This window comes from Lissotriton helveticus, chromosome 8, assembly GCF_964261635.1.
Source record: "Lissotriton helveticus chromosome 8, aLisHel1.1, whole genome shotgun sequence".
Classification (NCBI taxonomy): domain Eukaryota; kingdom Metazoa; phylum Chordata; class Amphibia; order Caudata; family Salamandridae; genus Lissotriton; species Lissotriton helveticus.
In genome coordinates this window covers 196,951,710-197,095,888 of record NC_136069.1, presented here as the reverse complement: position 1 = coordinate 197,095,888, position 144,179 = coordinate 196,951,710, and positions in this window count along the sequence as shown.

The window sequence follows — 144,179 nt, the reverse complement described above, 5'->3', positions numbered from 1 at the left end:
CCAGTACAGAGGTCCTATCAAAGAGGCTCATCACATTCGAAACGCCTACGGAAGAACAACAAGGACTATGCAACAATGCAATAGAACTTAGACCTCTGAAAACCCAAATAAAGACATTTAGCAGAGACACACCAATCTATACAGAAGTACCAAGTGAAAATGCGAGAAACAAAAATCCTGAACCAATTGGAACAATTGACAGAACTGCATCCGGTTACTTCATCAACTTCGATGATTCCTCTGACGGCTTCAGCGAACAAAAGACACAGCCATCATCAAAATCCTTTAAAGACAAAGCTGAGGAACTTTTGAAACAACTGAAAGAAACATATCTAGTTTCTCCATGGATTGAATTTTGGGTGGGTTTTGGTGCATTTATCCTCATACTTTGGCTCATCATGGTATTTACCTTGGGACGCTTCATTGAGGGAAAATATGCTAAAATGGACACAGCAAGTCAGAACATCAACTTGGTCCTCAAACCACACACATCTTCACACGTCGAGAAAAGAGAACTTTCTTCAGAACTTTCTTCAGCCAACTTCACAGCAATTCCAATATCTGGTGGGGTAGCCTGGGACAACACTGACTATGAAATTTATGGTCCGGTCGAGATCCTGAAATATCCACACCAAATCAAGATCTCCTTGAGTGACTTTGCAAAACCAAACTCATTTGCTGATGATTGGGACTTTGAAAGTATAAACAATATGATGTCTGACTTAGTAATGTCTGCTAAATTTACAAAACATGATTATTTGCAGGGTTCTACAAATTATGACAGCATGTACTGCTATAACCATTATGGTAACCATTTCTTGCATAAATCTGCACAACCTAGAAATGTTTTAAATTATAATCAATGGGAACATTGTGCTACACCTCCAAAAGGGAGCTCTAGAACCGTTTATGACAAATATTCATATTTTTCAGGTTTTAACATAACTAATGCTGAAACATTTTATTACAAATTGTCAAACAAGACAGGGATGAAAACCATGATAACCAACACAAAATTGATATATTCAGATTCTTTCTTTGAAAAAATGAATACTTTTGGATTTGATTATTGGGACAAACATGTTGATTTGAAAAGTGTTTGGGGTACAAAAGAATGGCAAGTACAGGGTTTAGAAGCTTTGTTTAGAGCCTGCATGATCCCAGAACAAATGATATTTTTAAATGACACTGTTCAACAAACCACCTGTCTTGGCTTAGCAAAAATCAAAGATTTAAATAACCTGTCTATTCCAAAGCCAACAATGTTTAGCAATAACTCTGATATAGACATAAACCATATACTTAACCAAAACAGAACACATCCTGATTGGAAACAATGGTTGATCTGGCCCACAGATACAAATAACTGTCAAGATAGATTCCTGAATAAAACACAGGGTTTCAAAATGACCAGGCCAGACCCTAGATATCCCCAAAGACATCACCCAGGGATAATAACAACCTACAGTGTGGGCAAATTATGCCTTCAATGGCTACAAACTTCCACACTGCCTGAAATTAAGCAACACCTAACTTTATTTACTGATGGTGCTGACTTGCGTGATTTCATACTGGGACCACGCAAACAGCGTCAAAAGCGTTTCATAGCAGCCTCTGTATATGCAGCATACAATGAGGCCTGGAAGGTTACTCAAATTGAAACAGCAGAAAGAATACGGGAAATTGACCGTATTAATTTGGAAAAATCACTTTCTGTAGTGGACAATGGGTTAATGACTCTGTCCTCCAGAATTTTTTCATTGGACAGCATTGTGTCTTCAGCAATCGATATATTATCGCAAGACTTACTGTTATTACAACATGGTCAGTCACAATTGCGTTCCATTGTACAGCTTGGCTGGACGTTACAAAATCTGCGTTCAGGCTATGTGCCTTGGCGTTTAATCAACACAACGTCACTATTTCAAATCTTTAACCTTACTGATAGACAGATCGGTATGGTGCAGAAGGGTGCTGATTATACAATCTTGAGCATTGAAAAACTAGAAAGATTACCGTTGACAATGTCAGAACGACCTGTCAGTGAATGGATAATCCACGGAATCATAAATATTCCAATCTCAACCTTCAGGTTTCAATACTGCCAAAAATATATACAGGCTGGCATGTACGAGAAATTGGGAAAGGGGTACCTTAAAACAACATGGAACCTGCCCTATTCACATGCATGTGTCAGTAACAAAGGACAGAAAGTGTTTCTTAGTGGCAACAATTGTGCTATGTCACTAAGCGGGACGCTTCTGTGTAACGGTATTAGTTTGCACGGAGCCTGTGAAGGGAATTCATACAACCTTTCATGTCACCAGCAAGGCGCACCTGCAACTGAAATAGAACCATTCTTTCAAAGACTCTATAATGGGAGTTACATTCTTATTGTAGACCGCAGATGCTGTAGTCTTATGCCCGGGACTCCTTATCTCGTCACTACGACGGCGAAGGTCAAGTGCTGTGGACGTTCTTTGTTTCCCAGCTCCTTTCCAGACAGGGAGGCAAGGGCATGGCCCAGTTTGAAAATTACTTCTATTCGAATAGACACTTTAAGCAGAATGAAAACAGTGCTTCTTCAGACGCCTACAAGGCTCACGTCATCTAAAGAAACGTATGATCTACAAGTCGCAAGGACGACTGCAGAGATACATACATTATTATCAACTAATTCCCCCGTACATTTCGCGGAAATCCTGAGCGAAATCTTAAATATTTCTGATACCACTGGGGTCTCAAAGGTATTTAAGACAGTATTTTCGATGGCATTAACACCATTCAAAGCCATACTGGGTATTTTTCCAGACTTCGTCCATTCGATTTTTGGCGGACTTCCCCTGATCCTAGGACTAATTGCAGGAATCCTATTCCTAGTCCTTATTTTTCGTTATGGCAACCCATGTCACAGATCAAACTCTCGCGACAATGGAAGATACGATCCTAGCCATTGGATACCGGGACCGGATATCAAAAATCCTGGGACTATCCCGGCTTAGAGACCTAAACATGACTTGGTTTCTATCATTTCGACCAATGTGGCAAAGGTGTGTTTTACCTGTACTAAGGTGTCTGCTATGCGGAGAAGAATGCGTGTTAGACACCTGTCTGACGCTACAATCGGATGCGCCGGTGGATGCAGATACACTGTTGGTTCCTACCAAGGTTCACGCACTGTGCTGCCCTCAAAGGCTGCCAATTCTGATGACGGCATTCCTGGAATCTTCACCACTGCGATTGAAGAGTAGTGAAGTTCAAGATGAAAGCAGCATCGAACAGGTACGACCTTCTGTCAGCAATGCAAATCAGAATGTCAATGGAGACAATCATGCGCATGAATGCATGGTTACCCCTATTTCCGACTTAGAGGAACTTTCCCATGAAGCTGTTGACAGTTTTTTCGAAAGCCTGAATGATATGATGTTCTCTCCGGAACAGAAATAGAGACTTTTGAGTAAACTCGCACACGGCGTTCCCTGAATTCGGCCTTCAACTTAAAATAAAGTCACATGAACAATTACAATCCAGTTCACGGACAGCAACTTTTTTCAGCAAGCCCCTAAAATATTTTTCTATATATTTTTTCCCGGGACACTGATTTTCTGCTTAAAGTAAGAGACTATTCCTAGAGAACTAAGATTTCTATTTTAGATACTTTATAGACTTTATAGACTTTAGCTGCCCGCTGGTATGTTCGCAATAGATTTTATGTGATGAAATGGTTTCGACTTCTTTTCTGTATAGCCATATTAAGAGCCATTTCATGTGTATTTCTCATATACCAACAATCAATAATGCATAACAATGCGTGTTCACTTTTGCATCTAATTCATAGCTTAAGTGCATACAATATATATGACTGCAATTTTTCAGTATATTTGAAAATTTCGAAATGCATTTATGTATTTTGGGGTGGTAAGGTATACACTATACTCTATAGTATGTTGTACTATGTTATACTATGCATAGATTAGTAGATATGACCATAGTTAGCGTGGAGTGGGTGTCGTGTATTTCTATAGGTTCTGATTCGATCCCCCTATTCCTGACCCTATTCTGGTTAAACTTACTAGCTAGTTAACTAACAGTCAGCCCATGAGGCAAGAAATCCCCCATGATGCAGATACCGTTATCTGACGCAGTCACACTACGGCACAGGAACGTGTTATCTGATTAGGTCATAACGCTTGAGATCTAATTAGACAAGCGACATTCCTCCAGCCCCTGATAAGGCATACGACGTTCTCATAACAAATCAAACCTATGACAACCTGGATAATCCGTGCGGCCATTGTTTTGATTTCACAGAGAACTTTAGTAAAGAATGTGCTAACGAGCAAGTCGTATGACATCTTTATTGACGTACCTATGTCCATCCTTACGTCAATCTCGGCACCTTTAAGGTATAAATATTGCCGACCTTGCCCTATGCAAACACACGCGTGGTGACAAGACGGAGCAGCCATACTTGCCGAAGCCGAGAGCAGAAGCAGACCCCGCAGGCAGCAGCCCCGCCTTCCTGACGCGCTGAGAGACGCGCTGCTATCTCAAGCCGAGAGACCCAGCACCGGCGCTTCTGGGCAGCCCTCGCAGGCAGCCTGGAATATCGAGAGCAGAGAAAGAGATACCATTCCTCATTCATCCTAAATTCCAGGTACAGAACTGAATAACCCCTCCTAGAGAATTCTTTAGTTATTCACTTGGCAAAAACAAACTTAAACTAAACTGTAACTTTCTATTCCCGCCCACGCATTAGACTTAGGTCAGGTACACGGGGTAGGCGTATTTAGAAACACCAGTTGAGTACGTTTAGTCAAATGTATATGTGTATGTAAATATATTTTAATCATTTTAAACATCATATGGCTCAGAAACCATATCAATGTTTTTACAGTATTATTTTATACTATTGCTTCTAATGTATGCACTTTACTTAACTATAAGTATTGCAATAATATCGATCCATTTCTCTTGTACGAGAAAAGAGACTGATCAATAAATAACATCTTTTATTGAACACGCCCGTCTCTTCCTTTTCTCTACATTCTGATGAGACTAAGAATGCACGTACTGACTGAGTAAAATAATTGCCTTGTGCTCACACGACTCTCGAGATTGACTCTTGATTAGGGGAGAGCAAAGTTGTCATGTTCTATGGTTGTCAGAAACTAAATCCCTTCTTGTCTAATCAGGGGAGTTAATCCTTCCTTGAACATTCGAGAAAGTTTCTAGCGAACTCTGAGCTTAGCTGGCAAACCCAAAAATTAAGTCTAGTATCGACAGTAGTAGACCTAGTTAACGTCTGGCCTAGGCCTTTACTGCTGTAGGCACTATTCCAATGCGCAGAGCCTATTGGGAAAATAGGAGCTACACTACAGTTATTGAAATGTCATTCATAATTACACTGAAATAACTGGAATTATGAAAATGGCACTCATAGAAATTTGAAACCTTTGCAACTATGCGGTAGGTGTCAGTGTTACTGGGCAAAGGGTGCACTGCAAGGAGAGCAGAAGGACATCACTACCTGGCAAATGAAACTCTCCACTGTGAACCCTGCTGCCAAGAGAAGAGCACTTCCATCCAGGCCTGGCTGTTCCATAAGAAAACACATTAGGAGAGGGACTTCTGTATTCGGAACGCACAAATATCAATGTTGAAAAAAAAAATGGGGCACTGTGGGGTTTTGGCACGAACTGCCAATGGAAGGGGGCACAGTGAAGGGAATGCTGAGGGCTGCCAATGAAAAATAGGGAAGTCTGTGGCTTTCATACAGACTGCCATGGAAGGGGGCACAGTGAAGGGATTGCAATGGGCTGCCAAAGAAAAATAGGGAAGTCTGTGGCTTTCATACAGACTGCCATGGAAGGGGGCACAGTGAAGGGATTGCAATGGGCTGCCAATGAAAAAGAGGGCAGTCTATGGCTTTCATACAGACTGCCATGGAAGGGGGCACAGTGAAGGGATTGCAATGGGCTGCCAATGAAAAAGAGGGCAGTCTGTGGCTTTCATACAGACTGCCATGGAAGGGGGCACAGTGAAGGGATTGCAATGGGCTGCCAATGAAAAAGAGGGCAGTCTGTGGCTTTCATACAGACTGTCATGGAAGGGGGCACAGTGAAGGGATTGCAATGGGCTGCAAATGATAAAGAGGGCAGTCTGTGGCTTTCATACAGACTGCCATGGAAGGGGGCACAGTGAAGGGATTGCAATGGGCTGCAAATGATAGAGGGCAGTCTGTGTTTTTCATACAGACTGCCATGGAAGGGGGCACAGTGAAGGGATTGCAATGGGCTGCCAATGAAAAAGAGGGCAGTCTGTGGCTTTCATACAGACTGCCATGGAAGGGGGCACAGTGAAGGGATTGCAATGGGCTGCAAATGATAAAGAGGGCAGTCTGTGTTTTTCATACAGACTGCCATGGAAGGGGGCACATTGAAGGGATTGCAATGGGCTGCCAATGAAAAAGAGGGCAGTCTGTGGCTTTCATACAGACTGCCATGGAAGGGGGCACAGTGAAGGGATTGCAATGGGCTGCAAATGATAAAGAGGGCAGTCTGTGTTTTTCATACAGACTGCCATGGAAGGGGGCACAGTGAAGGGAGTGTCATGGGCTGCCAATGAAAAAGAGGGCAGTCTGTGGCTTTCATACAGACTGCCATGGAAGGGGGCAAAGTGAAGGGATTGCAATAGGCTGCAAATGATAAAGAGGGCAGTCTGTGTTTTTCATACAGACTGCCATGGAAGGGGGCACAGTGAAGGGAGTGTCATGGGCTGCCAATGAAAAAAAGGGCAGTCTGTGGCCTTCATACAGACTGCCATGGAAGGGGGCACAGTGAAGGGATTGCCATGGGCTGCCAATGAAAAAGAGGGCAGTCTGTGTTTTTCATACAGACTGCCATGGAAGAGGGTACATTGAAGGGAGTGTCATGGGATGCCAATGAAAAAGAGGGCAGTCTGTGGCTGTCATACAGACTGCCAATTGAATGGAGGCACCTGATGTTAAATAGTCTGAGAATGAGATACGGCACAGAGGGTGGGCAGAAAGTGGTTAATCAGACCAGAAGGTGTTCTCTGCAACCATCAGGCCCTCGCTGTCCACAGAGAAGGCATCGCCCCCAGAAACCCCCGCATTTCACATACACTGACCAGCGTGCCTTCATCTGTCCACTTTATATCCACCTGGGGGCACAAAATGCTCGCTCCTCCCTCGCCTTGCCACCCCTTCGATCTGCCACCAGTATTTTAAACTACCCTTCTGCCCTCGCCACTCACTGGCTGGCAGGCCGTCCTCGTGTCTACATTTATTCCCCACTACACCCAAGCCCCTGTAATCTAGCGCCAGTACCAGCCAGTGCATTGCAGCCCTTACTCCCGGAAGTGCCCACGTTTGTTTCCCTTTCTCTTTACCAGTACTGCCCACTGCCCTTCAGCCCTCTACTACAAGTGCAGTGCCAGACATTCATTTCCGCCTGCATTCCCGATTACTAGGGCCCCTTCTTACCTGTTAGCATTTCCAAATATCAACCATTGACTTCCCGGGCTTTACCTTGGAACTGCCCACACCCCTGTTTCCTGTTCTCTTAACCAGTCCCTCCCCCCCCCACCATTTCCTCGAGCCCCCTTCTTTCCGCATGGGGCCCCCTTTGTCACGCAGCCTGAGCCTGACTTCAGGGCTCCTCGCTGCAGGGCAGCCCCTGCTCCCTCTGAGTATTGCCCACTGGCCTGCTAGCGTTCTCTCCCTGCCAGCGCCCCTGCTTGCCACTCTGTTCTCCCCACTCCTTCCGATGTCATGCCATGCTCACTGACAGGGGTTAAAATAAATTAAGCAAAAGCAGGGCAAGGCTATGACCTTCCAGCAACCTCGGTGCCCCAGCAATCAGGATTGTTCAGCAGCAGTTCGTCATCTGCATTGGAATTTGCAAACAAGCCCCGAGTATGATCGGCCCAGTGCACGGTGGTTGCACTTTTCCTAGCATGTGACATATAGTGTACCTCAACCATTAAAGTACCAGACAGTAGCACATGTTACGAAACAAACATAAAATAGTTATTAATTACTTACTGCCTTTTATTTTTTTCAGTTATAGGCCTGGTTCTGCGTGTCACGCTGCTAGTTTCCTTGTTGAATGACTGCAGCTGCGCAGTATGGTGGGGCGGGCGAAAAGTCGGGACCTTAATCTGCATTGGTCAGTCCGACTCAGGGGGAAACACTTCCAATTCAAAGTCAAGGAGGGAGGACGAGTTCCGGGCTAACAAATCATCATAAAGCCGGAATGCAGCATTCATTGGTAGCGGCCGTAGCGCACTCGCGCTACCATGATTTACTTATGCTGAACTGAGGCAAAGATGTCACGTCATCTCACCAGCTGTTTCTGGTGCTCCATGTGCGGGTAGAAGATCGTTATCTCGCACTACTAATCATATGATGTTGTCGCATGCACTGTAATAGGTAGACCCGGCCCTAAGAAATAAGTGCCGGTGCTAAGCACCGGAAAGCTCCGGCACAAATTAAGCACTGGCCTTTAGGCTGGAGTCGTTTAAGGATAAGGTCCTCCACATATAAGTCAGGGGCGGGACCTTCTGATTTCTCCGGTACACCCAGAATTCGGACGTTGTTTCGCCGGGCCCTGCTTTCATAGTCATCCAGCTTGCGTTCCGCCAGCTCCTGCGAGGCCTTGAGCACGCGTACATCTTGCTGAAGCTGAGTCACGTCATCCACCAGGCTGGATGTCTTGATGTCTAGCGACTTGACCTTCTCGTTTACTTTGGTAAGGTCCGCTCGTATGAGGTTTACTTCACTGGACACCGTATCCAATTTGGTATCCAGAGTCACCATTTGTTGCCCCAGTGAGGTTTTAACACCATCTATAGCCCCCATGACATCATGCAGCGCAATGTCCCTCCCCGATCCGGAAGTGCACCAGAGCCCACAGCAGGAGATCCCGCTCCACCCGGCGAACCTTTAGGCAGGGTATAGCGGTCCAGCTTGTTGGTCTGTACTGGCTTCAGGGCCCTCTGCCCCCTAGAGGACTGCAGCTCACTGTACGGTTTGGACGCCATCCCGAGTGATACGTGGATCTCAAAGTCGTTTCTCTTGTAGACATGCCACAATCAATATTACTGCCCCCAGAGTTTAGGCTCGGTAGTCGTCACGTGCGGTCTCAGAGCCAATACCCCATACGAAGGGATAAGGGAGGGTCTGCCACACCAGTTCCCACGTCGCCTGGCCTATCACTGCCTGTCTCCCACTTCCCGTTCTTCCAGCGTCACCATATGAGTCCAGCCAGCAGGGGAGATAAGGAGTATGCACTGCGCCAATAATCCTAGTGAACCATCCAGTCTCCCAAGTGGCCGGTGTTCAAAGTCTCCGCCTCCGGGCCAGAGGGCCTCCTTATCAGTAATGTCAGGGCCAGCCCTGCATTCCCGCCGATCCCCAGAGCCAGTGACCCCTACCCCACTGTAAGGACTCGAGAAAAGAGGGGAGGGGGGGCCCCGGCAACGAAGCCCCCGCCTACACCCACCTCCGATCTTGTTTTAGGCTGCAATCCGGCCGCTCCGCCAATGCGAGGCGACCCGCGGGACAAAGCGCCCTCCAGCAGCTCGGCGCACCAGCAGGTCGAGGATGATGCAGCGGAGGGGGTCAAGGTGCCTCCGCGGTAATGCCGCCTTTTCACTCCGCCACCGCTCCAGAAAGTCTGCGCCCTCGGCGGATCCAACCGACAACTTCCGGCTTGGGCCGTCGTTGTTGATCGACTGGGGCACAGGAGACATGGGCACTTGAGTCCCCGGTTCTGCCGTTTTGTAGGCCCGAATCCGAGACGGGCACAGCTGCGGTCCCAGACGGCCCTCGGAGTTTGCCGTACGTGCACCGCTTGACCTCTGGTACAAGTTGCCGGGCTCGGGGGTCAGGATAGTAGCCAGGATAGTCGGGCCGGTGGACGGACTCTGCGGAGCCGAGAGTCTACGCGGCCATCTTAGGTCGCTGCGTAGTTCCTCCCCGCAAGCAAACATTCTTATTGGTCACAGGCGCAAGGGCCTATTGGTGATATTGATTGGAACCTTTGTGATGGCAAGACTAGACATCTGGCTCATTGAATACACTAGACTAGACTAAGGCTAAGGTACTACAGTAATGTTTTAAAACACTTATGTCCCGCCCTTTCTAAAGGATGTAACAGAGACTCCTGGCCATGCCCAGAGGGTCCATTTTCTTGTATAAATTGTCAGTTTCAGGCATCCCATATTGTCCCAACTGATAGGGTTAAGCCATTAAAACCTCTGCTAGAATGTGGCTTGAAGAGTTTTTTATTGAATGTGCGTTCGTTGCCCAAGCATCATTTGGAATTGTGGGATCTTGTATTCTCCTTACAGCCTGATATATGCTTCCTAACTGAGTCCTGGATGAAACCCCATACTGTTCCCGCAATAACATTGGGTGTTCCTTCATGCTATAAATTTTTACATTTTGACCGGCCAAATAAAATCGGGGGTGGATTAGCCATCCTACATAAGGAAGAGTTGAAGGTTGTCATACTGGAGCAATTCCTTTGTGTATCTATGGAAATCATGATTTTTAAAATTAGCTCTGACGCTAAAACCTCCTGGAAAGGAGCCCTAGTGTACCGCCCTCCTGGACACATATCGGGCTTCACCCTATCCCTGGTGGAAGCACTAGCACCCCATTTTAAAGCAAAAGAAAATGTTATTCTCTTGGGTGATTTTAATGTTCATGCTGATATCCTGCCCCACCCAGAAAGTTCAATATTCTAAGCGGATCTTTCTACTTTAGGCCTTGAAATGTATAATAAGGGCCCTACACATAAAGGAGGTCACACTCTGGACATACTCTTCTCCAACTGCCCCGATATACGATGCTATCCTGCCACCCAAATAAGCTGGTCTGACCACTATTTAGTGGAATTTTCCTTATTGGCTATCTCCAAACCTTCCCATAAGCCACCGCTCCCACCCATCTCGAGACGACAATGGCATAAACTAACAGTAGAAGAGTTGGAGAGGGTATGGAAGAAACCAATCCTCACTGAGATAGCTAACGTGGATTTTGCTCTCTCTAAACGTATTGACTCCCTTACAATGGCAGTAGACACTTTAGCACCACTAAAACTGCATAAACAGCATCCCTCCTCTAAGCAAGAAATATGGTACACCGAAGCACTTAGAGTAGAGAAGCAGGGTTGCAGAAAGATAGAGAAGAAGTGGAGAAAAACCTAAACAGAGGAGAATAAAAGAGCACATCAAGAGGCTCAATCAAATTATTATAAAAATATAAGGCTGGCTAGGAAATACAGTCTTATTCAGCAACTTGATGAAGCAGGCAACTCCCCTAAAGAGCTTTACAAGATATTACAGACCTTTGTAAAGCCAATGGCCTGTGAAAGTTCGGATGATTTTTCACAGCCCCTCTGTGACGACATCTCCCTGTTCTTTGAGAACAAAATAAATACGATCTATGATAAAATCCTGATAGCCTCCAATAACATGAATAGCTCTCCTAGTCCACCTAAATCACCCATTCATGGGGACCACTCATTTACCACCTTTCCATCTATTAACGATACTGATTTTTTCAACCTTATCAGTCACATAAAATCTGGGTCCCCGGATGATTTTTTGCCTGCCAAAATGATCGCCCCCTTGAGTACTCTGATTGGACCTGAGGTCACATTTGTATTAAATCTTTCACTCAAGGAAGGTCAGGTACCTATGGAATGGAAGAGAGCGGTGGTGAACCCTATTCGTAAGAACACGGCATACCCATGGACGGATCTTTCCAACCTCCGACCCATCTCCCTCTTGCCATACTTTAGCAAGATGGCTGAGAAGCATGTGAACACCTGTCTGTCAAAATACATCGAGACAGCGGGAGGTCTGGACCCCTCGCAATCGAGGTTCAGACCCAATCACAGCACCGAATCTGCCCTCCTCTCAGTCAGTGACCGATACGATCAGGATGGCACTAGATGGAGGGGGCTCAATGATTCTGGTGCTGTTAGATCTGTCCGCTGCCTTCGACACGGTGTCACATGAGATTCTTCTTGGCCGCCTGCGGGAGGTGGGCATAGGGGGTGTGGCGCTGTCCTGGGTGGAGAGTTTTCTCACAGGCCGCTCACAAAATGTCAGATTGGGCTCCCTTCAATCCATCTCTAGGGAGCTCACCAAGGGAGTGCCACAAGGCTCATGCCTAAGCCCTACACTATTTAATGTGTATGTGGCACCCTTGGCTGGCATTGTGAGAGAATATGGGTTCACCCCGGTATCCTACGCTGATGACACCCAGCTCCTGTTCCCTTTCCAGTCCCTTACTCCAGCAATAAGGAAATCCTTTGCGGATGGTCTGAGGGCGGTTTCTAACTGGATGGCTGTAAATTGCCTTCAGTGTAATGTAGGCAAAACAGAGGTGATGTTATTTGGAGAGGCCCCGCTTCTGTGGTCCCCCGAATGGTGGCCTCTAGATCTCGGGCCAGTGCCAAGTCCAAAACAGACCGTTAAAAACCTCGGAGTACGCATGGATCAGGCATTGGTGCTTAAAGAACATGCCAATCAAGTTTCTGGTCTATGCTTCCATACCATCGGACTTCTGCGACGTGTTTTTCCACTCTTGCCTGACTATCACCGCAAGACACTGGTCCAGACGTTGGTGATCAGTAGACTGGACTACTGCAATGGCCTGTTCATCTCGGCCAATGAGGAACAACTAAATCGTTTGCAAGTAGTCCAGAACACCGCAGCAAGACTCGTACTCAATGCCTTGCCTAGAACCCCCTCCCGGACGCTTTTGGACAGCCTTCATTGGCTGCCTGTTCGGCAGTGGGTTAAATATAAAATCTGCTGTACCATACACAAATGTCTCTTTGGCACAGGCCCTAAATACCTATTAGATAAGTTCATTCCTTACAATCCTGGACGTTCCCTGCGTTCAAGTAACCAGCAACTGCTTCAGGTCCCCAGGATTAAAAGGATAAGACAGGGAGGGCGTGCCCTCTCCTACAAAGGTCCCCTTCTTTGGAACTCACTTCCACTTGCCCTAAAGACTAACTTAAATTTTCAATCCTTTAGGAAGGTCCTTAAAACTCATCTATATTCGACATCGTAGTTCGCTGGTAGTTTTACTATTCAGTTATCAGTCTGGCATCTGCACCTATGCGCAAGCGCGGAGATACCGCTATGGGGGTCGATTCCTTCGCTATATAAGAAAATAAATAAATAAATAAATAAACTCCCACAATCCCTCATTCAAATCCTGCAAAGGCTCCACAATCAGGTTGTGAGACTCTGCCTGAATACGAAGAGGGGTGAGCACACAAAGTCAGTCTTGAAAACTCTACAATGGCTGCAGTAGAAGTCAGGATCAAGTTGAAATCATTCCGCACTGTAGGTAAATTGCAGACAGAACTCAACAGAGGGTGGCTTTGCTTCAGTGGAGACAGTGGGATGGTACCATGGTTCTGCATCAGCAGACTGGAAAACTGAGCACTTGGCTGGTAGGAAGCATTCCTCATCTGTTTCTCCTACGACAGAGAGGCGTCGATGATGGCGTGCTTGGCACCGCAGTAGTTCCGATTATTTTCTGCCAGTGGCAGGCTGCTCTCTGCATGGTCCAGAATGCCAATCTGAGACTATTGAGGAAGAATTACATTGGTAAAAATGCCAAGTATTCAGTCTCTTTCTTCTTGCAGCTTCCATAAAGGACCAATATTTTTCTTTGGTGGTGGGTGTGGTTAGAGTTATAAATATTCCTAACCAAGATGGTCGTCTTCCCAGTTTGTGCTGCGAGAGCTCCTCTGTCACGAGGGTGTTTGACTATTTTACTATGAAGACATTTTCTTTCCTACTCATAAATAAAAGAGTTTAAAGCTGAGAAGACGTTTGTTTTCCCTACTTTGCTGTTGCTTTCTTCACCCACTCTAATCCCTAGTTTTCATTCTTTTTTTCTGCATCAGTTTTCCCTGAACGATTATGTTGGACACTTTCTCTGCTATTTAGATATTTTGTTTCCCAGCATCTTCAATTAAGAACTATCAAGATTGAATAGGAAATGTGTTTCTGCCCTTTCGGCATTTTCCTCCTAACAGGGTCGTTTCTGAGGAGACACATATCACTATTCACATGTATGTTAAGACGAGGGTGGCACCCTGGCTACTAGAAGGAGTCGCCCTTTCTTCAGGCAATTGCAAAGTAAACAAGAGGGGGCTTGCCTGCATCCGGTCCGCCCCAATTCCTCACTAGATATCTAACAGGAGCCTGCATTCTATATCTGCACATCCAACAGCTCAATGAGCATTGAACTGGATCAAAGATTGAGGCAGTGCCCTCGAACGTCAGCACCCCAACACATAGAAAGCATAGCACTCAAATTTGTCAGAAAAGTCTAGTTATATTTGTTTCAGAAAAAGTATGAAAATGGAGAAATTACTGCTTTTTTCATCTGAATTGCCCGTACCTGGGAATGGAAATGCCATACTGAGGGGCATATTTACAACAAAGTGACGGAGTGTGGCGTTACCCTTCCTGGCTTAATGCCACACTCCACCTCTTCAAAAAGTTAGGGCTGCACCATATTTACAACAATATGGGGCAGCCCTGCGTTTCCCCCTGCTCTGGCGCTGAACTTAGCAGCCTAGCGCCAATGCAGGCACCCATGCATCATAGTGCAAGGGTGTCTGCTTTGAGGAGAAGATTGTTTATGTGTTGGAAGGTCTCCCTTCCTGCACATAAACAATCTTTAAATTACGTTTTGTAACTTTTATGTGTGTCCTGCTTAATGCATTGTTTGTTGTTTTTTTTGATTGTTTATATGCAGGAAGGGTTACCTTCCTGCACATAAACAATCAATGTCACAATGCAGCACACCTGGAAACAGCAAAAACGGACAGAAATAAAGCATCTCTCCTCGTTTCGCCTGTTTTAGACCAGGTTTTCCCTGGTCTTAATTTTGATGCTGCCTCTTATTTACGCCAACCTTGTAAATAGGGGTCAGCGTCAAAATCAATGGGTGTTGAGGTGGAACGCCCACCGCAACACCCATTGCCCTCCCCTTTCATGCTAATTACAGCATGAAAGGGTGCCCTATTTACTTACACATTAAGTCGCTTAACGTTGCCTTGTAAATAAGGCGAAGCCCCTATCGCCACCACAACGTCACTTTCAGTAATGTTGTGGTGGTGATAGGGACTTGTAAATGTGACCCTGAGACTTCCATTGTTGATTGGATGTTAGCTTGCACCCACTTTTCTAACCTAAACAATTAGTTATATCTAATTGAGTACTAAGGTAATGAATAGGGGGCAAGTAGAGCGCTAGGAAACTCCCCAACTGTTAATTAAAAAAAAATATATATATATATGTGTTTAAGCCTATTCAAAAGACTGGCATGGATGTATCCTGAAACACGTACTTTTCAACAGGAGGGTTCAGATGAAATCTCTGCGCTAGTTCTAAAGTATTTCCGGCCCCAAGTAAAAGATTGTGCGTGCTGTGATAGACCATGAGAAGGGAGCAAGTGTAGAGTACATGTATGTTTGAGCAAAAAACTTTCCTAAGTTTGGGGACCAAAGACATTTTGCAATGTGAAATACTTCCCACAAAAACACACTTACTTAAACTACACTCCGCTCTGTGGCCTGGCTTTTTCAACACTCCAGACTTGAAAAGATTTTTGGAAATATTTGAATATGATAATATATACAATAAACTAAAAATGTATTTTCCAGTATACAAAAAAATACAAGAAACTCCAGCTTTGCCTTCAAAAAGAACAGAGGAATTCTACAGGTCTCTGACATCTCAGCAGGATACCATCCTCTCTTTCCTTGAAGTCGGCTGCTCTCTTTGACTGAAAAGATTTATACAACTATTTGCACTCAAAAGGGGGCGTATTGACCCTCACAACCGTTTGTTTCTGATACTTTGCTCTGCCAATAGATTTCATGTCAAGACTGGGGGCTGGCATTATGCATAAATATTTTATTGCCAGGTTCTTGCAGCACTTTAAAGAAAACATCACCAACAACAGAAAAATTCCAGAGCTAGAATGTTCATAAGCCTTCATTAATCCATGCACAGCAGCCATCTTCCTCTTTTATCTGCAGCTCCTTGACAGATAAGTATTGTATGAATGACAATTTTGTGTGTTTTTAAAGGTTTGTTTTAAGATGTATTCATGTTTGTTGCTTAAATGATTAGCCATTTACCATTGATAACTTTATTTCGGTCAGAGGACCATAAAAGTACAAGTAAAATTAATAGAAAAGCACAGATCATTAAAACCATAAATAATGGACAAGTCAGTATTAGACATAAAAATTGATTAAACTCATAGTTATCAAGAAGTGGGAAATATAAAATTCAGAATTAATCACAGGTATTATACAAAGTTTTTCCTTCTGTGCCACATGCCAAATAAAAAGCGAGATACGGCGAAAACAATAGGGGGATGAGTATCATACATTAAAACCCTGCAGGCCTGAGTGCAGTGTCTAAACCCGAGGTTCCTGCATAATGGGATCAGCCAACAATTCCTTATAGTTTCATAAGCTGGGCAAAAAAGCATAACATGCAAAACATCTTCTCGTTTGTAGTTACATGCCGGGCAGGCTACAGTTTCCGATTTTGCCCATTTACAAGTAAATGCCTTGAGTGGTAGACTGCCATGCCTTAGCTGGATGTAAAGCTTCCTCGCGAGAGGTGGTTGAATGATTAGATCTATAGCATAGATGATGGGTTTATTTATTAAGCTTGTGGTTGACTTTGTATGTTAAGTCTTTTTGGTGATTATTTATTATCCTTCACATCGATGGCATCAGCCTTGGGTATAAAAATGCAAGACCTCCATTCAATGATCACAGTGACTGAAATAAACAAAGTAGGCTAATCCCTAAACAAATGCCCTCTCATAATGAGTTAGCCTGGAACTACAAAGATGTGGGATGTTACTTCACTAAACCTCTGCTGTGATTATTTTTGTTACAGACATAATGGGCAGCAGAGCAGGCATGCTTGGGAAGGATTGGCAACAACGACCTTAGCTGATAATTATTTAGTCAACACTGCTTTTTTTTAATTATCAAGAAATTCAATTAACTTGACCTTATTGTTTATTGATAAACTAAACTTTTGATTCATTAAAATTCATTTTACATTTTCACAATTCATATTCATTTGACAGCATAATCCAAAACGTTGTGTAGACTTGTTAAGCCTTATACATACATAAACATTGTTTCATTAACAAAACACATACAGTGTACCAATCAGAAGTTTCCAGGCGCAGGATTTTGCTATTATATTTCATTTGTCGAAACTCCAAAACTATTAGCTTAAAAAAGGGGTTGCGCTTAGGCACCCAATGTTCCTATCAGGGTTGCCTGAACTAAGTTGCAAAACCAACCAACTCCCTAATGAATACAGGTCGACACCAAGCATTTTGGGTTCTCCTCAGGACCAAGACTGAGTACAACTACAAAAAATACAAAAAGAACCCTTAAATACTTTGGGCAAATTATTATATGCCTCTCATTGTTTTTTTCACAAAATGTACCTCTCTTCTGGTTTTTGTTCCAACAGGTTTCAGTGAAGTTGAGAAAAAACATTGTAAATATTGATTGAAAAAAACAGACAGAAACTCACGGTTAAAATCAGTCCATTGGACTGCATGTTTTTGTAAGACGAGTAATGTTGTTAGTCTTGTGTCTTACAGATTTTTGTATACAACAGTTTCGACTCAGAGTCCGGCGCTGATGCACAGGTAAGAATTGTGGGGTGAGAGGGAGTCTACAGATAACAGGATAGGTAATATTAAATTTAAATAAAATAAAAACACTTACCTTGTGCTCGCCACATTGCAGAGTAAGCAATGCGGTGAGCGCAAGGTAAGCCTTTTAATATTATTTTTATTTAATTCTACATATCCCGTCATCTGTCGACTTCCCCCACCCCACCTGTACCACCGCACCACTCTTACCTGTGCCGGCCGCGCCTGTTCAGAGCATTGTATTTGCAGAAACGTGTGACATCACCGAACTCAGAAGATGTAGATCTTCAGAATTGCTCTAGCTGGTAAAAAAGTGTTGTCCAATGAATATGAGTTGTGAAAATGTAAAATTAATTTGAATGAATCAAAAGTTTAGTTAATCAAGAAACAAGTTCAAGTTAATCAAATTTCTTCATTATTTTTCAAAAAAGCAGTTTCAACTAAATAATTATCACCTAAGATAGGTTGTTGTTGTTATATATTGAAGGTGGTCTAAAATTGCTGATTGAAAATGCCTAACCCCTATGTTTAGAAGGGAAAGGATTGGCCGCAGTTCCATCACATGAGGTAGCTGCAATGTGAAAATGGGGCAGACTACATATCTGCATGCCCTCACCTAACAGTTTTGGCCTGCTTATTGACCAATAAATTATTCCATAAACGACCATTCTTACTTGATTATAACTAAGGGTAAGGGGGACACACTCTTTATATAACCCCTGCTCACCCCCTTTGTAGCTTAGCATGAGCAAACAGGCTTATCAAAGGCAATGTGTAAAGTATTTGTACCAACACTCATAGTAACACAGTGAAAACACCACAAATGGGCTCCACACCAGTTTAGAAAAATAAAGTTACACAAGCTACACAAGACCAAAACGACAAAAATGCAACATACATTCAAGAATATGATTTTAAAAGAGTTCTAGGGTTTGCGTTAAAATAAGCCACAGTTGCGTGACGTTTGGCCCAAAGTACCTGTTTATGCGACAAAAGTTCCAAATGGAAGCTGCAGCGTTGAAAAACAAGCGATGCGTCACTCCTGAGACCCTGGGGAGGTGATGTGACAGCCCCGCTGGACGCAGCGGGCGTGTTGAGATGAATCCGGTCTGTATGGGGAGGGATGCGATACCTTGTATGTATTCCGGTGCGCAGGTTCGGTAGGAAGTGTCTCGCACAGGCACAATGCGACAATCTTCGGGACGGCGACGATCTCAGGTGCGGCGGCGATGCACAGTGCAGCGTCGATCTTCTCCTCTCGTGGCCCCTCGATTTTTTTTTTTTAGACCAACGTTCCCAGATTTTATTTAATTTCACAAATCAAAACGTAAAACAAGCCAGTAGATCTTACAATGTCATATAAACGACAATCATTACCCAGTCGGTAACATTTTCGACATTTCGGTCGCATATAGGTGAAAATAAACAGTAGCCAGGGAAGATGCTTTAATCCGCAATTCTCAGTCTCAGGAGAAATCTTAGGTTGCAGTGCCTGCAGCGTATGTCACTGCAGAAGGGCCAAAGTGTTCATGATAGTCAACAACAGTTGTTCCAGGCTGTGTTCCCTGGGTGGCACGGACGATGTCAGAGACAGGAATCACATCCCACATTACCATATGGGATACAGGGGTATAGACGCATGATCATGGCAATATTGAATAAACATTGAAGAAAAGTGAAATGGAACGGGAAAAATCAACATCATCATGAGCGCAGAAGAAACAATGCCAACTGCCAATCAAGAAAATAAAGGAGAAAAATAAATAAATAAATAAATAAGAGGAAAATAACGAAAGTAGGAGGGGAAACACATCAACAACAATCGGACTAGTGGTTGCGTGTACAGCAGTGTATCGGTGACACTAATGTTTTATGTAACGCTGTATGTGGACAGTGTGGGGACGGGAATGGTCGTGGAGTGAGGATCGCTGCGGCCATGTGGCGGTAGGGGGGAATAATAGCAAACAGACTTTGTCGGGCGTCGCCCCAGCGGCCGGGGGGGGAAGGGGGGAGAGGCACTTCGGGGTGGGGGGGAGGGGGGGAAACAACAGGGGGAGGAGGGGTCTGACTCCGGAAATGTAAGGGTGACGGGTCTATCCCCGCTCCACAACTAAGCGTTCATGTGATACCAGCCTGGATACAAGCCTGATGGTATGTAGTCAGAGTAGTGTCCCACCCCTGGGCAATTGGGTACATTCGAAGTCCCGCCATCTCCTCTCTGTGTAATGTCACGCTCTCTGCGCTAGCCCAGTTGGCGAATGAGCGACGCCAGTCCACCGGTCGCGGGGGGTATTATTCTTCCAGCGTTTCGCGATGAGCCGCTTGGCTGTTATGAGCCCCAGGTCCCAGAAGCGTGCCTGCAGTTTGGTCTGCTTGGTCCTCTTGTAGAGCCCCAGTAGGCATGCCTCCCACGTCTTAGGAAGAGTGTCGCCCGTGGCTGCCGCTAAGGTGTCAGTGACCGCCGACCAGTACATGGTAAGGTGAGGGCAACTCCAGAGTGCGTGTAGCAGATCCGAGTTCAGGAGTCCGCACCTGGGGCACGCTGAAGAGGCAAGGCCGAAGTAGCGATTTAGTTTGTCCGGGGACAAGTACGCGCGGTGTATTATGTAACATTGGATGATCTTAAATCTCGCATTACGAGGAATGTTCCTTGCGCCAGCCAGCATTGCGGCCCATTGTTTGTCAGACCATTCACTACCCCAGTCGGACGTCCACTTCTCTCGCAGTCGGTGGGAGGAGAACTGGGTATGATGGTGCAGCGCCTGCGCCAGCCAGTGCACTAGATGGGAACCATCGCCCATCACGTGCAGGTACTGTATTAACAGATGTGTGGTCGGTTCCTGAGTCAGATCTCCCCACGTCCCTGTCAGTACTCGGAGAAGCTTAGCGTGTGCCAGGAACTGTCCCGCCGGTAGACCTGTGTCGGCGGTCAAAGTCTCGAAGGACAGTAGCTCCCCATCACTATATAGGTCACCTAGACTGTCCAAGTCCGCCACAGTCCAACTGCGTAGCACGGATGAGGACATCACGCCACTCCCCCAGGGGGTCCCCAGCAGCGGCAGGTTCGGGGCATATGGCACCGTGCCTTTAGTAAGTCTGAGGCTTCGCACAAAGCACTGTCTTGCGACAGCTAAGTAGAGCTGGTCGGGAGGCCGGCCCCGCGTCAGGGGGTGGAAGAGCGTTAGCACCTGAGTCAGGGTCAGGGTAGTGTCGTCCGTGGCCGTGTCCATCAGGTTCCTGCCACTAAGCCAATAGGCAACCCACTGCAGTTGAGCCGCTAGGTAATATAGTTCCTGATTGGGAACCGCCAGGCCTCCAGATTCCTAGCCGCGTAGAGGGTCCTCAATGCCACCCGGGGGCGCCCTTTATTCCAAATCAGGCGCCTGGTGAGGGCTTCCAGTCCCTTGAATATACGCGTCAGCACATACACCGGAAGGTTAGCATAAAAGTAGAGGAGCCTGGGGAGCATTATCATCTTTGTCAACGCTACTCGAGCCGGCACATTCAGTGGGAGGGAGTTCCAGAACGTGACCTGGGCCGACAACGAGGAGATGGCTCTCACGAGGTTGCCCTCTAGGAGATCAACGGGGTCCCAATATACGATTATCCCTAAGTACCGGAAGACCGTTGGGTGCCACCGAAGCTCCTCGCCCATCATTCGCACTGCACATTGCGGCATAGTTTCACTGAACGCATAGACCCCTGATTTTGACCAGTTGACACGGAGCCCCGACATTTCCCCGAACACCCGAAAGATGTCTGTGAGTGCCGCAGGTATGCAGGTGAGGTCCCTGACATATAACAGCAAGTCATCGGCATATAGAGACACCGAGTGTGTCCCATCCGCCAGTGGGATGCCCCAGGCGGCTCCGGAGGTCCGGAGCAGCGCTGCCAACGGCTCCATCACGAGCGCGAATATCAGGGGAGAGCGGGGACATCCCTGTCTGGTGCCTCTCCCAATCCTTATTCTGTCGGAAAATAGCCTCCCGGTCCGGACTCGCACCTCGGGCGCTTGGTACAGGAGCCCCACCATCTGGATATAGGCGTCGCCCAGCTCATACTTTTCGAGCACCCGGAGCAGAAAGGGCCACTCCACCAAATCAAACGCCTTTTCCAGATCGAGTATTATACACCCTGAGCATGGCCAGTTGGAGATCGCATAGCATTGGACTCTAAAGAAGCGACGTATGTTGTAAGACGTGCTGCGGGTGGGCACAAAGCCGTTCTGGTCAGAGTGCACCAGTGTGGGAACTAGGGGCGCAAGCCTCCGAGCCAATGTCGCTGCCAAGATCTTATAGTCTGTATTAAGGAGCGCTAACGGTCTGTACGATCCCAGTCTGTATTAAGGAGCGCTAACGGTCTGTACGATCCCAGTTCGTGGCCCCTCGATACGATGGCTCTGCGACGATGTTTGCAGCAACGTGATGCGGTCCGCAAGCAAGCAGTGCGACGATCTCACCCAGCGAGGACAGGCTCAGCGACGATACTCGCTAAAACAGTAATCTTCCCGTACCGGAGCGATGTGTTCCGCAAGTGAACGAATCGTCGGTTCTTGCAGTGGCACACCAGAGCAGCTTCATGCACATTTTACTGTCCCCTGGGATGGGCGTGGTGCAGCAAAACACCACCAGGTGGCGTTGTGGTTGCTCAACGAGCCCTCTGCAGTCTTCCCTCACGTCGTCGGTCCCGTGAGAGCTGGAGATGCAGGTGCAGCTGTGGGAGGCAAAGTAGGCCTTGCTGGGGCTGGAGTTGCAGATGGGGGCTCACAGATGAGGTGAAAGGTCTTCTATCAGCTTCGGGTAGGGCACGATGTTTCACTCCTGGCAGCCGGTCTGCTACACTGTTCCATTGCTAGACGCTTCCGTCACCATTCCACTCGAGACGCAGCAGCTTTCATGAGCCTGCGGGCCCTTTTGTCTCATGCGGGCACTGTGGGCATTCATCTTGACATTCAGGCAGGTACTGGCTCAGGCTTACGGTTAGTGGAGTGCCAACTAGTTACAGAAGCTTGACTGTAATGTGCAAGGCTTGACATGTTCCTTTCTGCGGTTGATTGCAGCGGGCCGCTTTAATTACAGTTACTTGTCTGGCCACAGTGTGGTGCAATAAGCGACCGCCCTGTGGTACCACGGATGCCTCTCTTGGGAGGCCTCGGCAGTCTCTCCAGTGCTGCAGGCCATACCTTATCAAGCGGGCACTGTCCTCGTCGCTGTAGGGGAAGTGATACTCACACGGGACGGGACACAGCCGCAGGCCGGTCCACACTTCCCTCGCCTGCGGAAAACCAATGGGTAGCGATCTCTGCTCCTCTCTCCTGTGGGCACTTGGGCTGCCAGAGGGTAAGCACTGTATTCTCACCTCTCGTGGTAATTGCAAGAGCAAGAGGGAAGATCCACTTCTTGTTTATATAGCACGGACTTTACCCGAAGGTGTCAGAGCGCTTCACAATAGGAACAGTAGTGATACATGAGGAGAACATTAGATAGATAGTAAGATAGAACATTGCTTTCAATATTTTTTAATACATTCCCTGTGATCTGATTTGAAAATTTTGGCTTGCGTGCTATGTCTTATCCTGCCCACATTAAGTGTGTTAAATTAAAACGTAGTATTTTAGAGTATGTGCCCAGCAACCTACCTTCCACCTCCGGTGATGCCCCCCACCTCCCTCCCACCTCCAGCGATGCCAGCAGTGCCCTCCCACCTCCAGTGATGCCCGCCATGCCTCCCACCTCCAGTGATGCCCTCCCACCTCTAGCGATGCCCGCAGTGCCCCCCACCTCCCGACCACCTCCAGCGATGCCCTCCCACCTCTAGAAATGCCCACAGTGCCCTCCACCTCTAGAGATGCCCTCCCACCTCAAGCGATGCCCGCAGTGCCCCCCACCTCCCTCCCACCTCCAGCGATGACCTCCCACCCCAAGCGATGCCCACAGTGCCCCCCACGTCCCTCCCACCTCCAGTGAAGCCGGCAGTGCCCCCCCACCTCCCTCACACCTCCAGCGATGCCCTCCCACCTCCAGCGATGCCCGCAGTGGCCCCTCACCTCCCTCCCACCTCCAGCGATGCCCTCCCACCTCTAGCGATGCCCGCAGTACCACCCCACCTCCAGCCATGCCCTCCCACCTCTAGCGATGCCCGCAGTGCCCTCCCACCTCACTCACTCACGGGCCCTTTGGCACTCCTAAGACCCACTCACTCACCAAGTGCTCTTTCAGAAAATTTGCAGAGGGCAGTGTCGTGTGCTCTAGTGACACAGGAATGAAAAGTCACATGAGTGCTCAAAAGCGCACAACTACAACGAAAGTTCTATATATAAAAAACAATAGTGCGTTTGAAAGTAGTTTGCTTAGTGGCTTCAACACTCGTTGCTGACATCTGGTGTGGACGTAATTAGCTTCGGCTCCAGGAACACGGACACAAAGCTACGGGCCTACTTTGAAGGTATTTTTTTTTTGGGTACATATAAAGTACACGACTTCAAGAACACCTGTGAAGCCCGCGTTTCCCAGAGAGCAGAACCGGTTCCTCAGTTGCATTGCCGAGTTCTAAATCACATTTATACTAAATGCTAAGGGAGTAAGCGGAAGTCATACCAGGGTTCATCAATAACAAAAATACACCTAAATATGTTATGCCCATATCCATTAAAATCAGTAATACTAAAAAAAAAATGAAATTCACCATGCATACCAAAACAAATATGTTTTTCACTCTATCTATCTATCTATCTATCTATCTATCTATCTATCTATCTATCTATCTATCTATCTATCTATCTATCTATCTATCTATCTATCTATCTATCACCCTCACTCTATCTATCTATCTATCTATCTATCTATCTATCTATCTATCTATCTATCTATCACCCTCACTATATCTATCTATCTATCTATCTATCTATCTATCTATCTATCTATCTATCTATCTATCTATCTATCTATCTATCTATCTATCACCCTCACTCTATCTATCTATCTATCTATCTATCTATCTATCTATCTATCTATCTATCTATCTATCTATCTATCTATCTATCTATCTATCTATCTGTCTATCTATCTCCCTCACTCTATCTATCTATCTATCTATCTATCTATCTATCTATCTATCTAGCTAGCTATCTATCTATCTATCGCCCTCACTCTATCTATCTATCTATCGCCCTCACTCTATCTATCTATCACCCTCACTCTATCTATCTGTCTAACTATCTATCTCCCTCACTCTATCTATCTATCACACTCACTGTATCTATCGCCATCACTCCAATCTATCTATTTATCTATCTATCTATCTATCTATCTATCTATCTTTCTATCTATCTATCTATCGATCGATCGCCCTAACTCTATCTATCTGCCTATCTATCGCGCTCACTCTATCTATCTATCTATCTATCTATCTATCTATCTATCTATCTATCTATCTATCTATCTATCTATCTATCTATCTATCTATCTATCTATCTATCTATCTATCTATCTATTTATTTATCTACCTATCCATCACCCTCAGTCTATCTATCTATCTATCGCCCTCACTCTATCTATCTATCGCCCTCCCTCTATCTATCTATTGCCCTCCCTCTATCTATCTATTGCCCTCACTCTATCTATCTATCACATCACCACAGCATCACTCAGCACCACCACATCATCACTCAGGGACACCACAACATCACTATGCGCTACCACAGCATCAATCTGTGCAACCATTCAACAACAACTGGTTCAAATATGTTCTCTCAATGTTTCAAGCTTTATTACAAATGTCACAAAAAGATGCTAATATTTCACTTCTGTTCTGGGATTTCCGTCACAATAAAATACACTGAACATAATCTTCATAAAAGTTATTCACAAAAGTTTAAGCTATTGCCATTATAAATAACAATAACTTTTATTTAAATATTAATTATTAAAAAAATTAAAAGCCATTGTTATTTGTAATATCAATACAACTAAGTCACGTAAATACAACACATATTGCATTACAAATGCGATAGGTGTCACATTTGCGAAAGTTAAAACTACTGGCATTGTAAATGACAAAGCTAATAATTTCGCTATTTTCAAAACCAACACATAAATAAAGAAATTGTCATTTACAATACCAATAGGTCAAACTTTCCTAATGCTAGACCTATTGCATTGCAAATGCTTGTTATACCAGTCTTTTCTTTGTTCTCTAGAGGCAGAGAGGCCTTGGCATGGTCAGAACCAGTTCAGGTCAGTTCCTGAGCACTTTGTTTTTCTGTCTTCTCCTCTCCTTTCAGAGAGAGGGGCAGGGTCGTCAGCCACCCAGCAGGAGGTGAAGCCAGCATTGTGGAAGGCAGGCACAGCCCTATTCAGGCCCAGGTGCTATCCCCTCCCACCACTCAAGATGCAGATGCAGTCATTCAGCCTAGGGCTGATTCATCCAGCCTCCCGGGGGCTCCCCAGCTCCTGTCACTCACAAACCAGACAGTCAATTCACAAACACGCCAAGGCACACAGAAAGGTCAGAAAAGAGAACAGCCACTTTCTAAAAGTGCTGTCCTCAAACACAGGATTTAAAAACCATCTTTCCTAAAAGATGTGTTATTAAATTCTGAGTTCAGGGATACCAGACTTTAATTTTCTATCTTGCTCCTATGGGAAGATATGCAGGTAAACATTATAAACAGCATTCTCCATTATAGCCTATAGGCAAGATAGCCCTCTCAGTAGTGATAAACGAAAATGGTTGTAATTCACTACCAGAGCATGTCACACACACAAGTACATGCTCTTCCTTTCACATGCACTGCACCCTGCCCAGGGGGGTACCTAGGGCCTTCTATAGGGGTGTCTCATGTGTACAGAAAGGGAAGGGTTAGACCTGGCCAGTGTGGACCCTGGTCAGGGCAGCATGGCAGTTAGCAACTGCACCCAGGCACTGCGGTGGCAGGCCTGAGACACTATTTTAGGGCTACTCATGTGGGTGGCACAATCAGTGCTGCAGGCCCACTAGTAGCATTTGAATCACCTGCCCTGGAACACTCAGTGCACTTAACTAAGGACTTCCTGGTAATACAAATATGCCAATCATGGATAACCAATCACAATTACAATTTACCTTGGGAGCACTTGCACGAGCACTTGCACTTTGACACTGATCAGCAGTGGCAAAGTGCCCAAAGCATCTAAACTAGCAAAAACGAAATCCAGCACAGCGTCAAAAATACAGGAGATAGAGGTAAAAAGACAGGGGAAACCACGCCAAAGATGCCAGGTCTAACACTAACCATAAGTATAACCATGGTGCAAGGGTGCCTGCGTTGTGCGGCAGATTTATTTTGTGCACTAAGCGACACCTTCCTGGAAAAAAAATCAATCAATTCAGGCAATTTCGTTTTTCTATCTGTGCTGCAGAATGCAGAGCATATAGAAAAAGGAAAGCACGAGGAGAAATTAAAGCATTTCTCCTCGTTGCACCTCCCTAATGCCCGCACAGGGGTGGCGTTAGGTTCTGATGCATTCCCAGATTTACGATTTTCGTAAATCTGGGAATGTATCAGGTTCCATGGGTGTTGTGTGGGAACACCCACTGCAACGCCCATGGAAAGCCGCTTTCACACAGTTTTCTGCAGCAAAGGGGCACCCCATTGATAAAGCCATGAAAATCTACGTAAAGTGGCTTTACGTGGCCTTATAAATATGTCGTAGCACATTGCACCATCAGAACGTAAAAAAAGTGGCGCTCTGGTGGCACAAAAGTGCCGGTAGGGCCTCATAAAAGAGGCCCCGAATGTGTAGCAATGGAGGCAGAATCTTATGGATGCCCCAGGCCTGGGGCAACCTACACCATGGGGATGAAGTGGGTATCCTTATGGTTGTGGTCATCATGCCCAGGTTACCCAGGTTGCCGATCAGGTCATAAGCATGGTGGTATGTCTTCAACAATGCAAAATCATGTCACTGCTGTGCCACAGCTATACCCCCTAAATGGGTGGATTGGTCCCCGAAACCCATGGAGGAAAGGGGGGGGTGTAAGGGTGTCAGTATGTGTGGAGTTGTACCACCCTTTATATTTAAATAGGGTCTTATGCGTCCAATGTGAAGTGTGGACCTTTTGCTACTGTGATGCAGGAGCCTGACTTAGTGCAAAAGAAGGGAACCTTTTCAATCTGTCCAAGTCGCATCATGTTACTCCATTGCTCAAAGAGCTGCATTGGATGCCCATTCAGGAATGTGCCCTGTTCAAAATGGGTTGTATTACTTTTCGGGCTAAGTCTGGAACAGCCCCCGGCTTCATTTCTTCCGAGGTCAAGGTTTATCGTCCTAGTAGAGATCTGCGATCTTCTTCGCAATCCCTACTGGTCGTCCCTCGATTTAGGAAGAAGTCAGGTGGCGTGAAATTTTCTACACTAGCGCCCGCCTTCTGGAATACCCTCCCTATTCTTCTAAGATCTTCCCCTCACTATCTTGAGTTCCGCAAAGCGTTGAAAACATTTCTTTTCGCCCGAGCCTTTCCACACTAGCAGTCCGTTCCTCCCACTGTCCTATGGTTGCATCCCCAGCGCCAAGAAACCGCGTGGTAGTAGTGCGCTTTATAAATATTTTAATTTCAATTTCAACCTTTTAGGATGATGATGTCACCTTGGCCCTGGCTTCATCTTTAGAGTTTAATTCTATATGATGATGTTGATGACATCCTGGCCATGGCTCCCTCCTGCGAGTTTAATTCTAAAATGAACACTGCAAAATGTACAGCATGGTGCAGAGGGCAGATGGGGTTCCCCAGGCCACTGGCACCCCCAGGGCAGCACAGTGTCCATGGGCACCTGCCACCAAGTGTTGAAAGGAGGCCATTCAAGACAACATGGCCGAACAAGACATCAGCCTGGCAATAACTCTGCTGTAAAGCCACAACCCGCCGCCTGCCATCCATTAAATGTGAAGAGTTGAAAGGTGGAAAAGTCATCTCTTTACTGACACTGAATGTGCATTAGTTAATCCACTCTTTTTTTCATTCAAACTCGCTGGTTAGGTTTATCTCTTTGAAATTCTCGCCTAAATATCATGCCAACACACTGGGGATAGAAATGTGTGATATGATGGAAGACGGTCTTGCTGGAAAGAGTATTAACACACAGGAGACTACACCTTGGACAGGCCCTGCTATTGGAAACCGTTACCAAAAGCAATTACATGATCAATGCTTGTTTAACCAGCGTTAGGCTTGCTTGTCTGGCCCGTCAGACTGTCGCTGTGTTGTCCCCCTGTGTTTGGCAGCATTCCCTGCCTTCCATTATTGAACACTATATTGTTGCTGGATGGGGGTTGGAGATAGAACATGCACTATTCTTCTAATTACATGGCTACGTGGAATATTAATAAACATGACAATAACTCGCATCCAATGGATGCACAAGAGGCACAAACAGATAAAAACCTCCAGCTCTTCTGCAGCCGCGGCCCACCCCTTCACTTCCACTCCCTTACTAAAAGTTTCGTAAAACAATGTTTGGGTTTTCTGCAAACGTGCATAATGGGCAGACAAATGCCATTAAAAAGACAATCGTTTTTACTGATTAAAAATAATCCGCAGCAGGACAAAAATGTCCTGAGCGACTTGCTCCGTTCTCATTTATCATAGTTTTGCCACGAGAAGGCCCCATAATTTCATTTTTTCCTGACTTCTATTAAAGAGATCGATACTGGCGATTCCAAGGAGTCTGGGCCTATGGGAAGATGGAGCGGGTCTGTAATCACAGCTGAGCGGATTGGCTGTCATTAGCAGAAAGATTGATCCGAGAAGACAGTCGAGCACGCAGGGAAAGTGCTTACATATTTTTCCTTGGGACCGTGGCTGAATTGCACTGCCCAGTGACCTTTCACCTTATAGATAATTAGATATGGATAATAGATTCCCATATTAGAAAAAAAGATGGGGTTGACGTTATTCAATACACGCTGCTTTACAAAAACAGCACCAGGGTTCTGAGTAATGATTTTTGTTTGGTGCGGGAAACGTAATGAGTTTTGACGGGACGCAGTCATTTTCCAGCATGCATCTTAATCAAAATTGTTAAATGAGATATATCTGCGCAACCACCTAGGGCCTGAGAAAGCACAAACGTTGGACTTTTGCCACAATTCGGGATGGCCTCAAGATGAAACGCGGCTGCTCTTTAAATTTGTGGCTGGGAAGTTACCCACAGCGGAGGATGCGTGCAAGCTTCACAGTCCTTTGAACGGCGTGTGCAATCTCCCATTGGCTGCGAAGACAAAACTACAACATGGGTTCTCCCAATTATTTCTGTCTTCCAGCCCATCGGTCTTCCTTCCTTTCTTTCTCCTTTGCTAGCTTCCTACCTTCTCTCTTTTCTTGCCTTCTTTCTTTCAGTTTCTAACTAGATATCTTTCTAGCTACATTTGATTCCCTCTTCTCTCTCTCTCTCTCTCTTTATTTTTTCTCGTTGTTTTTGGGTTGTTTCTTTCTTTATTTTTGCCCATTCTTTCTTTTGTCCTTTCTTTCGTTCGTTCTTTCTTTCTTTCCTTCTCTTTTTCTCTATGCTTTGTTTTACCCATCCTCCTTGTTTTACTCATCCTCCTTGTTTGCCTGGAAAGCTACCTCAAGGATTCCAAGACCCGATATTGGTCCTCTTCCTAAAACTTGACCACTTCAAGACTGAATACATTCTGTTTGTCCTCTGCTTCACTGCCCGAGTTCAATCAATCAATCAATCACAAGAAATTGTATAGCGCGCTACTCACCCGTAAGGGTCTCAAGGCGCTGGGGGGGAGGGGGGAGTCGCTATTGCTCGAACAGCCAGGTCTTGAGTTGTTTCCTGAAGGAGAGGTGATCCAGGGTCAGCCGTAGGTGAGTGGGGAGGGAGTTCCAAGTCTTGGCTGCCAGGTAGGAGAAGGATCTTCCTCCGACGGTGGATTTCCGAATTCGTGGGACGGAGGCGAGGGCGAGGCTGGCGGATCGGAGCTGGCGGGTGGGTGTGTAGAATGTGAGGCGTCTGTTGAGGTACTTCGGGCCTGTGTCGTGGAGAGTCTTGTGTGCGTGGGTGAGGAGTCTGAACGTGATCCTTATTTTGACGGGGAGCCAGTGCAGGTCTTTCAGGTGGGCAGAGATGTGGCTGCGGCGAGGGATGTCCAGGATGAGTCGTGCTGAGGCGTTCTGAATGCGCTGGAGTCTTTTCTGGAGTTTGGCTGTGGTTCCAGCGTAGAGGGTGTTTCCGTAGTCCAGACGGCTGGTGACGAGGGCCTGGGTGACCGTCTTCCTGGTTTCTGTGGGGATCCATCGGAAGATCTTTCGGAGCATGCGCAGAGTGTTGAAGCAGGATGATGAGACTGCGTTCACTTGCTTGGTCATCGTGAGGGAGGAGTCCAGGATGAAGCCCAGGTTGCGTGCGTGGTCCGTTGGTTTGGGTGCGCTGCCCAGGGCAGGGGGCCACCAGGAGTCATCCCACGCAGAGGGAGATGGTCCGAGGATGAGGACTTGTGTCTTGTCTGAGTTCAGTTTCAGACGGCTGATCTTCATCCATTCTGGGACGTCTCTCATTCCTTCCTGGAGGTTGGCTTTGGCGGTGTTGGGGTCATTGGTTAGGGAGAGGATCAGCTGGGTGTCGTTGGCGTAGGAGATGATGTTGAGGTAGTGTCGGCGGGCGATGGCTGCGAGAGGGCTCATGTAGACGTTGAAGAGGGTTGAGCTGAGTGAGGATCCTTGCGGGACGCCGCAGATGACTTCGGTGGCCGCGGATCGGAACGGGGGGAGGCAGACTCTCTGGGTTCTTCCTGCGAGGAATGAGATGATCCACTGCAGGGCCGCTCCTTGGATTCCGGTGTTGCTGCGGCGCTGTATCGGGGTGCGGTGGCAGACCGTGTCGAAGGCTGCTGAGACGTCCAGGAGGATGAGGGCAGCCATTTCCCCGTTGTTGAGCAGGGACCTGATGTCGTCGGTGGCTGTGATGAGGGCGTTCTCGGTGCTGTGGTTTGCTCGGAAGCCGGACTGTGAGGGGTCGAGGGATCCGTTGGTCTCGAGGAAGGCGGAGAGTTGTCTGTTTGTTGACGGTCTTCTCGATGACTTTGGCTGGAAAGGGAAGGAGCGAGATAGGGCGGAAGTTCTTCAGGTCCGTGGGGTCCGCTGTGGGTTTCTTGAGGAGGGCGCTCAGCTCGGCGTGTTTCCAGCTCTCCGGGAAGGTGGCGGCTGCGAAGGAGCTGTTGATGATGTTCCGGAGTTGGGGTGCGATGATGGAGTCGGCTTTGTTGAAGATGTTGTGTGGGCATGGGTCAGTAGGGGAGCCAGAGTGGATAGTGTTCATCGTGCGGGTGGTGTCTTCGGTGCTGACCGGGGTCCAGTTGCAGAGGGTGGTGGTTGGGCGCGCTGGTTCGGTGGTTGGGTGCGTGGTTTGTGCGCCGAAGCTGTTGTGAATGTCGGCGATCTTGAGGTGGAAGAACGAGGCGAGGGAGTCGCAGAGTTCTTGCGAGGGAGTGATGTTGGTGTTGCAGGCGCTGGGGTTTGAGAGCTCTTTGACGATGCTGAAGAGCTCCTTGCTGTTGTGGGTTTTGTTGTCCAGTTTGTCATTGAATGCTGTCTTCTTGGTGGTGCAGATCAGCTGGCGGTGCTTGCGGGTGGCGTTCTTGAGGGCGGTCATGTGTACTGCTGTCTGGTCGTGGTGCCAGGCTTTCTCGAGGGTGCGGCAGGTTTTCTTGGAGTTTTTGAGGTTGGTGGTAAACCATGAGGCTTTCCTGCTGCTGGGTCTGCTGGAGGGTTCTTCAGTGGTGCGAGTTCGTCGGGGCATTCGGTGAGCCACAGTGTGAGGTTGCGGGCTGCTTCGTTGGGGTTCGTTGTGTTGGTAGGAGGGTTCTGGCTGAGGGAGGTGGTGAGCTGGTCGGCGGTGATCTTGCTCCAGCTTCTGCGGGGAACCTGTTGCGGGTGGTGGTGGGTCGTGGTTCTCTGAAGTTGAAGTGGACGCAGCTGTGGTCTGTCCAGTGTAGTCCGGTGGAGTGGCTGAAGGAGATGTGCTTGCTGGAGGAGAAGAAAGGGTCAAGCGTGTGGCCAGCGTAGTGGGTGGGGGTGTTCACCAGTTTCTTGAGTCCTAGGTTGGCGAGGTTGTCCAGCAGGGCGGCGGTGTTGCAGTCCTTGTAGTTCTCCAGGTGGAAGTTGAGGTCCCCTAGGAGGATGTAGTCTCAGGAGGTGAGGGCGTGCGGGCTGATGAAGTCTGCGATGGCTTCGCTGAATTGGGTGCGTGGTCCCGGGGGTCTGTAGATGAGAGTGCCTCTGAGGGTGGTCTTGGGGTCGGTGTGGATCTGGAAGTGAAGGTGTTCGGCGGCGTTGAGGGTGTCGTCGGAGTTGGTCGTGATGCGGATGGTGTTTCTGTGGACGATGGCGATGCCTCCTCCGGTTTGGTTGACGCGGTCCATCCGGGTGATCTTGTAGCCGTCCGGGATGGCTATGGCGATGTCGGGGGCTGAGGAGGCGTTCAACCAGGTTTCCGTGAGGAAGGCGACATCTGGTGAGGTTGTGTCGAGGAGGTTCCAGAGTTCCACGGCGTGCCTGTGGACGGAGCGGGTGTTGAGCAGGATGCACTTGAGGTGGTTATTCCTGGTGCTCGGCTTGGCGGGTGCAGTGCAGGGAACGAGCAGCAGCGAGGGGCGCCGAGGTCAGGAGCGAACCTGTGGCGCCGGGGCAGAGACGCGCATCAGCTGGCGAGCCGAGCGGCGTGGGGGGTGTCCTGGGGTCAGGTCACACTCACCTGCGCCGCGTGGGCTCCATATGAGGCCAAGTGGGAGGGAGGAGCAGCTGGGAGGCGGGAGTGGGGTGGCCAATGGGGTTAACAGAAAAGAAAAGGGGCGGGCCGCGAGGGAGCAGTGGCGGGAAGCGGGGGGGGCACACCAGGGGCAAAATCAATTGGACAGAAATGAAGAGAAAATTAATTACAAGCACAGAATGAGGGCAACACTACAAAACTAGCGAGGCACAGAACAGTTAACAGCAAATACAAAATAAGTACAATTACGAAATAAGGGCAACAGCAGGGAGAGAGGGAACGAGCAGCAGCGAGGGGCGCCGAGGTCAGGAGCGAGCCTGTGGCGCCGGGGCAGAGACGCGTATCAGCTGGCGAACCGAGCGGCGTGGGGGTGTCCTGGGGTCAGTTGGCTTCCTATTCTTTCATATAGTAACACTGTATTTCACTTAACATTACTATTACTCCTGAAGGTCTCCACCTCCTCTCCTCCCCCAACCCCGGCAGGCACATCAGTAAAATTTACAGACCCTATGATTCTCGACTGTTCCTAAGATAGAACCTTTCACACCCTCCTGTCTACCCTCAACCACAGAACTAGCAAACCTTACTTTCTAATTGGTTTACAGCAACTGTTTAATATCTGCCCTCACTGAGAATTCTCTGTCAATTCACAAGTCTTTCCTTCACCTCACAAACCCTCAGACTGTTATCCATAGGGATATTCAACGACATCTCCCAAATGCTAATTCATGTGCACTGGCTTTCTTTCAAAGCAAGCATTACCACCAAAATCACCTGCATCGCCTTCAGCATAAAATACCTAAGCTTCCAACCTCTCCAACTCTGGTTGCCTACTCCAAACCTGCAGACAAATTAAGCTGATATTTATGACCCTTAACTAAAAGAACTATATTCACATATATATATATATATATTCACTGAAAAAACCATAGGTTATACACCATATATAGTTAGGAATTAGCATTTTTAAAACCTTATTTTACTCACACAAAACCATTGAAATTCCATATATAGTTAGTTGCACTAACTATATATCGCGCACCCGCAATCCACTGCTGATGATGTCACATATTACATCATTCATGACATGGTCAGTGACATCACTGATGACATCACTGATGACATCTCAAATGACATCACTGATGACATCACTGATGACATCTCATTTGACATCAATGACCACATCACTGATGATATCATTCATGTGACAATACAATGCATCTCCTCACATTTTAATATAACCTCTGTTTCACCCAGTGTTAAATACAGAGTATAATTTTTGAAACCATTGACACACCAATACTAGTTACTACATATGTACTCACTGATTCCTACGTCTACACACACATTCACTCATTCACCCATACAATCATTCATACATACAATCACTCATCTTTACAACACTATCATATGCACTCATACACCTATACAGACACTCACACTCTGCCACTCATCCATGGAGTTACTCACACACCTAGTCAGTCCTGTAAAGAATCAATCACACTTCCATTTTCTTGTCTATACAGTTAAACATAGAGCACCTTACATTTTCAAACATATACTAACACATACTTACCTTGTTATACAATCATTGATATAAGTACACATTGATCTGCACAGAGTCACACACCTCCCAGCCAGCCACACACACACTCAGTCTCCCATACAAATACTTGGACAATCAATCAATAACCCATATAGTTACTCATATAGCTACTGATCAACACATGCAGCAGTTTACAGAACAACAGACATAATGATGCACAAATTAAGACAGTTTAGTCACTAACCCATGCACTCAGTGAGATACATTTAATCACTCACTCATACAGTCAGTCATGCACCTACTAAATCCTTCGTCCAGACACTTATACATCCACTCATTCTTCAATATGTAAGACATATTTAAACTTTACAGAAACATAAAATCACTGGATGTTGTTATCAGTGATGTCATCAGTGATGTCATTTGAGATGTCATCAGTGTTGTCATCAGTGATGTCACTGACCATGTCATGAATGATGTAATATGTGACATCATCAGCAGTGGATTGCGGGTGCGCGATATATAGTTAGTGCAACTAACTATATATGGAATTTCAATGGTTTTGTGTGAGTAAAATAAGGTTTTAAAAATGCTAATTCCTAACTATATATGGTGTATAACCTATGGTTTTTTCAGTGAATTTTCAAGGTTTTGTAAATGCTAATTCCTAACTATATATGGTTTATAACCTATGGTTTTTTCAGTGAATTTCAATGGTTTTTTAATAGCAAATATCTATAGCTGTAAAATGTATTCTTATTTAAATCCAAAAATATATTTTATATGTTTATTAATAATTTTTTTTAAATATTTTTTTTGTTTCGCTCCCGGTCCGCGGACCGGGAAGCTTCCCGTTAGCTCAATTTGATGCCGCGACCCGGTCCGCGAACCGGTAAAAAATCAACATAGTGACGGTATCGCGTTGCCGCGTAATGCGTCTTATGACGTACTGCGTTAGCGCACCCGGAAGTGCCCCGGGGCGCGGACCGAGGCGCGAAACGCAGCTCCCCGGAAGCGATCCGCGGCACGAAAACGCGACGTATCGCGTTGCCGCGTAATGCGTCTTGTGACGTACCGCGTTAGCGCACCCGGAAGTGTCCCGGGGCGCGGACCGGGGCGCGAAGCTTAGCGACCCGGAAGCTAACCGGGGCGCGTTCCGCAGCGCGTAACATGAGCGTGAGAGGTCATGTGACTTGTTAATAAAACTTTTCATTGGTTCATTTCACTTTTGGTTTCATAATGATGTAAGGCTAGGTCAGGTGACCTAAAAATAACACTTTTCATTGGTTGAGAAGTATTGTTTTTCCCAAATGATGAAAACCCCTCCTTCTTTCCTCACTCTGACTTTCATCATTGTGAGAGGAAGACCTATTTTGCTTGTTGGAAAATGGCTTCATTGGTAGCTTCAGCTGGTGGACCCCCACCACCACCTCCACCTCCTCATGGGAAGAGAGGACCACCTCCCCAGGTCATTACCAACACTGAGGAGGAAGATGAAGAAATGGATGAGGAGGGAGAAGAACCACAGTTCTTAGAAGAGGTGCCCCGGGTTTCCAGAAAGAAAGCCAGTTTCATCTGGCAGTTTTATTCGATCCCTCGTGGCCAAAAAAAAGTCAATGCGAGGTATGTCACCTGCCGCATATGCAAAGAACAATTATCAAGAGGGACGAACAAGAAATATAGCTACGGAAATCACACAATGCACAGGCACATGACAAGGAAGCATCCACTAAATTACAGCCGGGCGGAAATAAGGGATATGCAGGACAATCCAAGACCAACTCCTGTGGCCAGACCAACATTACCAATTGCATTAACACCAGAAGAGGCACGGGAAACTGTGCCAAATATTCAAGAACATTTTGGGCACATGATTCACTCTTGTATGCACTGTCGTGCATTGTTAGCTTGTGGCAACATGAGCATAAATGCTATAAACCTAGCATATGAACACCATGATTGCCCTAACCGCCCCCAGTAATTTTTTTTTTGCTCCTGTTGAGCCCTTTTCAACGCCTGTTTTTTGTTGTTTCCCTCCCCCAAAAAAAACCCCCAAAAAATATAAAATTGTTCAAAAAATACAAAAAAAACAAAAAATGTTCAAAAAATAAAAAAAAATATAAAACAACAAAAATATTAAAAAAAAAGTTCTTTTCAGAACTACCTTCCCTTTCAAAAAAAATTGCTAGAATGTTTAGCACTCTGGCAAGCTCTATTTCTTTTGGTTCGCTCCCGGGTTAGCTTCCCGGTACGCGGACCGGGAGCTAACCCAAAAAATTTAAAAAAAAAATAAAGAGTAAGTATAAGGAAAGTAAACAGAGAGTGATGTTAAAAGAAAGACAGCTATAGGGAGTAAAGAAGAGATACTGTTTAATAGATCTATTTACCGAAGAAAAGACGGAAGAGGGTATAATTGTGAAAAACAAAATATATAACGAAGTGAAAGAAAAAAAAAGAGAGTATAACATTAACAAAGAAGAGTTTCTTGGAGAATGTGAGAACCTTCTCTCACCATGTTTTCTGTCTGGATTGTTGGACATAGTTATATTCACTGGGCTCAAAGGTACACTGAAAACAGGAATTTACCTAACCTCAATTTACAAGATGTGGAAATTAAGTGGTTTGGCCACAGAGGATTAAAATGTCACCAATTGATACCATTGGTGAAAACCTTTATGCATTTGCCCAAACCTGACCTGTTAATTGTACACTGTGGAGGTAATGACTTGGGCACTTTGACTGGTGTAGGTCTGGAAATGCTTTTAAAGGACACCTTTGAGCAATTAATGGCACTTTTTCCTCAGACTGCCTTGGTATATTCAAATATATGCCAAAGACAGAAATGGAGGTGGTCAAACCAATTTTGTCCACAAATTGAGAAGTCGAGGAAGCATGTAAACAAATCTGTTTCAGCTTACATGAGAGACCATGGAATGGGCTCCCTATACAACAATAACTTGCGTTACTACATGCAAGATATCTACAGAGGAGATGGAGTTCACTTCTCAGATGAGGGCAACAGAATTTTCACTCTGAATTTAAGAATGTGCATTGGTACCTACTTATAAGTACCTAAATGTACCATAAACCCAAAAGCTCTTCTCAGAGCTACCCTACATCTGATCACTCACAATTATTATTTTACTCTAACATTTTTCACTAATTTTCAACAAAGTACGCTCCCTGGGACGCTACCCGGTACGCGAACCGGGAGCTAACCTCGCAAAATTTTTAAAAAAAATGTTTTTTTTTCGCACATATGGGCCTCCTCAGCCACCCTCACAAAACCTAGGGGGTCAAGATAAGTCTACCGTGCCCCCTTCTACCCATTCTGAACATTATTTGCCCTCCATCTTGTATCTTAATTCGACCGAAACACAAAATGGTGGACTCCCGTTACGCTTAAGGTTCGCGAACCGGGGCGCTCAACGGTTCGCGTACCGGGTCGCTCCCTGGGAAGCGCACCATCAAAAAAGGTGGGAAAGTAGTTCACAGAAAAGCCACTGGAGACAATTTCACCAAATATAGACTAGCTCATACTACATACCAATCCCTACCATTTTCACAAATTTGATTGGAATTCCATTTAGCCATTTAGCCTGTAGACCTCTCTAAATACCGTGAGGTAAATTACTTCACAAAACACATCTGAAGTGTTGGAATTGACAACCAATTAAAATGTTACTTTAATTTTCTACTTTTTTTACCTGACATTTGATTGGTTATATACCTGAATATATATAAAGGAAGAGAAGAAAACACAGCCATTTTGACTACTACTTCTTGGTGTACATTTCAATAGGATTTTCACTAATTCCTTCAACTTCTATCTAAAGGTAAGTTTTTATTTTTAAAACTGAAGTATATTGTGCACTATAAGTTAATATGGTAAACTTTTTCTGATAGTTATATACTATCCCTCTGTAGTAGTTATAGATTTAGATAGACTTCTCTGTTATAGTTATGGATGGAGTTAGGCTTCTCTTGTATAATTATGAATTTACTTACGTTAAATCACATACACTTTTTTATATTCCTACTTCCACTCTGATACTATACACTGCCCAAAATTAATCCCAACAGTGCCCTATCTCTACTAATATATATTTTTTTAATCTAAATTTCAGGCAAAATGGAAGGCGAACAGAAAGTTGAATTTCAAATTGTCCTGCAAGAGAGCAGCCAAGAAATCAATGATGAAAATGATATTGAATTTTTCGATGAAACTTTAGACAAAGAACTACTGCAATGTGTACAAGCAGTAGATAACCTCCTTGAAAATGAGGACATTTTACACCCTCAGAGACTACAATGTATATTCAATGATAATTATGAAATTTCTGACGATGAAATGTTAGAAAGTTTAATAAATTATGAAACACAATCACAATTAAAAAAAATGCTTAAAAAATAAAGAAAATAAAAAATAATCAACAAAAACAACAATCAATTAACATACAGCATTTGAAAAGTCTATCATTCATTTTTCATTGCAGTACGCTGCCCAGAACGCTTCCCGGTTCGCGGACCGGGCGCTCCCCACGCAAAAAAAAACAAAAAAAATGTTTTGTTTTTTTTGCCCCGCGAGGCCCTTTTAAAACCTCCACATTAAACCTAGGGGGTCAGGGAGGATCTAGTATGCCCCCTTATGGTCATTTTCGCCTTTGTTTTGGCCTCCTCTTGTCTCTCAATCCTACCGAGAGACAAGATGGCGGCCGCTCCGGACTGTTTAGAATGTTGACAGACACCGGAGGGCCAATCAGCTTAGCTACGCGAAGTTCCGGTACGCTTAAGGTCCGCGGACCGGAGCGCTGCCCAGAGCGCGCTTACAGATATATATCTTTTTTTAAACGTTAATTTCTCAAAATCCACTGGAGCACATATATTGAGACCTAGAAAAGGCACATCGGGCTACCAGTCCCTACAATTTTGCCAAGTTTCATGCAAATCCATTCAGCCGTTCGGGCTAAAAGTGAGGCCAACCGCCCTATGGAAAACTCAATGTTAAAAACACGTTTTGGGACCCCCCTTTTTTCTCGGCCCCCCCTTGACGAAACCCCCCCAAATTTCCAAGGGCTGCTCAGAAACAAAATGTTCCATTTTCCAGAAAATTTCAGCCAATTCCGTCCACAAACGCCAAAGTTATTAGACATAGAATTTTCAAAAATCCCATAGGGAAAAAATCCTAACTATATATACCTACTGGCGACCGCCAGTAGGTAATATATATATATATATATACACAAAACCAGAGGGGTACCCCTGTGAGGACGTCACACCCGGAGGGGTCAGCGCACAGCTGTAGGTAGCAACAGTCACAGCTTCTCTCCTTACTGTCACCAATAGCCAGACGTGTTTCAAGCAGTTGTCGCTCTTCTTCAGTGGCTAAATGAACATGGACGCAGCTAAAGGGGATGCGGATGGTAAAAATGGAGAGAAAAAAAGAAAGAAACAAAAGAAAAAACGCGGTCTCACCCGTTCTTTTAAATGAGGCCCCTGGTGGGTAATGTTCCGTGGTCAATCCAATTATTATACTGCGGGGTCTCTGTAGAACTGGGAATCTTAATGTCACATGTAAATTAGGCGCGGAAGGGCAAAGAGACATATTGCAGCCTAGGTGAACCCCACCTTCCCGGGTATCATTTACTAATTGTTGGGGGGGTTCGAGGCCAACTGAAGTACGGGGATTGCCACACTCCGGGGCTTTATTTAAATATGCATGGTGGGCCTCGGCAGTCCCTGAAGCCTCAGTGGTCCTAGGTAGTGCCGTATTTGTTCGATAATCACACAGGCAGTACTTATGGTGTTATAAAGTGATACACTCATAGAACTCTTGCAGTTTTACAATTACCCAGGCTTCATTTGTCTAATAGTCGGTTAGATTATGTTTGGCAGGTGCACTCTAATATTAGATAAGTTTGTCCTTAAAATCTCCTATAAACAGAAGGACGATAGTGAGAATGGAAGGGAGGGGGAATGGGTGGAAGTGAGAAGGGGAGGGAGAGTCAAAAGAAGAGAGGGAGGAGGAGACAGGGCGTCGGCCTACTGCACCCAGCCCTTAGTGTTTACCCTCCCGTCACCCATTTGTCTAGGACGCTGGGGTCCATGAGAAAGAGTGTGGTTTAGCAAGTCCTTAAAATGAAACACATGAGGCCAGAGATTATGGGCCATATTATCAAGGAATGGAGATAAGGGGTTGATAATATGCCCTTGTGAAATCCCATAGAAACCCAGGTTCTTCGACGGGAATTCACAAGGGCATATTATCAAGCCCATTATAGCCGCTTTAGCTGCAGTTTCCTGCCACTAAAGTGGTGATAATGTTATCACCGTTCTTTGATAATATAGTCCTACATTATTAGCTACGGGAAAATCGCTTGCATGCACCTGTGCACCCAGGGTGCTACACCCCAGCCCCTTCCCCCGCACTGTGCTCAATTGTAGGTCTTGCACACCGAGTCTTCACTGCTCACCTGCCACCACCGGTGTGTCCCACGACATGTCGGTGCAAGCTCCGAGTCCGGGGGTACATTTCGTTTGTACGGTAGACCAGATCTCCGGTCTGGGACGGTATCTTGATACCACGATGGAAGGTGTCAGATTGCCCAGGGCATCATTGCGGGGTCAGCTCCCACTCCGCCCTTCTTGAGGCAATCATTGGAATTTCTGAAAGGGGGAAATAATTTAATGATGGAAACGTCTGGAGGTAAATGAAGGTTTATTTCAAGCTTGATAGAAAATATGAGTTGAGGGCATCCTTCGTTTTTGAAATACGATCTACCAACTGTTAGTGGTAATCGTGGTTCAAAGAGGAGATGGAGTGCTTGAGAATTCACAAGGTTAAATAATTATATGTTATACAAAGGTTTATTTAGAAAGGAACAGAGCACATGCTAGAAGCATATTGTGCGCGTGTAATGCAGTGGCGGAAGCCTATGTGCATGTACACTTAGTAGCGAGCGCACTACAGTGTCCTAAAACCCAGCGCCATGTGTCTGTAGGGAGGCGCTGCCTGCTGGCTCAGGCCTAAAGTACCGTCCAGCAGGTCCTTAAAATGAGACAGATGTGACTGAATGAGGTCAGAGATCACATCATTACACACGGCAACATTGCTTTTTTGCACGTGCGCACTCTGGCTGATGCACCACACCCCTCCTGCAGCACCGCGCTCAAGAGGTGTCTGTAGGGCAGCGCTACCCACTGGCTCAGGCCTACAGTATGGTACAGCAGGTCTTTAAAATGAGACAGAGATGTGACTGAATGAGGTCAGAGATCACATCATTACACACGGCAACATTGCTTTTTTGCACGTGCGCACTCTGGCTGATGCACCACACCCCTCCTGCAGCACCGTGCTCAAGAGGTGTCTGTAGGGCAGCGCTGCCCACTGGCTCAGGCCTACAGTACAGTCCAGCAGGTGTTTAAAATGAGACAAAGATGAGACTGAATGAGGTCAGCACAGCAACATCATTTGTTCGCACCTGCGCAGCCAGAGTGATGCACCACACCCGTCCCGTCGCACCAGGCTCAATTGGAGGCCCTGTGCACCCAGGCCACTCTGCTTACCTGCTGTCATTGTTGTGTGAGCAAACACTACGGGCAGCAGTGTTCACAATTCAGATGGAGTGCTGATTGCAGGATAGTTTACACCTCATGGACCCCTTTCGTAGAAGATGGGCAGTAGGGCTCACAATTTAGAGCCCGTGTTGATTGCCAGGATGGTGTACACCTCATGGATCCATTTTTTTTGTTGTGCATTGTGATATGCAAGGTGGATGCGGCGATGTCACCTGAGACAGTGTGGAAGAACTAGGACTTGTGTCGTCGTCGTTATCCTATTTATATGTTCGCAAAGTGGGCTGGTCTTGCGTACGCCAGGCCAGCTTAGGGGTGTGAATAATTATTCCAGGGACCTGGGCGTTGTGCAGTTCCTGTCTGGCCAGGAAGTGTACTTATGTGTGTTTCTTTTGTAGTTTTGACCTCACAGAGTGTGCAATTTAGATTAGTGTAGCATGTGTCGGGAGGGCGGAAACTATTGTTAATGAGATGGTATTTGAAAAGATTGAATGGTGAACATTACATGTCGGTGTCAAGGTTGTGGATATGCGCAGATATGCGCAGACACGCATGTCAATGGTGTGCGGTGTTATTGAAAGTGTTGCTATCGCGAAGCGTACACATGTGAATGTGCTCGGATGGAGGGAGAATCAGAAGTGAGGCTACGTCATACACAGTGATAACACTCATTACAGTCAAGCAATGCATGTCAAATGTGAATCTGAAAGTCTCACATATAACACACTACTATATTGGTAAAGCCTGACAACAGAGCATACAGCAAAAGAAAGCACATTGCTGTTTACTGTTTGTCACATGTGATCTTGGATGTGCACTCTGCCCGTGGCTCCTGATACTTCTTAGAGCCACGAACACCGAGGCCGAAAGGGAGCACAATAATGTGCACACACAAACACTAGGGGCATCGTGTAACACATATTTGTTATTTGATGGAATGTTTGAGATGCATGGAAATCACATGTGGAAATCACACCTAGCCAGTAATGCAAAGAATCAATCATATACCCATTTAATCATGTATACAGTTATACACACCAACTCCGTTATTTATAGACATACCACATCACTTATTTATACAGATACTAACACATATTTACTGTCTTATACAATCACTGATAGAAGCAGACACTTATTTATACACCCATTCTTTAAATAACTTAGTCTCACATATACTCATTTATGTACTCCAACACTCACATTTAGTGGCTTAAAACATATGTAGTTAGTCATAGATATACCACTGAGACATTTATTCACTCACCAACACACCCATAGACACACTAACTTACCCATACAGCCCTTCCTGGATTCACTTTTTAATCCATACAACCACTGAATCACCCAGTCAGGCATCTATGCACAGAATCATACATCTACCCACCCACACAGACACTCAGGGACCCATACAGATACTCAGACAAGAAATCAATAACCTATATAGACACTCATGTAGATATTCAGCAACCCATGCAGGTATTAAACACCAATGGAGAGACTAATACAGACTTTCACACAGTTTAGTCACTAACCCCTGCATTCAGTAAGACATGTTCAATGACTCACTTATACAGTCAGTCACACACCTACGACATAATTCCTTTAGGCACTTGTAAATGTATTCATTCTTCAATAAACCTTGGCATATATATATAAAACATATTTGAGTGATGTAATATGTGACATCATCAGCAGTGCATTGCGGGCTGGCAAGTTATAGTTAGCTCAACTAACTATAACAGGCGAATTTCTCTGGTTTTATATGAGTCAAATGTTCAACTAACTATAAATTCCCTGAAACCTATGTTTTTTTTGGTGAATTTCTAAGGTTTGTTAAATGCTAATTCCTAACACTTTTCTGTTTTAGGATTGTAGACCTTTAGCTTCCTCCTTGTTAACTTGTTCACTGCAAAATTCACCAACATCCCCTCTTGGTTGTGTTATATAAAAACCTGCATGTAAAACAAATAAATAAACAATAACCTGTTTGGTTGGATCTGCAGATGGGACCAAAGGATCAGAATCTGGAAGATGTGTACTGAAGATTGGGAGTGTATAGATGGAGTTCAGATTGGAGCAAATGTCTGGTTGCAAGTGTAAAGAGAGATGCAATATGCCAGGTTGGAGAGCATTCTGTGGACTGATTTAAAGAAATGAGAGCATTTTTTAAAGGGTTAGACATCAAACCGGCATCATGTCTGAAGAAAAATGAGGGTGGTGGATCGAGGATCTTTTCTCAAGATGGTGGCATGAGTTGGCAGCCGATGTACTAAGGGAAATAACCATAAACATGCGACCTGTGAAGTAGAATTAACATGGCAGAGCATGAGGGAAGGATGGCACTGAGGAAAATAAGATGGGCCCAAGAAAGGAGAGAATACCGTGGATGAGATAAAGATTATGCTTTTCGTCTTCTCCGTACTTTGCTTAAAACTAGGCTTGGGCAAAGCACGACGCAACGTAGTTTGCGAAGTTTGCGCAACTTCGTACTACGCAAACTGCACGTAGCACAGCGCGAACACGCGTAGCGTAGTACAGCGGTCATTTTTTGCTTGCTCGCGGTCCTCGACGTCAAGTTGGCGACCGCGAGCAAGCAAAATGACATCATGGCGAGACTTTTTCCTCGTTCGCGATCAGCAACATCAAGTTGCCGATCGCGAGCGTGGAAAATAAACCTCCCTGCGAGATTCTCAACGCGGGGAGGTCTGGTTTCTCATTGCGAGTGGTCCCGTATGCTCGTGACTGCTCACGAAAACTACAGCTCGCACTGTGCAAGATGCCGTTTTCACAGTGCCGGATGCTTGTCCGCACTGTGCAATCATTGAAAACGGCATCCTGCACAGTGCGAACATGCTACTACGCAGTTCGCGTAGTGCTACGCGTAGCTCGAGCAGTGCAAAGTGCACTTTGTGTAGCTTTGTGAAGCGCTACTTCGCAAACTATGCCCAGCCCTACTTAAAACTGCCCAGTGTTAGTGATGTAGGATGACAGAAATGCAGTAGGGAATATGCTACTGAACAAAATGACTTAAAGTGCACGAGGACCAAAATGATTGTCATTGTTGAAATGTTACTGACAGGAAAGGAAGGGATGTGGCCATGAGGAGTGGTATGGAGTGAGAAGAGGATGGAGTCGTGGATGATGCCCAATAGTACTGAGGTCGCATGGTGTGCAAAATAATGATGGACTGGGATGTAGCCTGAGAATTTACCAGTGGTTGATATTAATTCATGTATTCCTTCTGTCACTTGTTTGTATACTTCAGTGTGATGCCCTAAGTGGGACGGGTATACCTAGACATGCTAAGTGTGCCACTGAAACAAAACTATACCCGGTAGACGAGCCCTAATAAGGGTGAAACCGTCCTGGGTTGCTTGTGTTCTATTTCAAGGAGGACCAGGCCTGACAGTTTGGCTGGGCTGTTCAAATTGGAGCAGGGTCAAGACTGATTTGTATGTGGCTGAGTCCGCACTGAGGTGGAGTGGTGTGCAAAATAACGATGGACCCGTATGCAGCTCCTAGTATTAGCCAAGAGCTGAGATTAATTCAAGCAGTCCATCCATTACTTTTTCATATAGTTAAGCTTTATTTTGGGTAGGAAAAGGTACAAGTAGGACCAACTTGATTATATTGTCTGCTACTTGTGTATCTAAGGTGGATAGAACTGGATGATTGGTTCCAGTCTCAACAAGACTCTAAAAGACATGATTGTAGACCTGCCTGAGCCACCATGAGGTGGAAGTGCCTGCATTTTGCCTACAGGGATGTGCCACAGAAGGAAGTGGGATTTAACCCATTTGAATGTTGGTATGGTCACCCTGTCAGAGATCTCTCAATCTGGCAAAGGAGGGGTGAGAGCAAGCTCTTAAAAAGCCCCCCCCCCCAAAAAAAAGTAGTTAGTTACATGCTATCTCTCGGGAACCAGATGGCCAAGTGCTTGAAGAAAGCTTCTGAGAACTTGGAGAGCACCCAGAAAGCCATGAAACAGTGATATGACCAGGCAACCTTCCTGGTAGAGTTTCAGCCTGGCCAGAAAGTGTAGGTGATGGAGCCGTTGGACCGGACCTTATGAGGTGATTGAGAGAAAGGGGGGGACTACTTACCTGGTGAACCGTGAGAACCTCAGAACCCCACAGCAATAACCACAAACCTCACTATGAGAGGTCTCAGGACACCATGCTATTGGTGATTGATGATGAGAAGGGAGAGGAGGGTGAACATCTCCCTGATCTCCTGTCAGCCAAAGAAAAAGATGGGTCAGTGGAGGGTGTCAACCTCTCCCTTACCCTGACCCCAGATTAGCAGAGGGACTGTCATCAGTTGCTGGGACAGTTTGCCTCACTGTTTTCCCTCACTCCTTGGCTTTCACATTTGTGTACCCACAACATCGATACTTGGGGACAGCCTTCATGTTAAATACAAAATTGACAGGCTGTCTGACAAAGTAAGAACCAGCATCAAAGTGGAGGTCTCCAAGAATCTGAAACTGGGAATGGTTGAGCACTACAGTAGCCCCTAATCCAGACCAATGGTGCTGATTCCCAAGGCTACCCCACCTGGTGCCGCCCCAGAACTCAAGTTTTGGGAATATTACATGAGACTTAACTCAGTCACCAGGCTCACCTCATCCCCAGAGCTGATGAGCTCATAGATCAGTTAGAACCTGCCAGGTTTCTGAGTACCTTTGACTTAACTTCTGGGTAACAGCAGATTACATTAATTGAGGGTCTAAAGAGAGGTCAGCATTCTCAACCCCAGAGAGCCATTTTCAATTCAAAGGGATTCCCTTTGTATTGAAGATTGCCCTGCCACCTACCAGAGATTGGTGAAACAGGTCTTAGCTGGGATGGAGGTCTTCAGCGCTGCTAACCTAAATGACATAGCTGTCTACAGTAGCAGCTGGGAGGACAACCTGTTTTACCTGCATTAGGTGCTTCAAGCCGTGCAACAGGCAGACCTGACTGTCAAGGCCAGTAAAGTACCAGATAGGGTAGGGATCAGTGGTATATTTGGAACACCTTGTGCATGGGGTGTGGTGCAGCCTATCCAGGCCAAAATAGAGATTATCAAGGCCTGGGAGCCCCCAAAACCTAGATAGAAGTAAGGGGCCTTCCTGGGCCTCAGTGGTTACTACAGGAGGTTTGTCATGGTATATGGCACCATTGTTGCCCCCTTGACTGACCTGACTTCCAAGAAGCAGCCCAAGAAGTTGGTCTGGACAGAAGCCAGTTAGAAAGCCTTTGACAGTCTCAAACAAGCCATGTGCACAGCCCCTATGCTCAATGCCCCTGACTTTTCCCTGACTTCTACAAACAGATGCCTCAGAGTATTTTATAGGAGTAGTCTTTTCACAGCAGAATGAAGAGGGCTGAGACCAACCTGTAGCTTTCATCTCTCTGTGGTTGCTTCCCAGGAACCAGAGGTGTAGTACTTTTGAAAGGGAAGCTTTTGCTGTGGACTGGGCATTGAAGAAGCAGAAACCATACCTGTTTGGTACTCACATCAGGGTTTACACAGACCACAGGCCCCTCAAATTGCTCATACAGAATAAGGGTGAGAATCCAAAACTATTTAGGTGGTCCACTCCCTATAGGGAATGGACTTCACAGTGCAACATCCTTCTGGGTCAGACCACTCCAACGCTGATGGGCTGTCCAGGGTTTCTTTCCGCTTTAGTGATGAGAACTCCGAGGAGGTTGAGTAGTTCTCCCGACTTTCTGCTGTTTCGGGGAGGGGGGACATGTTAGAACTGTCAGCCTTACGGTGGTCTTCCACCAAACATTTTGCCTTTGCCCTCCACACTTTGCTGAAATTCATTTTTGTTGGCTTTAGGACTCTGTGCTCTTAACCACTGCTAACAGTAACAGAGCGGTATTGTACATGTATTTAAGACCGTATTTTCTGGACTGTTAGCACCTTTTGAAGCGGTCCTAGGAATATTTCCAAACTTTGTGCACTCTGTGTTTGGTGGACTGCTCCTCCTTTTGGGACTCGTTGCAGGGATACTATTTTTGCTCCTACTGCAGGCCAATTCACCAGCGACACCCAGTTCTCCATGGAGACAACTCTACTGGCGATGAAGTGCTGTGAGCGCATCGTCCACATTTTGGGACTGCCTCGTCTACGAGAATTAAATACCACATGGTTTCTATCATTCAGACCAATTTGGCAAGATTGCATGTTCCCTGTTCTATGCTGCCTGCTATGTGGAGAAGAATGCGTGTTAGACACATTTCTCACACTCCCATCAGTCATTCGGGGGTGCTACAGTCACTTCACTGGCTCCCTATCCGAAAGCGGATAATGTTTAAAACGCTGACGTTGGTGCATAAGGCACTTTCTGGCTCCGGTGCTAAGTATCTGCAGTGCAGACTGGCCTTCTACCGTCCGGCCCGCTCCTTGCGGTCGGAATCTTTGTTCCTTGCCGTGGTGCCCCGTGTGAGGAAGGCTCGCATCGGGGGTCGTTCTTTCAGCTTTAAGGCCCCCCAGTTGTGGAACTCTTTGCCCCTTGCTCTACGCAGCATTCCGAGCCTGCTCCTGTTCAGGAAAAACCTGAAGACCTGGCTTTTTAATCTTTAGGCTATTTTTCTTTTCACCTCACTTTTTGTTTTTTTTGTCTGTTCTCTGTTATGTTTTTTTAACTGCTGAGCCGCCCTCTGAAAGCGCCGGGACACTCTTGTTGAGTAGCCGTGCGCTATATAAATAAAATCATAACATAACATAACATAACATAACATAACATTCCAACGGATGTTGATACTTTGCTTGAACCAGTAACGGCCCATGCACTGTGTTGTCCCAAGTGGCTTCCAATTCTTATGACGGCATTCATTGAGATCTCACAGACGCAAATTGCACCTGCTGAGGTACGAGAGGAAACAGGCGCGCAGTAACCATCCATTACAAACATTGCTAATGCGACCAATGCTGACGGCGTCGCTTCACATCTATGGGTGGTCAATCTTCTAAACGAGGTAATCCAACTTTCGCCTACAATGGTAGATGAGTTTTGTCAACAAATTTGTATTTTTCGTTTCTGGCACAAGTAATCTGCTTAAAGTAGAACTATTCATAGAGAACAAGAATTCTTTGAAAAACTTCCAGAGACAATATTTTGACCTTGTCCATATACCAACAGTTTTTATGTAATCTGTCATGAAATGGTTTCGGCACGTTTTTCTTCTGTATTTAGGAGCCATTTCAAGAAATGTGTATTTTCATGATTCGTTCAGTTAGCATTTAAATGTCAAAAATGATGCTTCGAATGAAACATTGCTTAAATGAGTGTAGCACCAATGCTTCTTTTACGTGTACATCCAGTAGCAATGCATTTTTATGTATTTCGGGTGGATTTTCACACTTCATGTGTAGATATGTTTTAGATATGTTAAACATGTTTGGAATTTAGTAACGTCGTACATCAGAAAGTGGAGTGGGTGTTGTGTTCGATTTTAGATTCCGAATGAAATTCCCGATTCATGCCCTTATATAGGTAGAGTTTGCATTGCCCTTATATAGGCATATAAATCCAGTCCTTATTTAGGCATAGCCCATGCTACCCAAATGCAGGCATGGATACTTCCATCCATTCATCTACGTCACAATGATTTCTTGGAAAACCAGACTCTTAAGCCGTTAGGGACTTCCCTTTGCTTGAATATTGATTTCTCCAAGAACTCATTTATTATGTATGAACATCTAATCTTTAGGGGTTCATTCATGACGTTCATATGCCCAACTTTACGTCAATACTGGCATTCCTAAACACCTTCAAAGTATAAATATACCTTCACTTGCTATGACAAAGCATGGTGTGGTTCGGTGCAGTTCGAATACCTTCTTGCATGACGCAGCTCGCTACAGCAAGTGCCGAAGGAAGCCAACTCTCCAGCTGACCCACTGACCAGAATCTGTCATCCTCCTGCCGAGAAATCCAGCTCCAGTATTTCTGACTCCCCTTGCAGGGTGTTGGGAAATCGGGTCCAGAGACAGAGATACCAACCTCTTTCATTCTAAGGTATGGAGCTGATTAGAACCTAGAGAAAACTTTGGCGATTCTTGGCAAAACTAAACCTATGCTAAAGACAACACCTACTTCTTCCCTCGTACTAGACCTAGGTTAGGTACACTGGGGTAGGCGTATTTTATAAGCACCAGTTGAGTATTTTAGCCTGTGTTATTTATGTATGTATTTTTATATAAGTCATAGCAACAGACAATGCTATTGCAGTATTATTTTGTATTACTGTTTACGCTGTACGCATTATACTTTGCATTCTGTCTAACGATTGTAGCAATTCACCTCTCTTGCATGAGAAAAAAGACTGTTCAATAAACCCCTTTTATTGAAACGCACGTCTCTCTATTTTTATGCAACTCTGTAGAAACGAAGAATGCACGATTTACTGAGTAAAATAGTTATCTATTGTTTCCACGACTCTGAAGATACGTTTTGATTCTAGGGAAAACAAAGTTGTCATGTCTATACGGTTGTTAGAAACTAATTCCTTCTTGTTTACTCGAGAACGTTTCTAGTGACTTATGAGTTAGCTGGCACACACAATTAAGTTTAGTATACTCGATAGAGACATACTGACCTCAGTCCTATGTCAAATCTATAGTGCATATTATTCCAATGCGCAGAACCTATTGGGAATATAGGAACTACACTACAACAGTACACCCATAAGAATAGTAAATCTATACTTACCTCTATATACTTACCTTCAAGATATTGTTATAGTTGATATTCTGATTACAATTTCAGGAGGTCGATATTTACAATTTCTAATATAGTATAAACTAAGGGCCTATTTAGATCTCAGCGGAAGGGTTACTCCATCACAACGGTGATGGATATCTCATCCGCCGAAATATAAATTCCATAGGATATAATGGGATTTATATTTTGGCGGACGAGTTTTCTGTCACCGTTGTGACAGAGTAACGCATCCGCCAAGATCTAAATCAGGCCCTTAATCTTCTTAAATTGTTCCCAAAATATGTATATGCTCTATTACTTCCCCACTACAGCTCTTTAAATTGGTTCTTCTTTTCAACTGCCTCGCCACAGGCTGACAGAGCAACTTAAACAGTCAAAGGGATTTGGAGCACCCTGCTGACACGTCACAGCTGAATTACCTCATGTATCATGGTCGATGTGGTTCAATGTTGCTCGCTTCACACGCAGTTCTCACAGTTTGTTGGCCAGTGCCAGTACCAGTATTCTTTTCAAGTGTATCCCCAGGCACGTGTTTCTAGATTCCTCTTTCATCAGTGGGGAAAATGTTCATAGGTCGCTGGACGTGCTGCCGCAGTTTCCTCAGGGTTAGTGCCACTATGAACATTTTCCCCACTGATGAAAGAGGAATCTAGAAACACGTGTCTGGGGATATACTTGAAAAGAATACTGGTACTGACACTGGCCAACAAACTGTGAGAACTGTGTGTGAAGCGAGCAATATTGAACCACATCGACCATGATGCATGAGGTAATTCAGCTGTGACGTGTCAGCAGGGTGCTCCAAATCCCTTTGACAGAGCAACTTACTTTAGATGCTTGGTAGTGGATATTGGCTGTCAGCCTATGTGCAGAGATACCCTTTATATTGCTGTAAGAGAACAAAAGACAAGAGAAAGAGATGGTGTTTAAGGGTGCAACAAAGTGCATCAAATTAATTACACTCTTGTAAAGTACCACAAAGGCACTTCATTGATACGTAGCACTACTGTTAGGGTTAGGAAACCACAGTTAAGTCATAGGTTTAGGGTTTCTAGTAGTTTTAGGATTAGGGTAAGGTTTACAGTTAGGCCTGAGGTTAGGATTGGGTATATGACAAGATTAAGTTTTAGGGTTAAGCTTAGATCAGCCATAGGGTTAAGGTCATATTAAGAGTCAGAGTTATGTTTAGGTTTATGGTTAAATTGGGGGGTGATAGTTAGGGTAAAGTGTGGGCAAATATATATTGGTAAGCACTAGAGTATCAAGAGTGTAAGGTTCATGGTAACCCTGGGCAAAGCACTATGCTACGCTTGCGTAGTTTGCGAAGTTTGCGCTACTTTGCACTGCGCTTATTGCACGTAGCACAGTGCAAACTTGCTCGCGGTCCTCAACGTCAAGTTGGCCACTGCGAGCAAAATTACATCCCAGCGAGACTTTTTCCTCGTTCGTGATAGGCAACATCAAGTTGCCGATCGCGAGCATGGAAAATAAACCTCCGGGCGAGATTCTCAAGGCAGGGAGGTCAGGTTTCTCATTGCGACTGCTCGCGTATGCTCGCGACCGCTCGCGATGAGAAACTACCAGTCCGCGTTGAGAAAGCTGCCGCTCGAGTAGAAATCTACTCGAGCGGCAGAAACCGACCGCTTGCACTGTGCAAGATGCAGTTTGCACTGCTTGCACAGTGCGGCCAAGCATCCGGCACTGTGCAATAAGTGCAAACAGCATTTTGCACAGTGCACTACGCAGTTCGCGTAGCTATGCAAAGCTCGCATAGTGCGAAGTGCACTTTGCCTAGCTACGCGTAGCGCTACTTCGCAAACTACGCCCAGGGTTAGTTCATGGTGAGATTTGGGTTTATTTTTAGGATATGGTTTAAGGTAAGGCATAGGGTTAGGGGTAGTGTAAGGAGTATTACAAAACGTTATAATTAGAGTAGCTATACAGTTATGTAGTCTTGGCATTATAGTCTCTAAATGTAGTAAATATATGCCTATTTGATTATACAGTTCTGTAATATACAACTTCATGAAAGGAAATAGGTTCCACTCAAGAAACTTGAATATGCACAACAAAGTTCCTATAATAATTCATACATTGACATATTTGCTTAATACTTACAAAGAGTAATTCTACAAATCTTAGAAAAGCTTCCTGGTAGGAATATGAAGATAGCACAGAAATGGTTCTATTTTCTTTTCTTGTGAAAATGAGGTCGTTGGCTGTGAGGAAGATAATCAAAAGGTGTGTTAGTTCCATAGCCAGAGTCTTGGACAAAAATAGCTTATTTCAAGCTACAGACAGCTGGAAGGATCTAGGGAACTTCTTTGTCAGGTAAGTACCGGGAACATACAGGCATATAGTGATCAATTGATTTGTTTTGAGATTTCCCCATGAATGTATTTACAATTAGGGAAAATAATCTATTCTAGAAAGCTATTCAGTCACTGACAGAAAGAAACATGTAATCATATCATGCATGGCAATATTGATTTCCAGGGCTTCTTCATAGCTTTCGGTAGGGTTCAGGGCCACCAGGAAAGGTGACGTGGTGTGAGAACCTTTTGATATTTCTCAGTAGTACTGAGTAATCTTTTAGGTTGGTTGGCAAGCAGATAGAGACTGTCTCACAACATGTTAAGGTAGTGCTGGGATGCGAGACCACACATTTTGTTTACGTTTCAAAAGATAAGTTTATTGAAAGTATGTCAAAAAGGAAACATCAAAGTATCAAGTAGCATAACATCAAAAAGCAAATGCGAAAAGTATCATTAATAGCATATAGGCAGGTAGTCATACAAGAAAAGAAAATCCATGGCAAGAATATAAGGGTGAAAACGGGTTAAAAAATTGATAGGCATACAACTTGAACAATATTACATTGAACTAAGTAAATATTAGAATGAATTGAATTGAATTGAATTGAAAATTCCATTTGTATAGCGCATAACCACCCGAAGGCCTCGCAGCGCTAGAGACTGAATTCTGTGTGCGACTGCAGGGAGGGATTAGTGCGCTTTTGAGAACAGATGGGTTTTCAAATCCCTCCTAAATGACATCAGGTTGCTGTTTTTCCTGAGGGACAGGGGCAGGGAGTTCCATGCCTTAGCCGCTGAATAGGTGAAAGAGCGGCCGCCCCATCTGGCTCTCTTGATTTTTACTTTAGTTGCCAGGTGCAGTGAGGCTGAACGTAGGGATCTAAGTGGCACATACGGCGGTATTAGAGGGTACAGTACTGCCGGGCCAGTTTGATGAAGGGATTTGTGCAGGATGCACATGGCCTTGAATAATGTTCTTGAGGCCACTGGAAGCCAGTGAAGCTCCTTTAGGGCAGTTCTCGCCGACTGCCAGCGAGGAATATTAAACAGTAGGCGGGCGGCGCAGTTTTGAGTGACCTGCAGTTTTTTTGTCACTGTTGCCGGGGCCCCAAGATATAAAACATTTCCGTAGTCCAGGCGGGAGAGAATCAGGGCCTGGACCATGACCCTCCTCGCCTGGAATGGGAGCAGGGGGAGCACTTTCCGGAGCATTTTCATTAGCCCCACGCATACCGAGGCAGTGATAGTAGCTTGGGACGAGAAGTCTAGCGCTCTGTCCAACCAGACTCCCAGACTCTTTATCTGCTCTTTAGGAGGAGGGGGAGTACCGAGACACAGAGGCCAGTCATCCAGGAAGGAGGTAGGGGAGGAATTACCAAGCACCATGATCTCGGTCTTCTCCCCATTAAGCTTGAGGTGGGAAAGTTGCATCCACCCCGCTACAGCCTCCAGGCATGGACCCAAAGTGTTCGACGAACCCCCCTCGTGGTCCAAAGAGACCACGAGTTGAGTGTCGTCTGCGTAGGTGACAATACGCACACCAAAGGGGAGAACGATCTTCTCCAGCGGCTGCATATAAACATTAAACAGCGTGGGGCTCAGGGAGGAGCCCTGAGGAATCCCACAGCTGAGAAGATGCTTTGATGATGTCGCCTCGCCTTCAAATACCTGGAAAAAGCGTTCCTCCAGAAAGGAGGTCAGCCATAACAGGGCCGCGCCCGACACTCCCAGGCCACTCAAGCGATGTAATAGTGTGGCATGGTTCACAGTGTCGAACGCGGCACTGAGGTCCAAGAGTATGATAGCTGTTTTACCACCCTGGTCCATTATGGCTCTCGCTGCCTATGTAACCGCTAAAAGAGCGGTCTCAGTGCCATGTTGTGGGCGAAACCCTGTTTGGGAGACCTGAAGCAGTTTATTGGACTCCAAATATTCCCCTAATGCTTTGTTGATATGCCTCTCTAGCAATTTGCTCATCCATGGAAGCAGCGAGATAGGGCGAAAATTGGATAGGTTGTTAGGATCCAAATTCGGTTTTTTTAACAGGGCCCTTACCATTGCACACTTCCAGGCGACTGGTACAGAGTTGGAGGTAATGGAGGTGTTAAGAGCCTCCAGCAAACAGGGGCGGATGGTGTCCATTGCTTTTACTAAGGTCTGGGGAGGAGCAGGGTCATTTGGAGATCCTGAGGTGACCTTCTGAGCAAGAGAATCTAATGTATTAGGGTCCAGGAGAGGGAAGGTAGCCAGGGAGCAGGATGGAGACAGGTCTGAGTCTGAGGTGGGCAGTGGATTAGTGCCCCCATCATTTGCTGCTAATTGGGAATAGATGGCCTGAATCTTCTGTGAGAAAAAAGTGGCAAGATCCTCACAGCGGGCCTGCGCCCCCTCTGATATAGGTCTCTCCGCCGGAAGAGATATCAGAGATTTAGCAATCTTAAAAATTTCTCTAGGTGAGTTTGCTGCCATATTAATTTTATTTTCATAAAATTTGGCTTGAGCAAGTTTTATCTCCCTCTTGTAGTTCATTATAACTGCCCTGTATTCCAATTTTTTAGATTGAGAGCGGTCTTTCCTCCACGCTCTCTCCGCTTTCCGGCACGATTGTTTCAGGGCCCTAAGGGCGAGAGAGTACCAGGGGGCGACTTTGGGCCTTCTGATTGTTTGCAGGGAGCGTTTTGGAAGGACTCGATCTAGAGAGTTGGAGATCCAGTTATGAAAATTATGGACTGCTAGGTCAGGATTCTCCGTTTTTTGGGGAAGTTGTTCAGAGAGGGCCTGTTCCCAGGTGTGAATTGGAAGCGCACTCCATTTTCTACCCCAATGCCTAATATGAGGTGCAGAGGTAGTGGGAGTGTTGATAGACCATGTAATGGGAATTAGACAATGGTCAGACCATGGCAGTGGTACTGGTGTTTCCACCGAGAGCGTGTCCAAATTGCTGAAAACATGGTCCAGCAGATGGCCCCTAGTATGTGTCGGTTGAAACCCCTTTTGGGTGAGACCAATGGATTGGAGGCTAGAACGGAGGTCGTTAGCAGCGGCGTTGAGGGGATCGTCTAAATGCAGATTTAGATCGCCCAGCAAAGTGAAGTTGGCGGAGGTAAGTACAGAGTTGGCTGCTAGGTCTGTTATGTTGGCAATAAAATCACCAGAAGCGCCTGGTGGTCGATATGCCAAGATCCCAGAAAAGGTAGTAGTCGGAGACAGACATAATGAAAAATATAGGTTTTCACACGATGAAGAGGTGGAGGGGGTGATGCGACAGCTATATATGTCTTTATAAATAATAGCTAGTCCTCCACCCCTGCCTGTCTGACGATTATGACACTTGATGGTATAGCCTTGAGGAATGGCCCACACTACTGTGGGACTATTGTGGGACTGGAGCCATGTCTCTGTTAGAAAGAGAGCCTCTGGGTTGTGCTCCTGAATCAACAGCGCCAACTCAGTATGATGCTTTGAGAGAGAGCGGCATGATTACCAAAAACAGAAAATTCAATTGTGTGACAGGAGACTATAAATGTAATCTTTTTTGTTTAAGAGACATGGGAAAGACAAAGATTGTGTCAAGTCTGTGGTTGTGACATACAGAGTACCACCAAGCTAAATATGAAGGTTTGGAAGCATCTTTCCAATTTTTTGTTATCTGCTGAAAAGCTGCAGCCAATAATAGATCAATGATTTGCGTTTGTGTTTTTGTTTTATTCCAAGTTGTGTAGAGGCTACCTAGAAAAATATTTGCAAATGTAAAGGGAATGTTAGTACCAAAAACAGTATTCATGTGTGACCAGAATGATTTCCTTAACTGCATAACCTGTGGACATGAAAAAAGTAAGTGTTGAAGATCTGCCTGTGGAAGTGAGCAAGACCAACTATTACCAGGAGAGGTGCAAGGAGAGGTGAAAGGAGAAGTGCAAGGAGAGGCGCAAGGGGAGGCGCAAGGAGAGGCGCAAGGAGAGGCACAAGGGGAGGCACATGGTGGAGAAGCTGAAGCGCCAGCTCCGGGACCTCCACAAAGAGGTGTGGACCACCTGTCCACAGACACCGCCGGAAGTGACTGTCCCTTGCCCCTTTTTTAAAGACTGTTGGGGGGGGGGGTGAGAATTGGGCGTTGGGGATTCAGAGGGCCTTTTTGAGGGACATTCATATGGACATTTGTTGGGGTTAGGGAGGGGGGTGGGTTGGGTCTTTTGAATAGTTTATTTTTGTTAGGGGAAATATAATTATTTATTTTAAATACTTCAACTTAGTGTACGTTTTCATATTATTTTGTGGGGTGGTGGGCGGGGGTTACTGCATGTTTGGTTACCTCAAGCTTACCAGCAAGGTCCAGCATGAATTATCTAAAATGTCCAAAATTTGTACAAAAGTGCCACTAACAGAGTTAGTGAATTCAATTGCCCTACTAGTACTTTACTAGTACTACTGTCAGTCCCTCCTCTCCTCCGAGTCCTAGCCCATTATTCTACCTCCCCAAAATGCTTATCTTACCTGTAATTCGTGTTTGAGAATAGAGCTAGGCACAGCGCTGGCTGCATGGCAAATGGCGCTTACAGGTGCCCATGAAATCCATCCAGGACAGACATTTCATTGTTGTGGTGGTAGCAGGAATGGTACCACACTAGCAGTAGCAGCATATGAAAAAAGGAAATGAGACATTGAGTGGCCTGAGAGGTTAGAAGGAACAGTATGCAGCCTAAGCAATGCTGAAGATAAGTATGGGAAAAAAATATTTGCATGGATGATTATGCCTACAACAAGAACAGTGACACAGCAGCGTAACATTTCTTGACGTGTATGAGGATGCTGTTGACGATGGATCCAATCGATGGTAGGCATGAAATTCAGAATTGATTTAAAAATAGTACTCATTGGTGTTTTTTTAAGCAGAATTACAATATCCTAGGATTTATCTAGCTGCCTTAAAATTGACTTGAGGAGGTTGATTGAACCTTATCCTACCCAGCAAGTGTGTGGAATTATTGTTGTCAATTAGTCACACCTCAATGAAAACCACACAGCCCGGGGGAAGAGGGTTAGGGTTTGAAAATTGGATGGGAATGGGGGTTTTGGGGAAAGTTTTGTGGAGAGATGAAAAAAACACAGCATGGACAAACAACAAATGAAGAACAACAAATCTTTGGATACGAAGATATCCATAAATCTTTTAAGGGACATAAAGGAAGTGCATGCACTACTGCATGCATGAAGTTGTTTGCTAAATGGATGGTTAGGTTACTGAAAACTAGTACTTACTACAACTTGGCCGAATTTGAACCTGTTGTGCAATTACAGTTACAGCACCACCACTTGAGGTAACGGAGGTCGAGCTGGATGGAGGTCCCTGCAGGCCCTTCTGAAGAGAAAATATGTCAGCTGTAGGTCGTGTTGGTGTAGTGGTTACCTGTGTTGGTGGTGGTACCAGTGCCGCGCTGCCCACATCCCACTCAGCAGCAATTCGGGATAGGGTAACAATGTCTGTCTGCCGCATGCCCGCTGGGGCTGAAGTGACGACTGTGATGATTGGGTCGTCATCATCGTCAGACTGTTCATCAGCAGCAGAATACACCACTTCTGCTTCTTGTTCGTCGTCATCACACATAAGTGGAAGCCTTGCGGGAACCTTCCTTTTAGGCTTAGCTACCTTTGTGGGTTCATGGCGTGCCTCCCTCTCAGATGGTGGGTTCCAATCTTGATCTAGATGATCAGAAGGAAGGGGGCTTGAAGAACTTTTACTAGCCCTCCTTGACCTTTTTCTTGCTGGGGATCTGGAAGACAATGGTTTATCAGGAGGAGTGGCTTGCTCGGATGATACTTCCGCTTCAATCTCGATTTCCTGATGTGCCCCTACTTCTGGAGGAACAAGCATTGTGGGCAGTTGTGCCTCTCCGTGCGCCTCTACTTGCCCCTCTCCTTGAGCCACTCCTTGCGCCTCTCCTTGCGCCTCCCCTTGTGCCTCTCCTTGCGCCTCTCCTTGCGCCTCCCCTTGCACCTCTCCTTGCGCCTCTCCTTGCACTTCTCCTTGCACCTCTCCTTGCACCTCTCCTTGTTGCACCTGTGGTTGTCGTTGCGGCTGCGGTTGAACACTCGTCAGATGAGTTACACCCTGGGTTGATTGATGCTACTTTTTTGCGATGAGTCAACACCAACATCACTGATCGATGGTGATTGAGAAATTAAAGTGGCTGCCTCTGCGGCACTCATGGCCTTGGGCCTAACTTGGCGTGGTGGCACTGAGACCAATGAAGCTGAGGTGCTGCTCCCAGCTTGGTCCCCGGCGGACACTGTTGCTGCAGACGTAGTTTTTTTTCACAAAAAAGTGTCTGTGGGCACACCAGTCTCCTTGGTAAGTGGCCCACTTGCTTCTTCTGCTCCTTCTTACTGGCAGTGGCACTGGCAACTTTCTTGGTAGTGGAGCTATGGCCACCTTTCTTTGGCCCCATCTTCATCAGATGTCAGAACAGCAGGCCGCAGTTGCACAAGTTGCAGAGATGTCTGTGGCCACACGTGACGTCACATGACGTTGTGCTGTGCACACCGCAGCAGGACTTTTTCCTGGCACTGATGATGAACGATGACTGATTTGTGGTTCTCTTGTGCACCTAAAAGCAGAGGAAGCCAGAGGAACATCAGTTAAATAAATGTTGCATATGTCGTGCTTCAATTAATATTTGCAACTAGGCATTTATTTTTACAACACACCCAAAAACGGAAAGACCCCAAATAAAAATTGCAATTCTAATCAAAAATGGATGTTTACATTAATAGAAGAGAGACCACACAGAGAGAGTTGTTTCATGCACCACTGAGTACCCCTGGGCATATTGAATGAAAGCCAGGCAAACTGGGTGCAGGCCTGAGCAGCACACTGCCTGGCTCCAAAATGGCCCCTTGACCCCACCCACATGGCCAGGCCCTGCCTGTACCATGCCTCAAAATGGCCCCCACCACATGGCCAGGCCCTGCCTGGACCAGGCCTCAAAATGGCCCCCACCCACATGGCCAGGCCCCAACAACACCCCAAAAAAATCGAAAAACACACAAAAATCACCACAATCCAATGCCATCCATGGCCTAAATGATGTTTAAATTCAAGACACCACCACAGAAAGACTTGGTCCATGCACCACTGACTACCCTATGGCATATAATGGGTGAAAGCAAGGCAGACTGGGTGCAGGCCTATGGCACAAAGCACACTGCCTGGCTTCAAAATGGCCCCTTGACCCCCACCCACATGGCCAGATCTGCCTGTACCAGGCCTCAAAATGGTCCCCACCCACATGGCCAGGCCCCAACAACACCCAAAAAAATAGAAAAACACACAAACATCACCACAATCTAATGCCATCCATGGCCTAAATGATGTTTAAATTCAAGACACACCACCACAGAAAGACTTGGTCCATGCACCACTGACTACCCCAGGGCATATAATGGGTGAAAGCAAGGCAGACTGGGTGCAGGCCTATGGCACAAAACACACTGCCTGGCTTCAAAATGGCCACTTGACCCCCACCCACATGGCCCTGCCTGTACCAGGCCTCAAAATGGCCCCCACCTACATGGCCAGGCCCCAACAACACCCCAAAAAATCGAAAAACACACAAAAATCACCACAATCCAATGCTATCCATGCCCTAAATGATGTTTAAATTCAAGACACACCACCACAGAAAGACCTGGTCCATGCACCACTGACTATCCCATGGCATATAATGGGTGAAAGCAAGGCAGACTGGGTGCAGGCCTATGGCACAAAGCACACTGCCTGGCTTCAAAATGGCCCCTTGACCCCCACCCACATGGCCAGGCCCTGCCTGTACCAGGCCTCAAAAGGGCCCCCACCCACATGGCCAGGACCCAACAACACCCAAAAAAGTAGAACAACACACAAAAATCACCACAATACAATGCCATCCATGGCCTAATGATGTTTAAATTCAAGACACCACCACAGAAAGACGTGGTCCATGCACCACTGACTACCCCTGGGCATATAATGGGTGAAAGCAAGGCAGACTGGGTGCAGGCCTATGGCACAAAGCACACTGCCTGGCTTCAAAATGGCCCCTTGACCCCCACCCACATGGCCAGGCCCTGCTTGTACCAGGCCTCAAAATGGCCCCCACCCACATGGCCAGGCCCTAACAACACCCAAAAAAATCGAAAAACACACAAAAATCACCACAATCCAATGCCACCCATGCCCTAAATGATGTTTAAATTCAAGACACCCCACAGAAAGACTTGGTCCATGCACCACTGAGTGACTACCTCTGGGCCTACTAGCTAGTGTGGCTTTACACGCACCCCAAAATAAAAAAGAAATTCCACATAAACAGTGAGCTATTCAATTCCATGACATAAATGATATTTAATTTAAGTTCAACAAAACTCACAGAAACAGTTGTATCATGCACCCATGACTAAACCTGGGCCTCGTGGATACTGTGGCTACCCACAATATATATTGTTTTAAACTTGTGAAAAAAGTTTTAAAACTGTAGTTGCAGCATCTGCAATGCCCCAAACAAACAACACCAACTTTCTTGTAAAATCTCAAATCCAAAAGTAATCCAAAAGTGATCCAAACAAAAAGTCCTCAAATACAAATATCCAGCAGCAGCCACAAAGAGTAATCCTTCCAGCTCCAGATCCAAATGAAAAGTGACCAGGACATGGACAAAGCACTGGGAAGAGCCTGCTGGAGAGGAACAGGAAGTTGGAGACTCTGGGGCACTTCCTTTCACCCACCCCCCCAAAAATGGACTCCTTGCACAACAAAGTGCAGCCAAATGTCAATCTGAGGAGTAATTCTGATCCAAATCATCATTTTTAGAAGGTTTATGCTGTCTGTGGTAGATTTCTTGTGCAGAATTGCAATTTTTGCAAGTTCAGGAAAGTGAGCTGATCAAATCTCCCGCCGAAAGTCAGCTGCGCGTCGCATCTACGTGTTCGCAATTGTTTATTCCCGTGATGCGTGATCACGGGCCCTTATGACGTAGTCGCGTTCTCAAACTCTCGTAGTGCAAGATGGCGGACCGCTATGATGTACTCACTGTCGAAAAGTCTCGCGCGATCACACAGCTAGATCCAAAATGGCGCAGCGCACGCAAACCGTGAGGAAAAACAACTCGGCGAACTCAGAATCCCGGTAAGTCAATGCCGCGCGTGCAATATTGTATTTTTGAAGCGCGAGCAAGCAAAAAAATCCACCAGCTTGCGAATTTTTTGACAAATTTGCACAATTCGCGGAACGTGAGTTTGCCAAAAATTCGCAAATTCCACGAGCGGAACAGATTTTACGCCCATACTTAGTAAAACCACCATTTCTTTTGCCATCGCCAGGTGAGAAAAAGTCTTCACCAATCCAATTTTTCTTAAGCTCAAAAGATTCAGACTCTGTAAAATGGGTTTATTGCAATAAACTATTTTAGCAACCAGTTTAGATAAGTAAGAAAATACTGGTTGTCTCTTAATAGGGGAGTTTAAAACTTTAACATTCCATGTAATGATTTTTAAAGCCATAAACCAAGGAAGCAAAATGAGTAGTAAAATGAACCAGCCTTAATGCAAATATCAATAAAAGACAAATAAGATACAATTAGATGTAAGTTAACCATGAAACTTAAAAAAGTGAGGAAGGAAGAAAGAAGGAGGGAAAAAAGGGGTAGGGAGATTATAACGGTCAATCAATGAGAATATGAGAGATGATATAAATATGGAAGGTGAAAGAGATGAGAATAAAAGAGGGATTGTAGGTAAAGGAGAAAAGGAGTGGAGGAAAAGAAAGTACATCTGAGGAAATAACGAAAATTACAATAATAAAAGAGGGAAAAGGAGAAAGAAGCAAGAAGATGAAGAGAGAAAAGTAGTGTGAGAGCCAATGAAGATTACACAAATGACATACTTACAAATAATCTGAAACACATGTAAGGTGGGGGGAGATGAGGCCACATGGAAGAATGACGTATCCAGACTTCAATCGGGGAGCAGGAGGGGACGAGAACTGACGAGCAATACAACATAGGGGAGAGTTTAAAGTGTGTTGTGTAATTCACAGATGCCTTTATGGATTTGGCCCTAAATATCTGGCTGAATTATTTCAGCCATACATTCCGACCCGCTCTTTGCGCTCTAGCAGTCTACTATTGCTGCAGATTCCGCGGATTAAGAAGGCAAGACAAGGGGGTCGTGCATTGTCATATAAGGGCCCCACTCTATGGAACACTTCGCCCTTTATTTTAAGACAAATTACTAATCTACATGCCTTTAAGAAATCATTGAAGACTCATCTGTTTCCGGTTGTATAAGATCTAGGGCTCTCTATGACTATGATACTGATCTGGCATCTTGGAAGATCTTAAAGCGCGGAGATACCTCTCGGGGTCGATTCCTGCGCTATATAAGAAATAAAATAAATAAATAAATAAATAAAGTACAACGAGGAAACAAATCCTGCAAGGAAGAAAAAAGAGGTTAATGGTCATTCAAAACAAGCAAGCAAGGAGGAACATTATCTTCAATCAATTAAACATGAAGAAAGTCATTGACAGTACATAAGAAAAGTTAAGAACTCAGGCAAGATAAGAGCAAAAACAACTATTTGTTATGCGATGAAGATGATGAGGATGTATCCATAGACTCCGCGTGGCAAGAGTTGAGAAAACATTTCAACTTTATAGGGTCCTCATACATAGTAGTCTTATTGATGGTCACCTTGACGAGGCATGGGTGAAAAAGGCCATAGCGTGCCCCAAGAGAGCGAAGTTGTGGTCTCATTGCCAAAAAGGCTCTGCGTCTATCAGCGGTGGGCTTTGAATAGTCCTGAGAAAGAAACAAAGGATTGCCTGCCCATGTAACACGGTTGACTGCTCTGGCAGCTGAGAGAATCTTCAGCAGGTCAATATATTCTAGAAAATATAAGATGGCCCCTCTCGGTTTTCTCGTAGTGAATGAAGACATTGCAGAAGCAGGGCCCAGAAGATGAGCTCGTTGGATGTTGAGCTGAGTATCCTGTGGCAAATTAAGGATCTTGGTAAGAAAAGATTTGAAGAAATGGATGGGGTCTGAACCCTCTGAACCTTCTGGTAGTTCATATATGTGAAGTTTGTTTTGCCTGTTTCTGTCTTCCAAGTTTTCGACTTGCTTATGGAGCGTCAACACTTGAGAGTGAAGGGCGTCCATTTTGCTGCTGACAGAAGTTAAAGATTCAATGTTCTGCTCCACTGTGGTACCGCTGTCCTCCAAGCTTGACCATCTGTCAGTTAGAACTTGTAGTTTAGAGGTAGTCTCCTCAATAAATGGACGAAGAGCTCGAATTTCCTCAAGTAGTAAGTCCAAAGAGACTGAAGATGATTGTTTGGGGGAGAAGGAGGATCTTTCTTTAGGCGTTTGCTTGGCATTTTGTCTGTGCCAGAGGAGGCCGCAATGGTCGAAGCTGTGGCCTCTACAGGCGATGTATTTGTTGAGTCTTCCATTGAGGCACAATACGAGCGTGATTTAGAGCGAGTTGATAGGTTGCGTAACAGAGGCGATGAATAGGATAAAACTTTAATTAGTTTGCCCATGTATCCAGATCGGGAAAAAACAAAGTATACCAGTTTCTAAGAAAAGAAAAGAAAAAATCTATGCTTGGTCTAAACAGTCTTAAAGTAGTATAGATACCTCAAGAATTTGAAATTCCACAAGCAATGGGAGTAAAAAAAAAAGGTGAAGTAAGAGTGTATGTTAGCGACCCGCTACTGGAGTAACATAAGAGGTGAAGCCACTGTACAACATTCAAAGCAGCTTCCTGAAAACATCGCCGCTTGGTTCCCACATCAGTAGTTACAGTTAATCACAAGCAAGGGGGTGAGCAATCACTGAACCTTATTAGCGATGTCTTACAACAAAGTCAGGTACAGCCGGGACGGTGTCATATCAGCAGGGAGATGCGTTAAGGGGAATGTAACCATAGCTTCAAACTTCAGTGTAAAACTCCCTAATATGCTGAGGTGATTGGGCAGGAGGCGGCACCCAATTTGTCCCAAAAAGGAAATAGAATTTGAATACTGGTTACCCCAGAGCTGTTCGACGTACCACAGAATGCCAAAGAAAGCATATATGTGATACAGAATTTATCTTCATTAATACATTCAAATGTAATCTTTCAGTGGAAGCCAGAAGAAAATATTGTATTCTGCATTTTGATGGCAGCAAGTTATTCTAGTTAACTGAAAGTCTTGGTATGGTCATACAGAAATAAGCCCCCGCGAGTGAATAGCTCGGTAAAATTCTTCACAGAGCGCAAGTTAAAATGGCGGACGCTTCTGTGACATAGCCGCTCTGCTGAGCAAATAAAGGAGAAACACCGCTTACATTCTGCTGCAGCGGTTCAAAAACTCCTCGTCGTGTGCAGCTTCATTTCCGACGATTAGACAATCATTTTGGGGTCCGTACAGGCGGTGAGTAGCCCGCCAGGTCCGTCGCCTTCTCCGCTGTCCCGGGAGAGTCAGGGACCAGCCGCAATTTTCCTTGGGCGCTAGCCACGACCCCCCCGTGAGACCACACATTTTATCTGATAATTGAGAGTCAAATAATAATCATTTAAATCTATATTTGCATTTGTATTTATTTTTATAATTACGCCTCAAAATAACTGTCATAGAGGTGCTTCCTCTTCCCATATTACTAACTTCAGACTCCTTTTCCCTTCTTGCTCATTTATTGGTAGGACATAAGCAAAATATTGGTAAATCTGTATACTGTGGCACAGCAAAAACATTTTCTGCAACTGTGCACCAAGCAGTGACTTTCAGGTCTTCTGCAAGGGAACAACGTCTTCCAATCAAATATAAAGAATATTCTGCAAGCAATTCGTTTGCACACAAAAATGCAGTTTATCCTGTTTGACGTAACACAAAAGAAATAAAATTTAATTTCTTATAGTCACATTTTGGATGCATATTAGATCATTGCTCTTTACTGTAACTCTTTTGTTCATGTACTTTACTATGGCTATGCATTCCCAATGCAGGCAAGGCATGAGTACGGAAATTGACCTGAAAACGTTTTTCCAAAGCAAACTAGAACATTTATTCAATAACATGGAAAATCAATATCATTTTATTTCTAAAACCTATGAGCCAATGCCAAGCTGTCTCTTAAGGCAGCTTGATAAGAATTCATGTTCCTATTTACCTTCGTTATAAAAAATGTATACAAGAATTGATTCAATTATATTTATTCCAGTTTATTTTGCATTTTGAACATTCAGTTCAACAGTTCATATTATGTCCATGCTTCATCTACCCTTTAAAAATGTGTCCTGTTTTTCTTTAAATGAGTTTAACTTTGTTGTCTTCCATTTTCTGGAACAGTAGTTCTAACTTAATGATTAAAAACTTTCAAGACCTAATCAGATGCACAGTCTTTTTTTATGGAACCATCCGTGTGTGAACCAAAAACAGTGGGTGTTTTAAATGTTTTGCCATCATTTCATTTACTTGCTTAGTAGTTGTTTTTTCGAGTTTATTTATCTGGACAATATCAGCTGTATAAAATGCTGCAGTCTTCACAATGCATACCCCTAGAATACCAAAGTAGGATTCTCAATGGCACCAAATATCGTGGATTTAATATCGAAGGACAAAATATAATCTGTTAAGTATGTGTAGATGTTCTATACCTAACTCCACATATATATATACCTTGACAATATATATATGTATATCTGTCAAGGACTCTGGCAAGGACTAGTGGCAGGGTGGACAAATTAATAGTATATTGGGTACAGAGCTGCCCAAGATCACAAGGGAGTCAGAGGAGAAAAGAGATCTAAAGGGGAAGCTCTATACAGGGGAACTAAGTGGTCAATGCTCATAAAGGGACGAACACCCAGGATGGGCGTGCATGACATATATATCACAACATTAACAATAAAGATAATGTAGGAGAAAGCACTCGGGACTCTACACGGTAATACTAAAAGTCAATAAGTTCCTCACCTCAAAGCTGTCATAGATACTACTGCAAATATCCCCATATAGGATATACATGCAAAGGCCGGGTCTATGTAGCAATTACTATTGTGCTGTTAAAAAAGTAACTCAAAGACAATACTCACCATGGATAAGAAACACCACCTAGGTGGTCAGCTGTGCCCACAGATCCTGGCAATTAAATAGGAATACACAAGGCAATAACTCCAAGGATGTAGAACTAAATACAAAGTCACAATAAACATGAAGCTAACAAGGAGGAGTACAGAACAGGAAGGAAGGGAAACAAAGGCACACTTAGCAGAAAACAAGTAACAACCACACAAGGATATTAGAAGCTAAGACAGCAGGAATCAGAAGGTATCAAACTAGAAACTGGAACAAAGGGAAAGGGAAGGAAAGCAGGCACAGAGAAAAAGGTAAATGCAGAAGGCGAGAGAGTTCAAGGGTGCATTAAAATAGTGCTGGCTCAGAATTTAAGCGAGCACTGCAGACAGTACTAGTTCAGGAACAAGGATTAACTATAGCTAAGGAATAGGTCTGGGTGGAGTTTGCAGAGTTCCGCTTGGTGGAACTCCGCAAAGTGACCCAAAAACTTCTCCAAGCTATGTGGAGTTCGGCGAGCGGCGGAGTCTGTTACCTCACGCCTTTGGCACTGATTTTTTGTGCTGGGTGTTTTTCCTGCGCTGTAAAATCAGCGTGTACAGCATCATGCGCAGTGCAAAAGGACACTGCTTTTTTCTGCCGCTTGAGTAGAATTTCTACTCAAGTGGCAGCTTCCTCAACGCGAACAGAAGGTTTCTCAACGCGTGTGGTAGAGACCCTCTGCGACCGCATGCGTTGAGAAATCTCGCTGGGAAGTGGTCTAGCGTTGGATTTTCCCCACTCGCACTCGGCAACTTACAGTTGGCAAACGAGGAAAAAACTCTGCTCTGCGGTGCAGAGTTTTTCGGAACTCCGTGAGTTCTGCGGAGTGTGAAAAGCACTGCAAATTCCCCATACGGAGCAGACTTCACCGCCCAGGCCTACTAAGGAATGAGTAATCAAGGAGCAAGGATGGTAGAAGCAAGGAATAGCAGATGCTCAGGAATCCGTGAAACAAAAGGCCTGTCTAACAGGAACCCTGGTGCAATAACCAATGCTGTATTGAAGGGAACAGAGGCTTAAAAGAGCTCACTGTGATTACATGCCTCAGGTATGAGCAAGCTAGTATTTGCCAGTCCCAGGTGTAGGCTGAATTCCACCACCCATCTTTGGCCTGTAGGGGTGGAGATGAAGCAGTGAGCAGGAATATCAAAGTTTGGGAGGTTTTAGCAGGAACAGACTGGCTTCCACAAAACCCGGCCTGGATCGGGAATGGATAGGAATTTCCAAATAGTGTCCAAGAGCTTGGAAATCAGTATATGCATACAGTGGAAGGTCCGGAAGCTTATTAGAAAATTAGAAAGTCCCACAATTAGGCTTTCTGGTGGCGGGCATGAGAGCGCAGGGAGCGAATCATGACAATATCTTCAAGATTTATAGATGTGGATTTAAGAAGGGTCAACCTATACTTCCTCCATAAGCACTTACCTTTTGATATTTTGCCCTTGATATTCTGTCCATGATTTTAGTGTATCATGATAGTCTTAGACTCAATTGTCCATAGCACAGTCGGGGAATAAGCTATTCATAAACCTCCATATCAGGAATTTTGCTGGTAATTAGTCTACATTGGGGAGTAATGCATCCAAAGATAGGCACTGGACTTAGCAGAGGTGGCTTGCATTTCACTCCACGGTAATGTGCAAGAAAGACAGACCTGTAGGACATGACGTTTTGATGCATTGGCTGGCGTTTTTTGTATTTCCTGGCACAATGTAATCTCCCACTGACAGGAGCCGTCATTTTCAAATTGGTAACCTCATGCTATTCCTAAAATTAAAATGGTAGTTAAAGGACATCGCAAGGGAGGGAGCTGCAGCTGCATGAACTCAAGGTCAGCACAGCTCAGGGCCCAACCAGCAGCTAGCACTGTCAGATGGGCAAGCAGCAGAAACTTGTTTATAGTTTTCTGCAGTGAGTGGTAGGAGTATTAATCTAGCACTCTGGTGGCGAGGGGATTAAGAGAGGAAACAGTAGACAGAAGAATGCCAGTCATGAAGAATTTTAAACATACCATATTTAAGCATTGCTTCATGGTGTCCTTTATGTAGACCTTCTAATATCTGATCCCATTCAACAGCTGTAAAAGAAGTTAATAAGCGGACTTGCCATTTAAGCTGAAGATTATGAGAGAGGGTTTGCGAGAAGAGATGAAGCGTAAAGGTTTTATAAAGACCAGAAGTCACTTGAAGCAACCAAGGGAGCGACCCCAAATGTCTCTTTAAACTTTGTTGAAGTTGAGTGTATTTAGAAGAATGTTGTATAGGAAGATGAAATTCCTCCCTCAATTGTAAGGATTTGAATTCGCCATTGTGAAGAAGCTGATCTGGGGAGTGGATGCCTGCTGGCTGCCACAGAGGCCAAGATAACATACGACCATTAATATGTATACTAACCCTGGGCAAAGCACTACCCTACGCTCGCGTAGTTTGCGAAGTTTGCGCTACTTCGAACTAAGCGAATTGCATGTAGCACAGTGCAAACACGTGCAGCGTAGCGTAGTGCAGCTGCCATTTTTTGCTTGCTCGCGGTCCTCAACGTCAAGTTGGCGACTGTGAGCAAGCAAAATGACTTCCCGGCGAGACATTTTCCTTGTTCGCGATCAGCAACATCAAGTTGCCGATCGCGAGCGTGGAAAATAAACCTCCCAGCAAGATTCTCAACGCGGGGAGGTCAGGTTTCTCATTGCGAGTGGTCGCGTATGCTCGCGACCGCTCACGATGAGAAACTACCAGTCCGCATTGAGAAAGCTGCCGCTCAAGCAGAAATCTACTCGAGCAGCAGAAAACTACTGCTTGCACTGCTTGCACAGTGTGGACAAGCATCCATCACTGAGCAATCAGTGCGAACAGCATTTTGCACAGTGCAGTACGCAGTTCGCGTAGCTACGCATACCTTGTGTAGTGCAAAGTGCACTTTGCGTAGCTACGCGTAGCGCTACTTCGCGACCTACGCCCAGGGTTAATTTACACCTGAATTATTCCACAAGGGAGCCTTGACATGAATATGTGCATTCGAATCTAATAAACAATGCCCTCTTTGCCAGGATTTATGCATAGCTAATAAAATCGTGTTTTTAGGATCAGAACGACAAGTGCCACTGCCATAAGAGAGAGAGACCCAAATCCATGGATAAGAGATGATGCTCTATGTAAACCCATTGTGGAATATCTTTTAGTCCTGGCAAGAAATAAGAGAATTGAAGGTGCGAGGGAATAGTGTTCAATGGATGGGAGACCCATTCCTCCATATAATTGGTGCGCTTTTAATTTTGCCATTGCAAAACGAGGCCTACCTGAACCCCACATCAAGGTCTTAATTTTGGAATCTATTGATCGAATCGTAGATAAAGGGATCTGAAGGGGGAGCATGCCTAAAACATAGATGAAACACGGAAGAGTGACCATTTTGATTGCTTGGATTCTACCCGAAAGAGAGAGCACTAACATTTTCCATTTGTCAAAATCACGTTGCATTTGAGAAAGCAGAGAGGTTTAATTGTAAGTAACCATGTTTTCCAAGCCCTTATTGACTAAAATTCCTAGGTACTTAAGGCATGAAGACTGCCAATGAAAAGGAAAGCTGTGAAGAGGGCGCCTAATCACACTCTTCACCTTGCACTGAAACGCTGCTAGTTACCTCTCTGTTTTAAATTCTGATTTGAATTTTACTGTGTTTAATAACTTGTGTTTTTAACTTTAAAAATAACTGTGAATCTGTCAGGGAATTTCCTGGGGGCACCGCATTGGGCAGAACTTCAAAGTTAGCGGTCTAGTTCTCAGACGCTAACTGACGCTAACTGACTGACGTCAGACGCCCCATATTAGGCAGCCATGCTACGTCCGCGCACGGGCGCCTAATCACACTCTTCACCTTGCACTGAAACGCTGCTAGTTACCTCTCTGTTTTAAATTCTGATTTGAATTTTACTATGTTTAATAACTTGTGTTTTTAACTTTAAAAATAACTGTGAATCTGTTGGGGAATTTCCTGGGGGCACCGCATTGTGCGAAGTTAGCGGTCTAGTTCTCAGACGCTAACTGACTGACGTCAGACGCCACATATTAGGCGGCCATGTCGCGTCCGCGCTGCGCACGTCCGCGGCCGACTGTGGACAGGGGCAGGGGGCTATGCTGGTTCCGACAGGGAAAGGGTTAGCTTTGATAAGGCCCAACTCCTCACATTAAGGAAAGAGGTACCTCTGAATTGTGCATATTCTATGCTTCCTTAGGGTAATGGGCAATGTGGGAGCTGTGCTTATAAGTATCAACCTACCCTTGTCAAAGCCACAGGAAAGGAAAAAGTTGAAAAAATCATAAATATGTTGTTACTAAATTGTCGTTCTCTTAGTAAGCATACTGTAGAAATCCATCTGCTTTTGGAAGAGCGTCAACCTGAAGTATTATTTCTTACAGAAAATGGTTAAATGGGGACTCTGACTATGATATAGTCTAACCTCTCCTCCCTAACTATGCCATAGAAAGGCATGATCGAATTGCTGGAAGGGGTGGCGGGATAGCAATAATCTACAAAACTGATCTGGTGTGTAGAACAGAAGCCAATCCAGTCCCTGACTGTGAGAGGCTTTCTTTTGCTATTGACTTGAGCTCTACATTTACCTCTTCAGGTATTTTGATATACCGCCCCTAGGTTTGTTAAAAAATTAGCTCCCTGAAATTGTAGCAAGTTTAGCCAGTTCCACGTCTAATTTCACGATCTTGGGTGATTTTAATATACATCTGGAGGAGGACTCTACTAAAGCCATAAAAGATTTTACGGATGACTTAGCTAGATTCCAATTGTTACTAAAAGTAGAGAGTCCTACTCATGTTAAGGGCCACTTATTGGACCCGATTTTTTCAAATATAGACGACCTTAGATTGGAAGAGGTTGTTCCTGTTCCATGGTCAGATCATTCGTTGTTGTCCTTTTCTATTACAGTATCTGATACTCAGATTCAGACTGTTAGGAGGACTAAGACGGTACGTCAATGGTCTAAACTTTCTGCAGAGCCTTTTATTAAGATCTTAAAAAATACAGTCCCCACTTTTCAGTCGAATCCAACACAGGCTAATGACAACTTTATTAATTGGAAGGACCAGGCACTTAATGTGATGCTTCCGAAAATTAAAATGTCAGAAAGAACTAAGGCCGATAAAAATCCTTGGTATTCGGCTAAGCTCCGTCAATTAAAACAAATATGTAAAAACATGAAAGACAGTGGAGGAAGGACTTCTCTGAAGGAAAGAGAACCCAATATCGCGTATCTATTAGACAGTATAAAAAGGAAATTAAAAATGCTCAAACCTTGTACCTCCAGGGTAATTTCTTATCGGCAAACTCTTCAGGAGAGGTATTTAAGATTGCTAATAGACTTCTCATATCAGCTATTCCTATAGTTAGGACTAGTTGACCTCAAGCTAGATGTGACCTTGTTGCCAATTTTTTTGCAGAAAAGATTCAATTGATATACAAGTCATTTCCTACAGTCCCCCCTTCTTTTCAAGAGGCAGGAGTAAGTCAATGCAATTTTTGTTGCCCTGCCCATTTGTTGGAGGTTTTTCCTGCACTTGATCTTATAAAACTGTAATCCCTTCTGAAGGGACTTAAATCAGGTTCACCGACAGATGTTGCCCCTCCCAAAATCCTGTGGGAATTTTCTGAAGTAGTGACCCCAGTATTGTTAGATTGTATCAATTCTTCTCTTGAATCAGGCATTGTGCCTCAACAGTGGAAGCAGGCCAGAGTTAGGGCTTTGCTTAAAAAACCTAGCCTGGATCCGGAGAATTGGAGTAACTATCGGCCTATTTCCCTGCTGCCTGGTATTAGTAAGATGGCAGAAAAATGTGCAAATTCTATCTTGTCTGCACATGTGGAAGACAATAAATATCTTCACGACTCCCAAAGTGGCTTTAGACCTAGGCAAGGAACTGAGACAGCTATATTGGCTACATCAGAAGAAATAAAAAGAACCGTGGATGCTGGAGGCTGCGCTGCCCTAATTTTATTGGACCTCAGCGCAGCCTTCGACACGGTGAACCATCATTTCATGATACAAAGATTGAGGGAAGTGGGAGTAACAGGGCTAGTCCTTAAATGGTTTCAATCTTTCCTCAAAGATCGCTCCTACAGGGTATTCGAAGGAGAATTTGTATCGGAGCCTATCTTGCTGAACTGTGGGGTTCCTCAGGGATCCTCCCTTAGCCCCACTATGTTCAACATTTATATGAGTTCATTGGCCGGGAAATTAACTCAGTTTGGAGTTCAGATGGTCTCATATGCAGATGATACCCAATTGGTGGTATCTCTAAATCATGGTAGTCTGCCCAACCCTGATCTTCGGGCTTGTCTTCAGGTAGTTTTTGAGTGGATGAGCAGCTCGTTCTTGAAGCTCAATGGCTCCAAGACGGAGCTTATGTTTTTTGGTAAATCAGCCCCAGCCAACATTGATCTCCTATGGCCTAGCTGTCTTGGTACCCCCCGATCCCTAAGAAACAGGTTAAAAGCTTAGGAGTCTGGATCGATACCAACCTTGACTTCAAAGAACAGTCATGCAGAGTAGCAGGAAGCTGCTTGGAACAAGTAAAGGAAATTCAGGAAAATACTTTCATAGCTTCCTTTTGGAGCAAAACGCATCCTGATGCAGGCAATAGTGCTCTCTCGGCTTGATTAAGCGAACGCATTATACTTGGGTGCTCCAACGGCCACTATTAAGAGGCTGCAGACAGTCAGAACTGTGCAGCTCGCTTACTGCTGAATGTTCATAAACGATCTTCTGCCAAACCTGCTCTGGCTAATTACATTGGCTCCCTGTCCAGCAGAGAGTGCAATTTAAGGCCCTCTGCATTATACACAAATCAGTTGGGGGAAATGGTCCCCCTCTGCTGAGGTCCTGGAACCAATGGTACACTCCTAACAGGAATTTGAGATCTAGTAGCAAGGGTCTCTTGTCTGTGCCTAGAATTAACCATGCGAGGACTGGAGGTTGTCTGTTCTCGTTTAATGGACCCAGATTGTGGAATACTATTCCACTTCATATACGGCATGAGTCTGATCACCTCAAGTTTCGTAAACATCTAAAAACTTTTCTGTTTTAGCTGATTTGTGTTGGATTAGGGTGCCTAGCGCTGGGATGCCTCGGGGTAACTACGCGCTTTAAAAATGCTACTCAATAATAATATAGCTGCCTTTGTAGTTCCATCACAGATGGGTAAGGCCTCACTCTTGTCCCAATTAATTTTTTAACCTAAAAAAGAAGAGAAGTCGTCAATGATTTGAAGAAGGGACGGAAGAGAACGATGAAGATTTGTAGGAGTAAGTAGGATATCACATGCATATAAGTAGATTTTTGAGTGTCCAATAGGGAGGGGAACACCTGACATTTCAGCAGATTGACGAATTGTGGCAGCTAATGGTTCCATTGCCAAAAGAAAAAGATGGTGGTATAAAGGGCATCCCCGGCGCATACCTCTAACTGAATTGGAAACATATCAGATAAAAAAAAACTCAATTCACCTGAGCAGATGGATTGTCATACAACAAGCGTACTTTGGTTATAAGATGAGCACCTAACCCAAATCGTTGCATTATTGTAAAAAGGTATTCCCATTCAATGCGATCAAACGCTTTTTCTGCGTCAAGTGAGAGGGCTAATGCATCCTCTGAGAGGTGTTTAGTAGACCACAATATTTGGGCTAACGTACAGAGATGATTCCGAGAGGAACGCCCCGGGACACAGCCCACTTGGGTGTGGTGTATTAAGGAAGGTAGAACTCTACGAAGGCGTGACGCTACAATGCTGGCTTAACAGGGGATCTTTGCCAGGTTTGGGTAGCACGGCAATAACTGCATTGTTAGAAAGAGGTCCCAATGAAGATTCACTGTCTGCTTCCTGAAATGCAGCATGTAATGTATCGATAACATTGTGTCCTGTCTAGCGGTAAAATTCAGAAGGGAATCCATTTTCGCCAGGATCCTTGTGGTAAGGTAGGGCAGTAATGGCTTTAGAAATCTCATCCCTATTGATTTCACCTTCAAGCAGGGCCCTACCCTCATCAGAGAGACGAGGAAGGTCCACCCCTGTGAGGAAGGAAGACATCTTATTTAGATCTATTTGATTGCCTGGAGTATAAAGGGATTGGTAAAAAGAAGCAAATTCATTGACAATCTCTTGAGGTCTCATGAGTATGTCGCAGTGCGATGATCTAATATCCAGAATAGCCATGGCTGCCTCTCTTTAATGCAATTGTGCAGCTAACAATCTCCCTGCCTTCTCTCCCTGTTCGTAATGTCGCCCCTTCAGTCTCTGCAGAGCATACTCAGCTTTAGAGGTAAAAAGACTGTTTAAGACCATGCATGCTTGCTCTAATGATTTGCGGTTCTGCAAGGCTGGGGTAGATGGTATAGGTGAGAGAAAGATTGAATATCATGTTCTAGCTCTATTTGTCGTGCATCATTCTGCTTATTAGCGAGTGTTGCGTCACACATTAGCGGACCCTTAATAGTGGCTTTAGCCGCAGCCCAGACAGTCCTACTAGAAGTTACAGAGTGTTTGTTAATGGAAAGATAATCTTCGAGATGGGATTGCAGTTGAAGTTTACCCTTGGGAGTCCTATTCCGTTGAATGTTCAGGCGCCATGGTTTGCGCCCTGGCCGAGAGAGTCCAAGATCTATAGGTAGAAGGACAGGGGAGTGATCAGGTAAAGCAGCTTCTAAGATGCGAGATTTTGTGACCAATTAGACTGCTCTATGTGATGTCAAAAAGTAGTCTAAGAGAGAGAATGTGCCGTGGGTGGGAGAAAAGAATGTGTATTCTGTGTCTGTTGGATGACTAAGACGCCAATGATTGACTAATCCGTTGTCTGAAATTACATCATCTAAAATGGCTCTGTCTGGTGCTTTTCCTTTATCTAGCGGACCTAGGATTGGGTCTCGTACCAGATTCCAATCCCCACGAATGAGATATTGTGAGGCATCAATCTCTATTAGTGGAAGGTTCAATTGAAGGAAGAATTATTTTTTTAGTTCCTGTCAGAGCGTAAACTGATCCCAGGCGGATGTGAGAATTCCCAATACGTAACTTAGCAAACACATAACGGCCATCAGGATCTGACCATGATTTGGAGACTGTGACAAGAAGTGATTTGCGAATAAGGATTGCAATACCACACTTACGGATAGGGGTAGAATCTGTGGGCTCACCTTTTTGAATGCTGCTGTGGATAACCTTTCCCACCCAATCCCTGCAGAGTTTATCAGATTCTAGTGCATCTAGATTGGTTTCTTGCAGTAAAGCCACATCAAAATGTTTGGATTGAAGATAGGAAAGTACTTTTTTCCATTTAATGTAGTGGGTGAGTCCATGAACATTCCATGTAATGGTACATAGGGGGTGAGTACTCGTCACGCTGGAGCAATTTCAAAATGAGTTAATATTTCAAAAGGCAATATACTTGTCAGAATAAAGAGAGCGATAAATTAGAAAGAATACAATAAGAGGAGAAAATGTGGTATACCAAAAAGGGTACTCTGGCTTACACAAAGGCAACTGCAGGAGTAAGAATCTGATTTATTTAATTTAATTTTATTCAATAGTATGCCCATGTGGAAAGGGCTATGTGGGCGAGACAGGTCGAGAACTAAGAACCCAACTGTCCGAGCACAAGTCAGCAATTAACAATAAAAAAGCTAATGCCCCTTTAGTTGAACATTTTGTATCTCAGAGCAACAGTTTTGAGAATATTAAATGGTTAATTCTGGAAAAAATATCAGGAAGCAAACGCGGTGGTGACATCACTACAAAAAGGAAGAACCGCAAACAGTGGTATATATCTATTTTAGATACAGTCAGAAGTGGTCTGAACTCCAAAGAAGAGTGGGAACGCATCTTTGGTGCAGTATAGTCTGAGTGTAGGGATTCCCACAGGGTGATAAGATACAGCTATCCCCTTGGATCTATGTATTAGTGTAGTATTGTCTATTCCCATGTATTACTTATCTAAAGGATGCCGTCCGGCCAGCAGTCCTGAAGTACAGCATTCATGGGATATGATGATAAGCATGGGGGTTGTTTCAAATATGGGGTTTGTATTCTTTATTTTTATAACTATAATATTAATGGCTGCAATTTTCAAGTACCAACCGAACCTGGGTTCGTAAGACCTTTTCTTGATAGTATATGTATTTGACCATACAGTTTTGAGACGTGACTTTTATAACATTAAGGGTAGAATGAAAATCATTAATGAAGACGCCTATATATATATATACAGACCCACTACAGATTTTAAAACTATTCTTACCCCGGGCTTAAATTGGAGATAATACGGCAATTTATGCGACATTGTAATGATGAGGCAGTGCATCTACAGTATTCACAGCAAACCTGCATTAAATATGCCGATGAGTGAATAGACAATACAGTAATTTATGCAACATTGCTACGACGTGGCAGTACATTTAAAATATTCACGGCAATCTTGCATTTAATATGCTGATGAATGAATCCATACGGCCTGTATTGGGGAACACTACATTGATTTAACAGGCGGAACTATTAGGAGTACCGCGGTAAATGAACGCGACGAGTAAAAGGTCGCGAAATCTATGACGCTTTTTGTTGCTCGCCACAGCCGGAAGCGGGGAGCATACAAACATCAGGTGGATTTAATGAAATATATTACGGGCCCCATAAATAGGTGGAACTGCGATTAGAGCGTTCTTTCGAGCGGAAAACCATCCCGCGGTCCTGGAATCCACGCTCTTGCTGTTTTTTCAGGTATTTACTACTGGAGTATTCGGCGAACTTTGCACTTAGATAGTTTTTCCTTCTAAGCAGCCTCATATACATTATAAGCGAGGGGAGCTACTTACGGCAACACTCTTTAAAATCAAGTGAGGTTTGCTGTGCGAAGATTAGATCTTCAGATAACTGCATGCGGGGGGCATATTGTTAAAAGGCTCTCGACTAATCAAACACTCACACCCAGTCAAAAGATCTGGGTTTAATCCATCACCGTTCTTTAGCCCACTCTGCCACCCCAGTTCAGACATGGCTATATGCAAATCAGTCTGACCCTGTGCCTCATGAGAACATTCCAGCCCGAACTGCCAAGCCATGTCTTCCCTGGACCGGAAACAAGCTTCCGAGGACCGGTTTCTGGCATTCCAGCCGTCTTCAGCCCGGCTTGCTTGAATCCAGTGGCAAAGTGAGCAAGGGACTCACGTCTGAGCATACCCTGCCACACTTATGGCGGCCAAAAGCGGTACAAAAGGGGGTGGTGATGGACGGAGCATCTGAATCAATCAAACACTCACACCCAGTCAAAAGATCTGGGTTTAATCCATCACCGTTCTTTAGCCCACTCTGCCACCCTAGTTCAGACATGGCTATATGCAAATCAGTCTGACCCTGTGCCTCATGGGAACAGTCCAGCCCGAACTGCCAAGCCATGTCTTTCCTGGACCGGAAACAAGCTTCCGAGGACCGGTTTCTGGCATTCCAGCCGTCTTCAGCCCGGCTTGCTTCAATCCAGTGGCAAAGTGAGCAAGGGACTCACGTCTGAGCATACCCTGCCACACTTATGGCGGCCAAAAGCGTTACAAAAGGGGGTGGTGATGGACGGAGCATCTGAATCAATCAAACACTCACACCCAGTCAAAAGATCTGGGTTTAATCCATCACCGTTCTTTACCCACTCTGCCCCCCCCAGTTCAGACATGGATATATGCAAATCAGTCTGACCCTGTGCCTCATGGGAACAGTCCAGCCCGAACTGCCAAGCCATGTCTTCCCTGGACCGGAAACAAGCTTCCGAGGACCGGTTTCTGGCATTCCAGCCGTCTTCAGCCCGGCTTGCTTGAATCCTGTGGCAAAGTGAGCAAGGGACTCACGTCTGAGCATACCCTGCCATACTTATGGCGGCCAAAAGCGGTGCAAAAGGGGGTGGTGATGGACGGAGCATCTGATTCAATCAAACACTCACATCCAGTCAAAAGATCTGGGTTTAATCCATCACCGTTCTTTAGCCCACTCTGCCACCCCAGTTCAGACATGGCTGTATGCAAATCAGTCTGACCCTGTGCCTCATGGGAACAGTCCAGCCCGAACTGCCAAGCCATGTCTTTCCTGGGCCGGAAACACGCTTCCGAGGACCGGTTTCTGGCATTCCAGCCGTCTTCAGCCCGGCTTGCTTGAATCCAGTGGCAAAGTGAGCAAGGGACTCACGTCTGAGGATACCCTGCCACACTTATGGCGGCCAAAAGCGTTACAAAAGGGGGTGGTGATGGACGGAGCATCTGAATCAATCAAACACTCACACCCAGTCAAAAGATCTGGGTTTAATCCATCACCGTTCTTTAGCCCACTCTGCCACCCCAGTTCAGACATGGCTATATACAAATCAGTCTGACCCTGTGCCTCATGGGAACAGTCCAGCCAGAACTGCCAAGCCATGTCTTCCCTGGACCGGAAACAAGCTTCCGAGGACCGGTTTCTGGCATTCCAGCCGTCTTCAGCCCGGCTTGCTTGAATCCAGTGGCAAAGTGAGCAAGGGACTCACGTCTGAGCATACCCTGCCACACTTATGGCAGCCAAAAGCGGTACAAAAGGGGTGGTGATGGACGGAGCATCTGAATCAATCAAACACTCACACCCAGTCAAAAGATCTGGGTTTAATCCATCACCGTTCTTTAGCCCACTCTGCCACCCCAGTTCAGACATGGCTATATACAAATCAGTCTGACCCTGTGCCTCATGGGAACAGTCCAGCCCGAACTGCCAAGCCATGTCTTCCCTGGACCGGAAACAAGCTTCCGAGGACCGGTTTCTGGCATTCCAGCCATCTTCAGCCCGGCTTGCTTGAATCCAGTGGCAAAGTGAGCAAGGGAATCACGTCTGAGCATACCCTGCCACACTTATGGCGGCCAAAAGCGGTACAAAAGGGGGTGGTGATGGACGGAGCATCTGAATCAATCAAACACTCACACCCAGTCAATAGATCTGGGTTTAATCCATCACCGTTCTTTAGCCCACTCTGCCACCCCAGTTCAGACATGGCTATATGCAAAGCAGTCTGACCCTGTGCCTCATGGGAACAGTCCAGCCCGAACTGCCAAGCCATGTCTTCCCTGGACCGGAAACAAGCTTCCGAGGACCCGTTTCTGGCATTCCAGCCATCTTCAGCCCGGCTTGCTTGAATCCAGTGGCAAAGTGAGCTAGGGACTCACGTCTGAGCATACCCTGCCACACTTATGGCGGCCAAAAGCGGTACAAAAGGGGGTGGTGATGGACGGAGCATCTGAATCAATCAAACACTCACAGCCAGTCAAAAGATCTGGGTTTAATCCATCACCATTCTTTAGCCCACTCTGCCACCCCAGTTCAGACATGGCTATATGCATATCAGTCTGACCCTGTGCCTCATGGGAACAGTCTAGCCCGAACTGCCAAGCCATGTCTTCCCTGGACCGGAAACAATCTTCAGATCTTTTGACTGGGTGTGAGTGTTTGATTGATTCAGATGCTCCGTCCATCACCACCCCCTTTTGTACCGCTTTTGGCCGCCATAAGTGTGGCAGGGTATTCTCAGACGTGAGTCCCTTGCTCACTTTGCCACTGGATTCAAGCAAGCCGGGCTGAAGACGGCTGGAATGCCAGAAACCGGTCCTCGGAAGCTTGTTTCCGGTCCAGGGAAGACATGGCTTGGCAGTTCGGGCTGGAATGTTCTCATGAGGCACAGGGTCAGACTGATTTGCATATAGCCATGTCTGAACTGGGGTGGCAGAGTGGGCTAAAGAACGGTGATGGATTAAACCCAGATATTTTGACTGGGTGTGAGTGTTTGATTGATTCAGATGCTCCGTCCATCACCACCCCCTTTTGTACCCCCCCTTTTGTACCGTATAATATAGGACCAGCAGATTTCCCACTGTGTCTAACCTCCAGTCAGGATGAAGCCCTTGGGAAGTTCTTGGGTTCTAAAGGTCTAATATGTTTAAAGGGCAGGATGGATTCTGACCGCCCTGCATCGCAGACCTTTAGAGTAGGAAATCAACAATGCCCCATAGACTATATCTTTATCCAGGCCTGGAACTTTGTACTGGTAAAAAAGTTCCAAGTAATTAAACGTAGGGACAGTGATCATAATGCCTTGTTTTGTGAAATTATAGGGGTGGCATTAAGTACTTGTGAAAGGGTGATCCCCCAAAATGTGGAATATCCCAAGCGTTTGACTACGAAACTGACGGACGAGTATGTAGAGAAACCGGCATGTTTTCAACAAAACTTACTGAAGGATAGGCTTGATGGTCACCAGGTAGATTGGTATGAGGATATAATAGTACAATCGGTGACGTGTCTGAGAGTGTACCTAAAAGATAAGAAACAGGCAAATGTAAAAACACAGCCCAGCAAAGGAAAGCCCAGGTGGTTTAACCAAGAATGTAAGAGTAAAAAAAGTGTGATTCGAAAATTAGAGCGACGGCTGAGGAAAAGCTATGACCCTGGGAATGTAGAGCTCCTACTTAGTTTGAAAAAAGAATATAAATCTCTAGTAAGGCAGCAGAAAAGGGTTTTTAAAGAAGAATGTTGTGGAACCTTTCTAGAGACAATTGAAAATAAAAATATAAAAGGTTTCTGGAGGTTGATACAGGAAGCTGCAGGAAGGGTGCTGGGTGCTATGAGTTGTGTTGTGGAATAGGCGGCATGGGTAAACTATTTAAGCAACCTATATAAAGCAAATAGGACCTCGAAATTTGAGATGAATAGACCAACATGGACGGGGGGTATTGAAGGAATAAAACCTGATTTCTCTGTAGAGAAAGTAAAAAATGCAATCAGGAAGTTGAATTTATGACGTGCAGCAGGCCCCGATATTCTTCCCTCCATCTTAATTAAAATTCAGATAGATTGGTGGGCAGGATTCTTATCCCATATGTTTATAGCAATTCTGGATTCAGGCCACTTCCCCAAATCCTGGAGAGGGGCCATAATTAGACCCGTGCATAAAAAAGGAGAAAAAAGGACCCCAAAAATTATAGGTTGATCAACTTATTGGATATTGGGGAAAAGTTCTTCTCAAAAATAATCCTCGGCAGCTTAAAAGAGTGGGCAGAGCGGCAGTCAATAGTTCCACTAGAGCAGGGTGGCTTTAAGGAAGGACATTCTACTATTAATCACTGCTTCGCATTATGGGTCGTAGCAAGGAAGTCCATGGAGCAGCAGGGCAAATTGTTTTGTTGCTTTGTGGACTTTCGCGCTGCTTTTGATTTGTTGGATAGGGATTGTTTGTGGGAGACACTGAGAAAATACGAGGTCCCCGCCGATCTCCTGCGAGTAATCCAGGCACTGCATAGCCAAAATTGGGCACAGGTAATTAAAGATACCTCTGGCGGCCTTACAAGGGAAATAGGGATAAATAATGGGTTGAGGCAAGGCTGCGTCTTGGCCCCGCTGCTTTTTGCTATACTTTTAGCAGACTTGCCGCTTCTCTTGCAAGCCCAAAAATAAATGGTAGGCATCTGTCTTGTCCGCTGTATGCTGATGACCTTGTAATAATGGATCAAACATAGGTGGGGCTTCAGAGGAAGCTAAATGTATTCAATGATTATTGCACTACAAAACGACTTACAGTAAATATGGACAAAACAAAATTTTGTGCTTTGGTAAGAAGAGGACGAAGTTTAGCTGGTACTTGGGCCAAACCAAAGTGGATACTGTAAGCGAATACAAATACCTCGGAATATGGTTTACAAGGTCTCTGCAGTGGGGCCCACACTTGGAAGCACAGAAATTGAAAGCACACTTAGCGGTATGTGGGCTGAAAAGATTTAACCATAGTTATGGTGATATGTCCCACAAACCTCTATTGACAGCCTTTAAGGCCATGATTCCCCCGCAATTCCAATATGGAGCGGAAATACTCTGCATTGACGGTAAAAGCTCATGGGCCAAAGAGGAGGGGAAATGTTTAAAATCCCTATTGTCTCTTCCTGGGTCGGTAATGATCCAGGCAGTTAGACTGGAACTAGGCCTAACCGCATGGAATGTACAGGTGCAGCAGAGCCTCCTCAGATTCTGGAATCGGTTGGGGCAGGGGGAAATTACAAAGGTGTCGCAATGGTGCATGAAGGAAATTCAGACCAGTGAGTTAAAATGGGCTAAGGAAACGAGAAGGAAACTCCTGGCCATCTGTGACCACCTAAATGTGAATATTGACCCAAGGACACTCCAAATAAATGTAATAAAGAGTGTACTCAAAGTGCAGGGTAAAGAGATTTCTAGGGTAACAGACCAAGAATATTTGAAAAAGAAAGGCTCTGTAAAATTTATGTGCTCAGGTTGGGAGAAAGATGTAACCTTTCCTTATATAGATTTACTACCGAACCGTTGGCTAAGAATAGAAGTTTGTAAGCTAAGAATTGGTATTAACCCGATATTCCCAAATAGTGCAATAAAAACTGCCTTAACGCATCCTAATGGTAAATGTGTTTGCAAATTAGATATGAAATGTAATATTTTGCACATTTTATTGGATTGTTATATATTTTTAAATTTACGCAAACAGTTTCTGCGCCCGTTATTTGTTAAGGAGCGTTCACAAACACGTGAGCTACTAGTTGATATGGAACATTTAGATATCGCGATAGCTATCCGGAAATATATGCAGGGTGTGTATAAGTTCCCTGGAAGGCTGGAGGTTTAAAAGTATCTAGTAGCTCAATAATCCAAATGAATTCTTGATTTTAAATTGTATAAATGTAGTTTTTAGGACAATATGACTTTTAATTGTTAAGAATATGAATTTGTGAGATGTAGATTTTATATGATGAACTGTGGTTTATAGATCAATGGTCTAAATAAACTTTGTTTTTGACTTGACTTGACTCAGAGATCAACCCCTTCCTGAAAAATCCTTGGCGGGCCCCACCGACCTCAAAAACTACAGACCCATCTTCCTGCTCCCGTTCCCAGCAAAAATCATCGAGAAAGCCTTCAACAGCCAACACCACCTTCGTCAAAGAGCACAACATCCTCGACTCCTCCCAATCTCCCTTCAGAAAAAAACACAGCACAGTCACCGCCCTCCTCGACGCACCAGACTACATCCGCTGCCTCCTGGACAAAGGAGAGACAGTAGCCCTCATCCTCCTCGACTTCTCAGCAGCCTTCGATACAGTCTCTCACCGCACCCTAACAAGCAGACTTCACGACGCAGCGATCCGGGACAAGGCCCTCGACTAGATCCACTCTTTCCTCTCCGGCAGAACGCAGCGGGTCAGACTCCCTCCTTTCCTCTCTGACCCCACACCAACCACCTGTGGAGTCCCCCAGGGATCCTCCCTCAGCCCCACACTGTTCAACGTTTACATGGCTCTGCTTGCCCCCATCATCAGAACCTACAGACTCAACATTCATACACAGACAACACCCAGCTCATCCTTTCCCTATCCAACGAACCCAAAGCAGCCAAACACAACTTTCAAGAAGGCCTGGAAACTGTTGCCAAATGGATGAAAAGCAGCTGCCTACAACTCAAAAGTGACAAAACAGAAGTACTCATCATGGGTCCACACCCGACACCTGAAACGACATCTGATGGACCACCGCCCTTGGAAGCCCACCCTCCCCACGGACCATGCATGCAACCTCATAATCATCTTGGACTCCGAACTCAAAATGGACCACCAGATCAACTCCTTTTGCATCTTCCTGCTTCCACACCCTCTGCCCCCAACCCAAGACCTTCAACTGGATCCCCCTCGAACACAGAAAGACCGTCACTCACGCCCTCGTCACCAGAGACTTGACTACGGAAATGCACTCTACGCTGGAATAAACAAAAACCTTCAATTATTGGCACCGGGTTTTGTGCATGTTTTTACACATCGTATAGACGCCTATTTTTGTCTAATGTAATTCAACTGACACTTTTGCTTCTGATTAAATTTTATTTTATTAAATATTTTTTTCTTGTTTCTTATATCTTATCTTTTCTGTGCAAATTGTCAAATATTATTCACAACACAATTCAAAATTCATTAGATACAATATTGTTGCTCATAATTATATACAGAAAAATTTCCTTCAACGCGTTTCGGCAAGGCCTTCCTCAGGAATTCTGTATATATTCTGTATCAATGATAACTGTTTAAGAGAACGCAGTAACCGACCCCAGAATCGGCCGGAGCGCCTACGTGATACAACTGCAATAGATGACTAATCCTCTTCCACCAAGGTATGCAATGGTATTGAGACCATAATGAGATCTATGATGTATGAGTATGAATGTGTTCACTCAATGCAAATATTATTATGCAGCAACAGGTCTCTCAGTTTTCCTGTAGATCTTAGTCCCTTATTCGATCTGATAATCTCTAAAGTGAGGGCCATGGCAGCGTATCGTCGTCTCGAGACGACAATTGGTTTTTTCAGTGAGACAGACAAACAGATAGATAGATAGATAGATAGATAGATAGATAGATAGATAGGATAGATAGATAGATAGATAGATAGATAGATAGAAAGATAAATAGATAGATAGATAGATAGATAGATAGATAGATAGATAGATAGATAGATAGATAGATAGATAGATAGATAGATAGATAGATAGATAGATAGATAGATAGATAGATAGATAGATAGATAGATAGATAGATAGATAGATAGATAGATAGATAGATAGATAGATAGATAGATAGATAGATAGATAGATAGATAGATAGATAGATAGAAAGATAGATAGATAGATAGATAGATAGATAGATAGATAGATAGATAGATAGATAGATAGATAGACATAGTGCCTTCGCTCCACAAATGTCTCTGCATTTGCAAAAAATGTCTTCATCACAGTAGTAACATACTTAGACAATTGTTCAGTGTACCTACAAAATTCAGCACCCGAATTGCTGGACTCTTCAAACCGATGAAGCATGGAGGCAAGACTAATGGAGTCCAGTGATCAGGGATTATGGCAGTGAAAAGCCACCACTTCTCATGCAAAGCTCTAGTGTCCAAAGAATTTGTGCAACTATTCAAACCTTACTGTTCATTTTAAGAACATGTTCACTATCTCAAACAAGAAATATGAAACTGAGTGCCCAACTGCAAAGATCTTGTTCTTAAAGTGCATGCTCTATAACTAAAAGGTATCTGTGCTTCTCACTAATAATCCGAATGCTGAATAATTGATGCAGTTGGGGGGCGTGGTCTAGCCAAGCAGGAAGATGGCCGCCTAAGAGAGGGGTTTCACTTCGGGTGTTGACTTGTTTTTCGTGACGATCTGAGCTCTTTTTTAGTTCATTTTTGGTGCGGAGGTATTTGCCTAACAGACGCGCACTGGGCCCTGTTGCGCAATTAGACTCCCCGGCCCTCGCGTGACTGGTGCGCGCCTTCTGTCACCTCGCTGCAGGGCTTTAGCCGTCGCACGTACCGGAGCTGAGGTGAGGACATTCTTTTGACTCTGGTTCTTCTCAGACATTGAAAGCTTCTGGTATTTCTCATATCTTGACATGAAAGACTCTCTGCTTTCGCCTTGGAAGTCTTTATGAATGGAAATTCATGAACAATATTTCAAACAGGAACATTATTCTCTGCGCGTTTGAGAGAGGCTTATTCTTAGGATGTCATAAGTGCGCTTCATGCTCTACAACTTGTTCTTATTTTTTGGCGATGTAGAGCAGCAACTTATTTTAACCACTTCTGAGAGTTATATCCTTTCCAGAATGTGATAGACTAAACTAGCACTCCTTATATATCTGTTATTGCTTTGAACTACTTTCATTCTTACCTCAGTGTCAAACGTCTGGAGGTCGGAGCCTTCAGTGCTTTCAAGTGAACTGTGATAATTTAATCTGGCGTCATTTATATTATCACTGTTACTGGAAGATATTATCCATGCCACCTCCGCGTTACAGATTCAGTGGTTGAAGCCCCTAATTACTGTTCGCTTATAGTGTTTTCTTTTCTAGACATCTGCTTGCGATCACTATTTGAATGTGAGGAGAAATTTTAATGCCGCATTACACGCCAAGTGCCAAATGATTTGATCATTCTGTCAACCTTATACTGAATCTTCAAGTGGCCTTATCTGATATTCCGTTCAGTGTAATAAAGGGCAGAATACTTCCCTCACTGTTGACAACTATAACCTGTTATGCTTATATGCTGATATTGTTTTAATACATTTTGAAGTACAGTGTGTTGGGGAAAATCCTGTGATACATTACGCGCCCAGCCTCTCACGTAACTCTGATAGTCCTACATCAACTCTTCAAGAGGCATTTCATGATATTGTATGCAACATACTAAAGAACAGTATATTTCTTTCATTAATGTTAACTGTGCACAGCTGAGCTTATATGCTGATATCGTCCTAACAGCTTTTGAAGTAAAGGGGACATTTCTGAGAAGCAATTACATTCCAAACGGCACATGTTTCGAGCATCCTCTCAGCTTAACATTGACTTATCCAGCGTCTTTCTAGACTACTACTATTGATATTCTACCAATATACGGCAGTTAATTTCCAAATGCCTAATCATAAAAGTGAGCACAAAACTTCCAAGTAACCTCTCTTTGCAGAAGTCCTCAAATAATCACAAAGTATTGCGACAAAAGGTCCCGCCTCATCAATGTCTAATCCGTGTTTGGCCACCTCCTCTGCAATGACAGGACAAACTATGGATTGTATTTTACAAGAGATATCAACTTTCAGTTATCGTTTGACAGATATGGGCATTAATATCTCTTCTCCCACCACTGAAACCAAGTCCATTCAAGCAGAGATTGTACAATTTAACAATAAGACGGAAGAACTAGACCAACGCTTGTCAGTGGTAGAATCCAAACTTCATTCCACACAAAACAAGGATCAGGGTCTCTTGTTTCTTTACAGTAAGCCAGTTGATTTAGAAGGCCAAAGTAGACGAGACAATGTCCGTTTTTTTGGTTTTCAAGAAAAGATTGAAGGTCAGAATGGCAAACTTTTCTTATGTAATGTCCTTCCTAAACTTTTGGGCATCACCTTCTGTCCACCGCTTGAAATCCAACGTGCTCACCGAATCGGTGCTCCACGCACTGCCGCAGATTCTCGACCATGACCCCTTATTGCTTGCTTCCTGAGGCATGAACAAGTACGACAAATACTAACGGCAGCACGTTACCAAGTTTCATATATCTATACTGGCCATGAAATCCGCATTGCAGCTGATTTTTCGAGAGAAACTAATGAAAGGAGAAAAGCTATTCTTTCTATGAGACCACAGTTAGGAAGATTGGACATTAAATATGGTTTGTTTGACCCTACCCGTTTTCTCATCACCAAAAATGGCGAATCCAAAGACTTTTACAACCTTGAAGACCTACAACATTTTATAGATGAACAGCGCATTCAAGACATGGACGTACAATATACTCCTATTGAACAGTCTTCTCTTGATTCTCAGCATCCTCCACAGCCATCAGATTTAAGGAGACGCATCACCAATGAAGTTCATCCTCGAGGCAGAGATGTAGAACGTTCAATTCATAGCCATGAAGACGAAATCTCTGCCCTTCAGTCCGTATCTAACTTCACACAAGATTTACATTGGGACAAGTCTCGATCTCCCTTAAATCTGCTTTGGATGAAGAATGACCTTCATAATATTTATATTTCGTTACAGATATGATTGATAGCTCATATCCTCTAGAAAACTCTTTTCTGGCTCTTCACATTAGTGTTTACCTCTTTGGTTTTATCCACGTAATTGTTTCTCAACTTAGAATGTTTATAGGGTTATTTGTAACCTGTCATTTATTGCAAAGTACTAATAGATTTTGCTTTGCGTAATATTTATTCTGTCTAATATTTAGTGCTCTGATTTATTGTTGAATTTTTAACATGCAATGTATTTACTTCTCTTTACGGTTTCAGAGCTATAGTGATTTTAATGTATTCTTCCACGTCTTATTAGCCGTGATCTTCTCTCTTTGTGAGTCTATATTATTTATGTTATTATTGTATATTGGATAATATTTCTATTTATTAATGCATTTTGTCCTTTCCATTATCTATTTCATAATATTTATATGTATACTTATGTCTAAGTTTATATTTCTAATCTCAATATAATATTTTTCCATAATCTATATCTGTACTTATTTATTGTTGAATTTTTATATCTCGGATGTCTCACTATCTCTCCTACTTGGTATCTCTTCTCCTTCACTTTTTTTAACCTATTTCTCTATTCTTCTTCATTCTTTTCTAAAGTTTACATTATTATTCTTGATATAAACATATTTATGTTATATCTTATTTAATGCTATGAAGTATTAGTCAAGTGTTCAATATTAAGTAATTATACATTAATGAATTCATTATTGCTGATATTTAGTGCTCTGACTTATTGTTTAACTTTCAACATGCAACTTATCTATTCTTTATGCTTTTGAATTATAGAGATTTCACTATATCCCTTTAAGTTGTATTGGCTTTGATCTTTTCACTCTAAATAAGTCAATGTTCAATATGTCACTATTATATTTTAGATAATATCTTTATTTATTAGTGTAGTGTGTACTTGTTATTTCTGTCTCTTATTTATAACTTCACATTTTTAATCAACTTTCTCAATACTCTGTGCTTATGCTTCTCTGTCACTGAATCTATATATATCTGGTGTCTTACTATCGTTCCTATCAACTTTTTCTTTCCTTCTCAGCTATTCTTTTCCTTCACTTTTTTCACCTGTATTTCTATTTCTATCCATTTCTAAGTTTATATTACTACTTTTAATTCAAATGTATTTATTGCTGAATAGATCTTTTTTACAGTTGTAAGTTATCAGTTAAAATGTTATGCATTTTGTGTCTATGGTTATACATCAATTGTATTTATGCATCTTTCTAATATATATTGATATATTCTGTTGAAGCTAATATTCTCCTTTTTACAGTTGTTTCCCTTCACTTCCCTTGATTCTATTTATATATATATTAGTGTTTGCTTTTTTCTTACAAATTTTTAGTAACACTATATTAATTGTTCAATGTATTTTACTCACAGTTGCCAATATGTAATAAGTTGCTCTATCTTCTAAGTTATAGTTAGGTAATACTGAACTCATACTTAATTCGCTACATGTTTATGTATTTTGCTAGCGTTTGCTTCTCCCTCTCAACAATCATTCCTCTATATGTTTGGGTCTCTACATCTTCTTTATCCACACTTCGCTTTTCAAATTCTTCCTCTATTTTCTAGCATAGTTCTCATTAAGTCTCAACCCTCTTGACGAGGTTCCTACCCGTGGTGGTGCTCTAGTGAGCCCAGACCCGCGGTTAAAGTTTTTTTATTTTCTCTTTTTACCTTCCTTTACATTTTTCTTTTGTTTGATAATTCTTTTCTACTAAACCTTCTAACTTAACAAGTTAACCCAACCCACATTTATCAAGACTATTTTCAATAAATACCTCTTTCACAGTCAAAATGTAAACCTAGGTATCTAAATAAAAACAAAAATATAATAAATACAATATGTCACATACAAATTGAACAATTTAAAAAACATATTATCTTTTTAATGCCTCATTGTATAATAACTAGTGTATTCTGGCATCTGGATAGATGAAACAGGGGATCCTAGATCCCAAGACAAATGCTCCATATCTTAAACTTTTATAATCTTTTTATCAAACCCCATCCTCCCATGTTAATCATGTTCTAACAATAACATGCGGGTAGTTGTTTTTATAACCACTGGAAACTCTACACTGTAAGTACACTAATGCATACAAAAACCATCATCACGCAACATCCACATTCGTGTCTGCTCTCAATCCTGAAATATTAAGCACATACCATATAGTCAAATGGCGCCAAGAAAAGGTCGCTGTGCCATAATCTTTAGAATATTTTCATGGTGTGTTCTTAAGAAGCGGCAACTGTCTGAAAAACAGCGGGTTAACATTATACCCAACTGCTAAATCCCAACTCTATATATGTGTCAGCTGCTATCATGAAGGCATATTACCTATATAAAAACTGCCATCCTCGGACCCCTCGTGGGTAAAATCAGTAGAGTCCTTTACAGGGAATTTGTAGCCTTCAATTCAAAAGATATCCTGTATTGCCGGACCGTCAGTATGCACCACTATGCAGTCTGAAATCTAATCACAAACCATATATAATTAAAACCCATTTTTAATATAGGTCCCAAAGATATTTCTGACAAGAAACATTTTTTGGGCAGTATACGTGTTATGTCCAGAAATCGTACTTTAAAACTCCACGTCCTCTCTATGGTCCCACTTGTTGATGTGTGGTGATCCAGTTATAAGTAGAGTTGATTACTTCTCACCATTTCACTGTGGTCCCCATGTACGGAAAACCCTATGATAGGTAAAACATAACATACGATATTATGAAACTGTGCTATGTTTTCCATTGGCAATCGCATGTATAACCTATAGGTGTTTTCCTTTATGCTAAATAAGACTCGTCTTATTCGACTAGCATAGTGCATAGTCGAGAGCCTTTTAACAATATGCCCCCCGCATGCAGATGCTCCGTCCATCACCACCCCCTTTTGTACCGGTCCTATATTATAGGCACTCAGCATGTCCTCAAACCAACAATCTATCCTTCCAAAATTTAATTTGTGGTTAAAGTCTCCCATTATCACCAGAGTGTCCTTCCCATACTTTTCTATTAGGTCAATTATATCCTTCTTGAAAAGGCCTAATTCCATATCATATTCTTTTTGAGACCCCCATTGAATGTATACATTTATAACAATCAAATGGGCTTCCTTCCCTTCAACGCCCAGGTGACATACCTTACAAACCAATAGCCATTTACATAAAGAGTTAATTAGTTTGGTCTCTTTCACAAGCCTAGTTGAGACCAGAGTCATAATGCCCCCTGAGGGGCGACCAAATTTTTTCTTTTTACTGGCTGGTTTGTGGAATTGAACAAACCCTTCAACTACCTGAGTATCGCCGCATAGCCATGTCTCCTGTAGACAGATAATATCAACGTACTTTGCAACCTGTTTTAAACCATCTGCCTTTGTTGTTCCTCCCAACCCATTTATATTCCATGAGATCAGTTTCAGGCTATGCGGCAACTCGGTAACCTAGTCGATCTCACTGAGGCACCCTGACTCGCTCAAACCCCATGACAGGCACTATTTTCCAAGCCCCAGCTACCCCAGTCATTACTAGGCTTTGGGTTCTCTACAGCTATGGTGATGTTAGCCTTCTCCACCGACCCCTAGTTTCCCACCTCACCTGTCTTTCCCCCAAACCTGCGTGAAATCTCAGAAAGCCTCCATCTTGCTGTTTCCCTGCTTCTACTTCTTCTTCCGGAATTACCCTTATACCTTCTTTTAGAATTTCTTTTTCAGCTTTCTGAATTGCCGCTTTAACGAGCCCTGAGTAGACTAGGACCTTTGTATATTCGGCACCATTCTTATCCCTGCTGAACCCTACCTGTCTCAGGTCCTTTGTACCAATTTCTTTCAAGGACGGACATTTTGCAAACGAATGTAAGAGATGGGAACGATTTAGTGGGACTACCTTTCCTTTTTTTTTCCTTCCATACACTTGCTCCTTGGGTTTCAAGTGGATCCACATTGTATTATTGTTGCTTTTATATGAGGTTTTTAAATCCCAATCACCTCTTCCCTCCTGTACCTTTGTTCTAGGGAGTGTGTCTGCTAAGCTACCTCGAACAGCTGAACTTCTTTGGGGTTCTTTCCCTCCTGTCATCCCTAGGGGGTCTATTCGTATCTCTTTGTGATGCCCTTTTCCTTTCAACTTCAGCCCCGACACCAGCAGGCCCGAGTTGCCTCCCAGTTTCCCTAATTTCTCTTCCCTTATTTTTCCGCAGGGCTTTTTCTTTACTTATTGCCTTAGCCTGCCTTTCCTTGATCTTTGCTTTATTTTGGACCCTCTGACTTCCCTGGGCATGGGAAAGGCTTTTATAGGAGCTCCTAAAGTTCTGATGTTTAAAAGAATCTCCACGCCTCCTTACCAACATTGGCCATCTAGAGATATAAACATCATTCTGGGAACCACCCTCTACTGTTTGCTCTATGTTCCCTTCGATCTGGCTCTCTGTCGCTGAGTCATGTACTGATCTGACCATTGTGGGCATCAGTCCCCTTATCCCCTGTAATTCCTCTATCATTTTCTTGAACTGTGTTTCATGGTTGTTTAACAAGGTATTGTTTAACACAGACACCTCTAACAGACCTTGCAGCATTTTTTGTAACATCAACATAATGTCTAGCATCGAGGCAGAGGATGAAGTTGTAATATCCATGCCCAATGTACCATTCCGTAGTATTTCGTTTAGGGAGTCTAAGGGTTTTGGAATTTGGTTTTCTACTTGCTCCATACTTCTGTCAAAACGAGTTCTTGCCACAGGCTTTGACATATTGGAGCTATCCCCCACCTCTTTGGACCCAAAGCCTACCGAACCTTCCTCCTCAACCCTTAATGAGGAAAAAATTCTCGGAGAGGATGAAAGTCTTGGTTCAATGGGCAGGATCCTGCGGCTTGGATCACTCTGAATAAAGGAGGAATCAACAATCTCCACAACGTCTTCTATACTTGGTATCTCCTTATTAATCTCATGGACTTGGGCTTGAGCATGTCCTTTTCCCGGTGTGAGTGTTCTCTTAAAGTGCTTCCCCACAAAGTCTTTTATTGATTTGGACACTAGGCCGCCATCTTTCTCGCAACTTTGTAGTTTACTCTCAATATTAGCCTTCTTGGCAGTTTTTTTCCTCTCCTTTTTATCATTTACCCCGGGAGAAACCGATATAGCCTCATCGGGTCCTACTGCGACTGCTGTCACGTCAAACTCATCAGCTTTTTCCAGAAGGTCTAGGCATATTTCCTTTGACTTTGCCTTTCTTGGGGCCATATCCAGACGTCTCGCCTGTTCCGTGGGTTTTGCCAAGGTTTTACCAGGCAAAATGGCCTTTACCCTATTCAACTGGGGGGGCCTCCAAACCGTTTAGGCTTTTCCTCCTGCCCTTCTTCTTATGCTTACTTTGTATTTACTTGCGCGCTAATCCAAATGGTTTTAAAAATGTAATATAACATATAAAAGCTATTACCACTTACCTTCCCTGTGTGCCGACTAGCTGGCTGTGGCTGACCAAGATTTTTTTTTGTGGGCTGCCTTAAACCAGCCCAGTAACCAAGGGGGCCCCTATATCGGGCGTCTCCCAGGGGTTTTTAGACTTCCTTCTCACAGTTCAGGGGGGAGCGAATTATTAATGCTCTCTTATTATCAGGTCGACGCCCCCGCCTCGCCCAACTTGCACCAACGAAGGACCCAGGGCAGGGGGGGGGGGGGCGGAACCTTCGGGAGCTATAGCGTCTCTTCGCTGAAAAAAGCCTCCGTATGTCCCTTCCTCTGAGCTCCCGGGCATGCCCGAGTTGGCGCTTTTCTCTACGATTCCCCCGCGGGGGTGGGAAAGGGGGGAGGATAATTGAACTTGATGCGGATTACTCGCCGGAATACAGTTCCGCAACATGGCTTCTCCGGGTCTCCGCTTGTCTCTCTGCCTCCGTCGGGCTTCCGCTTCAGTGTCACGTTCCACGTACGTACGTACGCCTGCCGTCACCCGTCAGCCACAGCTTGCAACACAAGGAAAGGTATGTATATTCCTAGTCGAAATGCTGTTTCTACTGCCTCACAGATTGCATGTAACAAAAACTTTACACCGGTATATGCGGATGTGTAGTGTATAATACTCTAATACAATTACTGAGGGAGAAATGTGTATCATAACTCACTAGAGGTTTCCAGTTGTTTGCAGCTGCCTCGCACGGAAGAAACCCATGGCATATCCCTATTCTGCTCTGGGGGCCCAATTCCCTGGGGAATATAGTATACTATAATATAGTAGGTGCCCTGGTGCTAACCCAGGGCACCCACCATACACAATTTAGGGGGCAGCAGGAGTTGCTCCCTCCAGGCAGGTAAAAATGCCCACATCCGTGCTGATCAAAAGTGTGCTCCCAGCCGGCGGCAGCCTTTTCAAAGCTTGCGCCTGTTGGGAGCAGACAGTGCATGCAGGGAAACTGGTGTGTCTCGGGGGTGGGATCCCCAAGACACAGCAAGTGATCAGGCCCCAGGAGATGATGTCCTCGGGCCAATAAAGACTCAGGGAGGTGGGCACAACATATTTTAAAAGTTAATTAGCCCTGGGGGAGGAGGTCCCTGTGACCTTTGAAGGCTTGAGGACGGGGGGCCTATTTTGCCATATTTCGGCTCAGGGTTGCTCCTCGGAGGCCTATAATGGCTTGGGACCCCCCCTAATGTATTCAATTGCAAAGCGGCCTTGGGAGGGGGCTGGGTGCTCCACTCCTATAAAAGAAATACTTCAGGAGGGGGCTGGGGTGTCTGAGGCCGAAAGTGGCCTGGGTAGGGGGACCACATGCCCCCTTCCTCCCTACATGCCGCCCCTCACCCTATATAATGCAGCCAAGGAGGTGGGCTCCCAAGGCCTATAATTGATGTATGTGACCCTGGCCGCCATCTTGTTTGTTTTTGGGGTTTTTTCGATCCGGGAGCCCCACAAGTTTAATGCAAACATATCAGATTTTCTTTTGTATTTAGGCCCCGTGGCGGAAGGCCCTTTCACTTTCTATGTTTAGAAAGAATAGAAAGAGGAAGTAACAAGTAGAAACATAGATATTTCTCCTTGTTACCCCTTTCCTGGGACGGGGTTTCTTTTTGGCGTATTCCCAGGTCTACCAGTTCTGGTAAATCTGAGAATGTGTCAAAATCCATAGAAATTGCATGGGAACTCCCATGCAGCGCGATGGAACACCTTGGGCCCAATTCACAGAATGAACTTAAGACTCAATCCTAAACTTACTACTATTTTGGTATTCATAGAATGAACTTACTACTTTTGGTATTCACAGAAGTTAGGATTTTGTCTTAAGTTTGTGTTAATGACAAACTTAAGACAGATTTAAGACAGACTTAAGACAAAATCCTAACTTAAGTCTGTCTTAAGTCTATCTTAAGTTTGTATTAAGACAAACTTAAGACACAATCCTAACTTCTGTGAATAACAAAAGTAGTAAGTTCATTCTGTGAATGCCGAAAGTAGTAAGTGCATTCTGTGAATACCAAAATAGTAGTAAGTTTAGGATTGAGTCGTAAGTTCATTCTGTGAATCGGGCCCCTTTCAAGGACAGAGTAAGGCAATGCAGTGATTTGCGCTGCATTGCCTTACTCCAGATTTATGGAGCCACTCAGAGCCACGTAAAGTGTAATCTTTGTTTTAGATTGCCGTGAACCATCCTACTTCTGACTCAATTTGTTCGACCGCCGCCCCATGGTTATGTCTGAATGTCAGAATCTTTTGTCCAGCAAATCATTCAAGTGCTGTCACTAGCCACAGGGTCCAAAAAGGCCTTCTCTTTTTTATCTCTCCTTCTCTCAATTGTTTCTGCACATCCATGTGCCTGATTCACAAAGGTAAACTTACACTTTTGTGCAAGTTAACGATTGTTTGCTATTCACAGCATTATTTTACTAGTAGTATCCTTACGACTGCGGAATCTCAACACATAAAAAGATATGACAGTGCTATCATTTTACGTGCGGAGACTCATGTAAGTTTAACTCTATGAATCAGGGCCCATGGCTCTGTAAAAATACCTTTTTTATGTCTATTTCTGAATATCTTCAAATACGGACCTGTGGCATAGTGGCACCCTTTATTCAAGCATACATCTTTTTTTTCCATTAATCCCATCATTCATTTTATTGCCACTAAGGATGTGATGATCCAGTAAGGTTACTGTGTTCCATTCTCAGTGTGTCTTTGCATGTTACACACCAGTTTAAATGTACTCAGACCTGCACACCTTTCAGCACCAGTGGTATGGATTCTGCCACGCCTTCGAGGACTTTGTGGTGGAAGGATGTTTAATGATGACGGGCATAAAGTGAGGTCCCGTTTTCCTACCCGTTTTCCTACCCTCTGGGGATATTTTCCCTACCTTCATGTCTTACTCCTTTACTAGGAGGACATTTGGGTTCTATTCTTCTACACAGCTTGCCTTCATCATTTTCTTTTTGTCTCTCGTATTCTTTATCTCCCATTCCTTTTCTTCATTCTGCACTTGCTGCAATCTGTACTGTCTCACTCAAATTCTCCTCATTGTCTTCTTCTCTGGTGTATTCTTCCCTAAGCATCTTCTGCAGCAACCATTTTATCCCAAGCAATTGTGGGGCAGATGGGACAGGGAAACAGGACGCTGGTCCTGTAGAAGGGGGTCAGGAGTTAAGATTGACTTTATAGATTGCAAACTCAGATACAGTATGTCACAAAATAAACGTATCATCAGAGCTATAGGTTAAAAACAGTAGGTCGTTATTTGCACACTGAAAGGATAAGTTACTTCAAGTTAGACTCTCCAAAGAAAACCAGAAGCCCCCCATAACATACATTATCTTAAATGAATTATGGCCAAAAATGTGATAGCTTACATGTGATACGCCGCCATAGTTTTAATAACATGGAATTTTCTCTAAAAGGTCAGTCTGTGGCAGAGGGATAGTGAAGAATTATGAACCACAGGTCAGGCTTGATTATAAAAAACCTTGTATTCACTCACTCAGTTCAATGGAGGAAAGATGTCTGACAGTGGGTTACAGTATACAACTGCCATTTCCTAGTTTCCCTACAGCTCAGCGTTCAAGGAAGGGAGCTTAGCGGGTCTGAGCCAATTCTGTCACACCTGAATCAAAATGCAATAAACCAACCACCGACAAGTGAACTAGAGATCCCACACAACTAAAAAGGGTTATATTGATCTGGTTTCACCTAACGCAGTCCAGGAGTCTGGCTGATCTCATGGGCAGAGGTACAAAGCCAGGTCCACTCAGTCTTTCATCCTTCCGAAGTCTGTGAAATCAGTAACATTGAGTGCGTAACAATAAACTAGGCCTCGTCGTGGTTTAAATTAAGCTGGTGGAATTTTGCAATATGTTTGAAATTCCCGAAATAGTTCTATTACGCCATGTCCAGAAATGATGCTGCCATGCACAGTAAAATTATAGCACAAGAGCACAAACAACCATAACGCAAGGATGGATTTTGCACTACATTATTCCACTAACTGTGAAAAATTCACCCTTTTTGTCCTGACCACTCACGTTTTTTGACTGATATTGGTGGTTACTGACTCTGGTTGTGCCCTTAGCTCTGTTAACCAGGGCCAGTGCTCTGTTTAAAAGATATGTTCATTAGGTGTAAATACAATTGGATCTGATGACCTACCTGTATGTCCATCATACACGGTTGGGCATGTAGGTTTAAAGACCTGAGCGGATTTAATGCACTTAAGTGTGCACTGCCGCGGTGTCTGCTGTCATTTTCAAGCCAGCCCTGCATTTAATATAAAACTAGTAAATGAAGAGGGCCATGATTAACCAGTTGCTATCATTAGCAGGCCACGTCTCTCCAGAGAACATGGATGTTATGTTATTTGCTTTTATAATGCGCACAGCTACTCCAAGAAGTGTCCTGGCGCGATCAGGATAGAGTCGTAAATCTTTTTTAAAAAACTGACACTAGAAGAGAAAGGTTTTCAGCTTTCTCTTAAAGTCCACAGAATCGTGGATACTGCGTAAAGCTAGCGACAGAGCATTCCAAGCCCGTGCAGCCTTTAGGACCAGGGAACCCCCTCCCAGCCTCTGGCGAGTAAACCGAGGGATCCGGGCGAGAAGTTGTGAGGAAGAACGCAATTGACGATCCGGGACATAGAAAGAAAATCTCTTCCGTAGATAAATGGGCATGCGGCCATAGAGGGCACTGTGAGCAATGGAGAGCATTTAAAATTTGATCCGCGCCTCAACAGGAAGCCAGTGCAATGTTCGCAGATGGAAACGCACCCTGCTTCTGCTGGAAAGATCCAGCAGAAGCCTGGAGTCCGAATTTTGCAAGACTTGAAGCTTATTTAGAAGATAGCCCTGAGTACCAGCGTACAATGCATTGGCGTAATCAAGGCGAGAAAGGATCAAAGCGCGGACAACCGTTTCCTTTGCAGAACTAGGAAGGAGAGGAAGAAACTTCCTCAAAATTTTCAGTGTTGCAAAGCAGGTACCTGCCAGCCTCTTGATCTGGGTAGAGAATAGTAGGTTGTCCTCGAACCACACCCCCAAATTCTTGGCAGAGTTGCCCTTAGAAGTAGGTAGGGGAAAACCAGAAGGCCACAGCAACTCTCTAAAGTTATCAGTAAATGTGCCATACAAAAGAATCTCTGATTTTTCCTTATTACATGTAAGCTGCGCTGCAGCAAGCCAGTGAAACACTGAGGACAATCAATGTTGAACGGAACAGACAGCTGCCTTTTCCCTGCCCCAAGTGAATAGTAGTTGGGTGTCATCCACATAGGCCATCACCTTAGCCCCTAACCCCTCTGCCAAATAATTCAGAGGGGTGACATAGATGTTAAAAAGGAGAGGGCTAAGGAAAGACATTACAATTGGGGGTGGGGTCGCACACTACTCACACACCAGCGGGATCGCCCCTACATTGTAATGTTAAAGCTCCCTCGAGCAGTTGGCTGACGAGCCTGGGACCCCGCACCTGCGCGCCTGAGTGGTACTAAACCTGGCAATATTTGGCAGCCACCGGCAACCCCAGAACATGGCCTAATCCCTGCTGATGAGGGGTAAATACCCCGAAACACATTTCCAGGGAAGGCGAAGATATGGAAGATAGCAGAGAATCGAAAGAAGATGCATCGCGGAACACGAACTACACTTACCACAGTCCTTAGGGGCAATCCCGCTGGTGTGTGAGTAGTGTGCGACCCCACGCCCAATTGTAATGTTAAAGCTCCCTCGAGCAGTTGGCTGACGAGCCTGGGACCCCGCACCTGCACGCCTGAGTGGTACTAAACCTGGCAATATTTGGCAGCCACCAGCAACCCCAGAACATGGCCTAATCCCTGCTGATGAGGGGTAAATACCCCGAAACACGTGTCCAGGGATGGCGAAGATAGCGAAGATAGCAGAGAATCGAAAGAAGATGCATCGCGGAACACAAATTACACTTACCACAGTCCTTAGGGGCGATCCCGCTGGTGTGTGAGTAGTGTGCGACCCCACCCCCAATTGTAATGTTAAAGCTCCCTCAAGCAGTTGGCTGACAAGCCTGGGACCCCGCACCTGCGCGCCTGAGTGTTACTAAACCTGGCAATATTTGGCAGCCACCGGCAACCCCAGAACATGGCCTAATCCCTGCTGATGAGGGGTAAATACCCCGAAACACGTTTCCAGGGATGGCGAAGATAGCGAAGATAGCAGAGAATCGAAAGAAGATGCATCGCGGAACACAAACTACACTTACCACAGTCCTTAGGGGCGATCCCGCTGGTGTGTGAGTATTGTGCGAACCCACCCCCAATTGTAATGTTAAAGCTCTCTCGAGCAGTTGGCTGACGAGCCTGGGACCCCGCACCTGCGCGCCTGTGTGGTACTAAACCTGGCAATATATGGCAGCCACCGGGAACCCCAGAACATGGCCTAATCCCTGCTGATGAGGGGTAAATACCCCGAAACACGTGTCCAGGGATGGCAAAGATAGCGAAGATAGCAGAGAATCGAAAGAAGATGCATCGCGGAACACATACTACACTTACCACAGTCCTTAGGGGCGAGGGGAGCCTGGGACCCCGCACCTGCGCGCTTGAGTGGTACTAAACCTGGCAATATTTGGCAGCCACCGGCAACCCCAGAACATGGCCTAATTGCTGCTGATGAGGGGTAAATACCCGGAAACACGTGTCCAGGGATGGCGAAGATAGCGAAGATAGCAGAGAATCGAAAGAAGATGCATCGCTGAACACAAACTACACTTACCACAGTCCTTAGGGGCGATCCCGCTGGTGTGTGAGTAGTGTGCGACCCCACCCCCAATTGTAATGTTAAAGCTCCCTCGAGCAGTTGGCTGACGAGCCTGGGACCCCGCACCTGCGCGCCGGAGTGGTACTAAACCTGGCAATATTTGGCAGCCACCGGCAACCCCAGAACATGGCCTAATCCCTGCTGATGAGGGGTAAATACCCCGAAACACGTGTCCAGGGATGGCGAAGATAGCGAAGATAGCAGAGAATCGAAAGAAGATGCATCGCAGAACACAAACTACACTTACCACAGTCCTTAGGGGCGATCCCGCTGGTGTGTGAGTAGTGTGCGACCCCACCCCCAATTGTAATGTTAAAGCTCCCTCGAGCAGTTGGCTGACGAGCCTGGGACCCCGCACCTGCGCGCCTGAGTGGTACTAAACCTGCCAATATTTGGCAGCCACCGGCAACCCCAGAACATGGCCTAATCCCTGCTGATGAGGTGTAAATACCCCGAAACACGTGTCCAGGGATGGCGAAGATAGCGAAGATAGCAGAGAATCGAAAGAAGATGCATCGCGGATCACAAACTACACTTACCACAGTCCTTAGGGGTGATCCCGCTGGTGTGTGAGTAGTGTGCGACCCCACCCCCAATTGTAATGTAAAAGCTCCCTCGAGCAGTTGGCTGACGAGCCTGGGACCCCGCAACTGCGCGCCTGAGTGATACTAAACCTGGCAATATTTGGCAGCCACCGGCAACCCCAGAACATGGCCTAATCCCTGTTGATGAGGGGTAAATACCCCGAAACACGTGTCCAGGGATGGCGAAGATAGCGAAGCTAGCAGAGAATCAAAAGAAGATGCATCGCGGTACACAAACTACACTTACCACAGTCCTTAGGGGCGATCCCGCTGGTGTGTGAGTAGTGTGCGACCCCCACCCCCAATTGTAAGGCTAAGGAAAGACGCCTGTGGAACACCCATAGTCACTGGAAGAGGTGTCGATGAGAACGGCGTCAGCCAGACCTGCTGTGTCCTGCCCTCCAGGAAGGATCTGAGTCAGCCCCAGGCGGTGCCGGAAATGCCAATCGCAGAGAGCCGAGCAAGAAGCAGGGCGTGGGGCACCATGTCGAATGCCGCCGAGAGGTCCAGCATAAGCAATGCTGCCCTCCCGCTGGCATCTAGACACTCCCGAATCGCCTCTTAGACGTCCACCAACGCCGACTCTGTGCTGTAAGATGCACGAAACCCTGACTGGGCCGGGTGCAATAAGCCAGCACCCTCAACAACTCGGTAAGTTGCCTGGTCACGATCTTCTCACACACCTTAGTCAGACTGGGCAAAAGGGAAATAGGACGATAGTTACCAAGAATCGAAGGATCCAGTGAGGGCTTTTTCAGCAGAGGGAGAATTTTCACCTGCTTCCAACCCTCCGGGACAAGGGCTTCTTGGAGAGACGTGTTAATAACCATATTAACCTCTGGGTTGATGATCTCAGCAGCTGAAGCCAACAATCTGGCCCCACAGGGGTCAAAAGAGCCTGATTTCAGACCTCTGAGAATTTCAAGAGTGCAGGACAAATCCACAGGGAAAACGCGATCAGAGCATGAGAAGGCTCAGATGGCAGCAGAGCAGAAGACACAGAGGCCATAGGGCCGCTTAGGCAGGAAGAGAAAGCCTCCTGAATCTTACAGATCTTATCCCCAAAAAACTTGGAGAGGGCATTACACCAAGCCTCTGAGCCTGGCTGCGTGCAAATCTCAGCATTGGGAGACAAAAAACCCTGGACTATTGAAAAGATTTCTTTTGAATCGTTTTTTGCCTGATCGATCCGAAGTGAGTAGTATTGCCCCCTGGCCAGGGTAATAGCAGCGTAATACATTTTTGTTTACTCCTAAGTGCATGCTTCGCCAAAGTACAATAGTTGCGGGAGCGGCACATCCGCTCCAATTATTTGCACTCATGTTTCAGGGATTTGAGCTCCGATGAAAACCAGGGTTTAGAGGGCGACTCTTTGGCAAGCCTGGGTGGACAAGGGGAGGCTAGAGCTGCCAGAGAGCTCGAAATCCACTTGTGAAACCCAACCAACCACCCCTCAAGATCTTGCGGGAGAGGGAGCCGAGCAGCTGCCAAAGAATTGTTGAACCGAAGTGGATCAATTTTGCCAAAAGCCGGAGGGCGATTGCAGTGACACAGCCGACTGGCCAGTGATACCTTCCGAGAGAAGCATATGGGAAAATTATCAGACCAGGGGACTGGCTGAGGCTCAACCACATGCAAGGCAAAATTAGAACAAATAGGATCCAAAATATGCCCTCCTTGATGGGTAGGATGAGAAACCCATTGGGAGAGTTGGGCCAACTGAAGAGAATCTAGAAAGTCACCAGGATCTTTAGCATCTCTCTGATCAAGGTGGATGGTCACATCTCCCAAAACCAAGTAATTAGCGAAACGAAGCGCCCGCCCAATGATAGCGTCAGCACAGGATTTGAGAAAGATGCCAGCTAATCCGGGGGTCGGTAGAAAAGGGACCCACCCAGCGTAAAATGAGCAGACAGTAGAATACTGAAGTCCAAGACTTCACAATGGCCCCTAGTACTAGTATCTTCCTTGTGAGGAACCCACTTATCCCTGTACAAAATGGCTACTCCATCCCCCCTACTAACTGAGTGGTCTACTCTAGAGAGCTTATAACCGGCAGGCGTGGCCAAGGCGACAATTGGATTAGATGTTGCATCCAACCATGTCTCTGTAATGAACAACAAGTCAAAAGAGTTATCTAAAACCAGGTCAAACACATCAGCGTAATGCTTCTTAAGAGATATGGCATTGAGAAGGGCGGCCAGAACAGTAAAGGGGGCTCTTAAACAAGTACTAGGGGCCCGATGTAGGTCGGTCGGTAACGGACGAAAATCGGTATTTTCGTCCGTTACCGACCGGTATTTGAGCTTTGGTATGTAGGGACACATATTTTACAGAATCGGTAAATTTACCGATCGGTAAATTAACCGATTCTGTAAAATACCGAATCGGTATTTCTACCGATTAGGTAAATTTGGTATGTAGGTGGGACTCTTCTGAGTCCCACAAGCCTTACCGATTCGGTATTTTAGCATCAAATTCAATTTGATGTTAAAATACCGATTCAGGTGTGCATGCACATGTGTGCATGCACACCTGTGCCATATGACAGGCAGACCTGCCCTCAGGGCAGGTATGCCTGCCACATGGCCCCCGAACCTTTTTTGGGGGTGCTAGAGGATGTCAAAGTGACACCCCCTGCACCCTTGTCAAAATCGGTATTTACCGGGGGGGAGGAGCCAAGATGGCGACCGGAGCAGACCTGTAGGCTCCCGGCTCCGCCAGTCCTTTTCAGCCGTACCGATATCCTGATTCTGATCCTGGCGGAATTGACGGCAGAGTGGGTGCGATGCGGCGCTGATCCCGGCGGTGCTTTCCCGGACCCTCGACCTGCCCGGCAACCGGAGATAGCCTCTTGCCAGTCCGTAGCCCTGGACCCCGCTTGTACGGGCTCGTCCTGCCGTCCCTCGGAGACCTGCTGTCGGCCGGAGTGCTCCGTCGGCGCTGGCTGCTGGACCACCGACGTGACCCTTGAGGGGCGCTGCCTGAGCCCACCCACCTGAAGGGATTCATAGCGGGCGGAGGGACGGCGACGCTCACGAAGCTGATTACCCCATCGGAACGGCGCCTTTGTTTGAGGCTGAAGGTACGGGGTGAAGATTGCCCGGCCATGTTGGATTGCCCGGGACTGCCTGACCCCATGCCTCTCTATCCGGGATTGTCAGGGGGCGCCTAACCTGCACTGCGTGTCTCCCTGGCACGGCACATGCCCCCCCCGCCAGCATTGAAAGGGCGTATACTAGTGCTTTACTTATCCTGGTGACCGTCCCGGGGGTTTTGCCATAATGGCTTTGTGTGCTGACATGTTTTGTGGGGAGATGCGCCCGTCCTCGCCAGTGACCTGTGCTGCCCCGCCTGTAGGTGAGCCCGAGGTTCGAGAGATTCCCCCGGGACCTGTGGGACAGCCTATATTCTCTCTTGGCACCGTTCTGTCCGCTCTGTGCGACCTCCGGGCGAAGATGCACTGCTGCTACGGAAGATTGGGAGGCAAGCTAGATGACATGGCGTCTGCGCTGCGGTGGGACAATATCGATCTGGTTCCGCGAAGCTGCCGCCTGCCCCCGCCTACACTGCACGAGGACACGGCGCTTTCTTCGGCCTGTTGGACACCTGAGCCCGCTTCCTATTTTGTTGGCACCCAAGATCGCCCGCCTGACGGCTCCACCCGGGATACTTTGTTTTCCCTTACAGTGAAGAGTGCTACATTGTGGCTGGACTTATTATCGTGTGCGCCTCGGGATCTATCTGTGGCATTGCTGGTTCTACCGTCTGCTCCTGTGTTGTGCCCCCTGACTTTGCTGCCTCCAAACTCGTATACTCCTGGTGTCTCTGTGGAACTTTCTGCTACATTCGACGGATTTCCTGGTGACTCTTTGCGGCCATTTTGCGCTCCCATATTGCTTTCGTTCTGTCTCTCGCCATTTTGTTTCTTTGTTCTGCGGTGGGTGGGCCTCTCTGGGGCAGCGCATCTGGGGGTGTATCCACGTTCGGGCCAGGGCTAGGCTGCCTTTCCTGTTATCGGCTTCTTGGCTGGTTGACCGGGGTCTGGGTTTGGTTTTTTCTTTGCATCAAGATTATTTGACCGCTGTGAATTGCTGTTTCACCTTTTCTCCCCGGCCATATTGACTCTTTGTATCCGAAGGGATGGGTTTCCCTGGGGGGTTGCCTGCAGGGTTGCATTCACGATTGGGATAGGGCTAGGCTGTTTTTCTTTGCCATCGACTACCCGGCTGGCGAGAACGGGAATGGGACTGTTTTGTACATGCCTCGAGCGCGCACTGCGTGATGACTTTCTCCGCCTGTATTAGTGTTGCTATTTGCTACTGTACTGGGTGTTCAGGGTGGAAGGTTTTGTGGACTGCGATCTTCCTACCCCAGCCCTACTACTATGTCTCTTGCCCTAGGCGGCCAACAACCTCGCCCTCAGCATTCATGGAGCCGTTGCTACAATGACTGGTTATCCTGGCCGACTGCGCCTATTCTGTGATGTTATCGATTAATTGTACTTTGCAACGCACTGATGCTTTGAATGCGCAGCTCCTTTGCTTGATGGCGCTGTTTGGGAACGGTGGCGTCCATTTTGTCTAGGACCATCTCCTTTATGTTGAGTACGGCCATTTGGTCTCTTTGTTTTCAGTGGGGGCGGGCCCTCTGAGGGTGTCATGTTCTGGGATACGGTTGCGGACGGGCCAGGGCTAGGGGGCATTTTTTCTATGGCCATGTGCTTGATTGGCGGGTGGGATTCGGGCTGGGGCGCTTTTTCATTGTGTGTCGCTGTCCTCTGTGCTGACTTTCCCCACTCTCTCGTGTGCATAGGGCTGTCCTGTTGTGTTCGGGGTGGACGATTTACTTGTGGCCGGGGTGACCGGGAGCATATAGACTTGGCCCTGGGGGACCCAGTTTGCACGACATTTTATTATGTTTCTTGCGTTGAATGTGCTGATTTCCCCACTTCAGTTTGTAATTGCTATGTCATGTTCTTTACTCTTGCTGATGGGGGGGCGTACTTTGTGCTGGCCGGGGATCTGAGTGTGACTGATTCTGCCATTCTTTTGTACCTATCTCTTCCGCATCTACTGCTCTACACGGCGTGACGGTTTTGTATGGCTGGGAGTCCGGGAGATCTGGTATTGGGTGGGCTCCTCCCCACCTTCTCTTTTTCTGGGAGTTGTGGATTGGTTTATTCTTTTCTCACTCCCTATATTTCAAGTGTGAGGGGTTCTCTTTCCTTTTTCTTCACTTTTCTTTTTCTTCCCTTTTTTCTTGCTCTATATTTCGGGTTCTTTAATGGGCGACAGACACTTTGCTGGGGGGGGGGGGTAGGCCGTAGCCTCCGCATTGGTGTAGGGTGGGGGGAGGGTTTTATTTTTCATTTAGTTTCTATGGGCCTTATTTTTCTATGTTTCTGCGCTTTCTTGCTCTGTTTCTGTACTGGGTCCGCGGTAGGGGTTGGCGCTGTAGGTGGGGCGTAAATGCTGGCTAATTATCTTGTTGTTTTACTTTGCACCGCCATACTGTCTGTGGTCTTATTTTCCGTTGTTGTTCTCAATGATGATGCCACCTGCCTATGTTGTGATTCTAATGTGTGGACTCAGTTCCCCTTATCTCTTATTCTTTACTGATTTTTGTTTAGATGGGAACGAACTTAAAATTAACCTTTAATGCTCCTGTTCCTCGGTGACATGATTCTATTCAGTGTAACGTTTATTAATTGTTGCTATGTCATCTGCTGCCGCTGAGGAAATGTATTGCTTGCGATTGTGCTTCAAAGTGTCGTGGCCGGCCTGACGGTTGTGGGCCCGTATTTGTTCTTTTTCGTGCACAATAAAGGTTTTCAAAAAAAAAAAAAAATAAATAAATAAATAAATCGGTATTTACCGATTCGGTAAATACCGACCGGTAATGCCCCATTCATTTCTATGGGCTTCAAAGCCCATAGGAATGAATGGAGCATTACCGGTCGGTATTTACCGAATCGGTAAATACTGAATTTTACCGATTCGGTAAAAAAAACATCTGGATGGACCTACTTGTCCACCCTTCATATTTACCGATTCTTAATTACCGAATCGGTAAAATTCGGTAATTAAAAATCGGTAAATGATTCCTACCTACATCGGGCCCTAGGTTCCCTAGCTAGGAGATCATACAGAGGCCTAATGTCACACACTGAGCAGACAAAATCAGTTTGAAAGGACGAGTCCCAGCTGCAATAGGAGGGGCAGAGAGTAATGCGAAGAGATCTTAAGGACTCACCAGAAAGCTGAAGTGTCTCCCTCACTGCAAAATCCAAACCGGCAGCATGGCTGGCCCTGGCCGCGCCTGGGATTCGGACAGGCCCAGACGGGCTTGCCTTAGGTGCGGCCGCTGCACGCCCGAACTGTGGCCATTAAATGGGCTGGTGTCAGATGGGCGTGCAGCGACTAGAGTGCCGACCGGGGAAAGCGCGTGGCCCAAGCACAATGGCCACTAAGTTCAAACAGACCCCCAAAGAGTAAAAACAGAAAATGGAGTTTAACACACTCCGAGTCAAGGTGCAAGGTGCAGAGATGAGCAGCAATTATTTAAATCCCCCCACAATCTAGATAACACTTTGTGCGGCAGTAAAACACAGGAATTAACAAAATAAAAGCATAATTTAAAAACACAACCTTTCATGATGGAGTGCCATTGAAAGGGGAGCCTTTGCTGTGGTCTCTTTCCTGAAGAAGCTGAGACCATGCCTGTTTGTTACTCACTTCCGTGGTAAAACTGATCACAGACCTCTTGGTTGGCTTATGCAATTGAGGGGAGGGGGGAATCCAAAACTGTTGAGGTGGTCGATTTCTCTACAGGGGATAAACTTCACAGTGGAACACAGACCTGGAACTGCCCATGCCAATGCAGATGGACTTACCAGGTTTTTTCCACTTAGCTGATGAGTACTACCATGGTGTAGAATAGTTAGCCCTCGCCATTCGTCTGGTGGGGGGCTGTGTGAGAAAGTCACATGATCACCAGATCAACCCCATTTTCTCACTTATGCTAGTGGTTACTGACTCTGGTTGTGCCCTGGGCTCTGCTAACCAGGCCCAGGGCCAGTGCTCTGTTTATAGGATATGGTAATTATGTGTTATTGCAATTGGTTCTGACAACCTACCTGTAGGTCCCTAGTATATGGTTGGGCATGTAGGTTTAGAGACCCCAGTAGATTTAATGCACTTAGGTGTGCATTGCTGCGGTGTCTGCTGTCAGGCATCCAAAGGGAAAGGTGCCTTGTAATTAAAAGCAGGAAAATTATAAAATGTTTTATCTGCCCTGGTGATGGAAAAACTGCTATTTTAAATGTTCCCCATTGTAGTGTTGCTGGCTTTATAGGCTAACATGGGAAGGCCTTATTAAACTTTAATCAAATCTAACTTTTGCCAATTTCATACACATTGGCAGAGATCTCAACCACTAAGTATCTGGCATATCCCACTCTTCGTGTATCGTTCAGGTCTGCTCTAGAGTTTTTAAGAATCATTGTCTTATTTTTGTTGAGAAAATATCCTGAGATTTTACCAACATCTTCGGCCTCCCTTTCTACCTCCTTGAAAGCCTCCATTGGGTTAGCTGTTATTATAGCAGGATCATCTGCATATGCCAGTATCATTGTATCTCCACCGATAGATTAAATGGACTGTATCTTATTATTCTTAGCAATTTTACTAATTAGAGGATCTATATACAGCACAAATAGTAACGGGGATCAGGGGCACCCTTGCCGTGTACCACGGGTACCTTTGATTACATCGGATGTAACAGTCATCAGAGCTATTCTGGCGACGGGTTCCTGATACATACATCTAATGGCTCCGAACAACCTTTATCCAGACCTTTCCTTTCCATGATTACCCATAAAAAGGGCCAGGAGACCCTATTGAATGCTTTTTCAGCATCGAGTAGTATTGCAGCCATAGGGTCTCCAGAAACCTTTGTATAATCAAAAAGCCTGATTATGCGTCGAATATGCTCAGTCGTGCCCTTCCTGGTACAAACCCATGCTGGAAGGGGGAAACTAGCTTCTTGATGACTGCGGCTAACCTTTTTGCTAGACTTTTTTAGTATATTTTGACGTCGCTGTTAACCAGCGTGATTGGCCGATACGATCCCAATTCCATATCGGGTTTACCTTTTTTACTAAAGACTATAATATTAGCATTTTTCCAGGAGTCAGGGGCAACCAGATCTAATTGTGCTCTGCAAAATACCTCCAACATAAGTGCCGAAAGCTGAGTCTTAAACTTTTTATAAAATTCCCCTGGAATTAAATCAGTGCCTGCGACTTTGCCTGATGGAAGGGAATCTATAGCTTCAGTTCCTTCATCTATTGTTATTGGCTCGTCTAGGCTGTCTCTCTCCTCAGTAGGTGAATGAAAAAAGGGGCCCCCTGAAGTTAATGATGTGGGGCAGGCAGGCAGGGGAAAATTCAGATACATCAAAACACAGAAAAATGCCTGCCCCCTTTGTTTAATATATCGGCTTTATTTATTTATAAATAAAAGAATGTTTATATTTTTCTAAATATGTGGTCTTGTTTCTGGTACTAGTGAGCTCATCTTTGCACGTTGCAAATTCAGGACTCTAATTGAGCCGATATATTAAACAAAGGGGGCAGGCATTTTTCTGTGTTTTTAAGTATTTCTCCTCAGTAGGTAACTGATTCAGAATGTGCCCCCTTAAGTAAGCCTCAATTTCTTGGTCCCAACCACGGACATCCTCCATATATAATCTTTGATAAAAAATTTGTAATGCTGCAGGGATAGCATCAGACTCGCTTACCATACCAACAATAGGATCTCTAATTGTGCAAATTAACCTGGAGCCTCTGTTACATAAAACTAAAGCAGATTTTAACAGAGTGAGCTGCCTTCACCTCACACTCCTAGGAAGGTGTAATGCTACTAAGATGCTATTTTTGCCCAGAATTTTATACATTTTCTGAGCTATCTCAGTGAAAATAAATAAGGTCTGGTTTTCTGCTTTTAATCAAGTAATCTCGAAATTCTTGTGGGCCGGAAAACGTTCCCGTAGAGCACTGAGATATATGACTTTATCCAAAGATAGGGGGGTGGTCTGTTCCCAATCTCCAGATTTACTACAGGGCTTTAGCTTTACAACATATGGCTGAATTGTTGGTAAAAGAGTTCCTAGTAACAGAGGAAGCACCCTATATCTCAATATATAGGTTTCCCTCTTTTAAAGTAAGCAAAATCAATATGTCGCATGAGACAACCATTGGCCTCCGCCCCTAATACTAACCTATATTACTAGTAAAGTTAGACTTTAGGTCTAAGTAAGACTTTAGGTCTAAACTTAGACCAAATGTCTAACTTTTCTTCTAGTAAAGTTGAACTTTAGGTCTAAATTTAGACTTTTGGTCCAAGTTTACCTTTGTGAATCGGGCCCAATGTATTCCTTTTTTATGAGTCTGTTTTTGGGTGTGAAATTATGGTTGGCACTTGCCATGTCTTGTCATTGTTTGCCTTTATGGTTATGAAGTGTTATGTCTTGCCATTCTGTGCTTTGTGTCCTGGAATGCTGTTCAGTTTGTGATGGGCATTTTGGAGTGATGGGTAGAGAGAGTTGAGGAGAACGATTGAAGCTATTAGCAAGATCTGGAAGTAACACTCCTCTTTTCCTGTAATCTGAGCAATAAAGGAGTTCCTTCTTCAACACATCTTCTGGAGTAAGAGATTTAACACTTGCAGCAAGCTTTTTGCCTGAACCCTGCTGAGCCAAAGCTACTACGCATCCTTCTTACCTCCAGATCAGTTCTCGCTTTTGATTTTTTTGTTTTTCCATCTTAGTGCCAAGTGAGCATCGTTGTGGAGTCATCACAAGGCCACTCACACTCCGGTGAGTACAAGCGGAGTCCAATCATCTGTGCTGTCTATGCTGTCCAACAGACTCCCACAGGTGCGGGATGGAATCTCTCACCAAAATGTGGAGTTACCATGTTTGCCATGATAATGCAATTACATTCACAACATTGGAAAAGGACTTTATTATTGTGCTTGTATAGCCGCGACGTTGTGTGGTGGCCATCTTAAAGACTGTGGGCCAGATTCACAAAAGGCAACTTACACTTTTGAGAAACTTTGCTACTTTTTTGGGCTATTTTCAAAATTTGAGTGTAAATTTACTCCAAATGTGTAACTGACATATCTACAGCAAATTGAAGGTCGTGAGGGTTATTTATAAACTGCTGGGGTCATTCACAAAGGTACTCCAAAAGAAGGGGGTACCACAGGTAAATAAAAGAAACAACTCTCTTGGATGAATTGTTAATTGTACTCAAATCCCTATTTCATTATCTCATACTTTCACACTCATCCATATATTTTTCAGGACCCCAAGACCCTACTAGTCAATCAACACATGTATGATAAAAATGGCAAAGGAATACATAAAAAGGTTATTTTATTTGAAATTCGATTTCTAATCTCTCAGATAAAAACACTTCAAGTACATGAATAATAACATTAAAAACAGTACATCATAAAAAACAATATAAGAAAACAATATAAAAAAACTCGGAGAGACAGCAAAAATTCAGTGTGAACAAATAATCACATCAATAATAAAGTTGTTTCCTATGGAATTTATCTGCTCAAGTGTGTTGGAGTCTACAGCCCTCTATATTCTATTAGGCTCCCACACATTCCTTGGATACAACCCAATACTGTAAACAAATGCGTCAACAGGTTTCGGTGGTGTTATTCTTATTGCGACCACCTTCTTCAAGACAAAATTTGATATACAGTCTCCATTGAAAAAATCCCTGAATATTTCCCTGGGTGGACCTGATAATTCAGTATCTTCCGTTTATTGTAGGCGGGGCTCACTTTGGCTCCAAACACCAGCTATGTAATTTCTATTCCTGGGTGGTGATCCTGTATTTATTTCTTATGATTATCTCCACCTTCTTGATCCTATATGGCAGTCCGTTATATTTTTGGAGATCTGCCAATTGTTGTGGTAGCTCGCGCTGATTCCACAATTATATTATTTTCATATGAATATAATTCATAGATACCTTCATGGGAGGTCAGGCCGCGTGCTTGCGTGCGCGTCAGGTTATCTAGGTCCTACCTCACCAACAGATTGTGTACAATTCATCCAAGAGAGTTGTTTCTTTTACTCATTCACAAAGGTAACATACAATTTTGAGTAAGTTACACATATAATTTACTCTTACACCTTTGAGCAACTTGGATGAACTTTGTTCTTTTTGTTTTCATTTTTCCTAATAATCTTTGTCATAATACACTATTGCTATGTTTCTTTTTGTTGGTACATTGGAAGGGGAGATGTGTCATATCTTGTCATTGAATGCTTTGACATCCTTTGGAATGCCGGTCACCTCGCGATCAGAATGCTAGAAAACTGGGGCAAAGATATGATGAGAGAGGTTGAGTTAGAAACAAGAGCTGGACAGGGGCGTAGGTTCAGTGGGGTGTTACACCCCCTAATAAATGTATTTTCTGATAGATAGTTGGGTACAGGTGCTTTCAGTCGTCTATCGTGAGGTGTCAGTCGGATTTCACCAAGGTTCTTTACATAAACAGTGACAAAAACGCACACACACTCTCCCTCTGTTTCGAAAGTCCTCAAAATATTAGTTATTTTACAAAATATTGCGTTTTCTCTCTTAATACTTCTATCAATCCACATTCCTCTCACTTTCCAGTGCCCCTTAGGCCACTCTCTTGCACCCTGCGTGTCTTAGAATGTATTGAAACATATGCCATATATATATTGTTGGGAAATCTGAAGCTCCCCCTCCCCCCCCCCCCCCCACCCCATCTTCCTGACTATGCTATGCCCCTGAGCTGGATGATGTGTTTTACTCTCTGCCATAATCTGTGCAATAAAGAATTTCCTCGTTCAACACTTCTACAAGAGTAAGACATCTTTCGCCATTTATCAACAATGTTTTTTTTGTCTTGTGGCGTGGTTTAGGCTTCGTAATTTATGGTTGGGACGTTCTTGTGTTTGTGCAAGTGTCACGTGCAATTTGCAAGGTGTAAATTATCATGCTCTATGCTTAATTTCGGCCTATCTGTTTTAGGGTTTGTGTTTCTGTTAGAAGAAGGTAATCTTCAAGGTCACAACATGATTTCAGACACGTATTCATGGCGGGGGCATCCCAGGTCTTTATGTCAGGTGAAAAAAAGATAGTCCAACTGAATCTAATAGATCCCACACTATGAGAATAGCCAGTTTGAAGAAACAACTGGGATCCATCGGTAGCGTTTCATCCCTGATCTGTGGCTTTCCAAAACGACTTATGCCCTCAACTATGCCAGGTAGTAACTATTTCTCAATGTCAACTTAAATTTCCTCCCAAATCCCTTGCAGATTTAATAAAATTACTCTATTTTTACTAACACACTTTTGCCATTGGCATCAGAATGTTAGACATCTGTATGCACCTATAACACGAATACTTTACAACAAAACATATACCAGTGAAGTACCGAGTAAAAAGAGATTATAAATATAACGTTTGCACTTGAATAATGGCCCCTTTTGGCTTTGCCTTCTTGCTTTATAATGCATGTCAAAGGGTTTTGATATCTGTCAGAGGAGGCTGACATCTGCATCCCCTAATGTGATATAAAAACCTGGGATTCAAACATGTCAGCCCTTTTGGCTAGATTGAATGCAGACTGCTTAGAAGGAGGAACAGGAAATCCATGAAAACAGTTTCTGGCTGTCAGCTCCAATTTGCCGTGACAGACTGCGACGCAGCCTGCTCGCGGTGTTATTGAGTAGTTTTGACTGCGTCGTAAAGGGATGTCCTAGATGGGCCTGTTCTGTCTGTCTGGCTTTGAGAGGTGCCAGTAAAGTGATCTGATTCTTCCAATGATAAACGATGCAACTAAAGTCAGACAAATCTATTGAGTGTATTTATTACTCCTGCGCTAGTAGGCACTCGTGTGCAAACATTGAGGGTTGAGGAAAGCGGCTCTGCGCATGCGCCAGTGCTATATTCATTCAAGCTGGTATCTTATTTATTTATTTATTTATACCATTTGTAGAGCGCACTAATACCAACCGGTGTCCTGGCACTGAAGTGGTAGCTCCCTGAGTTTCCGGCTAATGATCTAGGTCGAAAATAGCCAAGTTTAAGTTCTTCTGTTCTAATAGTCCCAAACGTATGTAGTAATCAGTTCCCATACTCTGCTTTCAGGTTGCCATGAAAGTGAGCTCTGCAGTCTAAAATAATGCACTACAAATATGTTGAACCTGTTTCCTTCGGGCCAAATTGCATTGCTTGTGTACTAACTGTTAGACTTGGGGGAGTTTGCGGAGTTCCGCGAAGAACATAAAACTCCGCCATGCACCATGGAGTTCTGCTAGTGGAGGAGTGCATTAGGGCGTGCCGTTCCTGCTGATTTTTAGCACCGGGTGTTTGTCTCACACTGGAAAATTAGCGTGAATGGCACCATGCGCAGCGCAACAGGGAGCTGATTCGTTCTGCCTCTGGAGTAGATGTTCTACTCAAGCGGCAGCATCCTCAACGTGAATGGAAGGTTTCTCAACCTGAGTGGTAGTGACCATCCGCGACCACTGCCATTGAGAAGGTGGTCTGCAGTAAGATTTTCCTCACTCGCGCTCGCCAATTTAACTTTCGCAAGCGCGAGTGAAGAAAAACTCAGCTCCACTACATGGTGCAGAGTTTTTTGGAACTCCACGCACTACGCGGTGAGGGAAAAACTCCGTAAACTCCACGAACAGAGCGGTATTTCACTCCCAGGCCTACCAACTGTAGGAAAGTTTAAAAAGGGCTTTAGCAAAGGTAGAAACTGTGCATTTCAACACTTCGGAAGTCTGTTGCAGCTGGTGTTGGTGATGCAAGATTTCCTGACCTCAGTTGGTGAGGCTAGGTACCTTCCTGAAGGTGGAGGATGAGCTTATGATGGTTGTGAGGATGTCAAAAGCCTTTGTGAACATACCCGCCTTCTGTACCTTCTTCAAGAACAGTAGGTTGGTCCTCTTTTTATGTTCATGGACAAGTCATGCATCTCCGGGGTTCACAGGTAAATAACAGACGCCCATGGTTTAAGCATGTTTTCGATAGTGCATTTGACCTCAAAGTGTAGGAGCAGGACGGAGTAAAAATGTGTTTAGCACTCCTTCATTCTTTTGAGACCAAGTTATATAGTTTCTAATGCTTGGCTAGACTATTCCAGTTGGTAGTTACCTCCTGCTCCAAAGTCCTCACTTTCCCTTTATATTCTGATACTGCCATGGACTGACTTTATTATTAGCAGAAAAGATTGAATAGTCAGTACCCCTCTCAAGTCCATGACAACCTTCTGGCCATCTTACACCCATTTGAGTACTTGGCACTGTTATGTGGTGCATAGTTATTTCAACTCCTAATGTATTGTATCCTTATGTGTTGCACAACTGTTACATCTCATGCTTATGTGAGTGGTGACCCCCAGCACACATCTGTGATGAATATCGCCTCTATCCCTTATTCGAGATAATGGTACCCTTGACTCTTTTTATCGTGCATAAGTATTGTAGCCTTATCCCATCCTTTGGTGTGTATGCTTAAATACTTTGGGGCAGATTTACAAGCCCCTTATGACACTTTTACGCTGCCGGTCTGTCACTTTTGTGATATAGCGGCGGCGTAAACCATGCGCCACTTTGCAACTTATTTACAACGTGACGCATCTAGGCAGATGTGTCACGTTGTAAAGCACTACGCCACATGATACCTGCGTCAGGTTTCATGTGGGCGTTCCTTCGCAGTGTGGGCGTTCCATCGGAGGAACGCCTCAGAAAAGTGACGTAGTGAAATCTACAAGATTTCACTCAGTCACTTTTCCAACGCTCTGCGTCAAAACCCTGCGCCTGCCTGAAGCAGGCCTAAGGCATGATGCAGCATGTTGGAGATAGGCCGGGTTGGAACAATGCTAGAGTTGCGTCATGCCCGTGACACTGCTCTCGCACTGCGCCAACCTTACGCCTGCAGATACATCATGCATCTACCTATCCGTGCACCACCGTGCGCTACATTGTAAATGCGGCGCATCCATGATGGCGCACGGGTAGTTTTGCGTGACACATCTTTCTTGGCGCATCCCTGCTGATTTGCAGGGATGCGCCAGAAGTTGTAAATCTGCCCCTTAAGGGCAGATTTACAAGCCCCTTGCGCCCTTTGCACCACCATTGCATCACTTTTTGTGACGCAATGGCGGCGCAAACAATGCGCCCTATTTACAACGTGACACATCTAGGGAGATGCGTCACGTTGTAAAGCCCTGCGTCACATTATACCTGCGTCAGGTATAATGTATGCAGGGGGGCGTTCCTACGCAAGAAAGCCTCGTAAAGGTGGCGCAGTGAAATCTACAGGATTTCACTGCATCACTTTTAGGACGCCACAGTAGAGGTTAAAACCTTACGCATGCTTGAAGCAGGCATAAGGAGTGACGCAGTGTAGTGGGAATAGGCCACAAAATGCATTGCTGGAATTGCGTCATGCTTGCGACACAACACCAGCAACGCGTGACTTTTGCCCCAACAGATGCGTCAGAATTTCTGACGCATCAGTCAATCCTTCGGCCATGGTGCACAGTATTGTAAATACGGCGCATCCATGGTGGCGCAAGCATTTTTTAGGGTGGCGCAAGGAAAGTGACGCATCTCTATAGATGCATCACTTTCTTGTAAATCTGCCCCTAAGTCACTGCTTTAGTGCACAAGTTTCACCCCTGCATTTCCCCGCTGCAACATATGCGTCAGAGATAACCAGACCAACTTAATAGCACACTGTTACTCCAACTTAACTAATGCCTAATCTTATCTCACCACATCATCTTATAATTACACAGGCACGCGATCATCACGGAGCGTTTCACACTCCATGTGACAATCAAGATCAGCCTTCAATAAAGCATCACCACCAACCACTTTCACCGCCACACACCCCCCTTGGCTTTACCAGCATCACTAAGTAAATAGGTGAGCCACAAGGACTAGGCCTCACTTGCTGCTCTTCACACTGTTCATGCCCCCTTCCCCCACTAACGCAGCTCGCCTGATAAAAGAGCAGGTGTGTGTCTTCTTTTAAACAAAACACTGAGGAGCTTATTTACAAGCCCCCTGCGCCACTTTTGCGTAATTTTTCCCATATTAAAAACAACGCAAAAGTGACGAAGCGGGCTTGTAAATCTGCCCCTGACACCCTGCCCCACCATACTCAAAGATACCTTCTCACTAATACTCGAGCATGAGTGTATCTTCACTGCCTCATTTTACTCACCTATTGTTGCCATCTTCCGTCTACACAAACCAGCCCAGCTCTTCATCCAGGATCACACCAACATACTAGATCAACTATGCACCTCGTCCCTGCTCACTCAGGAAAATCAGGTTAAAGCAGAAGGCATGCATAAAACACACTCTTCTCTCAGCTCCTTGTAGACCACACACTCACCTTTACTCACACATCCTGCTCACTCACATAGCAACCCAATGTTTTAACATTTTATTGCCATTTTCCATATGATCAGAAGAGAATAGTTTACAGCAAATAGGAAGATGGTGCTGGGAGGGCACAGGATGGGTTTATTCCCCATATTCAATATCAACCCAATTACAGCTGGAAGGAGAGTCTAAAATAAACTTTTGAATAGCCGTACAATTGTGCCATGTTCATGGGACACCCCCCTTTAGGAGTGGAGGTGGCCTCACTTTTGGTTTTGGGGTCACCAATATCCTCTCACTGAAGCTAATAGTGCAATATAGTTTCAGAGCTTAATTGAGTATGGTGCAAGCAACTCTCATGGGTTATTTCCTCATGTAATCCTATAAGGGCTTCCATATTGAGATACATCATTCATATTCTCCCTTAACAGAGAGTGAGCATTTCCATGGTCAGTATGTTCCTACAGAAAAGTTTAATAAGAAGTAAAGTTCTCTGGATCAGTCAGCTTCAGCCATTGGCTTGCATGTGTTTTTACAGGGTTTGCCATGGATTGAATGGTCTGTTCATCAAGGCCATGGCATTTTTAGAATGGATACATTGTTCCATTTGCATCCCCTTTCGGTATTGGTGATGGGTTCATCAAGTGGCTCTTTTGCTGACTGCAAATGAAACGTCGAGATTGACACACAGTGTTTGTTTCTTAATTTACTTACTTAGCTGAGATGACAATAACTGCTGATGTATGACTTTATTGTATAATAAAGAGTTTACTGTCAGGTTGAATTAACCCATCATTAGGACACTGTGCTATTCACTAGCCACCCTTGCAAGTTCATTTGTTCAACTTTGCTGCTATGGTAACATGCTGGAGTTATAGTTTATTTGTTCACAAAGTAAAGACTGCATAGGTATAAGCTTTTTGGGTCACATTGAAACAAAATTGCTTAAATAATTCCATGTTTGATGTGTGATGTCCTCAGAAAGTGAGTGTTTGACAACATCTTTTTTTAGACTGCTAAAAAAGTGTTGCAACTCTGTACTTTCCCGCACTGCATGAAAAGCACAGGAATGAAAAGTACAGCAATTTCCCACCACCAGTTCCAGTAGCTGGGAGCCAGCCACGGAGATACATTACCTTATAAATAGCATGGCATTTGTGCACAATTGAACGCCCTGGCTTTAACTCAATTAAGGCAATTCTTGTCCTGCTCATAAACTACTTAAGCTATTTTCTCAAAGTTTATGACATTAGCTGAAGCCATTGATTAAATCACGGTCTTAAATCTAACCACATCGCTTTGAACATTGTAAGCTATCTTATGCATGTGTGTTCTGGCTTGCTGAGCGCTCGTAGACGCCTCAGTCTGTTTCAATTATGAGTCTTTGCTACAAGAATGTCGCCAGATATATCATTATCAATTCAGCATCTTCCATGATAGCTTTCTGTCTTTTAATGGGGTTTCGTGGACATTTTAGAGATCTAATAACTACAAAAAGTAAGGTTCCAAAGGGAACAGCGCAGCACTTTTTCGGGGTTTAAAGTGTTCAATTTATATTACACCAGTCAGACGCGTTTCGGCACATCTTGCCTTTCTCAAAGCTGTTAATGCAGTACATGTCACGTGGCAACATTAAATTCACCTTAGATCACCCCCATTTATGGGTAAGTTTGTAACTGACAACAAAGGACTATTCCTTCTCAGTGACTTCATTTTGCCACCATGTCGCCATGTTAACATGTAGTGACAAGTGTTCATTATGGATGTATGATGTTACAACGCAGGCTATTACAACGCCTGCCTTTACAACGCGGTTTTTACATCGCATACCATTACAACGCATAGCGCTTTTGGGTGTTGCATAGTGAATAGTTTAATTTACTATTCCAACTCCAGTCCCCGTGGACACTAGGGAAGGTTATTGGATAGTAAATTAACCTATTCCCTATCCTAGAGCGCCCCCCAGTGCAATGCGTTGTAATAGTTTGCGTTGTAATGACCGCGTTGTAATGGTAGTGCGTTGTAAAAATTTTGTTGTAAGTGATGTTTACCGTTCATTATTGTAACGTCGGTGCACTATTCATAACTTCAGTAGCCTTTATATCCACATTGAGTTTGAGTTGCACGACATCCCAACACTTCGCTCACGTGTTAATGTTAATGTTATGGGTGTCTTATATAGCGCTCGGCTACTCCATGGAGTGTCCCGGCGCTTTTTCCAACCCACAACAGACTACAGAGAAATGGCAAAAAAGGAAGAGGGAATACGCAGGTTACTGTCCATACAGCCATGTCTTCAAGCCCTTTCTGAAGGCCAGGAGACTTGAAGTACAGCGGAGTGACAGAGGAAGGCTGTTCCATAGCTGGGGAGCCAGGCGTTTGAAGGAACGTCCCCCAATCCTAGCCTTCCTGACAGTGGGGACAGTGGCAAGGCCAAGGGATTCTGACCTAAGGGATCTAGTAGGTTTGTAAAAGGCAAGACGTTTCTGGATGTACTCCGCTCCCATAGCATTCAGTGCCTTATGTGCCAGCGTCAGTGCTTTAAAAACAATCCGCTTGCGGATGGGCAACCAATGTAAGGAGTTTAACAGGGCCGAGGCTCTCGCCCGGCGGGGAAGGCAAAAAATCGCCCGTGCCGCCGAGTTTTGGACCACCTGAAGTTTTTGGAGTAAATAGTCCGGGAGGCCCAAATATAGAACATTGGAATAGTCCAGCCTAGAACAAATCAGAGACTGGGCAGTCGTTTTCCTATGCACTATTGGGAGCAAGGGGAGAAACTTGCGTAGCATTTTGAGAAGGCCATAGCAAGTGCCAGTTAGACCCAGAATCTGGGACTTAAACGAAAGGCCATTGTCAATTTTGACCCCCAGATTCTTAGCAACTAGAGAGGAAGACGCAGGGGGAAACATGTTTATAGGCCACCAATCCTGCCAATTCGGGTCAGCCTGACATCCAAAGAAAAGCACTTCTGACTTATCAGGGTTGCATTTGAGGCTATTTCATTGAAACCATTCGAAGACAGCCCCAAGGCAGCTCCGAATGCTCTCTCCATCAAACTCTGCCCCCTTATGACAAGTAAAAAGGAGCTGGGTATCATCGGCGTAAGATATGATCTGAGCCCCAAAGGACTCAGCCAGTACCGCCAGAGGGGTCATAAAGATATTAAAAAGAGTCGGGCTCAACACCGAGCCCTGAGGGACTCCGACCTCCAGAGGCGGCACTTCGGCTGAGGAAGGGGGGCCCAGACCACCTGTCGGCGACCTGCTAGATAGGATTGAAACCAGCTCAACACCGTCCCTCTCAGACCGATCTCGTAAAGTCTGCTGAGAAGAGCCTCATGAGGGACGGTGTCGAAAGCCGCCGACAGGTCCAACATAACCAACATAGCCCTTCCTCCTGCGTCCAACACTTCTTTTATGGCCTCATTGACCTCCAGGAGTGCTGTCTCGGTACGAAGATTGGATCGGAAACCCGATTGGGTGGAGTGCAGCAGACTATGGGTTTCGAGATAGGTGGAAAGCACAGTATGTACATGTTTTTCTGCAATTTTAGGGAGGGCAGGCAAGAGGGAAATTTGCCTATAATTGGCATGGATCTCGGGGTCAAGGCCAGGTTTTTTAAGGAGTGGTACCACCATCGCTTGTTTCCAAACTGCCGGGACCACGCCACTAGTCAGAGACATATTAAGAATAGGATTTATCAAAGGATTGATAGACTCCGATACCCTAGCCAAAAATTTAGCAGGGCAAGGGTCAGAAGGTGAGCCTGACTTGAGCTTAGCCAGGAAGTTCTGGGAGGCGGAAATAGAAATAGATGGAAACTCCGACAGAGAGGGTCCCAGAGCAGTTGTCCTATTCATCAGATCCCTCGAGGTGGTGACACATCTAGGGCCAAGGGGAGAGAAAGAATCTTGAATCTACTTGATCTTAGTGGTGAAAAAACTCGCCAGCGAGATCACCCAAGGCTCAGAGAACTCATATTGTGATGCATTAGCCTTAAGAGCAATAAACTCCTTTACAATAGTGAAAATTTCCCTGCAGGAACTAGAAGCAGTCTCAATTCGTGCAGAAAAATAGTTCTTCTTTTCAGTCATAATGTCCGCATGATAGACCTTGATCAAAGCCCTGTAGGTAGTCTTATCCTCGGGGTCATACTTCTGGCGCCAGCGCCTCTCTGCAGCCTTGCAGTTGCGCCGAGACAGCGCGAGAGCCTCCGTAAACCAAGGGGCTGAGGCCCGCCTGGCGGTTACCCGAGGAACAGTCAGCGGGGCTAATTCATCTAATCGCTCTACCAGCCACTTCTGTAATAAATCAAGATCCCGCTCAAGATCACCTGAGAAAGAGCAGGGGTGATCCACACAGGCCTGGGCCAAAAGTTCAGGAGTGACTCGGTGGTATGCTCGGCTAGTCTGCCTAGGGTGGCATGGTTTTGCCCCATAAGGTTTACTGATACCCAAGATCTGAAAACTAATCAGAAAATGGTCTGACCAAAGCACAGGTACGGGGCTAGCCATATCCAATGGAATGGTGGAAAACACCTGGTCCAGGGTGTGGCCCTTATTGTGTGTTGGGACAGATAGGTGGGGAATAAGTCCCAAGGGGGTGGTAACATCATTGATTTTAATTGTGTCCCCATCCAACCCGGTATCCATGTGAATGTTAAAATCCCCCAGCACACGTGTTGGCCAAATACTTTCATTCTGCTCTTGCATAGGAAGATGATGGGGGTGTTTATGACGTAAGGTGTATTTAAATGATGCCACGTGACATTTACTGCATTACCAACATTGAGAAAGGCAAGATACGCCGAAACGCTTCAGTCTGGTGCAATAAATTGAATACGTTTTACCCCACAAAAATGCCCCGCTGTTCCTTTTGGAATCTTTGCTTTTGACGTGGGGCCACTCTTCATGTATGGAGGCACGGGCACCCGTTCCTACAGTGTTCGGCAGCAACTAGAGTGGCTTTGATGTTTGAGATCAATAAAGATAAATTCACGATCAACGTGGAGATTTACGATCACATTCACAATATTTATACTTCTTAGGAATTCACAAAGGGAATCCTGGCAAGCGTAAACCCATTTACAAGTGCATATTTCTCCACCACGAGTAAGGAAAAGTTTGCACTTCACGAGTGCATAAAGGCACTTGACCCTAACAAGGCCTCGCTGCAACTGCGATAGGCTTATCCTTTCGCTAGGGACCCAATGAGCCCGTGTGCCTCCACATCGTCTCACTGCTAGAGGTACCACCTGCCCTATCCGTTCAGCTTTCATTCTTCTGTGGATTGTGGGAGACATTTTATAACTTTTCATTCATCTGTGCCAGAGAGGGCTCATATTGGAAATGGATTTAGCTGGCTACTATCCAATCCATTACTTAACAGTACATAAGTGCATTCTGTCCTTGCTGACCACTATTAAAACAATATGAAAGAGAACCACGGATCCCTTTGACTAAGAGGACCCCAGAACTGTAAAGAGCACTTTTATTCTTAAACCACTATGGGATCACACATGCAGTAAAATGCACTTGATAAATGCATTCAACATTACATAACACAATAAGATATAACATAACAATATTTATTCATCTTATACATGGACTACTTTAACCAATAACATTCATTACTACTAAATACTGCACATAATGAATGCAAAGACAATAAAGTCTTATTTCTGCACCCCAGAGCTAGAGCTACTGGGCCAAAGTTTCAACTCCAAGAGCAATTGAAATCAAGAATAACTCTCCCAGGATCACTCTTCCGGTGACATTAGAAACCTATGGTGAGGGAATGCGAAAAAACCAGGAAGGTTCCAGAGGGGGCCGCTATGTGCCTGGTTTCCCCCTGTGCCAAATCTCCTTGTAGGTGGTGCCCCTGCCTCTCCTGGGGTACCCTTTGGGACAATAGGCAAAATTAACTTTAGCCTTGAGACAGAGTGTACAGAGTCTCTAGAAATACAAGTCCTCCAGTCTAGACAGTGGTTCATCCACATGGTAATTCCTAGCGGTCTTCATCTGTAGTTCTTCATCTCAGTGTTTTTACCTTTTGCGCACATTTAAAAGTGAAGGTGGAGAGGTCTAGAAAGTCCTCACCTCTACCCAGAGATGCCAAATCACCCCTCCACACTGTACAGACCCCCCCCCCTCCACCACCACTACCACGCAGCATCCTGAGATTTTCCAAGATTGCAAAATTACGTTTCGGCTTGCGAGGGGACTTTTACTGGGCTTTAGCTGGACCCCTGTCTACCACTCTAAGTCTTGATCCTTCCATCCAAGACTCCAAAGGGAGCCCCAGGTGTGACTAGTGCCAGGTGTCTACTTATTTCCCTACTGTTACTGTGGGAATGGTATGCACAGGATTGTCAGTGAAATGGCAGGTAATTAGCCTATTTATATTTCTACCTTGCTCTATTTTTTAGCCAGAAGAAGACTAGTGTCCTAGAAATAGGCCCAATGCTTTGATCTTCCTGCTGGCCAGCAGAGTAATTAATGTGACCCAGCAGCACAGTTCAAAGCCCAAATTTAATTAAGGGCTAGCTCCAGCAAATATTGCAAAAACCAAAGTGTGTGAAGTAGTCAAAAAATGGTCAGATTCAATTCAATTCAATTTATTTATTTTGTTTTGGAACTCCGACGGAGGTCCACAAAAACACACTGACAAGTTAAAAAGACAGACATTGCATACAGTACAAAATTCCTTCCTTATACATTACTATAACATGATATCAAACATAGTGAGTAATGTGCAAATAAGCTATGATACGTAAAACAATCACATAACCGGCCAATAAAATGGCCAAATTAATATTATTATATTATTTGTGGTGTAGTTCTTTTTCAACTTAGAGAAAGTTAATAATTCTCTATATTGAGCCATTGAAAGCTGATGTTTTGCAAACTTTTCACCTACAAAAGAAATACAGTGAAGAATTACAAACATAGAGTGAAGAACTGCGACTTACCACATAGTCAAAAAGAAAGGGGATATTTTTGGGTTGTCCAATTATGTTAAGCAACCTGCATTGGCAATAGCCAATTTATTCAGCGTCTGTCTGCAACAGGCTACCTGTGTGCAGATACCAGGCTGAGGCCAGCACCCATGTGCACAGGCATGTGCAAGTATTCATGTGTAACAAGGCATAGTCTCTTTCCCCAATGGGCCTTATTCGAAAAGGCAGGCACTGGTGGCTATTACTCACTACTTTTTTAGCAGAAGCTTATAGTGAGTGAGACTCAATTTGTGAAAATTACTCACAGGCAACATCTAAAAACAACAAGCCTAAAATAAAAAAAATCTAGGAGGGGTTAGGCAGGTCGGAGACCACTTCTAACAACATCACAATACATTATACAGTAACAAATAAATAGCAAATGAAACCCGGAATGCATCACAATATTCCCCAGACTATAACCTCATCTCACACCACAGCCTACCAAATAGGCTGCACCACACCAAATAATGCTGCTAACATATCATACCTCACAAGACCCCACATATCATTCCATAACACACCACACCTCCTGTCATATCCATCTCTACTCCCAACAAAACACCATAATGTTTGAAACACAACATCCACAACTCTATCATGACACCAGCAAATCACACCTTATACGCCCATACTACCCAGTACACATTACAGAACATTTCACTGCACCACACCATAAAACACCATATTATAAGATAAAACCACACACAGACACACACACATAAACACACATTCAGTACCCTCCCTTGGCTATGCAGTCTTGCAGATGCTCTAGAAGTATTAATGGATGCTTTCAATACAATCAGGCTTTTGAGTTACACAGCAAGTCAAGAAACAAGGAAAGACATGTTAATAAAACAAGTACCAGTCAGATTGAACGGAATATAATCTAAGTGCAAAGAGCAGAGACTCCACAGTGACAGAGGCTTGGGGGACTTAAAGACATAGGGGAGAACATGAAAAAATGATAGCAGAAAACATGAGGCCAGGCAAATAAATAAGACATATGGCCATCATTACGATTGGTCTGGAAAATTGTGATCCCTGCACAAACACTGTTTATGCAGAGAACACAATTATAATCGCTGTGATATTCATTGTACCTGGTAATTACAGGAAGTTAGTTGTTGGCTGATCAGAAAGTCTGAGAGTCTTTTGAAAAAGCTGATGGATGGTGGTATGAGTGTCAAGTGCCGTAATAATTCTACAGCCTGTTTTTGGAGGCCTGCCGTATCAATGGGACGCTTTTATAGGGAGATCAGAATAGGGGAGAGGGACCAGTCTGGTTATTAAATGGAGAACCCATTCAGAGAGGTAAATAGGACCCTCAACAGGCCAGTTAGGAGAATATTGCTTTAGACTACTTATCATGTTAGTTGTCTTCCTTGGAGGTGACCCTATGCTCAGAATGACCCACCTCTAGGCACCACCAACTCAGACCTCAAGGATTGCAGAGTATTGGTGTGGTGGCTCAAGGGCTAGGAGTTGGGAATGGGTGCAGTGGGGAAGGTGACTTGAAATGACAAAGAACACTGTTAATACTAAAATCACTGTTCTTCCACTCACTCTGCTACAGAGGACCTGATTATGAGTTTGGCGATGTGGGACTGCCCGCTCCTGCACTGCCAAACACATAGTTGAACCGCCTGACAGATTTGGAGTTTTCTCCTGGTCTGGCCGGTGGCTCTTTGTCGTTCCTACTGTGGTGCCTATGAAATAAGCACTGCAATGGGAATGTCAAAATCAGTACCCACATGGCATGGACTGCTGCAGGCCATGCCATGTGGGTACTTAGGTGCATGCACACAAGGGGCCACAACATGTGCACCCCTGCATTTATCCCCAGAAAGAACAGGTTTCCTCTTTGCCATGGTTTTCATGGAGGTGGGACCACCATGAAAACCACTGCGGAGAGAAAACTCGTAATATGCGTGGCTGGCCCGCAGTTGTCCAGCCAGGCATATTGTGGTCTCAAGACCACTGCACCAGAGATCTCTGGCGTCTGCAGTGGTCCTAGGGTGGCTCATCTTCCCTAGTTCTAATAGGGTGGTTGGAAGACTGCCGCGCCCCGTGAGTCTGGCGATCCATGGACTGCCAGACTTGTAATTAGCCACTAAGTTTTATGATCCTTTTTATCGCAGTCACTCCTTATTGAATTAGCCTCAGTGTGTTAGCCTGCTAATTAGAATGCAGCCTCAGATTCAATACCTAGAATGAGATTTTTCTGCTAATACAATAAACAATCAAAATCTCAGGACACCACCTCTTACATGTCCTCCCTCACACTCTCACAGAATCCGTTTTTTTGTACTACTATTCACCTTCTAATACCTTGTTGCATTTTTCCTAGTTTTTAGTCCCTTCTATTACTGGTCTATGGGCTTTGAACAAACTTTCATAAACACTAACTTGCATTAATTGATGCGTCACAATGACTATTTCTATAAGTTCTCCTTTTTCAGTTCAAATTGTCCAAGTCTAGATATTTCTCCAACTAGATATAGATTGCTCTTTACTCTCAGATAATCAATTCATGTCCTTGAAGAACATTTTAAATAATACTCAGCCGTAACTTGAAAGCTCAAAAACTGGTAACGCCTTCTTCAAACCTAGGGAAACAACTTTACTTAAATTTCTTTCTGCACTTTAAAATAAACAATCATCAGTTCCTATTTAAACTTTTAACTGTCTGGCACTTGCACAGTTGGACTACTGCTTTACCTGGTATGGAAACTAAAAAGTTTAGGAACACATTGCAGCCTGACCAGAACTTTTGGATGGCAGTTGACACCTCTATGGACTCGTAGGCCTGGGCGAAGTTGACAAAAAAACTTTGCAGTGCTACGCAGAGATCCATGAGCGGCGGAGTGCGTTGCGGTCCTGCTGTTCGGTGGAATTTTGAGTGCCGGGTGTATGTCCCGCACTGTAAAATCATTGCGAACTGCACCATGCACAGTGCAAGAGGGCGCAACTTCCTTTCTGCTGCTCAAGTATTTCTACTCAAGCTGCAGCTTTCTCAATTCGAATTGGGAAGTTTTTCAATGCGAGTGATCGCGACCTACCGCGACCACACGCCTTGAGAAATACAACAGCCCGCATTGAGAAATCTCACCCGGAGGGGGATTTTCCTCTCTTGCGCTCCCCAACTTGACGTGGCCAAGCACGTGCCAGGAAAAAAGCTCTGCTCCGCTGAGTTTTAGGGAACTCCACATGCTTCTGCGGAGTGGGCAAAAGTCCGCAAACGGAGCAGAGTTCACCACCCATGTTTACTATGGAGTTCTCGATCCAGCATTCAGTTGCAAAGCTCTCTGAACACTGATAGAATCAATATTCTGTACTTGTTGGAAACCATTACTAAGATAGGAGGTAAACAAATTCATTACTTGCCCTCCTGAGTCTAATCAATTTTCCAAGGTGTGAAGTGGAGGGTTAGGGTTAACAGCATCAAAAGCCAATAACAAGAAACAGAAGTCAACCACATCTAAAGTACTAATTCCATTGTTCACAATGTGAAGCATGGAGGTCTCAGTGCTGCAACATAGCCTGAAACTAGGGTTGGGGTCTAACAGGTGGAGTTCTCAGCACAATTACTCATAAGTATGCATGATTGTGTGAAGTGTAATCCAGCATTTAGCGCTATTTTCTGGTAAAAAAAAATAGCACTAAGTACTACAGTACACAAACAACAGTAGCCAGCAGCCCCAATTACTCCTAATTACTCAAGCTGGTGTAGTCGCATAAATTCTGTGATTTCACATTAGAAGAGTGATGTCCAACTACTGAAATTACTCCGGTGTAATTAAAACTTCCCCCAGGCCTACCAAAAACCTGATACAAAGTAAGGTACTCATGCGGGATCAATGAGGTATTTCTTGTTTATTTCACTACGCATAGAAATGGAACAAACCAACCACCTTCCATAACCCTTAAGCTCAGGGACCTTCTGGTGCTCTGTTTGAGCGGAAGAGCGCCGCCCCACAAAGAAAAGCTGCAGGCCAGTAATATAGTTTATTTATTACCATTTTATTATTCAGCAACCAACCCATCCCAACCTGCGTCTTACGATGACCAGCCAATCATGGACATTTTAAACTTCTCAAATCTATCTGTCTTAGACAGCTGGGTTAGAGAAAGCGCAGGACTTCAGTGCTCTTGAGAGCACTGCGTGCGGCTGCTCCCTCCAGTCCTGGTGCTGCTCTCATGCTGGTGAGAGCAGCGCCAGGATTGGGTAGGGCAGTTGGCTGGGCCTCGCGTTGGAGCCTGCCTTGAGGGAAAACCAAAGGAGGAGAACGTCATGTCACGCAGGAAGGTAAGTGTATTTTAAATATTTTTTTGTGTCACCTGCCCCGACACCCTGAGTACATGCCAGACGCCACTGCCTAAGCTCCTCCAACCATTTCACCACCACTGGCAAGCCACTCAGTCCCCACGTTCCATGGCACACATGCAACATTGCACTACCTTACAGTTCGCTCTAAATAAATTAACCTACCACCACACTAACCAACACTAACCAAGAGACTCATGGCACCTGCACACACATTCTACAGTAAGCTATATTGTTATGGCACATAAATGCACCTACTTATACACACATAACACACCAAATGTGCTCCAAAGCAACTAGAACTAAATGTATTTATAATGTACCACATACTAATTATACTTCCTAGCACCACATGCCTTCCACCAGCTATGACATCTCCTATCCCAACTGCCATCTCTTCCACTGGACCTATCCTAAGACTTAGCTCTAGTCAACACACGCTCAGCAGCATTCTAATATGGTTTAGAGTCCAGTTCAATAGTTACACCCACAAGAAGCTCAAAGTCTAAAAAGATACAAGCATCCTCCTCCTGGTTATTTGAAATCACCTATCCACCTCTAAACAATGGCACTCTTCTCAAATTAAACACCCTGCTCTCCTTTAATCGGATAACCCTTTTAAACAATTGTCGGATCTGTACAAGGATTGTAAGGATAGGGAAACGAAGACAAGCAAATTGAAAGATAGTGACACCCAATCTGTGTTGGTGCATAGTTCTTGCTGGCCACAATTTTCACTCACCACTTAGCATTCCTGCACTTTGTTATTTTTCCCTTGTCACTGATTCTGTGATTCTGCCACCTCCTATAAACTTTGCTTCTCAACGAGTTGCTTTCTGACTAGATGGGCAGATGCTGCTAGTTACCATCGATGCTCTTCTATCCCACAGTGAGATTATTGGTACATTCTGAGATTCATCAATAGAAGAACTGTGAATGATGATTCTGTTCTTTCCTGAGGCCCTTCACTTTCTTTACGTTTCTATATACTTAATTTTACCAACATCCGAACACATTAGCCTCCACAGGTCTTCCTCCCCTGACGAGGATGATAGGCAATACGAACATTCTCCTGCACCACAATAGAGTGCTCCTGCAAGATTATTTGTACCGAAGACTCTGAGGGCTGGGCTGACTCCTGTACTTGCATGTTTCTCATACCGCCTTCCCCATTTTCACCTGAGGAAATTGCACAGGGGAGTGTTGCCATTTCCTGGTCAGAGCCGACCCACCATATGGAGGATAAGTGGACTGGTATCTGGTACTCTGCCTCCACTCCCACTTATCCCAAGAGTTCTAACAGCAACTTCTTGGAGAGATGACCATTGTGGGGATCCTTCCTCAGAACCACATGGTTTTCTTACAAGTACTAACTGTCCAAGATGTAAATCCACCTTGGTTGATTTACCCTTGAATCTATCCATCTTTTGCTTCAACTTCCTTTTAGCCTTTGTTAACAACTCATAAACATCAGCACAATTGACTTTCTCTGGGACTCTGTATCTGTTCTAAAACCAGCAAGGATACATCTCCAACCATGACATAGGCCCACACAATAACTGAAATGGCGAACATCCCAGGTATGTGGTGGTCTGGTATGACTACAGCATTGCCTTGATATGTTTAGTCAATTTATAAAAATATTTTGAGTCAATTGAATAGTATCTTTAATATCCTGGTTGAATTGTTCCATGGGCCTTTGGTCTCTGGATGGAAATCGGAAATGTTTTACGCATTATGTCTAATCAATCAATATTCTACCTTGTGTACGTACTAGAAAATTGATGACAATTGTCCAAGTCAATGCACTCAGACAACCTTTTTCTCATAAAAAAATGTGATACTCGTGTTTGATGTAAATATCTTTATCATCCTGATCTCATGCCTCTTTGAAAAGTAATCCACCAGCACAGATCCAAAAGTCTCACTACATGTAAGCACCACAAAATTCCAAATGAGGAGATATCCATTTATTTACAAAAGGGGTATTCTACAGAAATTTATTTATTTAGAACTGTCCGATTTGAAGTATACGTAGTAAGATGATCAAGCATGCTCAAGTACTTCACACAAATGATTTAAAAAAAAAGAAAGAAAAGGCTTATGACTGATTAGAAACGTCCTGTATTGTGCTATGGGCAATTTAGTAGCTACAGCTCTGACACGATTAAAAATACAGATCATATAGGAATTATCAACTGTGCTTTGACCTACTGTAAGTAAGGGTTGCTGTTGGACTTGGCCCTTTGTGGCTAAAGTTTCTTAAACTTTTTTCCTTCCTCCTAGACCTTTTTCTGACATTATGTTGCCGACTTAGATGCTTTGGGCACTTTGTCACTGCTGATCAGTGTCAAAGTGCAGGTGCTCCCTGTATAAAGTGTTATGGTAATTGGTTGTCCATAATTGGTATGTTTGCCTTACTAGTAAAGTCCATAGTAAAGTGCCCTATGTGTGCCAGGGCTGGTAAAGCAAATGCTACTAGTGGGCCTGTAGAACTAATTGAACCACCCACACAAGTAGCCCTAAAGAGAGTACTCAGACCTGCCACTGCAGTGCCTGCTCGCAGTTTGCCAACTGCCATGTTGTCCTGACAAGTGCACCCAGTTGCCAGGCCTTCCCTTTCCATGCACCACATCATACACCCCTATAGTAGGTCCAAGGTACCCCCCTGGGTAGGGTGCAGTGTCTGTGAAAAAGGTAGGGCATGCTTGAGGTGTGTACCATGTCCTATCAGTGAAATAGTCTCCATTTCGTTTTTCACTGTTGCAAGGCCATCTTGCCCATGGGACAGAATGGGGAAGGCTGTGTGATATGTTTCCAGCCTATCTTCCCATAGGCTTCAGATGGAGAGGTGAGGTTTAGTGTGCCTGAACTCACAATTTAATAACACATCTTTTTGTGAAGGTGGTTTTTGAATGGTATGTTTAGAAACCAGGCTTTTAGAAGTGGCATTTTTTTTTGTTCTAACAATTCTGTGTGACTTTGCCTGGTTGTGGATTAACTGTCTGGATTTGAATGTGATAGGATTTGGGAAACGTCTTGACCCAGGGGAGGAGTAGGGTAGACAGCAACAGGCTGACCTGCATCTGGAGTGTAGTGGGGGAGTAGCCCCCTGGATGTGAAGAGCTGAAACACATGAACATTGGACTGATCAAGACTGAAAAGGATTGAAACTACTTTGTGGTCAAGAGGAACCTCTGTCAAGGTAGAACAGCTGAAGAGACTGAAGAGGACTGACCCTTGCTGTGTGTTCTGGGGCTGACCTGCAGTTTGCTAATTTAACTAAGGAGAGGCTAAGGGACTTTGCTGTGTGCGGTGTCATGAAGTAACATGTCTCCAAGGGCCCGAGGAGAGCTGGCTCCCTGTTGTGGAAACTCAGGAACATCAAAGTTTCCAAGTGTGTCTCAGCGATGCTGTGTGCATGTGCTTTTGCAGCCTGAGACCTTTGTAAGCATTGCCCCAGGACTGTGTGGCCAGAAACCCAACCGAGTCTCAGCGACACTTTGTGCGTGTGCAGCCTGAGACTGCGTGGGGTCCGTGGTGCTGGTTGGAAAGTGCCCCATGACTGCAGTGCCCCACAGCGTGAATCATTGTCCACGCTGCTGTGTAGTTGTTTGTGGCCTGAGCCATCATCGTAACGGAGGCTGCAGATCAAGATCGCCGCCGCCGGTCCGAGCCGCAGCGTATTGAAGCACTTCGTAAAGCTAAGGAAGTTGTGAGGTAATCGTGATCGTTGTTCGCAAGAGGAATCTGCCCAAGATCGTCAGCAGTGGAGAAGGCAGCGCAGGAACCTGTCCAGCTACAGAGTCACCTTGCATCAGAGCTGCGTCGTCATCGGGAGTGCCCGCCAGGACGTCCGACGAGCGGGAAGAGAGATAGACCGAGGCAGTACATCCCCCAGGTAAGGCTTGGACTCTGGTTGGGAGCCGCAAGCGTGTGTGGCCTGGGGAGGCATGCAGGAGGAGTACAGGAGTGCTCCAGTCTCTCTCCCGCTGCATTGTGTTAGACGCGCTGTCCTCGAGCGGGCCGTACCTCGCATCGATTGGCCTGGTAATATTCCTGCATTACGAACCGCCTTATTACTTGCATTAGGGATTGTATTATTCCTGCATTACGAACTGCCTGATTATGTTATGTTATGTTATTGTGCTCTTGTATAGCGCTTGACTCACCCAGGGGCATCTCAGCTCTACTAAGGCAAGGAGATCAGAGAGAGAGAGGGGCATCAATAGCCAAAGGTTAAAATAGGAAGGCTTTAAGTTGTTTCCTGAAAGTCAAATAGGAGGAACATTTGCGTTGGGGCTCTGGTAATGAGTTCCAGTATTTAGGGGCAACATAAGAGAAGGCTCTGCCCCCTGATTGAATACGTCAGATACGAAGGATCTTTAACAAAGCCATAGCATTTGATCTCAGATTGCGGCAGGAAGACTGCGTACAGAGTTTCTTTTGTAAGTAACCGGGACCTGCACCATTAATGGCTTTGATGGTGAAACAGCAGATATTAAAGAATGATCTCTTTTTCACTGAAAGCCAGTGAAGTTCTCTGAGCTGTGGGAAGGATGGAGATCCTGGGGGATGGTTTAAGACCATACTAGCCGCAGTATTTTGAATGACCTGAAGTTTTGCTATCAGAGTTTCCCCCACTTCTGCCAATAAGGCATTACTGTTGTCCAAGCGACTCACCACCATCGCCTGGACCACTGTTCTACGGTGGTTCACTGGCAGACATGGGATAATTCTGCGAAGGAAACGGAGGCTGTGCTAACAGGAGCCAATTATGTTTTTTACATTATCCTTCATAGTTAGCTTGTCGTCCAATTGTATTCCCAGACTCCTCACTGAGGGTGAGGGGTTGGGGGCCTTCCCCAGCTGATCAGGCCACCAGTCGGCCATGTTGAGATTATTCATTCTTCCCAGAATCATAAATTCCGTTTTTCCTGGGTTAAGCTGGAGACAACTTTCTGTCATCCAGCTTGAGATGACCATCATGCCAGCCAAAAAACGTGCTCTCTCCTCATTCAAATTTGAACCAATGGGGAAAATCAGCTGGGTGTCGTCAGCATATGATATAATCTCAAACCCAAAAGGTTGAACAATTTTGGCCAAAGGAGCAATATATACATTAAAGAGAGAGATTATGTGCATTGAGGATTGAATTCTTCTCCCATTACAAACTGCCTTATTACTTGCATTAAGGAGTGTGTTATACTTGCATTATGAACTGTCTGATTACGTGCATTGAGGATTGAATTATTTTCGCATTACGACCTGCCTTATTACTCGCATTAAGGAGTGCCTTATACTTGCATTACGAACTGCCGGATTACGTGCATTGAGGATTGCATTATTCTTGCATTACGAACTGCCTGATTATCTGCATTGAGGCTTGCATTATTCTTGCATTACGAACTGTCTGATTACTTGCATTGAGGATTGCATTGTTCTTGCATTATGAATTGCATTGGTCTGACAAGACGAACTGCATTACGAACTGCATAGCATTGCATTAGGACTGCATTTGAACATCCTGAACTGCTCATTAATACCGCAAGAACCTACAAGTGTTTGTTGGCCACATAACAGGCAAAGTGAAATATTACGAGTACGTATATCTTGGATTTTTATAGTTTGGTCTTACAGTTTTTTTATTCTTGATAAAGATACCGCAATTTTCATACATCAGTGTGGTGTCCATTTGTGGTGTTTTCACTGTGTCACTGGGAGTGTGGTTGCAAATACTTTACACATTGCCTTAAAGATAAGCCTGGCTGCTTGTGCCAAGCTGCCAGGGGGTGAGCAAGGGTTATCAAAGAGGGTGTCGCTCCTTTCCCTGACTAGAAGCAAAGGTCTCTATTTGGAATAAGGTAACTGCCTCAGCCAACTAGAGACCCCCAGTTCTAACAGTTGCCATCAGGAATAGTAATTTGGAGTGGCATGAAAGGTCATGAGAAGAAGGCCTGTGGGTATTTGCTCCAATGTTTTTGTCAGTTTAATAGGAGGATAGCTATTCAGAGCGTGGTAACATGAATGCCTGTAACAACTGCAATTACTGTAATCACTGTCTGAGGTGCATGGGTGCCATACGGGCTAAGCACATCCAGGTGGGAGGTTATCTCTGCGAGGGCGCACACACATGTTGATGCTCAGAATATAGAAGGCCTCTTAAGGTTAAAATGTACTGACCCAAGGAAGACACACAAGGGTTACTTCACAGTACACCAATTGTTCAAGCGAGGAGAAACTCAGGACCACAGCATAGCTGCAGTTTCTATGTACATAGTCACAATGTGACACTATTCATATACATGGTGAAATGTCTAACTTATACACTCAATTTCCCATTGTGTGCCAAGAGTATATTTCTTTGACAAGCCTTTTAATGGCAGGCATACCTAAATGTTGTTCTCAATCCTTCATTCATATTGCACCCTGTGGAAAGCTTTCTAGTCCCCTCCTAGTTTTCCTTCTTTAGATCACTCTGTCTTGACAAACCTCATTACGCTTTTCAACCCAATGTCTGACTCCATTTCCACACCCCACCCACTTTCTGTGATACAGTTCATCCCCTTCATTCCCTTCTAATATCCTTATCCCACACCCTTTGCAGAAAATGCAAATGTGAATTCAACTTCACGTTGGCAGCCGTCTTGACATACAATCTGAATGTACTATATTCTTGCTCTGTACATATTCTACCATGACTGGAATGCTTGTCCCTTAGAGACTAACCTTCAGTTGCGGCCAGTCCATAGGGGCAGAGGGGCCATGCCCCCTCACCTTTTGCCCCTCAAGAGGAGTGTCTGTCAGGCTGAGCAAAGAGCAGCCAGCCTGACAGACACTCTTCATTTTCAGGCCAGGCATCTAGGAGTTAGACATGCGCTAAGGGGCTCATTATGATATTTATTTATTTATTTATAGGCTTGTATAGCGCTAGACTCGACTCCCGAAGGAGTATCTCTGCACTTAGTTCACCCAGCAGACTGAAGGGACAGTGCTCTCAGGATCCAACAGAGAGGGAGACGCTATATTTAAAACAGAAAGGTCTTCAACAATTTCCTAAAGGCTAGATGATTAGTACATAGCCTAAGAGTAGCAGGCAGTTTGTTCCAGAGGCTGGGGCCCAGAAATGAGAGAGCTCTTCCGCCCAGTATCGCCCTTCTAATAGACGGAACCTATAGAAGATATTGGTTGCTGGAGCGGAGGGTACGTACAGGATTGTAAGGGACAAACTTCTCAGCCAGGTACAAAGTGCCTGAGCCATAAATACTCTTATGGATAATACAGCAGATTTTGAATTTAACCCGTTGTCGGATTGGTAGCCAATGAAGCTTTTCCAAAAGAGGACGGGAAGGGGTTCTGGGCGGAGCATTGAGAACTAACCTTGCAGCGGTGTTCCGAGCAACCTGGAGCCTACTTAGCAAGTTGTCGTTTGCTGATATTAGTAGCCCATTACAGTAGTCCAGGCGGCTAAGCACTAAAGCCTGAAAAAGGGTCTTTCTAGAGGCGTCTGGCAATAAAGGAAACACACGTCTAAGGAGTACAATAACATGAAGGCAGGACCCATTTGTTTGATTGACATGCTCCTTAAAAGACAGCCCCTGGTCCAACCGTACACCCAGGTTATCTACTGTCTGCTTAGGACGGGGGACGGGGCCCAGATCTAATGGCCACCAGTCCGGCGACCACAATAGTGGAGCCTCCCCTAACAGCATGACCTCAGTTTGCCCTACATTACATTGCAGGAAATTCGAGGCCATCCATCGAGACACAGCCCTCATGCCTTCAGAAAAGGAGTGCTTAACTGCAGAAGTCAGAGTCTGAAAAGGAAAGACAGCTGAGTGTCGTCAGCGTATGACACAGGAATAAATCCATACGATCTCATAAGATCAACCAGGGGGGCCACATACACATTAAAAAGTGTAGGACTCAGACACGAGCCCTGTGGCACCCCCTTGGTGAGCTCCACAGGTGCCGAACGGAAAGAACCCAGACTGACATTCTGCGAACGGCCCGATAGAAAACTCTTCAGCCAGGACAGAGCCAAGCCCCTGACCCCAACCTCCTGCAAGCGACTGAGCAAGATTTCATGCGATATTGTGTCGAAGGCTGTGAGAAGTTGGCCTGATGTGCAGTGCTCACTATTCTAGTGATCACTATATATCAGTCCAAACAACCCTTATTGATGATTGGTTGTAAGTCAACCTTATAGACCAGCTATCCTAGTAGCATGGATACGAGCAGTCTAAGGCTAAGACTCTAGAGGGCGTGTTAAGCCAGCTGTTTTACCATCACATTACCCCTTGAACACCCAGTGAAAGGACACCACACAAGTGTTATGAAAATAAACAGTGTATTTATTAGAATCACAACAACCCTGTACTCTTTATGAGGACAGGGTGCTAGGCACACAACAAAACTCTTACGAAAATACTTAAGTTAGCACGTTATACACAAATGCCCGAGGGGCACGAAAAACCATATACTTTAAAAGTGGGATGCGAAATTACTAGCAGGTAAGTACAGTACTAATAGGCTTTGGAATCGCTAGGACTTGACTATAGAATCATTAGATTACTTCTAGGAGACCTAGGGGACTCGGGTGCAGAGTGTGCACTCTCACGCGGGATGCGGGACAAAGTCTATGGAAGCTAGTAAAGGCAAAGTTAGTGTTCACGGGCGAACCCGACCTGGTAGGAAGAAAACGACAGTGGATCCTGACCCTAGGATAGTGAGGCTATGCTGGGACACCGAAGTGCCGAAGTTACCTAGCCCAGGGGCTGCAGCTGCATAGGTCTGAAAAGACGTCGGGAATCTCGTTGCCGGACCAGGAGCCTGGAAGAAGGAAGTTGCTGGCAGGCGACCAGTGAAGAAAAGTTCGATGGATCCAAGCCTGGATCAAGGAAGAAGAAAACCTGAAAGCAGAGGGGACCAAGTTCTTGAATCACTAGCCAGTGATTAAGTGGGCACCAGGATGGCACCGGGCGAAGTCACCTCGACTAGGTGAGTGGGCGACGCTGGCTCTGCAGATCTCACGGACCAGGAGGCGTTGTCGGCGACCAGGATGGAGAGGCGAGCTGTCCCACGATGGATGAAGCTGTCGGCGTCGAAGTTACCCAGGATTGGGCAACAAGCCTTGGCTAATTCAAGCCCACGCGGTGGACTAAAAATGGCGTCTTGAGTGGACCAGGAGGGTCCGGAGTGCTCCTCTTCTGGAAGGGAGCAAGGGTCAGTCTGGAGCAACCAGACTAGCAGCAGTGATGTCGTCGGGCGTCGTTCAGGAGGCCACAAGCCAGCGGGCTAGTAGCCAAACAACGCGGTGAGCAGCAAAAAGCAGAAGGGCCCCACGCCGATCGTGGAGATGCTGGGGGGCTACTCTTCGGTGCTGGAGCTGCTCAGGGTCGGGGCTTCTCGGACCCCAAAGCACTCACCAGGAAATTACTCGGCGGGCTTGCTGTGCAGAAGTCGTGCAGTCTTGAAGATGGCCGGTCCCTCGAGGTCTCGTCACACCCACGAATCTCAGCGTGACTGATGATGTAGGTAGAGGTCAGAGGTGCCAGGGAAGCCGGTTCTCGTCGAGCTGGGCAGTCTTGATCCGGAGGAGAGACTTGCAGCAGACCGCAGTGTTCTTAAGATGGTGCCTGCGGATGCAGGGTGACTACTCCTTAGTCACAAGGGAGAAATCTTAGGAAGAAGTCTTGAGTTCCTTTCGTGGAAAGTAGTTTCAGGATTCAAAGATGATCTGATTTGGAAGGGGGCCAGTTCCTACCTTTATCCTGTAAAAAGGGGCTGGCACGCGACTAAGTCCTGCCCTAGGGGTGGGACTAGGAGGGGGGTGGTTACACCCACTTCCTTGGTGGGCTTTTCCCCAGCACAGGGTCTGGAGTGACCCTGGAACTGGTTCCAGCCAGCCTATGCACAGTGAGCACCGGGGTGCCACGTGCAGTCACCTTCCTCTAAAGCCCTGCCTACCTACAATACACAAAACCCTGTCTGGGACGGTGCTGGCACCGCCCCTGGCAGGAAACCCTTTGTCCTTATCTCCTGCTCTGGGAGGACTCCCAGCAGCAGGAGGGCAGACTTGTGTCTCGGTGGCAGCATCCATTTTGTGGAGCTGAGGCTCTGTTTGACTTTAACCGGGGTTAGGGGTTACATACATGTCGTGTCCCTCTAGAAGGGTGGAATGCTAACCCCGTCGCCAGAATTGGCGAGGGGTTAGTATTCCAATTCGTATGACACCTTACTCGACATGTTTTGATAAAGCGATACCAGAGTTGGCATATAACCGCGAGGATTATAATGCACTTAAGAGTATATGGTATGCGATATCATGGAAACGGCCAAGGGATGGATCCCGAAAGCCGCAGACAGGCTCAGCTCATGCCAGAGCACCATCTCACACGATTCCAAGCACTCTGCCTTCAGGATTGTTAAGGCCTGCCATAGGAGTGACTGATAGGAGATCTGTGTGTCCATTTTAGGGTTAGATATAGGTATACTATATCTACAGCAAAGGGTGAGTACACCACCTTGCCCCAGCTGTCGTGCAGCCAGTTGTGTCAGTTTAGTTAGTCAGCCCAGGGGTGGCATAATACATGCTTCAGCCCCTTGGAGACTTCTGGGTACACCTCAGCCTTGGGTACAGGGACTTGGAGAGGGCCCAGTGCCAATTCAGTACTTGAGTACAATTTGGATAGAGAGAACAGCTAGGCTGTGGGTCTGATTAGCAGGCCCACAGCCAGGGAAAGTCGTAAACCAGTGCAGCAAAAAGCAAAAATCTGGGTGATCATAGGATTGCAGACCCTACTCTCCTACATGACCCCCCCCCAAACTTTGGGACAATAAACTAACCTTGACCAGGTGAGTCTTCTTGCTCTAAGTGGAAATACCTGGAGAGCCCATCAGCATTGCTGTGATCAGTACCAGGTCTATGCTCCACTGTAAAATCCATCCCCTGTAGGGAAATGGACCACCTAAGCAGTTTGGGGTTTTCACCCTTCATCTGATTTAGCCACAAGAGGGGCTTATGGTCTGTCTGAATGGTGAAGTGAGTGCCAAACAAGTAGGCCATCAGCTTCTTCAGGGCCCAGACCACAGCAAAGGCCTCCCTCTCAATAGCTGACCAATTTTTCTCTCTGGGTGTCAACCTCCTACTAATGAAAGCAATAGGCTGATCATTACCATCAAAATTCAGTTGAGACAGAACAGCCCCCACACCCAACTCAGAAGCATCTGTTTGGACAATGAATGGCTTGGAGTAATCTGGACTCTTTAGGATAGGTGCTGTGCACATGGCCTGCTTTAGGTAATTGAATGCTTTCTGACAGCTTGCTGTCCACTGAACTTTCTTTGGCATCTTTTTGCTTGTCAGGTCATTAAGAGGGGTCACTATGGACCCATAATTTCTGACAAACTTCCTATAGTACCCAGTCAGGCCCAAGAAAGCTCGAACCTGAGTCTGGGTGATTGGAGGAGTCCAGTCCTTGATGGCCTGTATCTTACTCTCCAGTGGCTGAACCTGGCCTCCACCTACAAGGTGGCCCAGGTACACAACCTGTGGCTGCCCTATCTGGCACTTTGTGGCCTTGATAGTGAGGCCTGCCTTTTGCAGGGCCTCTAACACTTTCCTCAGGTGGACCAGGTGATCCTCCCAGGTGGAGCTAAAGACAGCAATATCGTCTAGATATGCTGCACAGAAGTCATCCAGCCCAGTGAGGACTTGATTCACCAACCTTTGGAAGGTGGCAGGTGCATTTTTCAGTCCAAAGGGCATTACCACAAATTGATAATGCCCTCCAGGGGTAGAAAATGCTGTCTTGGGTTTGGCCTCCTCAGCTAACCTGATTTGCCAATACCCAGCTGTCAAATCAAATGTACTTAAGAAGTTGGCAGAAGCCAATTTATCTATAAGTTCATCTGCTCTTGGTATTGGGTGGGCATCAGTCTTAGTGACTGCATTGAGGCCTCTGTAGTCTACGCAAAACCTCATCTCTTTCTTACCACCCTGGGTGTGAGGCTTTGGCACTAGAACTACTGGGCTAGCCCAAGGGCTATCTGAGGACTCAATGACTCCCAGCTCCAACATTTTCTGCACTTCAGTTTTGATGCAGTCTCTAACATGATCAGGCTGTCTGTAGATTTTACTCTTGACAGGCAGACTGTCTCCAGTGTCAACATCATGGGTACACCAATCAGTTTGGCTGGGTGTCAGAGAGAACATATGTCTGAAGGATTGCAAGACTTGCCTGCAATCCTGTTGCTGATGTTCAGTGAGGCTGCCACAAAAGACAACACCATCAACTGATCCATCATCAGGATTCTGAGTGAGCAGGTCTGGGAGAGGGTCACTCTCTTCCTCCTGTCCCTCATCTGTGGCCATGAGCAAGCTCATGTCCTTCCTGTCAACATATGCCTTGAGCCTGTTAACATGGAGCACTCTGAGAGGGCTCCTGGGAGTTCCAAGGTCCACCAAGTAGGTAACCTCTCCCTTTTGCTCAATGATGGTGTGGGGCCCAGACCATTTGTCTTTCAGGGCTGCTGGGGCCACTGGCTCCAGCGCCCACACCTTCTGTCCTGGCTGGTACACAGTCAGAACAGCCTTTTGGTCATGCCAAGCTTTTTGAAGTTCCTGGCTGGCCTCAAGGTTTTTAGATGCCTTTTCCATGTACTCAGCCATCCTGGAGCGGAGACCAAGTACATAGTCCACTATGTTGGTTGCAGGCTTTTTGAGAGGTCTCTCCCATCCTTCCTTCACCAAACACAGGGGTCCTCTTACAGGATGCCCATACAGAAGCTCAAAAGGGCTGTAGCCAACCCCCTTCTGTGGGACCTCTCTGTAAGCAAACAAGAGGCAGGGGATCAGGACATCCCATCTTCTCCTAAGAGTTTCAGGTAGTCCATGAATCATCCCTTTCAGGGTCCTGTTGAATCTCTCAACAAGCCCATTGCATTGTGGGTGGTAGGGTGTGGTGAACTTGTAGTTCACACCACACTCCTTCCACATTGCAGTCAGATATCCTGACATGAAGTTTGTACCTCTGTCAGAAACGACCTCCTTAGGGAAACCCACTCTGGAGAACACTCCAACTAGGGCTCTTGCCACTACAGGTGCTGTAGTGGTCCTAAGGGGAATAGCCTCAGGATACCTGGTGGCATGATCCACCACCACCAGTATAAACTTGTGCCCTGATGCTGTCTGGGGTTCCATTGGACCAACAATGTCAATCCCCACTCTTTCAAAGGGAACCCCCACCACAGGTAGTGGTATGAGGGGGGCCTTTGTTGTGCCACCTGACTTACCACTGGCTTGGCAAGTGACACAGGAGCGACAAAACTCCTTGGTATTCTCATTCATATGGGGCCAGTGAAAGTGTGAGACAAGCCTGTCCCAAGTCTTTGTCTGACCTAAGTGACCTGCAAGGGGAATCTCATGGGCCAAGGTGAGAAGGAAACCTCTCAGAGACAAGGGGATGACCAGCCTCCTGGTTGCACCAGGCTTGGGGTCTCTTGACTCGGAGTACAGGAGTCCATCTTCCCAGTATACCCTGTGGGCACCTGTGGCATTCCCTGCAGCCTCAGCAGCAGCCTGCTGTCTGAGGGGTTCAAGGGAAGGGCAGCTCAACTGTTCCTTCCCCAGGTCTGCTCTGGAGGGTCCCCCTGAGCCCAGAAACTCAACTTGATCAAGTTCAAGCTCTTTAGGCTCAGTTTCCCTCAGCTCTTCCAGATCAGCCTCCTCAGAGACTTGATCCTCAACCTGGGGCAAGGGGGAAGGCAAAGCCTTACCCTTACTGCTCTTCTTCTTGGAAGGTGTCTGGTCCATAATTTCAGGATCCAGCACCTGTTCAGTGGGGCATCTTCTGGCCTGTGACCTAGTCACAGCAAGCACATGTGCTGGCAAGCCTAACATCTCCATGTGAGTCCTCTGCTCCACTTCCGACCATTGTGATGACTCCAAATCATTGCCCAACAAACAATCAACTGGGAGGTCTGAACTGACTACAACTTTCTTTTGTCCCTTCACTCCACCCCAGGAGAAAGCCAC